Source organism: Symphodus melops (genome assembly GCF_947650265.1).
Source record: "Symphodus melops genome assembly, chromosome: 5".
NCBI lineage: Eukaryota > Metazoa > Chordata > Actinopteri > Labriformes > Labridae > Symphodus > Symphodus melops.
The window spans coordinates 29147027-29267026 of record NC_136695.1 but is presented as its reverse complement, the minus strand read 5'-3'; the positions used below and the strand labels follow the sequence as shown (position 1 = coordinate 29267026).

The 120000-nt window shown below is 45.6% G+C and overlaps 9 protein-coding genes and 2 long non-coding RNA genes across 12 annotated transcripts; 8 read left to right on the top strand and 3 right to left on the bottom strand.

The window, feature by feature from the left end:
* Positions 1-34237: 34237 nt before the first annotated feature.
* tbx20 (T-box transcription factor 20) lies at positions 34238-43768 on the top strand (the record flags this gene model as incomplete). The annotated part of the gene is made up of 8 exons (XM_079343923.1): positions 34238-34367; positions 35638-35875; positions 36972-37136; positions 38348-38456; positions 39992-40150; positions 40373-40449; positions 42316-42428; positions 43039-43768. The coding sequence occupies 8 exons, from the start codon at positions 34238-34240 to the stop codon at positions 43362-43364; spliced, it is 1317 nt and encodes a 438-aa protein (XP_079200049.1). The 3' UTR covers positions 43365-43768.
* Positions 43769-50649: 6881 nt separating this feature from the next.
* LOC306824523 lies at positions 50650-51000 on the top strand. Its single transcript, XR_013779152.1, has 2 exons — positions 50650-50890; positions 50921-51000. It is a non-coding gene; the product is annotated as an uncharacterized lncRNA (long non-coding RNA).
* A 379-nt stretch (positions 51001-51379) lies between these two features.
* herpud2 (HERPUD family member 2) lies at positions 51380-55873 on the bottom strand. 2 transcript variants are annotated; one of them, XM_079344124.1, is made up of 8 exons: positions 55450-55873; positions 55161-55238; positions 54081-54188; positions 53829-53986; positions 53607-53732; positions 53062-53412; positions 52872-52983; positions 51380-52262 (listed from the first exon to the last, which is right to left on the bottom strand). In XM_079344124.1, the coding sequence occupies exons 1-8, from the start codon at positions 55594-55596 to the stop codon at positions 52071-52073; spliced, it is 1272 nt and encodes a 423-aa protein (XP_079200250.1). In that variant the 5' UTR covers positions 55597-55873; the 3' UTR covers positions 51380-52070. The 2 variants fall into 2 exon arrangements, with proteins under 2 accessions (XP_079200250.1, XP_079200251.1); XM_079344125.1 differs by having other exon boundaries at positions 54081-54185.
* Positions 55874-57605: 1732 nt separating this feature from the next.
* Positions 57606-59650, bottom strand: pkdc (protein kinase-like domain containing). Its single transcript, XM_079344786.1, has 3 exons — positions 59375-59650; positions 58358-58721; positions 57606-58271 (listed from the first exon to the last, which is right to left on the bottom strand). Exons 2-3 carry the CDS (start codon positions 58717-58719, stop codon positions 57659-57661), a joined length of 975 nt encoding a protein of 324 aa, XP_079200912.1. The 5' UTR covers positions 58720-58721; positions 59375-59650; the 3' UTR covers positions 57606-57658.
* A 2951-nt stretch (positions 59651-62601) lies between these two features.
* Positions 62602-65015, top strand: LOC306824624 (lymphocyte antigen 75-like). The gene is made up of 4 exons (XM_079344814.1): positions 62602-62675; positions 63097-63423; positions 64468-64583; positions 64843-65015. The coding sequence occupies exons 2-4, from the start codon at positions 63123-63125 to the stop codon at positions 64969-64971; spliced, it is 546 nt and encodes a 181-aa protein (XP_079200940.1). The 5' UTR covers positions 62602-62675; positions 63097-63122; the 3' UTR covers positions 64972-65015.
* A 2002-nt stretch (positions 65016-67017) lies between these two features.
* On the top strand, positions 67018-69419 carry LOC306824038 (macrophage mannose receptor 1-like; the record flags this gene model as incomplete). The annotated part of the gene is made up of 5 exons (XM_079343997.1): positions 67018-67094; positions 67825-68187; positions 68618-68956; positions 69059-69150; positions 69297-69419. The coding sequence occupies exons 1-5, from the start codon at positions 67061-67063 to the stop codon at positions 69417-69419; spliced, it is 951 nt and encodes a 316-aa protein (XP_079200123.1). The 5' UTR covers positions 67018-67060.
* Positions 69420-71576: 2157 nt separating this feature from the next.
* On the top strand, positions 71577-76386 carry ankmy2a (ankyrin repeat and MYND domain containing 2a). The gene is made up of 10 exons (XM_079345124.1): positions 71577-71816; positions 72092-72156; positions 73168-73306; positions 73387-73485; positions 73954-74114; positions 74256-74470; positions 74548-74683; positions 74760-74888; positions 75048-75177; positions 75445-76386. The coding sequence occupies exons 1-10, from the start codon at positions 71750-71752 to the stop codon at positions 75570-75572; spliced, it is 1269 nt and encodes a 422-aa protein (XP_079201250.1). The 5' UTR covers positions 71577-71749; the 3' UTR covers positions 75573-76386.
* A 444-nt stretch (positions 76387-76830) lies between these two features.
* lrrc72 (leucine rich repeat containing 72) lies at positions 76831-78449 on the bottom strand. Its single transcript, XM_079345125.1, has 7 exons — positions 78369-78449; positions 78212-78285; positions 78069-78138; positions 77908-77989; positions 77504-77617; positions 77086-77175; positions 76831-76982 (listed from the first exon to the last, which is right to left on the bottom strand). The coding sequence occupies exons 1-7, from the start codon at positions 78381-78383 to the stop codon at positions 76885-76887; spliced, it is 543 nt and encodes a 180-aa protein (XP_079201251.1). The 5' UTR covers positions 78384-78449; the 3' UTR covers positions 76831-76884.
* A 531-nt stretch (positions 78450-78980) lies between these two features.
* Positions 78981-79602, top strand: LOC306823989. Its single transcript, XR_013779079.1, has 2 exons — positions 78981-79072; positions 79287-79602. It is a non-coding gene; the product is annotated as an uncharacterized lncRNA (long non-coding RNA).
* A 3143-nt stretch (positions 79603-82745) lies between these two features.
* sostdc1a (sclerostin domain containing 1a) lies at positions 82746-86665 on the top strand. The gene is made up of 2 exons (XM_079344459.1): positions 82746-83115; positions 85363-86665. Exons 1-2 carry the CDS (start codon positions 82911-82913, stop codon positions 85806-85808), a joined length of 651 nt encoding a protein of 216 aa, XP_079200585.1. The 5' UTR covers positions 82746-82910; the 3' UTR covers positions 85809-86665.
* A 1018-nt stretch (positions 86666-87683) lies between these two features.
* crppa (CDP-L-ribitol pyrophosphorylase A) lies at positions 87684-108294 on the top strand (the record flags this gene model as incomplete). The annotated part of the gene is made up of 10 exons (XM_079343996.1): positions 87684-88028; positions 89009-89294; positions 91615-91764; positions 94765-94869; positions 96133-96178; positions 96757-96854; positions 100966-101043; positions 101245-101337; positions 105165-105327; positions 108050-108294. Exons 1-10 carry the CDS (start codon positions 87799-87801, stop codon positions 108292-108294), a joined length of 1494 nt encoding a protein of 497 aa, XP_079200122.1. The 5' UTR covers positions 87684-87798.
* Positions 108295-120000: the final 11706 nt, after the last annotated feature.

The window sequence follows — 120000 nt, the reverse complement described above, 5'->3', positions numbered from 1 at the left end:
GATGATTTTTTAAAGGATTCTGCGACTTCAGAATTAGAATAGATTACTTTGTTCTGGCTGAAGGATCAAGGAGCCTAAATGATCAAATGGACCGAGCTACAAGTTTATCAACCATAGAAGAAGAATTTTAAAAATTAGAAAAACGACAGTAACGCTTTTAACACCTTCTGTGGAGCGTATGTACCGTCGCTAACGTTTGTTTGTTTTTTTTTGTTTTTTTCTGAATGATCTTATCTTACCTTTCCTGTGTTGTGAATTAGCACACGCGCTAAAACACCCAACCAACGTAAATGCTACGTCGACATCAAATAAACTTAAAATTAAAAAAATTAAAAAAGTTCTTAAATTGAGATCTTTTTTTTTTTATCTCAGAGGAAGAATCTGTGTTTTAACGGAATATAATTTAGTGAACATCACGCTGCTCACGTTTGTTCACTGATGCGTCCTCCGAGCGGCGACGGTGTTTTAGTCTTCATCACTGTTTCACCACATTCCCTTCATAACAGTATTATTCTCCCGATTTGATTTCCCTTTTTGCTCTGCTGCCTCGGGTTGGATTGGCTCTCTGCAGTCCGACGCTTCTCTCTGATTGGTCGATACCGAGCACGTGGTTTGGTTGTGCGAGTCAGAGGTAGATAAGAGTCGGAGCCAGACCAAATAAAGACCGTCAGACTGTTATCATTCCTCATGATGACTGTCCCCCCCCCCCCACATGCGCACACACACACACACACACACACACACACACACACATTCCTCTGCTGTCCCGCTCAAGCACAAATACTCTTTAGAGCTTTTGATTCCAACATAAACTCAGATAATATTGAGGTATTGTGCAGTAAGTTTCTCTCTTTGGTTTGTAACGTTCACTACATGAGGAGGGTCAGAGGGAGTAAACGCTGAACGGATAACAGACACGTGAGTCTTCAGAGCAGCGAGGTGGTCGTGGAATGACAGAAATGTTGGATATTAATACAGTTTAGTGCTTCTGATAAGTTTGGAATTTAAAAGTCCTTTGAAATAGAAACAACAGCAGGACTGCAGACGGAGCAGGAGCCTCTCAGCCTCCATTTACCTTCATGCATCTGATCAAATCTTCAAATCCTTGATGATTTAAGTAACTTTCAAACAGAAATGTTGAAGATAGTATGTGCTTATTTTGGTTGCATTAAATATAATCTTTATGTAATTCTAAATTTAGAGATTTTTTAATGAATCTAACTCAAGAGAATTTGCCAGTTTTTATTTGACAAGCACTTCCTGTTATTTTGCGCCTTTTCTCCTTCTTTTAAATTCAGCAGCTATCGTCTGGTCACGAGACATAAATAAAGTGTGGATGATTTATTTCAACAATTTCACATGATTGATGAAGGTAAGGGGAGTTATTTTATATCGTAATATTAAAGACAACTTGTGTGTGTGTGCTGCGCGTAATATTTACAGGCGGTTTGTCGCTTCTGGCCAAGCAGCAAATGATGCAGAGTCCAAGTTTCACATAAAAATATCTAGATCAGGGGTCTCCAACCTTTCTTCATCTGAGAGCTACTTTGAAAATTTTTTTTTAAATTCAAATCAAGCTCCAAGAACAAACATTGTTATTGTGCCACACAGAAAGCTAAGTTCCTGAAAATTCACATCAAGAAGACTTCAGGAGTTTTCTGCAAGTGTGGGGCCCCGAAACATGAATATTTTAAATGACCAAATCTCTTTCTTTCTGTATGTGATAACCTGAGTTACACACAAAACAACAATGCTGTCACAGAGCGTGAGCTTTCACTCTCTGCTGTTTAGTCAGGATGGTTTCTATCTTTGGCTCATTAAACAGGAAGACGATCATCAGTGTTTCCTGTTAGGAGCAGTGGTGACGAGGGCGTGTGTGCGTGTTTCAAACCCGATGTGACTTTTTGCTGGAGATGGATGAGAGGCTGTCAAGTTCAGAACAAAAGCTCCCGAGTGGGAACTGAGAACTTTCTCTTCCTTGACTAAACACCGGGCGTCAAAAAAAACAACAACCGGTGGCCGTTAAAAAAAAAAGCCAACCAACTTTGAGTCCGCCCTCTTGCACTTTTTGCTCATTCTTGCGATGGGAAGTAGGATGCCGTTTGTTACAAGCCGTTGTTTTGCTTGTGTCAGCTTTTACGAGTATACGAGGAGATGTTGATTTCCTGTTCCTCGAGAGCGGACCACCCTGCATCTGAAATGTGTTTTGCTGAAAGTCTGTGAAAGGTGGTTTTTGTGACATGTTTCTCTGGAGCTCTTAAAGGAACACGGACTGAATTTGAAGAAAGCAGCCGTTTGGACAGGAGAACTTTTACGTGCTCAAAGAAAAGTGTCGAGCGCTCACGTACATATCTGCGGCTTTCACAGGTTGCAAAAAGACCATAAAAGTCCCGACGCTGTCACAGCCCTGTTTTCCATCCTCTCACCTGTCGTCCTCCTCATCAGCTCACCTGCTCGCTCGGCTGCAGCTGATCAGTAATTATGCCACCACATGCGCTGCTGCTCCAAACATTTTCAGTGCCAGATCGTCGTCGTCATCTCCCGGTACCGACCCTGCTTGCCTCGGACTCACCTCCTCTGCCAAAACCCCGGTGATTACCTCAACCTTCTGTGCTCGACCACGACTGTTGCTTCAGCCCCTTCCACTTCCTGTTTGCCTGTGTGTGAGACTTTATATGTTTCCCATTCGTGCTGCAATTGGGTCCATGCACTGCCCGTTACAGACACACCAAACGTCGCCCCACGTCGCCATTTGTCTCGGCCCCAAAAAGTTGCACTTTAACCCACCTCAAAGACTGCAGCCGACGGCCAACCGCCACGTACGCTCTGCACACGTGTGAGAAGAAATACCTCTCCGTGCCAGCAGGGGGCGGTGTTCTGTGATCGTCATTCAAAAAAGGGGGAAACCGATAAAAAGTTGGCGTTTTTGTTTCTTTTTTCAGACACATACGAAGCATCAGAGTAGATGTAGCTGTTTACCGTAAAAAGTTGTTTACTTTACTTTTCTTCTCGTACACTGATTCGCTTTGCTGAACAACCAATCAGAGTGATTCCCCTCGATGATGATGACGACAATAACTTAGTGTTTTATTCCAGGCTGTTCACATTTCAGTTCATGAGCGACAAACACCGTTTCACTGTTCCTTCACTTTCACTGGACGTAACGAGACGTCTCATTCAGCCTGTTTCATAACCAATCAGAACGTCTCACTGTACCTTTAAAAGATCATCTGCCAAATAAATAAATGCAGAAGATGAGGATGAAGAGTATAAAGCGGAGGCACTCTTAAATCCCTCTTGGCACAATCCTCTTCTTCCACCGGATCTAAATAATCGACGACAGGTTTTGTGCTCGAGTGAAAGACTTAATGTAACAGGACGTGGTTAAACGCCTCTTTTCACTGAGGTCACTGACAAGCCACGACTGAAACCACTCGACGGCTGTTTTTTTTTATGTCTTTGATCTTTCAGGGTTTTTTTCCTCAGCTTCTTTTCGCACTTGATTCATTAATGTCGGTGTTAACAGACTGACACAGCCGCCGGCGTCCGCTGATCCCCCCTCTTCAAAGAGCATAAACACGGATTGCTGTGTCTCATCCCTGTGGATCACAAACAGAGCCGTGTACCTGGCGTGTTTAAGGGTGTAACTGCAACCGCGGCCCTCGGGGGGAATCCGCAGGCCTGAGAGCGTCAGAGCCACACAAGAGGAGCTAAGCCCCGCTGAAGAGAGGCTGTCATCTTCTCACCTGTGGAGACCGGCCTGCCTCACCGTAGACTCCACCTGGGGAAAGACAAGAGAGCTTTGGGAGGATTTGGCGGCCCACTTTGCACCTTGACACAGTAAATGCTTTGAAAGGGTCGACGGACTTCAACGTTCCCCCGCCCCCCCCGAGGGGGAGAGAGAGAGAGAGAGAGCGGTGAAGATGCCGGAGCAGACGGGGACGGGATGATGCTTCACACTTTATCCTGGCAGATTATTGTTTTAATTCAGTTCATACTCGAGAGCGTTCAGAGGGTTTTTTAGACTCGACTGCACAAAGTAGAAGCTGCACTTTCGATTGTTTTGTTTTTGTCTGAATAAATAAATCACACTCGTGGCTAGCAGGTGTTAGCAAACACGACAAAGGTCATCCTGGAGGCGTGCGTGGGTCCTCAGGTGTGACGTCATCCCCCAGCTTCCCAGATAAAGTAGTGAAGTCAGCGTGAACAGAGGCTGAACGCGGAGGAGCTCGAGCTGGAGGTGAGCTGTGTTTGTTGCGCTTCGCTCCGAACGCTTCGCTTCCACACCGCAGGATTATCAGATCGTAAAACGTTGAATGTTCAATATTTACGATTATTTAAAAAAAGCTGCGCGGCCGTGACGTTCTCCTGAGCAGAACGAAGACTCACACCACAGAAAAATCCAGCGATGAAAATCTCCTCCATCCGTTGTTGACCAGCTGACGGCGAGCCAATCCGTCTTTCAGTCTCTCGGTCCCGCCTCCCTTCACTCGTGAACAAGACGCAGAGATATCCGTCTGGGAACAAGGACTCGCTGCCCACCCGGGGGAGAGACCCACGGCTTCGGCTCGGAGGTGCTGACCTTCATCCCAACGGCTTCACACTCACCTGATCGCCTATAATCTCATGCAGCATAACAAGTCAGAACTTTATGAATGTAGCTCTTCTGTTGGCCTGAAATCAGCTTTAGACTGGTGTGAAAACAACACAGCTGTAAATATGTTCAGCAGGAAGTCTCGAGCAAGCGGCAGAAAATTAAGACTTAGGAACAGTTAACATGATTGTTTTTCTAATGTTTATTAAAACCATCAGAGAGACATCAGATATATATATGTGTGTGTGTGTGTGTGTGTGTGTGTGTGTGGCACTGAAGCTGCTGCATGTTCCCAGCTCCCTCCGTCCAGCAGGAGAGCGTTTCACAGTCTGGTACTGCAGACGTGTTTACACGCTCTTAAGCCTCGCTGTATTTATTACCAACTGAACTCCCAGGTAAACACGCAATCACACACACACATCTACACCTGTGAATATCATGAAAAAGGAGTCTTTGCACACACACACACACTTCAGTGCACATACTCCCATACTCACAGGTACTTAGCGCATTAGAGAAACAAAACAGATGTACCTCTCAGCACACACTTTAATCCTCAGGCATCCAGCTCTGGGATGGTGTGTGAGCGAGTCTGATGCTGAGCTCTGCAGCCTGCAGCTGCTCTCAGGCTGCACAACGATAGGTCACCGGTTCATGTGACCCGTCTTTGAAAGAGCCACGAGCAGACAGGAAGGGCCAGGCCGCTAATCCAGCCATCCGTCTTGATTCACTGTCATCGGGCACGGGAAGGATGAGCACATTAACACGCGTCAGTAGCACGTAGCACGTAGCACGTAGCGAGGGTCGTCATTAAAGAAGTAGACCAACAAAACGTCCATGAAGACTGTTTCCCGCCTGCAGCCTGTTGTCCACACGTAGGCGGGCATGTGTTCCCCCGCCGCTTTAAGAGAATAATCCCGTCCAGACACGCTCAGATCACAAAAACATCTTTGTCCAAATGCAATCCGTCATGAGCACGCCAAGTCAACAACGACGTCCTTTACCTGCAGAAATTCTTTTTTAATGTTTCTCTTCAATAATCTTTTATTTTTTTCAACTCAAAGTTCGACCGGGCGTCGTCCAAAAATGCAGACGCTGGCGGCGAGTTAGTGTCGTCGTATGAAGCGGCGGTGACCTCTGTCGTCCTCTGAGGTCGTCTCTGCTCGTCAACAAAGCCGGATGGAGAGTAACTGTGGAGTCTTTTCAGGTCCAGACAACCTGCATTCGTCACCACACGTGTATTTTAGTTCTCTCATAGTACGCACAGCCCAAATGCTAACACACAAAGCGCTCTCACTCAGCATCAATCACAAGCTAGCTAGCAGCTAACCGCAACATATATCTGTCAGCTGGAGGTCCGCAGCTATTTCCTGCCAACGCTTCATATCTTTCCTGATCTGAGCAGGAAGACGCGTCGAGCAGGCGCGGCTGCTGTCGCCATGGCGCTCTCACACGTCGTCTGTCTGTTTGTGCAGGGACAGTCGGGTGAGCAGCTTCACGGCTTCCACTCGAAATGAAAAACCTCAAACAAGTTTTGAACAAATGCACTGACACATGGAGTCCCACACGTGTGCAGATAACAAGGACGCAGTGAGAAGCCCACACGCCTGTTCACCACGTGAAGCTGCTCGCTGTGAGAAGTGGATGTGGACAGTTTGAGAAATGGAGGCGTTCATAATCTGCGAGGCAACAAATGGAGGGCTGAACGAGTGCTCGCAAAGTACGCGATCGATCACGGAGAGAGCGGCGGAGACGAAGAAGACGACGGAGAGAGATGGGCGAGCGAGAAGCAGTGGTGGAGGGAGGGAGTTGGGTGGGCGGGCGGGTTGGTTTTGGGTGCAGATAACAGCGAGCTCTGGAGGATTAACTTGTCTTGAGTGTGTTTCAGGGCCGGCGTGGTTGAGGGACAGGCACTCTGCTGCAGGGCTCTGGAAGTTCTCAGCAACATCCAGACGCCTTGTCTGCAACCACACACACACACACACACACACACACACACACACACACACACACAGAAAAATATCAAGCATGAACACAAAGACACACAACAACACCTAAAAACAGACGTGCACTGACTCACTGCGAGAACACAAACAGGTTTGTCACTCTGTTTTTGACCCAGTTATTCGAGAAGTAAACGTGTCACGTGTTCTCTAAAGGATGGACTCTAATCAGAGGAACTGAATGTGAATAAACTAACTTAAGTGGTGCACTTATATAATATATACATTTAAATATATTCTTTACTAAAACAAGACATTTTGTATTTTTATTTCCTGCCACATAAACAGTCAAATCTGGTGTTTTACAGATTTTCAGATGGCGACTTGCTTTAAAGGATGTACATGCTAAGGAACAGTTTTATTTTCTATTTTAGTTACATGATGGCAGAATATTTTCCGCCAGGTTTAATTAGCTTTAAAGTTTTTCCATCAACCCAGACACAAAATTCAGCTAAAGATTGTCGGGCCTCAGTCATATCCGACTTCTCAGAAACTGTGCTCACACAAGTAGTGCTGAAATGACAGCAGGCACGCTTGGCACCCATCACGCTGTCAGTGTCGGGCGACTCTGGAGACGATCCGTGTGGGAACGTCCTGGAAAAGCGAGCTCCTATCAGCGCTCTCACACCGGGTCCTGTCACCTTCCTCAGCCGACACCAGCGCTGAAGCCAGAGCCGAGAGCGCCACGGTGTGAAACAGAGCCGCTAACTCATGTCGATGGTTTGATTAAAGGACACGGGAGGGGGCGGGTGGGGGGGGTGTAGAAGTTTAGAAACTCCTTCCAAAGTGTCATGAAGTGAAACAACATCAATGAGAAATAAAAGTAAACTAGAGAGTAAATATGTTTCACTCAAGATTTTTTTTCTTGAAATAAATAAACCTGTTGAGTGATGATTGGAGCAGCGAATGGCTGCATGGTGTGTTCACAGAAAATGGAGAGAGGTTAGAACGCAGAAAGGTTTACAGACCCATGCAGAGCTGGCTAAACACTGAAGCTACAGTGTCCACCACATGCAGAGCTGGCTAAACACTGAAGCTACAGTGTCTCTACATGCAGAGCTGGCTAAACACTGAAGCTACATTGTCCACCACATGCAGAGCTGGCTAAACACTGAAGCTACATTGTCCACCACATGCAGAGCTGGCTAAACGCTGAAGCTACAGGGTCCACCACATGCAGAGCTGGCTAAACGCTGAAGCTAGTGTCCACCAGAGACCGCACGTCCAGGTGACGCAGACATAATCCAAGCGGCAGGTGAAGGTGTGTTTTTGTGTGCAAGTGTTTGTTTTTTATTACACCACACACTCGTCAGTATACGTTTGTGTAAGTGTGTGTGTGTGTGTGGTTCAGACGTCATTGTTACTGTCATGTTGACAGCAGCACACACACACACACACACATAGTGCACAGAGGAGTGGTGTGTGAGGAGCCTCAGGGTGTGTGTGTGTGTCAGTGGTGGTGAGTTAATAGAGCCATTACTCTGATTATCTCCTGTGTGTCTGCTGTGGTTAGTTACTCACCAAAAAAAAGTGTGTGTGTGTGTGTGTGTGTGTGTTTGAGAGTTTGTACAAGGTGGACGTGTGTGTGTTGTTTTTGCACTTTAACATTTTGGATTTTTACTTTATTATTAATGTTTTTAAAGTCTTTAAACCATCGACTCCCGTCCCTCGTGTGTCCCTGCAGGGGGCGCTGGAGTCCCTCGTGTGTCCCTGCAGGGGGCACTGGAGTCCCTCGTGTGTCCCTGCAGGGGGCGCTGGAGTCCCCCGTGTGTCCCTGCAGGGGGCGCTGGAGTCCCCCGTGTGTCCCTGCAGGGGGCGCTGGAGTCCCATGGATGGCGGTCTCCGTGCTGGAAATGCTGTCTCAGGCTAACTTTGAGTCAAGCTAACGAGCTGAGGCGGGTTTTAAGCCTCCTGACAAACTTGTGCCATCCTACTTCCTGTCTTTAAGTTGGCGGGCCAGCCTCAGGATGTGATTGGTGGATCGACTTCCCGCTCCTGAGCTCCAAGCGAGCTCTGGAACAATTCATCAAAAGGCAAAAAAATTTAAAATTAAATACAAACATCAAGTGTTCCCTCGAGAAAGCTTTAAGAAAAGAGAATATGGGATGAGATGCAGGAAGGACTTCTCCTCTGTTTCGTGGTGGTTGTCGGGGCGACACGGTCCGATGGTGATGCCTCTGCGTCAGGCACGTCGGGTGGTCGTTGTACCGGATCACCTCGCTGAAGGTCGGGGAGCTTCGTCTGTTGGAGAGGACGAGAGCTCCAGAGCTCCAGATTGTGAAACAGTTTCGCTGTTTGTTTTCGATGACGAGTTGATGACGAGCCAGCAAGAAAAACAGATATTTAGATTTGCACTTTGTTGATGGAAGTGTGCTCGGCAGGCTGTCCCACTCTTGTGGATTTGTGGTCTTTCACTATTTATTTATTTATTTCTCTCCACTATCCAAGAAACAGATCTATTTTTCTGGACGCAGGCCCTGCTTCTTCAGCCGTGTCTTCACTCAGCAGAGTCTCCACAGCGGCTGTTTGCTTTATTGTGTCTGTGATTTGTCATCTTTTCCCTTCAGGAGACTTGGCCGGCCGACAGCTGCCTTTGTGTCGCTCTGGTGTTGAGCTCTGGTGAAAAGGCAACAGAGACGAGGCAATGAGCTAAGTGATATTTAGCTCTTTGCCTGCTCCAAACTTGTACACAAACACACACACACACACACACACACACACAGACGACTGCAAAGAACGCACACATACCTACAAACATTTCCACCCAGATATAAAAACCAGAGAAACAGACATAAAAAGTCACGTCGCTGCACTCAGCATCCGTCAGAGCTGGCTCCAAACAATCAGCACACACACACACACACACACACACACACACACACACATCCTCTGTCAGCCTGGAGTTGACGTTGACAGGCCGCTCTTTTGTCCATCATTCACCCGCAGACAAGAGCACAAACAAGAGAGAGGGAGAGAGCGAGAGATAAAAGCCCTCCCCCCTGCCCGCCGTAATCCAATTACAGTCCTGCAAATTTGATTGGCGCCCCGGGAGTGTGCCTTCAGCTGTCCGTCATTAGCAGCTAGAGAACAGGGGGGGCTGGTCCAGGGTGCTGTTAGGGTGGAAGGAGGTGTGTGTGTGTGTGTGTGTGTGTGTGTGTCAGAGCAGGACTTTCACTTTATCTCTGCTGGCTCAAAGACGTCTCCTCTGTCTTCATGTGCTAATGTCCGATGTATAGCTCCCATTAGAGGCCATCAGAAACGAGTGAAGCACGTGAATGAATGCCGTCGTTACATATTTGTCAGATTATCAAATGTGCTGCAGATTCCTGCTGTGAAGGCCTCCACTTCAGACCAGGTACACAACCAGCAGGAGGGTGCAAAAAGGCTCAAACAGTCGGACACACAGGGACGCTTGGATCTGCTCGGCTCACATCACCGACATTAAAGGAGACATAAGAGATCTGGATGCTGATTGGATGGATGGTTTGGCTTGGTAGAGCAATAAGACTAAAAAAAGATCAAATGTTTTTTTTTTAATTCTGAGGGAAATAATGTTCCCCTTTATTCTTTATAAATAAAAAAAAGTGAATCTCAAATACATCAGAAAAAAACCGTCAGGGGTGAAAAGCACAAAAACTTCGAGAGGCGTGAGAAAAAACGTCACGTCAGAATCTTAATTGTTGAATTATTTAAGGTTCTGAATTGATTGGAAAATGGCCAAAAGGTGAATTTTTCACCAGCAGCCATGTTGACTGACGCTTGAGGCCAAGCAGCAAAATGTAGCCGATGCTGTAAAGTGTGAAATCCTGCAGTTCCTCAAGTGTCCACTAGAGGCTGGCTGCAGAAGCACAGGAAGTCACATACACACCCATTCAAAACATGAGCTGTAAACATGAACATGTTTACAGGCTGATAGGTGTGATTAGCTTGTTCCTCCATCCACACACGCTGTACGTTTTGATGACTCAGCAGTTTTGATTGGATGAAGGATCAGAGTTATTCACAATAAGGCGTGTAGCTGAGCTGATTGACAGGTGGCCTTTATTTCAGAGACCTGCACTCCTTAAGCCTCAACAACAACTTTAGATTTAGGCCCGTTGTGGTCTTCTAATAGTCCTCTGTTAAATTTGTGAACCACATTTCGTGAGTCCAGCTGATCATGGCTGCTCTTTGCTTTACAAACAGACCCGGAGGGCTGACGGAGCCACACCGCACAGATGCTGTGGAAGCCACCAAGTGGGTCAAACTTCCCCTGGAAGTGAAACTGAAAGTATAAACACTTGATGTCCGTCGACAGTTTGTCAGTGCAACAGAAAGCCGAGCTGTAGCTGGCTTGTGTATGCAACATGACGCACACACAATAAGGACAGACATTTTTAAAGAAGATGGCCGACGTGATGAATCAGAGGACTTGTTTTAAAGCTCATCTGATGCTGAAATCAGAACTGTGGTCGTTACTGGGAGTAAAAACCTGACTGCAGAAATTTGGATTCAGAACTGTTCTTCTGTTTTAATGCGATGTGAGGTTTCTCTGGATACCAGCGAGACGCCAGCGATATCAGCGTGGAGCCTTGTATCTACCGAAGGAAGATCAGTGAGGAAGTCACAGACATGCCGCGGGGCTTATCTTTTATTGGCTGGCTCCTCTGAGGCTTATCTTTTATTGGCTGGCTCCTCCGTCAAGCTTATCTTTATTGGCTGGCTCCTCCTGAGGACAGCCGGTAAGACATGCAGGGCTGAGGTGGAGGCGGAGGTTTTGGGGGGGGGGGGCAGAGCCAGGATGACTGGGACTGACACAGATAGCTCTATCAGCAGTGTGGGAAAAACATACAAGCCTGTTTCCACCTTCAGAACAGACGGACAGAGTCACTACTGTCTCCAGCTTCTCTTCCTCTCCTTACTTCCTCTCCTTCGTCACTCCCGACTTCCCCCCTTCATCAGCCTTTCTTTGTTTTACATCATGAGCCATTTAACACTTCACCTTTTTTCTTAAGGCTACAGCAGAACACCTGAAACAGAAACCAATTAGTGGAAATCTCCTAATTTTTATGGATTAATATGCGCATAATTCAGTCAATTAACAATGTTGAAATTTACACTGTTATCCAATCAGAAGAAGCTTTGTCCTTCAAAGGGGACTTTGAGCTGTGTTGTTTATATTTAGATGCGTTTAAATCAAGTTTGTGAAGATTTTATTTTGACATTTTAGTCTTAAGCTGAGTGTACTTTACTTGCTGTGGGCTTTTATTTTGAAATAAAGTAAGGCCTTTCTGGTTGATGGAAGTTCAGGACACATGTTTTGACTTTGGACTCGTCAGCTGAGCTGTCTGAGAAGATTTTTAAAGTGAAATGAGACATTCAAAGATCTGTCTTTTATGTCACTGAGGCTACAGATTAAAAACTTTAGTAGCATTAGTTTTTCTTTTTGTTTTCCGAATATGACAGCTGAAGAGAGACGGGAAATTTTGGAAGGAGAGGGCAGGGAGATGACAAGATGCACCTGGCGCAACACAGGATTTGCAGAGGAATACATACATGAGCACATGGCATGTGTGTGTGTGTGCATGTGTGTGTGTGTGTGCATGTGTGTGTGTGTTCTCAACACTTGTTTTCCTGGAGTCGGTCCTATCAGTAAGATAAACGGCAGATCTTCTTCAGCAGGTCTGTTTCAGTATCTTCTGCACGGTTTTATCAGCCAAAGGAAAAGTGATCTGAGTGTGAACAATAATTAGCATCTGAAGAGCTCGGACACCTGCATCAGATAGTCTCTAAATAACAGCACAGAAAAAGGATTACGTGCAAATCCATCGAGCATTTCTCATTGAATCTGCTCATCGAAGCCAAAGACTGAGAAAACTAAACGTACAGTTTTCTGTTCCTGTGTTCGAGGCTCAGGAGGCAGCAGGCTCTCGAGTGGACGGGATCTGGCTTCCTGCACAGACATCATCGGACTGTGTCGCCACCACCACCGCCGCCCGGCCTGCTCTGACCTCCACGGCAGCAGGTGTGGACCGCAGGAATGCCAGGAACACTCAAGGAAAAATCCTGCATCTGGAGATAACACTTAACTGATGTTTTTATTTATTTATCAGGGACAATACGTATCCTAATGAAAGTGTAACTGATGCAATGAATATCGGACTTATTTGCAGTCCTTGTCCCTGGTTTCAGGGAATAACACACACGACACAACACCACTGTGACATTGATGACTGACACATTGATGCATGAAAACAAACAATAAAGCTGTTTGTGGTTTGTTGTTTTTTAAACGCTGTATGTAAGGTGTCCTTGGCTCTTTTGAAAGGCGCCCTCCAATAAAATGTATTATTATTATTAAAGCAAATGCAAACCGAAAGATTGACGATAATGACAATAAGAGTGATACCTGGAAAAAAAACAACAAAGAAAAAAACTGTAAGAAAGAATTGAGACTGAAAAATATTCCTCTCATTTTTCTCATGAAAACACCAACGAGTACAGTTTGTTATTCTTCTTTTCTCTGGTCCCTCGAGTCAATGAAACACCTTTAATACGCCGGCCGTCCTGTCCGTGTCAACGCGTAGAGACGGCTCGGACAGCATCACACACACATTTACATGTTATGTGTAAAATGTTGCATATTCAGCCTTTAAGATGTTTATCTGGACCTGTCGGGTGATTCTGGTTCATTGTAAATGTGCTGAGATGCTTTTCTGCTCCCCCCATCCAAGATCCCCCAGACCCTTTATCAGCTCCCCCCTACACCTCCTGTCCCACCACGGCTCCACCAACCCAAAACACTGCTGTCCTCCACATCTCCGAGATAACTGTGTGTGTGTGTGTGTGTGTGTGTGTGTGTGTGTGTGTGTGCGTGCGTGATTGTGTATTCGCCCCATTTCGTCCCGCTGTGGCCCGACTGTCTCCATGCCTTGAATGACATCATCAGGCCCCAAAAAAAAAGAAAAAGGGGGAAGTGTGTGTCTGGATGTCATGGGCTGTCACAGGGTTGCCATGACAACGGCATCATCTCTCCCATGGGAGGCAGACTGGGAGGCTTATCACTCTGAAAAGCTTTTAAAACACAACAGTTAAGGCTTTAGGAAGCAGAGGCTGATGGGTAAATAAGTTAACCAGGATCCATCTCCGCCATTTAAGTTCCAGTTCCTGTATTTCACAATTACTAACCGTATACTGTGTGAGCGCGTGTTTTCGTGCCTTTGTGAGGTCCACTTTAACTAGATTTAACTTTGATTATTTGCTGTGTGTGTGTTTTCTTTTGTTAGCAGCATGTCTCAGAATGATTGTGCACTCAGGAACTTCACGTGACACATTTGGATTCTGCTCCTGAATGCTCTGGATTTGATTGGACCAGAGAAGGTAGGGGGGGCTTTGAAGGCCGTTTTGGACGCCCCTGGGTTTGCCAGATATGAGAGCAGTTATCAGGTGAACAGGTGTTGCAGCGATGGAAGCGGGCAGTGGAACTGCTTCAGATAGAAGTGATTGTACCCGAGCTAAAAAGCCTCTGCATGTTTCTAATAAGCTCCAGCAGCAGAAAGCTGCTCAAACTAGGATCAATGTTGGAGATGAAACATGGAGACAGGTTAGAACGCAGAAAGCTTTACAGACCCATGCAGAGCTGGCTAAACACTGAAGCTACAGTGTCCACCACATGCAGAGCTGGCTAAACACTGAAGCTACAGTGTCCACCACATGCAGAGCTGGCTAAACACTGAAGCTACAGTGTCCACCACATGCAGAGCTGGCTAAACACTGAAGCTACAGTGTCCACCACATGCTGACCTGTGTGAGCATCCACGCTAGAGGGGGGGGGGGGGCAGTACTACATTTTAAACGCTTCATGTCTCCTTTAGATATCAGAGTTCTTACTTTGAATCAGTGGGCATGAAAATGAGGAAAGTCAGAGGCCAAGAGGGTCAGCGAGAGAGTCGCACACAGCATCCAGACATCCGTCTTATCTCACGGCTCCTTGGCCACATCTTGACACACTAACCATGTACAAATATGGAGAGAGCAAAGCACTCTCACAATCAACAACCTCCCAGTCTTCCCAGTATGGACTGGGGCAACACCAATCTCCAGCGTGCACACAGACACACACACACTTGAAAGACAGATACACGAGTACAGACAGGTGCAGACAGAGACACCTGGTCCTGAATGTTCGTCACAATAATCTGATTTACATCACACCAATAAAAATACTCATTGTGTGAACGGAGCAGTGTCCCCACATTGTGTGAACGGAGCAGTGTCCCCACATTGTTTGAATGGAGCAGTGTCCCCACGTTGTGTGAACGGAGCAGTGTCCCCACATTGTTTGAATGGAGCAGTGTCCCCACGTTGTGTGAACGGAGCAGTGTCCCCACGTTGTGTGAACGGAGCAGTGCCCCCACATTGTGTGAACGGAGCAGTGTCCCCACGTTGTGTGAACGGAGCAGTGTCCCCATGGTGTGTGAACGGAGCAGTGTCCCCATGGTGTGTGAACAGAGCAGTGTCCCCACATTGTGTGAACGGAGCAGTGTCCCCACGTTGTGTGAACGGAGCAGTGTCCCCACGTTGTGTGAACGGAGCAGTGTCCCCACATTGTGTGAAAAGAGCAGTGTCCCCACATTGTTTGAATGGAGCAGTGTCCCCACATTGTGTGAACGGAGCAGTGTCCCCACGTTGTGTGAACGGAGCAGTGTCCCCACGTTGTGTGAACGGAGCAGTGCCCCCACATTGTGTGAAAAGAGCAGTGTCCCCACATTGTTTGAATGGAGCAGTGTCCCCACATTGTATGAACGGAGCAGTGTCCCCACGTTGTGTGAACGGAGCAGTGTCCCCACGTTGTGTGAACGGAGCAGTGTCCCCACATTGTTTGAATGGAGCAGTGTCCCCACGTTGTGTGAACGGAGCAGTGTCCCCACATTGTGTGAATGGATCAGTGTCCCCACATTGTGTGAAAAGAGCAGTGTCCCCACGTTGTGTGAACGGAGCAGTGTCCCCACATTGTTTGAATGGAGCAGTGTCCCCACGTTGTGTGAACGGAGCAGTGTCCCCACATTGTGTGAATGGAGCAGTGTCCCCACATTGTTTGAATGGAGCAGTGTCCCCACATTGTTTGAATGGAGCAGTGTCCCCACGTTGTGTGAACGGAGCAGTGTCCCCACGTTGTGTGAACGGAGCAGTGCCCCCACATTGTTTGAATGGAGCAGTGCCCCCACGTTGTGTGAACGGAGCAGTGTCCCCACGTTGTGTGAACGGAGCAGTGTCCCCATGGTGTGTGAACAGAGCAGTGTCCCCACATTGTGTGAACGGAGCAGTGTCCCCACGTTGTGTGAACGAAGCAGTGTCCCCACGTTGTGTGAACGGAGCAGTGTCCCCACATTGTGTGAAAAGAGCAGTGTCCCCACATTGTTTGAATGGAGCAGTGCCCCCACGTTGTGTGAACGGAGCAGTGTCCCCACGTTGTGTGAACGGAGCAGTGTCCCCATGGTGTGTGAACAGAGCAGTGTCCCCACATTGTGTGAACGGAGCAGTGTCCCCACGTTGTGTGAACGGAGCAGTGTCCCCACGTTGTGTGAACGGAGCAGTGTCCCCACATTGTGTGAAAAGAGCAGTGTCCCCACATTGTTTGAATGGAGCAGTGTCCCCACATTGTGTGAACGGAGCAGTGTCCCCACGTTGTGTGAACGGAGCAGTGTCCCCACGTTGTGTGAACGGAGCAGTGTCCCCACATTGTGTGAACGGAGCAGTGTCCCCACATTGTGTGAACGGAGCAGTGTCCCCACGTTGTGTGAACGGAGCAGTGTCCCCACATTGTGTGAACGGAGCAGTGTCCCCACATTGTGTGAACGGAGCAGTGTCCCCACATTGTGTGAACGGAGCAGTGTCCCCATGGTGTGTGAACAGAGCAGTGTCCCCACATTGTGTGAACGGAGCAGTGTCCCCACATTGTGTGAACGGAGCAGTGTCCCCATGGTGTGTGAACAGAGCAGTGTCCCCACATTGTGTCAGTAAAACGTGTACACAGTGAGACACACACACTCTCACTACTAATTGATGCATAAAAGCACACACTCTTGGCTTGACTCATAAACAAAGATAATGTCTGCCTGCTTAAATGCTCAGACACTTTCGCTCCCACAGAGATAAATGCAGCCCACACACACACACACACACACACACACACACTAGAGATCCCAAGCAGATGCTGAGCTGGGAATATTAACCGGACCAGACTACATTTTTCTACCCTAACTTCACCTGGAATTTTTCCTTCCACACACACACACACACACACACACACTGTAATGCAGACCTGCCCCCCCCCCTTAAAGTGGGGATAGCAGGCCATCATTGTTAGCGTAACATACCACTCAGAGCGCGCTCAGATAAGGCAAGCAGAGGAGCCGAGTACTTCAACAGACCACAGTTCTATTCTACGTTGCATTAAAATAATATTTTTATTTCTGAAAAGATTAATACCTTTATTCTTTGTGTATAAACAGAACAAACATGGGACAATAATTCTTAAACAACATTATGAATAGCAGCTTTAACTGTTCGACCAAAATCTGTTTATAACTGACCAAGTAACTCGATCAGTCTCTGCTCTGATAGTGAGCGGAGACGCGTTGTGTACACTAATTTAAGACGCTCTCTAATGGGCATCTGTTAGATAGTTTATCAATGAGCTGACCTGAGACAGAAACTGATACACAAGCAGAGAAGAAGAAAGAAGAAGATTTACTTTATTGATCCCTGAAGGGAAATTATCTCTACTCTGTAAGTGAGATTCGATTCAGGTCAGAATAAAACATGTACATATTTTATCTCATTGAGTGTAATCTATTTTGTCCCTTTTGGCACACCGTAGGTACAGGTAATTCTTCCTGCAGCTTTTGAATACAAATTGCAAATTGCCTTTCAAAATAAAAGTTTTTTTTTTTTTAATCCAAACAAGAAGAGAAGACACCCTGAGCTGAACACAGCACAAAACTGTGATGGAAAACATACATGATGGAAAAATCAATAAATCAGGAAATGGGACCAAAAAGTGACCGCTTCCTCCCAGAGGTTATATCATATCGTCACCAGACGATACCTCATGAGGTTTCCAGATTTTTAAACATGTCCTTGTATTGTCCTTCAAGTCTGAATTTAGGACTCCTCTATCTGCCTGTGTGGTGATGCAGCGATAAGGGGTGTTTGTGGGTTTATCAGGGTCCTGGGCAGTGGGGGGTCAACAGGTCACCATAGGAGTCCTGAGGGTTCTGGGGCAGGCTCTCTGTCTGTGAGCTAATCCTCAACCAGACACACACACACACACACACACACACACACACACATACTGGACCAGGACGCTGAGTGTGTGTTTACGTCTGTGTCTTTAACGTTTGAATAAATCTCTCCTTTTCTGTGTCCGTCGTCCATCTTCATGTCACGCTGCTGCTGAACGGCCTCGGACAGGGAGGGAGGGTCGGGGTCAAAGAAACACAGAAACAGAAGTCCTCTGTCTATCTTTCATCACTCCATCAGTCTGCACTTTCTTTTTCAGAGGACCTGAAAACGAAGTAATGACAGAGCAATCAGCACTGACGTCTTTGGATTTGTTTAAAACTCTTGTTTGTTTATTTACCTCTCTGTTTCTTTGTTTTAGTTTTTACTACTTTCAACAGAAGTTCACATCAACGTTAATATTAATCAGTAGTACGTTTTAAAGTCACAGGATGTGAATTCCACCACCAGGGGGCTCTCAATCTCAATCAAGGCTGGCGGGCAATCATGGGAGTGATTCTCTCCCTTCCACCCTGAAGAAAGCCAACTTTGAGTTGATGGTAGTCAAGATGACAAACAGGTGAAACCAACCTGAGGAGGAGAATATTACATCTCCGTCCATCTTATAGTGTCACGGCCTCTGCTTCATCCTAGCATGCAGGGTGTGTGTGTGTGTGTGTGTGTGTGTGTGTGTGTGTGTGTGTGTGTGTGTGTGTGTGTGTGTGTGTTCTTAATTGCAGGAGTGGGATCTGGTGTGTAGGAGTTGAGCTGCAGCTGTAAACAATCTTCAATCAACTCCACCGCTCTGCCACATCGTAGACTCTGTTACCGCAGGTAGTCTTGTTCAAGCCAAGTCTCTGAATGTCCTTTTCCTTTCCACTGCGTTCTCCTTCGCCTGCAGTTTATCCCACGCTCGACTCCGGCCTCCATCCTGCTGGATTCACATCGGATCAGCACAACATTCTGGACTCACCTGCCGTCCTTCCCCCTCTGCCTGTCTCAGCTCATGACCCTCCCTTCGACTATAACTCCTCTGCACCTGCTCCCTGCATGCCTCCGACTGTGTTCTGCATTTGGCTTCTCTAAAGTCAGCTCTATGTAGACTGTGAACATTAATGGAGCTGAGTCTGACAAAACGTTTCACCTTGCCTGTCAGTCCTTTCGGCCAGTCTTGCTTCTGCATCCAGCCTCTTGTGGACACTTGATGTGCTGCAGTTTTTGCTGCTTGGTCCATGTTACTGTACAGTCTCTGTGTATCAGGATGTGTTGGTCTATTTCTACCTCACTAAGAAAATGAGACCGCTGCTGACTGAGGCTGTTCAGTGAAATAAAACCGAGCAGCCATCTTTTCCCTGCCGTTCATTCTTAATATTTTCTGACTTCCTGTTTGTACAAACACTCAAACACAGAGAAGTGTTCTCTTTAATCTTTGTCGACAAATTTGAGGAGGTGTAAATCTCATCTTTGTCAACGACAAAAAAACGATCAGGTGTTCTTTCCTTACGCGGTTTAAAAGCTGGACTGATTAAAGTGTCAGATGTGAACATTTCAGGAAGCATGTTGATCGATTTCAAGACACGGCCCACAAGTTTGAGGGATTGATTAATCAAAGATCTCTCTTCTTACACTCACTGAGCGTTGTGTGTTTGAATGTGAAGCTGTAGAAATCAATCCTGCACGATTTAAAACCTGATAAAACATTCAGTCTTTTGCACCGGATTGATTTTCATTCTTCGGCTCTGAGAGACGTGGATTTTATCGGCTGACAAAATGGACACAATTTTTATTTGTGTCGGGAGTTGGGCTGCAGGGATGTGTGACAGTGTGTGTGTGTGTGTGTGTGTGTGTGTGTGTGCAGAAAGTGATAATTCAGAGGTGATACTGTGTATGTTCAGTCTTCCATATAGATTTTAGCAGCTGTTCATCCTCGGGGCATCACTCAGTCCTCAGCAGTGAGAGTGTTTCTCTGGAGGGTCGGACAAAGTGTGTGTACATGCATGTACTGTATTCAGAGTGTGTGTGCATTCCCCGCTACACTGGGAGGATTATATTTATTTATCTAATCTGGAAAAGCAACTGGAGCCTTTTGTTAAGTGTTTGAAAATTGAAGGAGTTGCCCTTGTGTAAAAAAAATTTAAAAAAAAGGCAAAAAGGCACAAAAAGCAAAAAAAAAAAGAGTCTGAGCTTTTACTTTGTAAAAAAAAAAAAAGAAAAAAAAAAGAAGAAGTACCAGATGCAAAAGTAGCCCGATCTTTTGCCTTCCTGGGCCAATAGAGCAGGCGCACTTCAAGGCCAACAAATATTTCTGACTTTGGGGCGCTGGATCCTTTATCACATTTTAATCCTCTCTCTCTCTCTCTCTCTCTCTCTCTCTCTCTCTCTCTCTCTCTCTCTCTCTCTCTCTCTCTCTCCCTGACGTCCAACACTATCCACTGTCCTATCTATATAACAAAGACATACAAGGACTAAAACAAATCTGAATTCATATTTATTTACTTTTAGGACGTCAGGATTTTGAAAATGGTCGTTTCAGTGTTGGTATCAGTACGTTTATGGTGCGTGCTCCAAATGTAAGATCTGCAGAAGGCTGCAAATAATGACGTCCTGATTCTGGAAAAGGCTTCAGTTTGCGTCAGACCAGCAGTCTCCCTCTCGTACTGTTTCCCACAATGCAAAGCGCCAGGTCAGACATTGAAATGACGGACCGCAGCAGAAATAATCACATCAGACCAAAGAGGTCAGCGGACATCTTTGTTGATTCTTTAAAGCGTGAATATCTGAATCTCTCGTCTTCTCTTTTCAGGATGTGGAGGCTGTTTTTACTTCCTCGTTCCTCGACCGGAAACCAGCTCAGCCCGGGTCACTGAAGAATAACCACCGACTGGACATATTACTGTTGAATGTAAAATACATGTTAGGTCTCATCCCCTCTGTCTCTACACTGCCCGACTGTTCATGTGCATGAAATGCTTTTAAATATTCCCTGAGCTTCCTTAATCTGCCAAATATCATTCAACATATTCTCACAATAAATTTATTTTTTTAATTATTTTTGTTATGTTACCTGGTCAAATGTTAGATGACCCTGCTTAAATACAGAAAACACGTATTAAGGCGGAGGACGAATTTGAATTTGAAAAAGTTGAAGGACTTTATAAAACAAGCTAAAAGACAGAACTGTGCAGTGTGACTTTATCTTCTTGAACGCACACACACACACACACACACACACACACACACACACAGATTCAGGTCCTGTATCGGGGGACTTCAGCAGTTCTTAGCAGCTGCTCTGTGTTTATGTGACACCTTTTCATGGGTGCTAATGCTGGAGAGGCGTTTAACAGCCCAACAGGCCGTCGATCCCGCTCCGCTGCCAGGAAACAGTAATGGGAGGTTGGACAGTGACTCACAGGGGGGAGAGGAGGAGGAGGGGTGAGGCAGAGTGGAGGAGAAGTATGAGGAAGATGTTGTTATGGGGGGGGGGGGGGTTCTTATCCCCTTCCCATGGCGGCGGCTCCCCTGCTGCTCTGGATGAAAGCTCCCCGACCAGCCGTCGTCGCGGTAACTAATTTGCTGAGATTTTCTGCTCGACTGGAGGCACGAGGAAGAGGCTCCCCCTCTCTCTCTCCCCCTCCCCCCCCCACTCGTCCTCCCACCCGACCATCAACTTCACCCTCATCTCTCCCTCAACACTCATCTCTCCATCTGTGCTCGGCTCCAACCTGCTCAGCTCAAAGTCGAAAACCTCTCTGACGGATCTTAATGAGGAAATAAACAAAACAACAAACACGACGTGTCTGTGTGTGTTTATCTTATCTGACCCGTTCAACAACTATTATAAAAAAAATAATCAATACCACTTGGCGTCCAGCCACCGCAATCGGACTGTATCGTCCCCACAGCCACCGCCGTCCTCGTTCATGCACGCCGTGCTCCGACCACGACCTCTGCAGCGGTGAGGAAGTGTGAGCGACAGGAACACGAGGAAGACAAAGAAGAAATCCTTCCTCGGTACGAATCAAGTTTTTTAATTGACTTGAATTGATCTGCTCTTTTGTAAAGCGTCTTAAGACAACACTTAATTGGCGACATACAAATAATGATTGACGGATTGATTGACGATAACGTGAATGAACTCAGAATCAAAGTCATCACAGCGAGCCAGCTCCCCCTCTCTCTCTCTTTATATTATCATCAACAAAAATCAAATAAAGAGAAGAATTATCCATCTGGGAAAAAAATAAATAAAAAATAGAAGAAGGAGATAAGCATCGAGAAACTGGCAGACATTGATGTCATGATGGTTGGAGACATTTTTATATCGTTTGCATTCATAACAGTTGGCAGTTTGAAAATGAGGCGCGACCTCGGCATGTTTGTTTCTGCTGTCAAAATCATCATTTTAAGATGGGTATTAATTGTACTTCCTTTTGCTTTTGGAGCCGCCCCCAAGTGGACACTTAAAGAACTGCAGTTTTGTGACTTTATTTTGCCAGACAGAAGACGCTGCTTTTGAGGCCTTTGATGTTTCCCCATTCTACATCCTCGAACACTGCCTTCCTTTTAACGATGTGCCTAAAGAAGTCGAGTGTAGTCTCAGTCACATCACCCTGATAATAGTCCCTAATCACCGCCGTGGCACCCTTTAGGGTTCAAGCGGGTCGTTGGCAGGAAGCCATAATCCTCCTCTTGAACTCTGGCCCGCGACGGCCATTTTAATGGGGTCAAACACTGAAAGCGGATCACATCACATCCTGACCAGAAACTCTGACGCGCCGTCTGCCGGAGGTGAGAGGACGCGAGCTCTTCGTGTCGATCGCACTTTTGGGAATTCAGCAGTGATGTACCTGAAGCGGATAAACATGAGGATTAAACGCAGGAGGATCGATGATATTGATCGGGACACGGCGAGAGGTGTGATCGGGCATCGTCAGTTCATGTACTGTATGAGAGTGTGTGTGTGTGTGTGTGTGTGTGTGTGCCGACTATTTAAGGCAAGGGAGCTGTGGGAAATCTGCAAAAATAACACCCTGGCTTACAATGTGGTTTTTGTGTGTGCACGAGTCTGCGTGTGTCTGCGCATGTGCCTGTGTGTGCATGACTGTGTGTGTGTCCATTATGGTGTAACTAAGCGCAGATAATTCCAGGCAATAACAACACTCGGACAACAATAGACCTTTTCTTCGGCCAGTTTGGCTTTCTTCCAGTTTCCTCGCTGTTATTTTAGCCGTGATGCTAATCCCACCTCTAGCGGCATTCAGCCCGTCCAGCAGCCAAGACGAACACAAGCCATGAGACCTGAAGATTACAGCTTATAGATCCTTTTCTTCTATCCCACGGGGAGTTTATGTGAAGGTGTGGGGTGAGAGTTAGCGGATTTGATTGTTTGCACACGGTTCATTTCAGAACAAGAACAGAAACATTATGACCCAAGCTCAATGTGTCCATACATCCCGATTTGACCTCCCGTGTTCAAGCTCTGCGTCCAAAGTCCCCACTAAAATCTATAAAACACTAATAGGTCCCAGTTTCTAAAAGTCCCTGTCCTTGCTTGCTGCGCTGATTTGTCAATGTTGTTGCCAATAGAAACCAATAAAAAATACATAACTAACCACGGGTCAAAGGTCAACACAGATTTTTCTGTCCATGTGTCAATCAATATCACGCTGAGCTCTAGCTTAGCTAGCTGAGCTAATCATGCTAACAGGAGAAGTTGCAGCCAATGAATGTGCTGCATTTTTCACACAAAGCAAAGTGTCCATTTTAAAAAAAAAATTCTGAGAAAGTTGGGCTAAAGTTGAACATTTCTTTTTTCAAAAGATTTTATTATAGGAGTTAAATGTAACTTTGACACCTAGTGTTTAAAATGGGTACTGCAGTCCAAAGACAGCGCGCCTACCTTCTCTGGTCCAAACAAATCCAGAGCATTCAGGAGCAGAATCTAAAGTTGGAAGGAGGACATACTGGCTGCTGCATGTTTCCTTCATGTCTGATCATTTCATGAAGAAGATGTCTGTCCTATGAGGGATGATGAAGACTCCGTGGACACGTTGGGGGTGAGGAATAGAGGACGATGGGTGAGTGAGGGTGTCGGGGTTGTTGCGATCTTTTAGTGAGTAAAGGTTAAAGTCAGGCTCTTTGCACGTCGTGTCTTTGCCTCCCCTCGCTGAGCCTGCTGTTAGCACGCTGCGGGCCTCTACTCCCTCTCGCCTGCAAACCTGCAAACCCCCCCAAACACTCACACACACACACACTGACAACACATACACCCACATCCAAGCGTGACACACGCTTACAGAGATATTCATTCACAGGGATCGACAAACTTTTCTGCGTCACAGTGCGAGGAACTTTACACATCCAGAAAAATATCTAAAGGGTTTAAAAACATGAATATCTTTGAAATCCTAGAGTTTATTTATGATGGACATTTTTTCCTGAGTGATATGAGACATGCAAAGACAGACGTGCTGTTCACTTCCATCACTCTGGTTGCAGGAAGGTGCTACGGGCTAAATTGCGACGGAATTAATTCGATTCAAGAAATCAACGCGTCCGAATTGTCCTTTAAGAAGCTTACACAGATGCAGTTTCACCGTCCCCACACGATGCCAGTGAAGCTTTTGAACGCTGAAGTTCTCCGACGCCCTTGACTCTGACTCCGACTTTGACTTTGAGGCTGGCGCCGAAGGCTCCTGCGAGTGGACCGCCCTCTCTTTCTCTCTCTCTCCTTGCCAAAGTGAAAATCTGTGGAGCTGAAGTGTGGAGTTCTGAAGTTGAGGTCAAACTAATAAAAGGACACAGAGGTGAAGTCCACAGTCTAACATGCCGAGACTCCCGCCCCCCCCCCCCCCTCCCCGTTCGCTCTGGCCATATTTAGAGATGTGACTCTTGGCACATCTCAGAAAAAGCCTCCCCGGGGGGTCAAGAGGGTCGATCCGCTCTGCAGAATCACAACACAATTACAGCACTGCTTCTTAAAGAGCTGTACAAGGATTCAGTCACTTCTAAAGTCCCTGTTAGCTTTTAGCACCCCCCCATCCCTGCTGCTAAAACCTTCTGCTTGTCCCTGCTAGGCTGCAAAAAGCGTTTGGGTGTTGCGTTGAGCGTGTGGCGAGCCTCTCGCTGTCCGTGTCTGTCGCGGCGAGCAGCAGAGACAGAGCCTGGAGATGTGCATTTATCCCTCCTCAATTATTCAGCAGCAGAGAGGAGTCAAACATTCCCATTTAAAGATCCAACACTTGTTCGACCAGCTGAATGTCCGATAGTCGTGTCGGGACAGACGAGGCGGATGGGTGAGGGGCGGCGAGGACAGAAAGCCTCGCCGGAAGCTTTGGCTTCATGAATCTCAGATTATTTCATGTTTTGTGTCTCGGTTTCGTTTGCTGTTGTATTTATTTATTTTTAAAGTTTTCTTATTATCGGTGGTGGGCGTGTTCACCGGACATTTTCTCTGTGACGGACCACAACTCACCTGTTCACCTTTTAGCTCAGACCGAAAGAGAGAGAGAGAGAGAGAGAGGGGGGTGAGCGAGGGAGCGGAAACCTTCTGAAGAACGTCACACTGCACTGCGCTGCAATCGCACGCTTATTTTAAGATCTGGTAACCATGGTAACAGTCGTGACTTCATGTGTTTGTTGAATAAGTGACGAAGCAACTTGGATCTCGGAGTTAAAGTCAGGGTCGTTTATTTTCCAACTTCAACCAATGTCTGCCACGAGGTACCAATCTGATGAACCAATCACAGGCCTCCCTGTCTCCCTGCTCTCTGATGAACCAATCACAGGCCTCCCTGTCTCCCTGCTCTCTGATGAACCAATCACAGGCCTCCCTGTCTCCCTGCTCTCTGATGAACCAATCACTGTGAGTTTACTGACCGCTAAGAGAGATGAGCTGAAGTCACAACGCTTGTGCATGTAAGTGAGGGGGCGTGGCTTTAGAGGGAGCACAGAGGGGGCGTGGCTTTAGAGGGAGCACAGAGAGGGGAGGGGGCGTGGCTTTAGAGGGAGCACAGAGGGGGCGTGGCTTTAGAGGGAGCACAGCACAGAGAGGGGGAGGGGCGTGGCTTTAGAGTGAGCACAGAGGGGAGGGGCTAGGTGCAGAAGGAGCACTGAGGGAATGCTAACTTCACAATCATGCTAGTTTTGGAAAATTGCCAACCCTACCTTCAACTATTACGACATCACATCGCCATGTTTTTTCCACCTCTGTTTTGCTCCCTCTGTGCTCAGACCTCTATAACCACTGTGTAACAAGTTATTTTTACCTATTTAAAGCCACAAGGAGGAAGTGATGGTTATATGCCTTTCTTTAACGTACAAGAAAAAAAACAAGACCAAGAACGAGAAGATGAACATCACGTCTGTTGCTGTCGTCGTCTTCGTATTGGTCGATGTGATGAACTCCTCAAAAAAACACAATTTGCTTTAGCGTCCACTCTTCCCTTTCTTCAGCTCACAGTATCACCGAGTTCGTGACCCATCAGTCCTCTGATCCATCACATCCTCGTCCTTCTCCCCCCTCCCCTCCCCCCTCTCTCTTTTCATTTGACCTATCCTTCACCAAGGCCCCGTCTAATCCCATCGAGTTTGGGCAAAACAAAGTTTAAGGGGGGAACGAGGGAGGAGGGAGGAGAGAGGTTAAAGAAACCAGCTCTTTAATCCGAAAAGTCACAGCCGTGAACCTGCAGCTGGAGCAGTCCTGAACGCTAACCACGGATCTCGGACATTAACCCTTCATTCAGAACCAGAACATTCAGTCCCACTAATATCTGGATTTCATGCAGCCGTGTGTTCAAACACAAAACACTCACATCCTTGAATTTGAAGGTTTACATGTGCTGTGATATACTGACACGAGGAAGTTGTGATGACAGCCGTCGTTGTATTTTTCTCCACCGTGAGGAAAACAACGGAAACGTAACGTGTCTCTCTTCTTCCTCTCAGTGGCGTCCTCCATCCTGTCCCCCCCCTCCCCCCCGGGGGGAACCGTCAGCTCCAACATCACGCACCTGTCTCCAACATGTTCCACACTCCACATGTTTCAGTGCTACTGTGGAACCTGTTTGTTTATACACACAGGAAGTGACAACACTGGTTTCTGTTCTGCACATAGACAACACGTTATATACTGACCCCGGTGCAGCGTGCATGGAAGAGCAAACAACGGTACAAAACTACTAAGTGCTTTCAGACAGATAAACACACGTGGAGTAAATATCAGTCCGCTCCTCAGTCCGGATATCTTCAGGAAGTTTTTCACCAGGAGACTTTCAGGAGTTTTTCTCATTTTGTGACGAACCTGTTTGTAAAATGTTTTACATGGTGGAGATGAGTGGTGAAGCGGGGGAGGTTTTGGGAGGGGGGGGGGGGGGGGGGTGAAGACGTGGGTCTTGCATTTGAACTTAACCTGGCTGTGGCCCGGGACTGACGTAGCAATTAGCACCAGGGATCAGCTTCAAAAGGAACGGCGCAGTGTGAAGCTGGTCTAATTAGTCATATGAACGGAGGCAACAGACCGACCACTGCATGCCTCAGGCTGTGCAGGGGCGGCCTGTGTGTGTGTGTGTGTGTGTGTGTGTGTGTGTGTGTGTGTGTGTGTGTGTGAGGTTCAGTCGACAGCAGGAGAATAAGAGTCCACGTCGGTGAAGAAATGCTTCAGATCAAAGCTAGTGTGTGATCACATATGATCTGTTTTTTGAAATCAAATGAAAACATCCCAGCTGCCTCTCTTTTTCTGTTTTCACACAAAAAAACCCGACGGCTGATCCCGATCCTCATCCTCATCCTGATCCTGATCCTGGTCCTGGTCCTGGTCCTGGTCAAGACGAGGAGGAATGTGAAGAATCTTTGACAAAGTTTGTTTTATGTGTTAGTGGATGATTTTCCACTTCATTTTTTTTTATTTTATTTTTTTAATATTTTAAGGCATCTTCACACTTAAGACTCTTTCGTGTCCGTGGCCAATCAGATTTCTAGAAGAGCTCATGCCACACCCCTTTTGTAGTTTCAGGGCCTTGCTCCGCTCTAAAGAAACAATGTTCAGATTGTTTCAAATTTTCTTTGTTTTCCTATTTCAGCCCTGCGAGTTTTACGGCTCAATTAGGAAACGAGAGATGATGAAAAACAGAAATCAGGAATACCCGTCATCTCGCAGTTATTTGGACATCAACCAAAAACTGTAAATATTGATGACCGAAGCCTGTGTGACAGGTTTCATTTTTTGTACCAGGCTGTACACATTCCTGGAGCCTCTAGTGGACACTCAAGGAACTGCAGGATTTCGCACTTCCTCACTGGCTTCATTTTTGCCGCTTGACTTAATCCAGGTGGAAATTAAAAACACATTTAAGCCGAATGATAAAAAACAACTGCACACAGTGAAAACGGTCGATGTCAGTCGGTCGGTGCTTCATGACCAAAGTCATTCATTGAAAATCATAAACGATTGTACAAATCCTCTTCACTCACATCTCAGAGTTGTTGAGAAATGTTTAAGGACGCTACAGACTGCACCGTCCTTCATCAACTTAATCTGATTGGTTGAAAAAAAAATCTGAAATGTAGGTTTTGATTTTTCATGGAGGAGTTGGTGGAGGGTACCGAGGACCGAAGAGTTTTGGACTGCGGGTTTAAAGGCTGCTGTTAAAGCTGTGCTCAGATCGGCGCCCGCCGTGGCCCCGTCCGCCCTGCTGCTGAACGCTGACATGTAATATGCAGACTCACGTGTGATAATGGGGATTTACATTGACTAAACAAAGCTATGCACATATATTAAATGTAGGCAAATAGTCGCCCCTGCTGCCTGCTCTGTAATCTAGTAAAAAAAATAAAAATTGTCTGAGGGGTGAAAGGGTCGGGTCACAACAACCGCCATTTCATTACTGCGGCTCAAACGTCCCGGCGTTCAATCGAATCACAGGCCGATTATTTTTCCTCAGATTCCACTCTGCCGGGGATTGCCTGTCGTTTGTTGCTGACCTTTTCACGCCGCGGGCCATTTATTCCAGGGGAATAATTGTTCAGACGGTTGGGTCGTCATATCCCTGAGTGCTGCGGCGTGTTTGCTCTCCGTGTGGTGAGCCGTCACATATCCTGTTAGCTCGCCCCGCTCAGACACACTGCCCGCCAAGCGCCAGGTGTCGACTTCCAAGACGCTGACTGGAGAACAGTTTTTCCTCTTTCCTCTCGTGTAGACGGATATTTCCTTCTTTTTTATTTGTTGGTTTTCACAGCTGTTCATGAAGCACTTTGTTCCTTTTTGATGCATATTTTTACCAGCTCTTTAATTATTGTTTTTGATGCATATTTTTTCTTCAACACTTTTATATTTTTATTTATCTTTTTTGCACTGTGTGATTTTTCTTCTGCTATCCTGCTTTGCTGCTGTCACACTGTAAATTAAATGATTATCGGATCTTATCTTTGTTTCTCTGTGTGAAGAAAGATTATAAAAATATTTTATACTTTGATATTTCATGGCTCACACGGTGAGTAAAAAGTGACACACACCAACCTGTCTGCTGAGCTCACACACATTAAACCTGATCCTGAATCTGAATTTTTTCATTGTCATTGTTCCTCTTTCAGAAGGTCAACAACATTTAAAAAAAATAATAAAATAGAATAAAATAAAAAATAAAAAAAAAAATAATAATAATAATAATAATAAATATATATATCGAAGCGTTCATTTAAAAAAAAAAAAAAAAAAAAAAGGAACCTGTCCTCCTGGACCAATCAGAGAGGAGCTCTGTGAAAGAGACATTAACATTTGAAGGTTATTTTAAACATTATGACATGAACACTGACTCGTGAGCAGGAGGAATGTGCACCATCGTCTCGGCCAATCAACCCTCACTTCGGATGATTCTCTCATGAACACGCAGCACTTGAACGCACCTTGCTCCTCCAGGTGTTGGCTACCTGGAATATGCCATGTTTGAATTTAAAAGGGGGGGGGGGACGTATTTCTTTTTCTTTTGTTTCTGTTTTTAAAGCAGCCTCCTGGACATTCAAAGATGAACTTTTCTCTCCTCCAGATCTCCCACCTGGTTTACGTCCTGATGGACAGAGTATTAGAAAGAGACTTTAACGCTGTTTCACCCTTCTCACTCTCAGCCTTTAAATCAGCTGTTTTACGCCTCGTCCTTTGAAAGACACAGACACCAAGCACCATCTGTTTTCCACTGTTCTCCTTCAGGCCGGCTGTTTCTTTAAGGCTGCACCGGCCCCTCAAAGTGTGAATAATATTCAGTCAGGAGTAACGCTTAAGTGGGAAAGCTTTTAGCACATTATCCACTGGCCAATTGCAAGGTAATTTAATTTGCCAGCACAGGTCTCTTATTAAATATCTGCAGCAGCGGATTTGCATTCAGGAGTCTCCTAATGGGTTTAGCCGCTCCACGGATCTCTGGCTCTGGGAGCCGCCATCTCAGGGAGAGGAGAGAGAGAGTGACATTGAGGAAGAGACACACACACACACACACACACACACACACACACACACAGAGGTTTAGGAAACATCTGAAGTCAGCGTTCTGATAACATGATGCATTCAGGTGCTCCTTGGAAACCTCTGCTTCTTTGGTGCCCTCATGTCTGTAAAAACAAGATTCACAGGCCCTTCAGCCCAAAGTGCAACAAACACATGATTCAACTGAAACCTTCTGAGAGGACATGATGCAATGATGTAGTGATGATAAGGACGCTGCAGGGGAGTCAAAGTGGGGAGGGTGGGACGAACACCCCACTGTGGAGAAAATACAACGAGATGCTCTTCAGGGTGGCGAGAAAACGATAAGACGAGAACGGGCTCTATAGGACGACCTTCACGTTGAGGAAAAGTCATTTTAGCAAGAGATGCAGGTTGCAGGGTTTATTTTAAAGATGGCGTCCTGCTAACGGCTAAAACAAAATAAAGAACCTGGAGAATTCGATGCACATTAGCAGGTCAGTCTGTAGGGACTTAGGTTGGGAACTGCAGGGTTTGCTGGTTCCATTCCCAGTGCAGACCAAAATATGGAAGTTGGTCTGATAGCTCACGGCCAGAGAACTGCCGATGGGCCCATGAGCAAGGCAAAGTCAGGCAGTTTTCCCACCCAGTTAATGAAAACGTTTGCAGCACCTTCCAGTGGAGTAGACACCTTGAAGAGGTCGATCTTGGCGCTCTTTACCCCGGTGCCTCTCATCAGCTGACGCTCTCAGAGTTCCACTTCCTGGTCGTCAGGCGGCTCAGCCAAGCGTTTGATAAAGACCATCTTCTAGACCGGATTCAGTCCCGACAGTTCAAAGTTAAAAAGCGAAGAAAAAAGACAACATCAAATTCTTCGTTTACACTCAGCAGTTTTCTTCTTCGTTGGTATGAATGTAAATATGTGACTAAAAAAGATGATCGGAGCTCTGTTATCACCATTAACACCAACTTAACTGCTACTGTTACAAGAAGGCCGTAAAAAATAACGTGCATTTCCTGTTGTCACATGAGTGTGTGTGTGTGTGTGTGTGTGTGTGTGTGTGTGTGTGTGTGTGCGTGTGCGTGTGTGAAAGATTAGGGGCTCACTGGTGTGTGTCACAGAACGGATTAACCCAAGACTGTTGCTCCCGCTCTCAGTAATGAGTGTGTGTGTGTGTGTGTGTGTGTGTGTGTGTGTGTGTGTGTGTGTGTGTGTGTGTGTGTGTGTGTGTGTGTGTGTGTGTGTGTGTGTGTTGTAGAGGCATTTCTCACAGTTGCCGAGGGTCTCCTTCACCTTCATCACACAATGAGGACAAAAAGTAAAATGTTCGGTCTGAAGAAATGAGCTCGGAGAAGTAAAAATCCTCCTGTCTGGTCGCTGCCATGTTGTTGTTGTTGTTGTTTATTTTATCTGTCAAGTCACTCTTCTGGTGATAATACGGTGGCTGGGAAGTGCAAACCCAATTTACAAAGTGTGAAACACTTGTGAGATGAATTTCAATTTTGGAAAACAAAATTGCAAGTTGAGAAACATTTTTACGAGTGTTTGTAAAAATGTCCAAACATCAGGAAGTGAGCGAGTTTGTTTTTGCACATGTATGAACATGTTTACAGTCTGCTGTAAAAACAGGCTGTGTGACTTTCAGGACTTCTGCAGACAGCCTCTAGTGGAGACTTGAGGAACTGCAGGATTTTGCACGTTGGCTTCATTTCTGAACCTCGGAGGTTTAGACACTTTGTCTAAACTCGATTACTTCCTCGTCGCCTCCGGCGTGTTCTACATTCGCTTTCCTGCAGGATTTTATTCTGCTTCTTGTGAATGTGTTTTCTGAATTGCTCTGAAGTGTTTTTGTGTGTTTTTGCTTTGTAATTTTATTTTCATAAAACGTTAATTTGAAGCTTTGCAGAGTTTCACACTCTGTAGTTTTAGTTTGCACGTCTTTGTTGTGCACGTAGGCGACCTTTGACTGTGCGACCCGTCTGGCGGAGGGATACACGACGTGAACAGTCCCAGTGCTGCACTGCAAACAGCTGCTTAATGGCCCCAAATTAGATTGGCTTCACTGATTGATTAAAAGATTTGACTTAATGAGCAGAACATTTGTCTCCAGTAACAAGACGGACCTCATCCCACAACAACGACGACCCAAAAGAGAAACACATGAAACAAATCAGAGAGCGCAGCTTCTCTACGAGGAAGACCTGAGTGTGTAACCTGAACGTGTTGTGTCCAGCAGAGGATGAACAGCGTCTGTTATAAACGCTGCCATGACTCCTCTCCATATTTAGTTAGTGTGTTAGCCAATTAGAGACCGAGTAGGGACAAGGGAGGTTCCTTCCTGTGAAGAAGCTTGCAGCCCCTATTAGAGAGGTACATACAGATACGCACACTCGTACATGTACATGCATACAAACGGATACATACCGAGAACATACATAAAAAATAAAAATATGGGGCCTGTTTCAAAGGTAAGGAAAAAAGGTAATTTTTGATTTGAGATAAAGGCAACTGCTCAGGGCCCCTGGACCAGTAGGGGGCCCATGAGGGCTCAACATCTTAAACCAAACCGATGATCCAAAATGTGCACATTTTGTAAGAACAGTGGACGAGGTAAAAACCTCCCTAAGGGGGGCCGTCTGAAAGCACCGACTGCCCTGCTAAGCTTTGAATGAATGATAAAGTTCTTCATTGAAAGTCATCAGCTGAAACAAATGAAGAGGAATTATCGGTCTGCATGGGGACACTGTCAGACATGATGGTTGGAGGGGCCTCAAATGGTTTTTGCCCAGGGCCCTAACAGACGTCAGAGTCGCCACTGTCCTCATGGAGCCGCCTGAAATGTTTATTTATAGATCAATAAGAAATATAATGTATATTAGAGTAGTTTAAACACAGCCTGCTGTGGATCTTAAACAAGAACCTCTCTGTCGTCCATCGTGCAGAAATGTCCCCTCAGCGTCTCCTCCTCTGACCACGGATATAAACACAAAAAGCCTGTCTGTGCTCTGAGGACGGATTGATGTTTTTTTGTGATGTTGAATTTGTCGGCCTCTGCACACACTCATATATTCACACATATTTTTAAAGCTGTCATCATCCCCTCTCTGCTGCCATTAATAACCAAACAGCACCATCTTGGGCAAGCGTCTCCTGTGCTGACATAAAAAAAAAAAAAAAAAAAAAGGTTTCTGACCCCCAACATGTGGTCTGGGGCCCTCCAGGGGGTCCAGGACGAGGAGAAGACTGTTAACTTTCCCCTATTTATAGGCTACAGATGCAAGGAAATGGAAGACGCGTATTTCTTTAACTGTGTGTTAGAAATTCTTCGCTGTCATCACCAGAATGAAGACAGTTTGAAGTCGTAAATATATCACATATTTCCCCTCTTCGACCACACACTCTCTCCGGGGGTCTTTGAGGGGGGGGGGTGGAGGGGGGGGACCCTGACAGCTTCAGGTTTTTCTTTTAATTGGCTGCTCGGTATCGGAGCTGCTGCGGGACAGTGGGAGTGTGACGTGGAGGGAGAGGCTGTGATTGGAGGGTGAGGGTGGAATTATAAGGAGAGGGTTGGCTCGGGCTGAAGCTTCCCAAAGAGCAGCCGGCCTCAGATGTGACAGCGAAGAAGTCAGCGGAGTCAGTCCTCCTCCTCCTCCTGCTTCCCTTCAACATGCATCCGAGCAGACTCACAAGCCGGCAGTGACAACAAAGTGCTCCCAAAGAGGCGAGACAACTTCTCCGCGTGAGCGATCAGCCTGTGCGTAAAGAGCCAAAACAAGGACAGATCTTGTGCGTATTTTCCTTCCCTTCCCTCCGCTGGGAGCTAAACACAAAAACAGGCGGAGCTGAGCGTTCCTGGAGGATTTTCTTTTTTTTATTTAAAGGGGAAATATATTGAAGATTTTTTTTTTCCAAACACCGACATGGAGTACACGTCTTCCCCGAAACCGCAGCTCTCATCCCGGGCGAACGCTTTCTCCATAGCCGCCCTGATGTCCAGCGGGAAGCCCAGCAAGGACAAGGAGGCGGAGGAGAACACCATCAAACCTCTCGGTAAGGATGAGAAATTAAAAACTTCATAAAAAAGATCAAATCAGATGTGAAGCTGCGGCTGTAAATGTGTTTTTTTTCCAGCTGAGGAGGTGAAGGAGGGGACAGACCCGCTGCAGCAACTTTAATCATATATTATATCATATATAGAAATACAACACAGGAATATAAAGATGCTTAAAACGGTTAAATGAACTGTCAGATGAAAGTGACGTAAGAAGATCTCGAGCTGCACGTTTTACGTTAACTCAAACTGTGCGTCATTTCTTCACTATTTCATTCTGCAAACACCAGTTTATAATTAAAAATAAAGTACAAAAAATACCACGTAATTAATCTGAAGTCTTGTTTAACAAAATTCTGGTTTTAGATTAATTTATTAGTCTTTTAGCCTGAAGAAGAAAATGAGATTACATTTATTCATTTCTGGTGCAAGTGGATTCTTTGAAAACAAATTTATATTTGATCATTTATTATGATCTTATCAGGTATTAGAGGGACTCACACACTGTTTATATATCTGGTCCTGTTTTTTTAAGTTTAAAGCGTCATATATTCCGGGCAACATTTAAATAATGTTTTGTGACAAAGAAAAATTCAATAAAAAAAAAAAAAAGAGCATTTCAAGGTGAAGAACAAAAGAAAAAAAAACAGTTAAAAAATATATACAAAAAGGTTTCTTCTGGAAGAGTAAAATTCGTTTTTCCTTTATTGTATTTATATTTTGTAAAACTGGGTGAACATTAGGATTGTAAATACACTGAGAGAGTTATTTTTTATGGGATACATTTATATATTGTTGTAAATAATTGTAAAGATTTGTTGGAATAATCTAGAAACGATTAGAATAAATGTAACAGAGGTACATTTTTCTTCCTGCTCCTTTTGGCTTGTTTTATTTTCAATTTTAGGACGAAATAAAGTCCTTCATTATTTGTTCACTGCCGTCCAATTTTAATGACATTTGACGAGTTTGAGTGCAAAAATAAAAGTGTGTGCTTAAAAAATAAATAATGCACAATAAAGGCAGAAGAAGCAGTTTATATGTTTATTAACTCATCTTTTTTAATCTGTTATGGCTGAATTGTTTCCCCCTTTATGCATCAAATAAAGAAATGTGATGCTGATATTTTATGTTTCTCCTTTGACCTTCACTTTATGAATATTAAACCCACATTTAAAAAAGAAACACGTTATAATCTACATGAAGGAGTGATGAACAGGCTGCACACTCTGGGCTTTTATTATCACACTTTGATTTTCCTCCTCACAGAGCAGTTCGTGGAGAAGTCGTCCTGCAACCAGCCGACTCTGGCTGACCTGTCCTCCCTGGACGCGCACGCGGACTTCAGCGGGAGCGCGCCCGCAGTCTGCACCGAGCCGCTCATCCCCACCAACCCCGGCGTCCCCAGCGAGGAGATGGCCAAGATCTCATGCAGCCTGGAGACCAAAGAGCTGTGGGACAAATTCCACGAGCTCGGCACCGAGATGATCATCACCAAATCTGGAAGGTAGCCCGATCACTTCATTTATTGATTTGTAAATATTAATAATACTATATTAAACCTGTATTACAACCTCCACGTGCACATAAAAAAAATCTACGTGTAGCCGATTATCATGCATGATTTAAAGGTGCTTTTTGTTTCAATCTCTAATGTTGTAAGTTTGATCAGATGTGCAAACACGTAGGAGTACACGTGAACATGCACGTGCAGAAAATACACAAACACGATATTAAACAGTGTTTGTAGGCCGTCTAATTACATATTATTTCTACTTGTATAAACTCGTTCTTCTGCTGTATTATGGAGCCTTTAAAATCAGCTGCAACGAGGATTTATGATCAAATAGGCCAAGCTTGTTTCTGATTCTGACCATATCTACAGGTGGTCACAGACACAAAGCATATTATATGTATTATAACAACAACAGAAGAGGGACATGTAAACTCTTATACTGGGATTCAGAGTCACCTTTTCATGAAAATAAATAAAGTAAAAGGACAAAGCTGCTGTGGTTTGGATGCATGACAGAGTGTGAAATCAGAGCTCGTTGCAGTTTCTCAGTTTGCCATATTTTAATTTAAAAGATTTTTAACAACATTTAAAGATATTAAACATTTTAGACATTGACGTAAACAAAAGACACAAAGAAAAAATAACTTTATCCCAATGTATCTAGATCACTTCGAGGAATTACAGCATGCAAATAAAATGTATTGCTGTTTGAAATAAAAACCGAATACAGGCTAATACTGGCATTAATAAAAATACTATTATTAATAAAATGTGCTGCGCAGAGTTCAGCCGCTCTGCAGGAAACTGATTGAGACCTGTTTTATTATTTTTTTTAAGTTACAGGAATACTGCACATCCATAACATTTCCGCAATGTGCCAGTTTAGTTTAGCCTTACTGGTTAGATTACGCACGTGCAAAATGCAGTTCGTCGTATTTGTAGACGAAGGATAAAAACATATTTATTTATTCTCACCATACACACTTTTAAACTCACAGTTATAAACAGCAGCAGCACATTCTTCATCATATGTGCACGGTATATTATTTTCAACGATGATAGTAAGATGGTGTCACCTGTCCATCAGGAGGATGTTCCCCACCATCCGGGTCTCTTTCTCCGGGGTGGACCAGGACTCCAAGTACATCGTGTTGATGGACATCGTCCCGGTAGACAACAAGCGGTACCGGTACGCCTACCACCGCTCCTCATGGCTGGTGGCCGGCAAGGCTGACCCTCCTCTGCCCGCCAGGTAGGCCACACCTCCCGGAACACACCTGAACATGACCTCTGCAGAGTACGAACACCGTGCTCCTGACATGACCACGTGCAGCCAACATTTTGAAAGGATTTTTTTTTTCAGCACTGAAATCAGTTACCAACAGAAAAGGACGTTTATTTATTTCGCCAATTTTTGTTTAATTTTATATAAACATGAGGTCTGTCTCTCATTATAAAAGAGACATACTTTAAAAAATTCAAATAATCATATACAATACAATACACAATTAGGTCCTAGACATTTCTACATATTCAGGCCTCTGATTTGTCCGTTTCTGAGAGAAGCCATAATCATCAAAAGAAATAGCTCAATAAAACAGAATACACTAAAACCAACATCTTTATTCGTCCCCCAGGTGTTGTTGTGTGGTAAAAAATAAATAAATACTGAAAGTAAAGGAAGCTAATAATTATAACAACTTTCAGATAAGTGCAAAGCTCTGGTAATAAATATTGTTGGCTATTTTTAAACTTCAGATTTAATTACAACTGGCCAATGTCAAACAGCTTTCTTTACGGGACAAACAGAAGCATCTGGAAACATTCATACCAAGTTGATTAAAGCCATGATAAAGTCAAATCAGACAAAGGACACCAGGCAGGACAGTGGGGCTTATTTCTGGACATTTAGGGATGTTTTATTAGGGCCTATATTCTGCAATTAAAGTCAAACTCATCAAGTCAAAAATGAACAGGGCACTTTTATAAGCACAGGCCTGCTGGTTTTATATTCGACACTTTTAGCAAAGAGAAAAAAAGATTCTCTTTTTTTGTGTCCTCGTCTTAGACCATCCGACTTTTATTTACATAGATCCTTTCAGAAATCCCTGCATTAATAATAAATAATTATAATAATTAAAACCATTTTATTTTATTCCAGATTCATTTTGTGGGGTTTTTTATTTATAATTTTAACACATTGATGGGAGAAAACGATGTGAACTTAAATACATGTATTTCGTTTTTTGTTTCACTGACATTAAACAAAAAAATCTTAAACATTTTTGTATTTTCTCCTGGAGATTTTGATGTATTCTGCCTGGAGACAAAACGCGGTTGCTAAGCGACATTTCGTTTGTCAGTTTGGAGCTAGTTGGCAACATTTTTGCTGATTGGGTATCGAACGTTCGATTCGAGAGCCTCTCAGCCAATCACAATCCTGCTGTTCTTCTTCCCGCGCAGGTTGTACGTTCACCCGGACTCCCCGTTCACCGGAGAGCAGCTGATGAAACAGATGGTTTCCTTCGAGAAAGTCAAGCTGACGAACAACGAGCTGGACCAACACGGACATGTGAGCGCCTGTTCGACATTTTAGAAAGATTTAAACCTCACGTGCGTGTTTGGAGAGACTTAACGGTTACGCAACAACGTAAAAAAAACCAAAACCCGTTAAGCTAACGTAAACAATCTGCCGTTAACTGAATAAGCTGCTGAGGTTTTTAATTTTATATCGACGAAAACAAACAAATGAAATACAATATAACTGGATATGTTGACGCTTCTCTTTAAAAACCTTTTTGTGTGTTTGTCTCCTTCAATGACATTATAATTACACACCTGACAATTTAACCCTTTAATCCTCTTTAAACCGTCTCAATAAGAGACAGGCTCTTTATCCATTAATGAGCCAACCGACACACACACACACACCTTTATTTATTATCTCCTAAGGTGTGTGTGTGTGAGTGTGTCATTTTATTACCTGTCCTAAAATAGACCCTTAAAGCTGAGTACCGCCTTAATGCATTTGTCTCTTTATGGATTCATATTTTAATCCATATATAAATATAAATATGCTGTGACTACAGCGTCTTTTAAAGTGTGAAAATCCTGTTCACTTTAAAGTTCACCAGGAGAGAGACTCAGTCCGGATCAGCTCCAGACTCAGTCCGGATCAGCTCCAGACTCAGCTGAACCTGTGTTATCTGTCTCTACACACAGCTCAGACTCTGCTGTAGGACACTTTATTCAGTGTTTCTAATAAATACAACTATAAATAACAAGAACAGTAATCATAGTTGTTTCAGATTTATTTTAACATAGTTTGCCAAGTTGAGAAATATTAAAGTCCTCTCAAAAACAACAAACAATAATAATAATAATAACAACAATAATAATAATATATTTATTCCAACAATAGATCATCGTCATGATTTATTTTAGGAGGCCTTTTTGTAAAATATCTGGGGATTTTTTTGTTTAAGGGGGACTCAAATTACATTTTTGTAATAATTACATTTGTAATGAAGTTATTGTTTAAATATTTCTTCTCTTATTTTTTAGTTCTGATTTTGTTATGTGGTTAAACGTGCTGCCAGATGAGACATTTGCAAACTCTTCTAATGAAAGAAAAAAAAAAAAAAAAAACACTCGTCATCTGATGTTAAAATGAGTGTCTTCGTTTTGTTCTTTCTAAATGTACTCACGCCCTCCACAGATGATTTTTATTATTATTTATTTAAAGTTTATTTAATGTGGACAAAGTCAAGCCAATTACATTGGACAAACCAGATGCATTGATTTCACTGTTTTAGCACACCTGCTAATTTGCAACACTTGTCCACAGGCGGCAATTAGTATTATTATTTTTATTATTATCATTATTATTATTATTATTATCATTATTATTATTATCATTATTATTATTATTATTATTATTATTATAACTACAAGTTTTCTCTTCATTAAAGCTTCTTCTGTCGTTTCAATTATTCACCAGTCGCACTCTCTCACTTATGACCAAATGACCTCAGTGGATTTATCAAACGCAGTGATTTTTGTGGTGCGATGGCGTGACGTTTACCCGTGTCACACGCGTGTCTGCAGATCATCCTGAACTCCATGCACAAGTACCAGCCGAGGGTCCACATCATCAAGAAGAAGGACCACACCGCCTCGCTGCTCAACCTCAAGTCCGAGGAGTTCCGCACCTTTGTCTTCGTGGAGACCGTCTTCACCGCCGTCACGGCCTATCAGAACCAGCTGGTGAGTGACCAATGAGAGCGTTGCATCATGAGCCTCGTGGATCTCTTCCTCAACTTCTAACGTTCCAGCGAGGTTCTAAATACAGACAGCTCGGTCAGATGTTTGTTTATTATTGGATGGATTTAAAGTGAACATTGAAAGATGGGAGAGGGATGAGGAGAGACGGGGAAATAAAAGGAGAAGGAGCGAGCCTAATCCTTCTTTTCTCTCCCGTGTTCTCAGATCACCAAACTGAAGATCGACAGCAACCCGTTCGCCAAAGGTTTCCGGGACTCGTCGCGGCTCACAGACATGGAGAGGTACAGGGGATTCTGGGTCCTGCACTCTTTGTTTACAGATACACAAGTGTGTGTGTGTGTGTGTGTGTGTGTGTGTGTGTGTGTGTGTTAGCCTGCTGCTCATGACTAAACAGAAGCTGCAGAATCAAGTTTACCTTCATCGTCGTCGTTTAAATTCTCTCCTCACTGTTTTATTCTGTCTTCACGTCTTTTATTCTTCACCTCTTCTTTCCACTTCCTTGTTGTTTTCTTTTTTTTTTTTCATTTTATTCTTCTGGTTTTTCATCTTCATCCACCTTTTATTTACTCGTCTTTCTTTCTAATTCACTTCCACTTCTTCTTTTATTCAAGTCTTCCCTCCTTCCGCCTCTTTAATCCAGGCCTTTTCATATTTTATACTTCTTTCTTCCCTTCATATATTCCAGCTTCTGTCCTTGATTTTCTCCTTTTTCTCCTTTAATTTATTCACTTTCAGTCTTTTTCTGTCAGCACTTGAAGCTCTCTCCTTTTTGTGTCTTTTATCGATCCTTTCCTCTTTCAGTCTTTGTTTTCGTTTCCTCTCCTCCCTGTTTGCGCTCTCTCTGTCTTTGTTTGTTCTTCCGTTTTCATCCTTTCCTTTTCTTATTTTTTTACGTCATTTTATTAGATAAAAAAACTGATAGACGTATTTTAACCGTCCTTTTGTCTTTCCGTCCTTCTCCTCGTTCTTTTCTATTTCTCTTTCTTTCCTTCATCTCTTGCATTCATCTTGTTTTGTGATATTTTACTCTTCGTGCATGAGCCCAATGCATCTCACACACACACACACACACACACACACACACACACACACACACACTTCCAGTTATAAATCCCCGTCTGAAGGATTTTTATGGACGCTGCCAAAACACACACTTCTCGTAATTCCTGATTCCGGCACTACGGCTAAAATCAGCTGACAACATCAAACAATCCGTCCATTTCCCTTCAATCAGACGTCCTAACGCAGAGACAGCCGAGACACAGCGAGACCCCCCCCCCCCCCTCTCGTCTTCTCCCTCTCTATCTTTCTCTTTTTGAGGGCTGTGAATTAGACCTGATCAATTGATCTTCGGGGAGCTGCAGAAATCACATTAGTCTGGAGTCGGCCACTGCACTAAAACACACTGTAATTCAATTGGCTGCTGTGACTGATTGAAACCAGCATGTCCCCCCCCCCCCCCCCGTCTCCCCTCGGCCCTGCTCTGCATTGTGGGAGTTTGTTGCGGCCTCTGTGCCGGAGGGGCCCGGCGCTGATAAAAACACACACATTTGTACTCCTCCGCTGACAGATATTGCACTTTCCTAACCTAATTGGGGGGGCGGGGGGGCTGCAGAGTGAGGGGGGGGGGGGCTCCTAATGTGGACGCATGGCTCTCATGATGCAGACCACACACACACACACACACACACACACACACACACACAGCGTGCATAATACTTCCCCCAACAATTTGTGTCACTGTGTCTAAGAAGTGCTTTCTGACAAGACTCAAATGAGCTAATGTTCTTTGTGGGACAGGAAACACACACACACACACACACACACACACACACACACACACACACACACACACACCCTCTACACGAACGTGATGCTGCATCAAGAAAAACAATGAATCCACGTCAGAAAATATGAAAAGGAGCCGAACTTCTCAGCTTCACTGTTGTTTTGAAGCTCAGAAAGACGTTTTTTTATCTGAACAGTTTTTTTAATTTGGTTTTTATTTTGTCCCTGTCGTGAATCCACGAGACGTTGTCACTCACCGTTTCCTGTTTTAGTTTTGTGTTAAAAACCAGCTCATGTTTGGAAGTCGGAGGTGAAAATAGAGATTTATTTTGGGGCTCTGTCTTCGACTTCTGCTGCAGGGAAAGTGTTGAGAATCTGATCCACAAGCACTCGTACGCCCGGTCGCCCATCCGAACCTACGCCGGAGACGAGGAGAACCTGAGCGAGGACGGACACTCGGTACACGCCAGAGGTGAGTCAAGGTCACACCCACAACCCAGAGAGATCCTACAAAATAAAACACAAGATATGACAGGGATCCTACAAAATAAAACACAGGATCTGAGAGGGGCCCTACAAAATAAAACGCAAGATATGAGAGGGATCCTACAAAATAAAACACAGGATCTGAGAGGGATCCTACAAAATAAAACACAGGATCTGAGAGGGATCCTACAAAATAAAACGCAAGATATGACAGGGATCCTACAAAATAAAACACAAGATATGAGAGGGATCCTACAAAATAAAACACAGGATCTGAGAGGGATCCTACAAAATAAAACGCAAGATATGACAGGGATCCTACAAAATAAAACACAGGATATGAGAGGGATCCTACAAAATAAAACACAAGATATGAGAGGGATCCTACAAAATAAAACAAAAGATATGAGAGGGATCTTACAAAATAAAACACAAGATATGAGAGGGATCCTACAAAATAAAACACAGGATATGAGAGGGATCTTACAAAATAAAACACAGGATATGAGAGGGATCTTACGAAACAAAATAAGCAGCATGAAGTCTTGTTTTTCAGAGATCCATTACTCTAACATCTCTGTTCTTGTCTTTTGCAGGTTCTGCGTTCACCGCCTCGGACAACCTCTCCCTGAGCTCCTGGGTCACCTCCACCTCGGGCTTCTCGGGCTTCCAGCACCCTCAGACCCTGTCCATGGGCACGGGAGCCGCCTCCCTGCCTCACCCCATCCAGGGCTCCCTGCCCCCCTACAGCCGGCTGGGCATGCCGCTGACGCCCACCGCTCTGGCTGGCACCATGCAGGGCAGCGGGCCGTCCTTCCCGTCCTTCCACATGCCCCGCTACCACCACTACTTCCAGCAGGGGCCCTACGCCGCCATCCAGGGACTCCGCCACTCCTCCACGGTCATGACGCCGTTTGTATGACTCAGTCCACGGGGAGGAGATGGGAAATCCTGGCTCTGAGGCTCAGACACGAGCAGTTACTCCTCCACTCTGCCTCATCACTCCTCGTCCCCTTTGTGTCTCTCCCTCCGGACTCTGTAAATAGTTCATCTGCAGATGGTGACTCGAACACGATGCGGCACGCTCATCCAGAAAATCCAGAAACGACAAAGAGCGGTGACGCCTCAGCAGGACTCATGAACACTTTGGAGACATTGTACAAACACCACCAACCTCATTACAAACTCTGAAACTGTGAGAGGAGCATGTGTGGACTTGGCCCTTGAAGAACAGGAAGTGGATTTTAAAATCCTCTCAACACAAACACTGTGTAGAAGAGCCTGTCTGCATCCCGGCAGGCTGAAGGTCGTAGGGATGTTTGAGGGCTGCGGGGAGAGTAATGACCAGTTTGATGCTGCGCCATGTTGGATCATAAAAGCGGAGCGTCCTCTCAGCTCAGCTCGGGTCAAACATGGAAGAAATGTATAAACAGTGTACAAACATGTAAAAGCAACATTAACTCACTGTAGAGTACAAATCCTAGGACGCATGCTGGACGCAGTAGACCGACACGCTGGGTCAACTTTAAAGGCTCAAGTTTAAATCAGCTGCTGTTTATAAAGGAAGCAGATATCATGAGCAACCTGACCACCAACAATTATTTCAGACTGCGCCGACGTTTGCGGGAACCGAGCGACAGAGCTCGTCTGTTTTTACAAACGTTGATTAAAACCAAAAGAGAATATTATTTCTGCTGCGAGGCGTCTCTCAATCAAAGTCGTCGTACGAGGAAGAAGCTCAGCGAATAAAGGACGGAGACTTCAGGCTGTCGTCAAACCCAAATAAACCCAAACGAGTGTCGAGTTGGCGAGCGAGCTAACGGCGGACGGTTTGTAGGCAGGTCAGGGAGGGATGGAAACGTCTTTGAAGTCTCTCCTGTCAGCGCCTCAGTGTGAGAACGCAGCAGGAAATATTCAGATGAATTCACAGCGAGCGAGGGGGGGAGGGGGGGTCACACGCCTGATACGTGTCAGTCGATCACTTCGAGGATCCGACACTGCGGCAGCTTCAAATCCACAAAAACATCTCTGACGATGTTCATGGATCAGCGAGCGTCTGAAACCTTCTGATGCGTTTCTGTGATTCGACCCCGACATGAGTGTCAAAGAGATTCAGACATGTTTGAACTCAGCGGTCATGAAGCCGCCTCCCACTCGTCTGTTCAGAAGCAGCAGCAGCAGGTCGACTTCACCTCCTGTCCTTTGTAGACAGAGTCTGCCGTTTGTCTCCACGCTGGTGTTTCAGTCTGTTCGCTGCAGCCTGCTGGCGAGCTGATTCATGGCTGCGTCCGAGCGTGTCGACAGGCCGTCCTCACCTGGAAGTAATGACTCTGTGGCGTCTCATTTAAAACGGGAAGGAAGGAAGGGAGGCAGGAGGCTGCTGCTGCTGGAGCCGACTGGGAGCATCAGAGACAACAAAAGCCATCTTAACAGGAACGCCAAAACACGTCGACGAGAGACACACTCATATCGCTGAATTTAAAATGTTTGATTTGACCAGGACAGACGACAAACAGAAACGAGCGTCAAACTTCCAGTAATATCCGAACAGACGTCGATACGACTAAACTAAACTTTACACAGCTGTAAAAAAAAAACTCTGCACAAAGTTAACAAAGAATAATCGTTAAATCAGACAGGAAGCCGATCTGCTGCACGCACAGCCGCCTCATTCAAAACCTGTGTGACCATAAAAAAGAGAATAAAAAGGAAGATAAATAAAAACGTTTTAGAGACGAGGATCATTTCAGCCAGAACTCCTCCGTTATGTTTACATGCAGGAGTTTGAGCCCGACTCCCCTCTGACTCTTTGTTGTTTTTCTGCTGTGTGATCTGAAGACGACTCCGGACGAGATTGTTTTGATGATTTTTAAGTGCAATATATTTATTTTGCTCTCTGGAAATATTGTGTAATGTAACAAAGCTGCATTTAAAAAAAAGAAAAGGAAAAAAAAAAAGTTATTTGTAAACCTTGAGAAATATATCTATCACCACCCAAACCTCCTGTTGTTGTTTTTCTGTCACACACTGACGGTCACTCATCCATTCACATTCACACGCCACCATCGCCCAATGACACGTCGGACACGTGGCTGCAGGAGCCGGGGATCGAACCTCTGACCGACTCCACCAACCGCACATCAATCAACAGATCAGCAGAAAGCATCGCCATGGAGACGCCAGGATCAGACGAGCTGAACTTCACGTTTTATGAAATTATTATTTCACCTTTTTAATGTGAATGAATCGTCTTTTATTTCTTTATTTCTGTGCGGAGTTTATCACATCAATTATTACCTTTCAAAAGATGATTCATTCAAAAAAAAGGACATTAAAAACATTGAATAATCTGTTTAATTTAAACTGCTGCTGATGAATCACAAGCGTGTCCCACGCTGCCACCTGGTGGTCAAAGAAGATTTAGTGAGCAGATATTTATTTGATATGCAATGAAGCACATTCAGAACCGAAGAAAGTGCCACAAAGAACAGATGTTTATTTATTTATTTATTTGCACACGTATGAGATTTCATTGATCCAGATATTAAATATTTAAAAGATGAATGGCGTCAGGAAGCCGACGGGTTGATTCGAGGGACCTGATCTGTCTGAAGAGATTTCAGATTTCAGATATCAGATTCTAATTCAAAGGCAGCTTTAATGGCAGTAAAGTAACCATCACAATGTTACTCAGTAATTAATAAAATGCACATTAACACAAACTCTCTGTACAGCGGGTCTCCATATTCAACAGCTGGCAGGATTAAAGCTTTGTGTCTGTTAGGCAGGATGTGTTCAGTTTTATGTTCTTGGTTAAACATGACATGTGTGACCTGACAGGACGCTCTCACAGTGTTTCTGATCAGTAATGGTTCCTCCATCAGTTCAAGTTTTTACACACTTACAAACTGATGACCGATTTTCTTTGTTCCTTTTTCAGAGAACCTGAGTTATTAATTTCCGTCAGGACCTAAAGACAAGTTCAACCAACATCTTAAAAAAGTGTTGGCTGACTTTAAATCAGCTCTCTCTCTCTCTTTCTCCCTGTCTCTCTCTCTTTCTCTCTCTTTCTCTCTCTCTCTCCCTGTCTCTCTCTCTTTCTCACTCTCTCTCTCTCTCTCTCTCTCTCTCTCTGTCTCTCTCTCTCTCTCTCTCTCTCTCTCTCTCTCTCTCTCTCTCTCTCTCTCTCTTTTTGTTTTGTTTTTAATAAATAAATAAATCTTCAGATTAAAATCTGTCCTAAACATTCTGTTTGATCTTGGTGAGGGTTGCTGTAGTAAATATTTATTTCAGTCCGTGACCACAAAGCATAAAACATAAACCAACAATAACAATAAATCATGTTTTTGTCTGAAAAGATGTCAGGATGAAGCCGAGGCTTATTATGCCTAAACATGTAATTTAACATTCATCAAAACAAGAAGAGCTGCAAAAACAAAGAAACACAGAAAACAGTGAACCAAATCAAAACAATGAAAAGCTTCCATGAATTATGAATTCTAATCAGAATATAGTTTTAGACATTATCATAATGATGTTTCATATTTTTCTATGACCCTGAATTTATTTGAGCTGCACATTTTTAATTTGTCGTTCCATCAGTACATACATGTTCCCCTTAGTGTAACATGTGGTTGGACATGTTTACTCATGACTCACTCGTTACTACACTCTCCAAGACACACACACACACACACACACACACACACACACACACACACACACACGCCGTCGTCTATCAGCAGAAACATCACCCTCCACCGCAGACGAACTGACGGATCGATTGGCTGCACGTTAGTCACCGTTTCACCAGGAAGAAGGCCCCTCTTTTCTGCCCCGATAAGAATCACGTACATCCTTCGAAAATAAATAAATAAACAAATAAATAACATCCAGTGTGGCTGTGATTGGATTAAAGAGAGAGGGGAAGGGCATGACGAGCCACCGTGAGGTATTGGCCAACAAATTGGAGCGAACAGTCGGGCCAGAGAGTCCATTTTGGGGCCTAATTTACACAGTGAGGAGCATGAGCTGAATGTAATGTCATTTCCATCAATTTTGCATTTTGGACGTTTCTTTTGCCCCCTCGGGCTTTTAGCGATCGCTTGAGTCGTCTGGCAGAGAACAGCCGGCGAGTATTACAATGTCAGAGACGACATTTAGCACAGCGGCAGAGTGAGAGGTGCTTCTTTACGGCCGCGTGTGTGTGTCCATCCTGCTAATGGCTAGCAATATGCTAATAAGGGGGTACGAGTGCAGGATCGGTCCAGACAAACCGCTTTAATGGATGTTTTATCTGCAGGTCGGGACTCTCGTCATCCGCCAGCGCTCCTGACAAGACGTGCCAAGTCAAATTTAGCGATAAAGCTCTTTTAACAAACAGGCCACAAAGTGCTTCAGGAGGGGGACAAAGGACGGCGGAGAGTCGGTGGTGAAATGTGGAACCTGTTTGCAAACAATGAGAATCCGTTCAGATGAAATACGCAGTGAAAGCAGCGTTGCCAAGAGGACAAACGGAGACGACAGGACTTCAGGCTGATTTCCTCTCCTTGCCCACAAACGCTTTGATTTCAACTCAAGATAAAAAATAAAAAAAAGACTCTGAAGGTCTCAAAATGTGGACCGACTCACAGATTACGTTTGATATCCGTGAGAAATCTTTAAAAAAAAACTCAGAGAAGAAAATTAAAAGTTCTCTTTGATTTTCCTCCTGCAACATTTGAGAGAAGATGATTTAATCAGTAAGGGAGCGATCGGTGCGTTTGTAGTGAATGAAAGGATAAAATGACCTTACACTCAAGGTATTTCTGATCCTGATAGGATGACGACAACCTTAAACATCTCATCTCCTCCTCTTCAGGTGAAATCAGTCTCCTCGCTCCTCTTCATCATGTGTGTGAAGTGTGTTGTTGTAAATCCACTCTGATCCTGTATTTGATCATGTCTATAAACCCCTCTATTTCAGCCCTGCTCAGAACAGGCTGTTTCTGTGTCTGTAGCTTTAAATATGTAAATGAGCTGTGTCTGACCACGCCCCCTCTCTGGAAGGGCTCGGGCGTACTCGCTGCTTTCTGGCTCCATGTCCTATTGTTTACGGTGAGAAGGCAGACTCAGAGGGCAGAACAAACACCTAGCTGTGGGAGTGTCATCCACCTGGGGGAGGGGCTACTGCCCTTTGTGATGTCATGAAGGGAACATCTCCAAACGGCCTGTTTGAGCACACATTTTCTGATTCCGCAACATCCTGAAGTTACGGGAGGGAATAAAAACAGCTACAAGAATGACCAAGAGGATAAAATGTCACACGTGTTGTTTTGGGAGGTGACAGTTTAAGATCACTGTAAACTAAGTATAAACGAAGAGCTGGGATTGGCCGTACTGTCATTCAGTAAATCTGACTTGACCAATAGGTTTTCATCGATGAATGGTCTGGATTTGTTTGGACCAGAGAAGGTAGGCGCTGCCATTTTGGACGCCCCTGGGTTTGGCGCCTCCTCCATGTTAAACTTATGAACCAAAAGACAAGTCAGCTTTAGTTTTTCTCAAACACGGCTGAATCGATCACATCTCATTTGTGTTTTTTTTTCCTTTCTGTGTTGTAGATGAATAACGTCGGATAAAATACGTAGGTAAGATTTCCTTTTAGTGTCAGACACACTGAACACACGTTTATAAAACAGCCTCTGACACAAACTGAATCACACTGGACGCCATTTTTCACTCGGGATGTGTCACACTTAGTCATTCTTTATCTTTGTATGTTGTGACCTGAAGTGTCCTCTGACTGTCCGAACACTAAAGTCCAGAACAGAGTGAAGTCATGTGACCCTCAGGGCTTCCGTTTGGCGTGCCTCGTGCTTCTGGAAGGCGACAGAAGTGACTCGTAACTGATTTGTTTACGTCAACATCACTAATATCGTCTGAATGACGTCGGGGTTTAAATCTCTTCGTGCAGCTCTTCTGTCAGGGTGACTGAACTGAACGCAGGTGCTACAGTGCATCACCATCCGGTCCTTTTAAGGTGTCACACCCTCTATCTCTTCTCCACGTCTACCTAATAAACTCAGTGCGTCTCCGTGGCACGTGTCCAGCACGATAGCAGGGAAGCGGGGAGCGACCGGCTGCATAACAACGACTTATTATGATGATGAAATGTCCTACAAGACCCCAAACACCCTCTTAGAGAAATCTCTCCTCCGATAAGGGGAGTCCAACCCGAGGGGGGGTCCTAACCTGATTGGATCGGTGGCTCGGAGGGGGCGCGCGTAACGAAATCAAATGGCCGTCAAGCCGCTGTCATGCATAATTAATTGGGCCTTCTACGACCAACTACACAAAAATCCATGGTCATTTGATTAGGGGGGTTTTGGAGGACTCTCTGAAGTGCATCGCTGTCTGAGCTGCCTCGCCGCTCACCTCTCTCCATCCGTGAGGAAGGTGGCTCAGTGACATCAGCCTGCACGCGCTCCACTCTGAACAACCCACGCTCCATTCAAACTCTGCTTTGATGTCGCAGAGACTCCAGAGACAACTTTAAAATCCAGTTGTGTAAAATGTGTGGCCTTAACGCATCCACAACCTGCAGAAATCCAAGCAATTCTGGGGCCCCAGACCAAAGTTAGGGGCCCCTGAGGGCCCTAAAGGAGAAAATCCGTCTTAAATATTCACCCATAGGACAGTGACGTGAAGCTACACATTTTATTCTGTCTTCCTCGTGTTTCATGTCTTGCGTCTCGTTTCAGGACTGATCCTTCCCGTGTCTCCCGTGCTGTTGATTACCTGATGTGTCTCACCTGCGTCCTGTTGTCTGTGTGCGTCCCTCCCTCTGTGTCCCTCTCTGATCTGACCTGTTTGGTTTCACATTGTGTTTTGTTGTTGCACAGCAGGCAGGCGAACACACACACACAGAGACACACACACACACACACACACACACACCTCAGTGTGTTTTCACTCTCTTCAGTGCGGCGCCCTCAGGGTCAGAGGTGTTTCATTAGATGTGGTATTTCATAGAAACATGTTGAAGGATGAATCTGAGATTGAGGTCATCACACTAAAGAACTGTACACAAACTATGAGAGTACTTCAAGTTTTCAGTGTTTTTATTTGTGGGGCAGCATCACGTCCCTGCAGACAACTGTGAGGACGGCGGAACAAATCATTAGGACTCCGCCTTCTCCCATCCAGGAGAACGCAAAAAGCCGACACCTCCCACCCAGGACAGTTTTCACTGCTGGACTCTGGAGAGAGGTTCTGATGCCTCCGAAGGAGAACCTCCAGGTTCTGATGAAGGAGAACCTCCAGGTTCTGATGCCTCCGAAGGAGAACCTCCAGGGTCTGATGCCTCCGAAGGAGAACCTCCAGGTTCTGATGCCTCCGAAGGAGAACCTCCAGGTTCTGATGAAGGAGAACCTCCAGGTTCTGATGCCTCCGAAGGAGAACCTCCAGGTTCTGATGCCTCCGAAGGAGAACCTCCAGGTTCTGATGCCTCCGAAGCAGCTTCTTCTCTCAGGACATAAAACTTTTTAAACACAAATTAAATAATCCCTTCATTCCCCCCACAACCAGACTACCTGACAAAATAACAAAGAAAAAGTGCAACAAGTTTATCAGCGTAGTCATTTCACACAGCAGTTGTTTATCTCTTCACATCTGCTCATAGTAAACACTGTCAATACCTGCTGCTGTTTTTTATCCTCCAATGAGCCGATGCAACGAAGTTTAACTTTGAATGATGTAAAGAAAGTAAGTCGCTCCGTCTGTAGGGATTCAGAGGGTGTGTGTGTGTGTGTGTGTGTGTAAACTGATACCAATCAGTTCTTTCTGTCAGCTTAAAACGAGCTCTGCAGCTTCAGAGGAGCCGAGACAATCAGTGGGAGAATGTCGCCACCTAGAGGATATATGAGGAACTACAGCCCAGAAAAAAACAACAGACAGTCAAATTGAGCAAGATTTTTATTCCAAAAAAAGCGTATATTCAGGAATTAAAGATGCATATACTTACATGTGTAAATAGATAATGTTCAAATACACAAAGTGGGAAAACAATGTGCTTCAGTAGCTGCAATGTCAGCACGCACGTCGTGTGCATACATGAGAATGTCTTGGAGGGGGTGTGGCTTCTTACACAGCTCCTTTCATTTCTGGAGATTACTTCCTCTTTTTTTTTTTTTTTCCTTTAAAACGATGAGCCCACATCCCTCTTCAAAAATCAAAAATCAAAAGTTTTAACCTCCTTGTTCTTCTCTGCTTTAAATGGAAGACAGCTCGCTCCACTCTCTCATGATTCTTCTTCACCACGTCAAAATTAATTCACCACCGATGAGGACACGCAGAGAAAAAAAAAACCCAATCCATCGCTGAAGCGTTCACTCCGTTAACACAGCGCTATATTTACTTTCTTAATATTCTTTCTTCTCCTCTCTCACTGCATCTCGCTCTCGCACGCCGTCAGAGTCGCCGTTAAAGTGTCCGTCCGTTTGTTGGCAGCTTTTCGGAGGCGACAGGTTTTCAAACCTCCGAGGGGGGGGGAAAGGATATGGGAGCACGTTTGTTTATCTGAAGGTGTCGTCGACGGTTAGGATGAGGGTGGGAAGATGGCGACACGTCCTGGAGGGGCGGGGCCTGCCTAGTTGGCCGCCTGGGGTCGTCCCTCGGGGATGAGCGAGGTGATGAAGGTGCTGATGAAGGACCACGCGGTGGTAAGGAAGCTCGGTTCAGGTATAGCAGCAGCAGCAGCTTGCTCCTCGTGTCCTCCTCCTCCTCCTCCTCCCTCCTCGCCGCTGTCGTCGTCCTCCAGACCGTCGTCCATCAAACGTTCCTGGGACACGGAGGAGAGGACGCCAGACAAAGACAACATTTAAAGTCTTCAAATCGACGGCTCACAGCCCGCGTGGTATCGGCTCCTTTGTGTGACCTCACAAACACGTTTCATAATGTGGGCGGAGCCGCAGCGTAGATCCACAGCGTGTAGATCAGCGACGCTGATAAAAGCGTGCCGACTCATCTCAGGCCTCGTGCCCACCTACCGTTTTTTAACAGGCAGGAAAGCGCTGCGTGAAGCGTGCATGTCCATCCTGTCTCCATGACAACAGCCTGCCGATAACGGCCGCCGCTCCCTCACTTTTTAATTGAGATGATTTATTTTCTGATCAGACACGGAGCGAGGAGGAGTACAAGACACGATCTGTCGGATATCAAACCTTTTGGAAAAGAGCGACGGGGAGCTCGGCGGCGACTTTCTTAGAAGTTGAACGATTTTAAACGTGAGGCCCCGCGGCGTCCCGCAAAGAAAGGCGACGCGCTGGAAGAAAAAGACGCAGAGATGTGAACGCTCTCTCCTCGCTGTAAGGAGGCGCCGGTGCTCAGACATAAACAGTAGCACGTACGCGTTATTGTTGTGGCGTGAGTGCTGCGAGGACCAACTGACCATTTCCTGTATGTCCTGGTGTCTCTCCGCCTCCTCCTGACGGGCTCCGCCTCCGTCTGCTCCTCTCAGGTTCTGCTGCTCGAGCCTGAAAGGAAACCAACCCGCCTGATGTCTGAGGGAGGAGAACACACGGACTCTTAGACGGGGACTTCATCTTAAAAACACGCCTCTGTAAAGATTCGGGACTCACAGGTAGACCAGCAGCATGGCGCCGACCACCATGACAAAGCGGCTAAAGGAAGAGTAGAAGTAAACGATGCTGAGCAGCACGCCGGCACGAGAAACCGTGTACAGCCAGTCCAACCAATCGCGGTTCAGCTCGTCGTCGTTCAGCACCGCCCCGCCCTGAGCGTTCATCTGGATGTTGGGGTTCGCTGGCTGGTTCTCCGGCAGAGGGTTGGGGTCCGGGTTGGGACCCAGCGGCGGCGGCGGCGGCTGCTGCACGGCCTCGTTGGGCTGGGCGGGTTGAAGAGGCGAGGAGGGCGAGGGAGAGGAAGGAGGGGAGGAGGCGGGAGGCTGAGAGGCGGCTACTGCTGCGTGACTGAAGAGAGAAGAGAAGACGGTTATTATCGTGTGAACTGGTTACCATGACAACCATGTTTCCTAAGAAGCGCAGACTTTTTAAAAAATCGGAATAAAAACAGAATGAGATGATTTGAAAAAAGCGTCCACAGCGCTGAGACGCCGCTCATCCTGCACGCCGCTTTAGAATACAGACAGACATCCGTTACTTACTACTGCATGTAGTAATGGCGTGCATACATCTGCTGCCACCAGAGCATCTGCATGGGCATGTACATGGGGTGGGGGGGCATGTTGGCGGGGAGGCCGCCTTGTAGAGGGACCTGGGCTCCATCGGGCCTGCAGACAAAGTTCACGTGAGTTCATCTGTGTTTGTCGTCGGAGAGTTTAATAAGAAAGACGTGAGCTGGAGGTCAGAGGAGGCGGAGCTCTTACCACTGAGGGACAGCAGGGGGGCCGTGAGGGTTGTACTGGGGGAAGCCGCCACGATACCTCAGACCGTCGTAACTTCCTGGGTCAGAGGAGGAGGAGGGCTGACTGTCCGGGGTCGTAGCGTTGGCAGGCGAGGAGGAGGAGCCAGTGTTGTCTGAGCTCTGAATCAAAAGATGAGGATCCACATCAGACACAGAGACTACTCGACTGTGAGAGTGTTTCCTGCGGGTCACACACAGCGGGACGTGTACTCACGCTGCGCTCAGAGGCCGAGGAGCTCGCCGTGGAGGGGCTCCGAGGCACGGGCGAGGCCGGCGGGCTGTGAGAGGCGCACACCAGATGCATCATGTGGTACTCATCCTGCTGCAGGTCGAGAGAGAGAGAGAGAGACAGAGAGGGAGAGAGAGAGAGAGAGAGAGAGAGAGAGAGAGAGAGAGAGAGAGAGAGAGAGAGAGAGAGACAAAGTGAGAGACAGAGAGAGAGAGAGACAGAGAGAGAGAGAGACAGACAAAGTGAGAGAGAGAGAGAGAGAGAGACAGAGACAGAGAGAGAGAGAGAGACAGAGAGGGAGAGAGAGAGAGAGAGAGAGAGACAAAGTGAGAGACAGAGAGAGAGAGAGAGACAGAGAGAGAGAGAGACAGACAAAGTGAGAGAGAGAGAGAGAGAGAGAGACAGAGACAGAGATAGAGAGAGAGAGAGAGAGAGAGGGAGAGAGAGAGAGAGAGACAGAGACAGAGAGAGACAGAGAGAGAGAGAGAGAGAGAGAGACAGAGAGAGAGAGAGAGAGAGAGAGAGAGACAGAGAGACAGAGACAGAGAGAGAGAGAGAGAGAGAGAGACAAAGAGAGAGAGACAGAGAGAGGGAGAGAGGATGAATGTGGAAACGTCCAGAAGACAAACACAAAGCCTTTGTTTCTGAATCAGGTCACGTCAGCTTTTGTTCCCCACAAACACACACACACACACACAGCCTGTTTCAAAGTGTGTGTGTGTGTGTGTGTGTGTGTGTGTGTGTGTGTGTTCAAACACACAGAACACAGAACCAACCAAACACAAAAACTAAGGACTTGAAACTTGTGGCTGAACACCGAGTGTGAGACATTCGGACTCGGGTCAAACAGCTGAGAGGAAACATTTTTGTTCTTTAAGTTTAAAAAGCTTTGTAATGGACGCTGCTCAGATCTGCAGCTGCAGCCTGGATGTTCTCCTCACCAGGCCGCTGACATGCACGTCTCCACAGCTTTAAGATGAGAGGAGGATAGATTTATTTAAAGCCTTACTGGAAGAGAAGAATCCACATGAACCTGCACACACACGCTGATAGAACGCCTCTGACCTTTCTGAGCACGTCTCCGAGCTGCAGGTGATCCTGAAGGAGCCTCCCGGAGTACACCAGCCGCTGGTCTTTGGACAGCTACAACACAAACAGACAGAAAGAGATCTTACAGGTCACACAGCAGCAGCAGCACCTAGCCGTCCTACACAACGACCTTTAAACCCCACCGGGTGAGTGGACCGCCTGTCACGGAGCGGAGCGAGCCGGACAGGAAGTCAGACACCGAAACGATATCAAAAGATCCAGAGCCGGACCGCGTAAGACAGCGATCAGCTCGTGAGACACTCACCGGTCTGCTCGGGTACACTTTGGAGATGTGAGTCTTCAGCCTCTCCACAGTCCAGTTGAGGAAGCAGTTGATGGTCTGGTCTTCATATTTCTGGTTGGGGGCCTTAATCACCAGCGTCACAGGACTATCAAGCACTCCAGGATCCATGGCTCAGATCATTCACAGGACGGCCTCCGAAGAATGCGAGCTCCGCTGAGCTTCCAGTCACCAACTCAGGACTCCCCTGAGGACTAAGACCCCTCTAGATCCTCTCCATCATGCACTCAGAGACCCACCTCAAACAGTCCCTGCTGTGGGCGGGGGGGCTGCAGTTCCCCCTCTACTAAATCTGCTTCATCTGTCGGGTCAGTCGGTGGATATCCACTAAACTACACCGATGAGGATTCTGTGGAAAAGAGTGGAGGTCACTTTACAGTTTGCACTGTTTACACTATTCTATTTTATATATTGTTATTTTGCAACTATTTTTTATATTCTATTTGACTGTAAAATGTGACAAATAAAAATCTTTGCTTATTTTTATTTTTTTCATCTATTTGGATTAAAGTAATTTGTGTTTTTAAGAGTTGTAGGACAACAACCAGCCTGTTTTGCACAGATGAATACGCTGCATCTGTTGACAATATTTTGTTGTTTTAAGATCAGTGTGTTGTTGTTTGTTTGTTTGTTTGTTTGTTTACAAAACAACAAGAAGGAAAAACAAACATTCACACAGTAAACAAACGTCACTTCTCCTTTAAACACGTTACTATATTTAATTCATTAAACATTCAAGAGTCATCACATCAAGTTCATCCAAGGTGTGGTGCTCTCGAGTATAACGTTACTTCCTGACACCTGCTGTGTTGCGTCATCTTTACGTTAAACTGTCAAAACAACGAAGCAGCTTTAAATCAGCTGCTCGTCGTTCACGGTTACACGTGACACCAGCTTATTATTCAACTCACTAATACTCACAGATCATAACCCGGGTTACTTATTTTGACCCGGGTCACTCCGAGCAGCACGGGTTATTTATTTTAACCCGGGTCAGGCTAGCAAACAGGGTTAGCTTCTGTGCTAGCGTCGCTAACACGTCGCTGCTCGGTTAACGGTTACATCACGTGACATCACGTTAAACACCTGTGTTACCTGAAGGCAGGTCATCTCTACAGACAGCTGTGTGTTTTCTACCTTTTTTTAATCTCCTTTTGGTGACCCTCGTCCAAGCTCTGCTCGGCTCGGCTCGGCTCGCCTGCTCTGTTGTTGTAATGTCGGGTGTGAGACCGGAAATACGTCACCATCCAAACTACAGCTGATCAGAAATCGGCCAATAAAGTGTAAAATGATTATTAAACATGTCAAAACATAGACTTAAAAATATCTATGTATATCTATACAGGGTTTTATTTTACATTTGTTGAGCGGCTCTCATAAATTCCGAGATGTTTTTATTATTATTTAAATCTGAAAATTGAGCAGCGTGTTTTTAAATCAGGTAAAAGAGGTTACACAGACTTCTAACACTTGATTTTATACATGATTTTATAACTAAACACAGCTAAGCTAGCTGTGACCTCTTGTTTTCCTGCTCGTTAGTAACTGTTGCTAGGCGCCGTGGTTGCTAAGAGACGCTTAAAGATCGTGAGACATTTCTGGTTAGAGTGCTTTAAGATTAAACTTTAATGCGTTTATAATAACATATACCCTTTTTTTTTTTTTTTTTTTTTTTACAATCACACCGTCTGGTAGATGGCGTCTTAAATTCCCATTTCTGTGAGATTAAACATTTTAACCCATTTTGCTTAATTCACCAGTAAACTATTTTAAATTATTTTGCTTAATATTTTTTCATATTCCCTCCAACTGTCAACTTTTTTAGACAGTAATCCAAATTTTTACTCATCTGTCTGTTATTCAATTATTATTGTTCTTATTCAGTTTAATAGCCTATTTATCTTTCTTTAGTAATAACAATGTGGGAGCCGTTCAGTATGATCCATCTCTCATATAACCGATTATCAAACTGTTTCCCACTTTTTGTCTTAAAGGGTCATGCATATTTTTTTAAAGAGTCAGGAAATCCTCCTTGATCGCTCAGTGTATCAACCAAATTCATTCAGAATTGAGTTTATTAACATGCTTTAAGGGACACAGATGAAGAAAGAAAGTTTGTGTTTTTGAGTGTTTTATTCTTAAGTATACAGGTCGTCACGTCTAAACTGAACGCTCAGCGCTCTGTTGTTTTCTCATCCTGCTTCAGTTTGTGCAGAACTTCTTTGGTCAGCTGTTTGCTGTAGCGGTTGATCTTCCAGTGTCCGGGCATCCACCCGAGCAGGAAACGATGAAAGTCTGTCCAGGCAAACGCAAACATCTCTCTCCACTCCTTCTCCAAAGCAGGAAAGTCCACGTCTTTTTTCACACGTCTTTCTAATTCTGCAAAATAGAAGTCCAGAAACCCTGGTACCCTCTTTTCACACTCCCTCTCCTCCATGCAGCTTCCCAAAAAGTACACAACGTCTTTCATCCCACAGCCTCCGCCCACATACTGAAAGTCCACAGCTGCTACGTCACCTCCACGCCGCGAGAAACAAAAGTTTGCAAGTTTAGCGTCTCCGTGGACGACAGTTTTAAAGCTACATTTGTTCAGTATCTGGTCAATTTCCCCGGCTGCAGCTTTGAGCTCGCCGTCCTCCATCGCCTCCAACTCGTCCGGCCGCGTCTCCAGGTGCCAGTAGGTCCCGACAGGCCAGAGACCCTCAGGTCCCACACCCAGGAAGAGAGCGTGGAAGTTGGCGAGCCAGCTGAGACACGCCTTTATTTCTCTGTCCTTCACATTGGTCCTGAAAAGAGAAAAACAAACCAGCATGAAACATAAAAGCATCCCATAAAATGATGCACTGCAGAGAGATGTGTCCTCTAGTCGGACCTTCTCTGATCATATCCAGCCGCATCCAGATCCTCCAGCACGATCAGCATCTCGTCTCCATGGGAACAGGCAGCCAGACAGGCGGGGATCCGACAGCTCTGATTGGTGGAATAGTTCTGGTACCAGTGCGTCTCCACCTGGTACGATCTCACTTTCCGCGCGTGCGAGCGATCTGTGCTCCGGTGCTCGGCCTCCTCCGGAAACTTGACGTGCTTGACGACCACGGAGGGCCGCTCGCAGCCCTCCAGGTGGAGGCGGACGATCTGCCCGTAGCCGCTCCACAGAGTCTGGATGTTCGCACCGACGCGTAGAGATGAAGCCCCGGTCGCCTGCAAGATGAGATCCTGGTACTCCTGTTTCATCTCTGCAAATAAAAAACATGGAGCACATATCCGTCTCAGCATCTGTCATCGCTGTTTGATTGTTTGGGTTTTTGTTATGTGTAAACAGCAGGGGGCAGTAAGCACTAGAGCTGGGAGGTGTGTCAGGGTGGGTCACACATGAGCCAGAAGAGGTGGGATTAAACAACGAGAGAGTCACACATTATAGAAATGAGAAGGACATAAATGCAGTTGAAAACCCTTAAAGACAGAAGGGAATAAAATGAATAAAACAACAGATTAAAGATTAAAAGAACCAGGAGAAGAAAAAGATCTGAAATACAGCCTGCGTTTGGAATAAAACCATTTTACCTTTAACGTCAGTGTTCTTTGCTGCATTCACGTGCTGTCGGACATTTCGTTGTTTGAAAATGGACATTAATCCCTGCTCAAAATCTCTGAAACGAATTAGGTGGGCCAGATAACATCACATCCTTCATAAACATGGAGGAGAGGGGGCAAACGCACGTAAACGTTAGCACAACTGTACTGTCCGAGGAGCCCCTGAATGCAGCATCTTAGTGTGATTTACCTGTACTTGTTATTCTTTTTTTGTGGCTGATGATAATTAGTTTTTATTTTTCAGTTGTGAGCAGGAGTCACAGGCAGCATGTTTACAGTATAAAGTGTCACTTACCTTTTCTCACACACGACAGCAGGCTTCACTTCTCCTGCAGGTGTCTCATCAAACCATGACATGCACAAAGTCAGACTGAAATCACAACCAACTTTTAAGAGGAATATGTCATTATATTTGTCTTAAATGTGCAAAAACATTCAGCTTCATGTCAGATCCGTCTCACCCGACACAGGAAGTTTTTCTCTGCAGCCGTGAGCGCGTGAGCTGCAGGAACTCCGCTGTCCTCTGCTGGACTGGAGGTGCAACGACCTCTGAGGCCTAGACGTATTTAGCACATAATGCACTACTCAAACAGATAGGGTTGGTCATTTCCTCCAGATCCACTTTTTAAGATGTTGGTTTAAATTATCTTAAGGTCCTCAACTGAATCAGTTTGTAAGTCTGTAAAAACTTCAACCAATGTCTGCCAGGAGGTACCAATCTGATGAACCAATCACAGCCTCCCTGCTCTCTGATGAACCAATCATTATACTGAGAGTTTACTTACCGCTGAATGAGACATGAGACGACGTCGTTTCTACACATTGAAGAGATGAGCTGTAAACACGGCTCTGACAACAACACAGTGGGATCGGCTCCAGCCCCGGCGTCCCAGGACACTTTAGGACAGTCAGTCACGGGGCCACAGGTTTGTTTTTTTGAATAATATTGTAAGGAACTTTTTTTCTTTTGACCCCTACAATAATAACTTAAAAAACTATTTGGTTTTAATTTCTTTGAAAAAATAGTAATGCTTTGTAGATCAGAATCAAAAGGTTCACAAAAGAAACCCTTTGTTAAAAGAACATCAAATACTGTAAGCCTGTAATGTTTTTGTTTTTTTTCTATAAAATCTTTCTGCATTTAGCTCAGGTTATTAAATGGTTAAACAACAGTCTGCTTGTTTGCAAAAATGATGTAAATGTTCATTTTCATAGTTAATAAAAAAAAATGTGGAAAATAGTGAAAGCTGTTAAAAAGAAAAAGAAAAATAACAAAATAAACCATCTGAATGAGTCCTTATAGGACAACATCTGATTCTTCCATTGAAGCCACAAAAAATCGCCTCAAGGGCCGTAAATGGCCCCTGGGCCCCACTTTGGACACCCCTGGTTTAGATGGCATTCTTCCTTTGGTGGCTGGTTGAAGTCCAACACAAATAATCTTTTAAATGAAGCCGGTCACGATTTGCCTGAGAGTCCCATTAAGACTTGCAAACAGGAACAGCTAACGATTATTACCAAACACTTTGAATGGTGCTTGTGTAACTCCCTCCTGCTGAATTCTTTATTTTTATATTTATTTTACTAACACAAGAATGAGAATCTTTAAAAGCTGTGCTATCATTGTCTGTTCTTAAAACATGTTTCGTTTTGGTTTGAATAAAGGAGTTTGCAGACGTCTGCACGAGGAGCAGACGTCACCGGAGACACGATGATGGTTTAAGCAAACGTCCACGATGAAGAACTTCCTGAGTGTGTCGGTGCTGTGACATCCAGACAAGGAAAAAACAAATATGACGTTCTTATTATGAGAAGTTTGACTAGATTTAAATACAAAAAAACAGAATATATGAGACACAGAGAGAGACAGAGCACACGACTCTGACAGACAGGAATCTAACCAGAGACCACGAGGTGAGTCTGTTTCTTCCTCTTCTGTCTTTATGTCCGTTACAGGATCCTGTTTGTGCATGTGTGTGTGACATGTTCACTAACAGACTGATGCATTAATAACGTATGTTCTTCTATTCTTAAAAGAACGTTCACTCTTTCCTGTTTCTCAGGTTTTTATTTCATCACTGCAGCTGATCCATAAATGAACTCTTTGTTGTGATATAGTTTCACCTTCGTCCTTATTGCTGTTTTTTTTTCTATTATCAAAATTCTTCCGAGATGTTTGTTTACTTTGCCTCTGCTGAAAAAAACCCTTCATAGCTGATATCTTTTTTTTTGACTTGGCACATGGTTTGGATGGTTTAACATGGAGCAGGTCGATGTGTGTTGGGTCGATGTGTGTTGGTTCTCTGTAGTTTGAGTTTGTGATAATTGTTGCAGTAAGAAGGTTCAAGGTTCTTTATTTGTCAAATATGCTCCATGTTAAACATACAGCACAGATGAAATTGCAATTCCCCCAACCCGCAGTACAAACCTGCAGTGCATAAAAAGAGCACTAAAAAATAACAATGAACATGACAAATTTAAATACCAAATACTATTTAATAATAAAAGAACTTCTCTTCTTCTTTTTCATTTCAAACAGCGATGGAAAAGTCTCTCCTGCTTCTCCTCCTGTCAGGTAAGTGTTTGTTTTAAATTCAGTGAACGTTCCCAAAATGTCGGACTTCTCCAGAGAGGTGCAGAACCTTTCAGGGCCGAAGTCAAAATAAGCTGGATGTGAAACTAAATGGAAAGTCACCACAGGGAAGAAGATGCAGAGGAGTCTTATGATGTTGTCGTAAATGTACGAGAATAATCTTGTACACATCATCATGATCACAACGTCATCAAATATCAGGACGCTGAAGAGATACTGCAAGAAACTCTTTTTTCTGCAGACTGACTTGGAGGAAATTGTGTCTTTTGTCTCTTAAGGTTTTCAGGTTTCTCCTTTCAAGCTGGTCTCAAACTCAAAATTTACAAGATTATTCTCGTAAATTTACCAGTTTAATGAGGAAATTTGAGATTGTTTTTGTCTTTAACGTGGCCGTAATCCTCCAGACGGACGAGAGGTGTCACCAGTGTGAACACTGAAACACAGTAAATAGTTTTACTGGAACAGTAAATATATTTACACTCGGCATAATGTTCACTGCCATATTAATAATCCACTGCACGTCTTCTATAGAGAGGAGGGAATGAGGATGAGTCGGGACACAACCAGGAGTTCTGGACTCTTTTAAGTTTTTAGCATAAAATCCAACTTGTCACTAATTTGTTCCAATTTTTTTCTCTCTCAGGTCTGTTTTCTCTCTCCGGTGCAAGTGAGTATTTCCTGCTGGTCAAAATAAATAAGACCTGGGAAAATGCAAGAAGCTACTGCAGAGAGAAATGCATTGACCTGGCCACTATAGAGGAAATGAGATATATGGACGTCATCCTTGAAAACATCATGCCACCGTGGTATGCGTGGATTGGGCTGAGCTCAGGCAGCAGTCTGAACTGGCACTGGTCTTTAGCGGAGGAAGATTCCTACATGGAGGGGGAAATGGACGCTCTGAACTGGGGGAATGAAGACAGTGAAGACTGTGGCGCTTATAGAGATGAGGTGTTCTACGCAGTTAACTGTGCAGACAAGCTCCCAGCAGTCTGCTGTGATGGTGAGCATTAATGAACAAACTGCACATGAAGGCCCTGTTTACAACACAACGGTCTCATCTGAGAACGGAAACCTTTTTGTCAACAGCGATTTGGATGCCTCCAAATGCAAAGTTGTTAAAACAGGTCCATTAATGAAACTCTTTGAAACAACAAAAAGGCCTCGCTTCATAGTTTAGGATCACTTAGCATGTCGGCACTTTTAGTATCACACCTCATTACCCTGCAGAGGGAACAGGATGTGACTCCGGAGGCTCATCGGCAACCAGCGTGCTGGAAATCCTCTGAGCCTAACTGTCAGTCAAAATCATTCTGTTTTCAGTGAGGTCATTTTGTGTAAACTGGGCCATGTTTAAAGCTGAATAGAAACCCATTTAAACTGTGGTTAATTTGCTTATTTTCTTTTTTAAACGACAGAAAAAGGTACTCTACATCTCACCTCCCAAAACATGAGTTGGAGGTCTGCTCAGTCGCACTGCAGGACTGACTACACAGACCTGGTCAGTGTGAGGGACGAGGCCACGAGACAGACACTCCAGACTCTAGTCGGTGTCCAGCAGGTGTGGACTGGCCTCTTCAGAGACCTTTGGACATGGATTGATGGAAGCAGCTCCTCATTTCGATATTGGAAATCAGACCAACCAGGCGCCACAAACCCTAAAAGCAGAAGATGTGCTAAATTTAAGTCTGGGGAATGGGAATCAAGTTCATGTAGTGAGGAAGCTATGTTCTTCTGCACCTGTGAGAAAGGTAGGGCATTTTCATTCTCTCTGGTTCAGGGTCACAGGGTGGGCTGCAGCAGGGGTCCAATTATATTTTCTGTGAAGCTCAGTGCCACAGAGGTGAGGGTTTAATGTGAACATGTCGTGTAGCGTTACTAAAGTAGTATGATTGTTACACAAGTATACATTTAAAAAAAACTATTTTCTATCATTAAAAAGAAACGCCAAAACTGACAGACCTCATCTGAGAACATAAGCCATTATATCATAGTGGAACTCATTATTCCACTTGTGACCCTCGTAGCCCCCTTACTCCCGTTTACACCAAGCACGCCAGTTTGGTCCATTACCTTTTGGTGCAGTAAACCCTGATCTACCAACAACGGGTCTAAGCTAAGAGCTGCGTCAGCTGTATGTAACAGCATGACATCATAGCATCCCATCAAAGTGCAGCCCGCCAATTAATTTCTACAAAGAAGAGGAACCCGACACAGATAAAACATCAGTGATCCCCAGGAAGGTTCTTCTGCATCTCTGAGGCGGTCCATGATAGATAGATAGATACTTTATTGATCCCGAGGAAAAATGGGACAGATTATTCACCAAAAAAACCCCAAACAACCTTGAAACTACTCGAATCCAACAGATATTTATACACGACACCATCCAAACCTTTAGCCACAGTTACGCTCCACAAGGCAACTGAACAGCACCATCCATGAACTGAACTTATTCCAGCGCTTTTAAAGGCTGTATGTCTATCTGATTCATGTGAGAGGGGCTGCTTTAGGCTTTAAGCTCTGACATGCTAATCTCACTTTGTAGAACTCTCCTCTGACTTGTTCACGAAAAGGTCTTGGTCTGAGGAAATGTCACGTCGTTATACATGTTAGTCTTGTGAATTGACAGAAAGAAAATCACATTAATCGTGTGTTAAAAGATAAATAGATAGATAGATAGATAGATACTTTATTGATCCCGAGGGAAATTCAGGAATGTTAGATAAAATGTAGATGATTAGCCATAACTTGTTCAGTTATAACAACCTGAACGTGCATGTGTGTGTCTCTAGATGTGACACCAGAGCCAAGTCTCACTGAGAAGAAGGTTTTGAAAGTGAGGATCAGCTTCAAGGACTCGGGCCTGGATCTCAACGATCCTGCAGTGAAAGAAGAAATCCTGAAACAGGTGAGTCGAAAACAACTTACCTGTTCTGTCGCATGCTGAACTCATGAAAATAAAAATAAACTGTATGTTGTTTCACACACAGTCATCTTTGTCCTGCATGAGGCATTGTGAGGAAACTCCCTTTGTACCATAATGGGTATTAAAGGTGTCCCAAACCTTTTCAGAGTAGCAGAACGTCCCCTGTCAGACTTTTCGGGAGGCATTTGCAAATTCTACTTGTTTACGTTTTTTCTAACCACATTTTCGTTCTGCTTTTCAGATGAAGGAGAAGATGAGTTTGAACACAGTTGACCACATGCAATGGACAGCAAACCCTGATGGAAGAGTTGTTGTCAAGGAGCCAAAGAAGAACGGAGAAGAGATTCAAAGTGTGAACTGTGAACCCTGACTTACGTCTGACTGAGTCGCAGGTTCACTGTCACAAACCTACCGAGAACCAACGACCACGAAGGTGAAAAGCGTTAACTATTCTTCTGTGTGCAACTTTAAATTTACTGTTTGGTTACTTTACCATTCAAAATAGTGTTTTAGCAACACTAAAGTTGTTTAACCTGCTTCAAACTGTTTAAACACTCAGTGGTAGTTTTTTTGTTAGGATGTATCTCACTTTGACTTTTGTGTGTGTCAAAGTGTGTTTGGGTGTTGGATGTAAAACACCTCATTTGCATAATGTTTAACTTGCTGCAGGAGTGAGAGACCAGTTAGTGTGTGAGTGGCTTCCTTACTTAGTGCCTATGAGCAACTGTCTTAAGTCTGATAAAAATAAACTCTGAGTTAAAAGCAATGTTATGTTTAGTTAACGTTTATGACGTTAAAGTATACACAACAGGTTGAATTATAGGCTTCTTTTGTGTGCAAGAATCAGTACTCTGTAGATCCAGGTTGTACCGGCTGGAACTGGATTAAGCCATCAGGAGAGGTGGTCGCAGACTTCATCTTTCCAAAAGGTGGAGCCACAGTATCCAGAAGATGATGTTGGGGTGACCTGTAATTGTTTCTGAAAAAGGCTGGTTCATTGACTTCTTTGCTTCGTTTGACTCAATAAACTTTTTAAAATGTAAACTTCTGCAGAGTCTTCTGTGAGTGTTTATTGAGACCACAGTACCGGGGTACAAGACTGACAAAGTGTCGATGAAGAAATCCAGTTTCACCTTCTTTGCGGATGACAGCACACAAACAATTCATAAAGCTGGTTTATAGAGGGCCTCACACGGGGCACCAATTATAACAATGGTCCACCTTCCTGGAATCAAGGAATAATAACCAAATAACACAAAATCAGTCTTCAATATTATTAATTAAATACCAATATTATTAATATTCGGACCAGCCCAGATTTAAAATGGGATCAGGGGTCTCTCGTTAAGGAAGTCCAGCAACTAATTATATAGGGAGGTGTTGAGGCCTGGTGGGTGAATGCTGAGCTCAATTCTACAAACAAATTTCCCACATAGATAGATAGATAGATAGATAGATAGATAGATAGATAGATAGATAGATAGATAGATAGATAGATAGATAGATAGATAGATAGATAGATAGATAGATAGATAGATAGATAGATAGATAGATACTTTATTGATCCCGAGGGAAATTCAAACATAAGTGTTTTTGGTCTGTAATTGGTTGAGCACCGAATGGGGAGCAGAACAGATTGTATCCTCAGTGGACCAGTTGGGTCAGTATGCAAACTGGAATGGGTCTAAGGTTGTGGGTAGGTTGTGGGAAATGAAGCTTCGTAGTTTGTGATGGTCTGGATGCCCTGACTCTGTGTGTCTCTGCCTTCTTTAAAGTGGTTGGTGTACCTTAGATAGCTTAAGTTCAGGGGTGAAGGTTGTGCATCTGTACTTAAGTCACTGGTGGTCTGGAGGCGTTGGTGGCGTGGTGGGTAGTGCGTGTCCCCCAGGTTTCGAATCAAGCCTTTGGCTCCTTTCCCGTTGTTGATCCCCACTCTCTCCCTGATTTCCATCTCTGTCCACTTTCTTATCACTCCAATAAAAGCCCAAAAATAAACCTTGAAAAAACAACAGGAACCCGTATAAACAAACACTCACTGTTTATAACCTTCATTGGGGATCAAAACTGAAATCCCTCTCACCCAAACAAGCGCAGCAGTCCATTACTCTGGTGTCTTATGGATTTTAGCTAACGATAATCATCTCTTGCTGCTTGATTGAAAGAAACATTCATTTATCTTCTACACGATCAGAAAGAAGCTCCTTATAATTTGCCTAATCGGATACCGGAAAGATGATCATGGTTTAAGCAAACATCCATGATGAAGGACTTCCTGTGAGTCTGTCTGTGCTCCGATGTCCAGACAAATCAGTTGATGAGATACACAAATGTGCATCTTCTTATTATGAGAAGTTTGAATACATGTAAATAAAAAAAATATATATATATATAAAAGACACAGAGAGGGAGCACAGGACAGACAAGCGCCTGTGAGTGCACTTCCACTTCCTTAAACAGCGATGGAAAAGATTCACCTGCTTCTGCTCCTGTCAGGTCAGTGTGCATTCATTTACTGTACTGAAGTTAAAAGTTTGATAAACCTTTCGACACCAGGCGTGAGACCTTGTCAGGGATGTTTTTGTGTTTATCCACTTAGCTTTAGAATTGTTTTTCGATGATGTTTTTACTCATAGCTCGGGCGCAGCGCTAAAGCACCAGGGTGTGCATGGACTATGTGGAAGTTGGAGGTTAGACATTCTCAGGCCTGTCGCCCAGATACAAGAGCCTAAATAAACATTTTGAAGGGAAACAAACAAAGGACCTGCAAAAGTCTCATATCATCATGTGCAGCACTTGGACTACTTTGGACATCTTTAGCGCCCTCTGCAGGAGCAGTCGGCTGACGTCACTCAGGCTTGGTCTATTTACAGTCTATAATCGGACAAGATTAGAGGTTTCCGGTTTTAAGCGTCCGGACTCTTTTTATTGATGATGATGATGATGGTTTTGTTTCATGTTGACAATCATGACATTTCGGGTGATTTTGATGCTGATTTGAAGTCCTGTTGATTTTGTGCTCTGCCTCTGCTCACTTCCCGCCATCACCTGCAGTTTCAATTAGAATTAAAGCTGTTCGTTTGCACTTCCTGACATTGTTTGCTTTGCTCTCCAGTAGATCTATGCGTGTGATATGTGTCGCCTTGGATAAAAGCATCTGCATCTAAATGACTTGTAGAGTTTCTGAAAGTTGCATGTAATGTGACCTTTCCTTTTTCTCCCTCAGGTCTGTTTTCTCTCTCCGGTGCAATCCGGGTTCTACACTTGTTCGAATTAAAAAAGACCTGGGAAGATGCAAGAAGCTACTGCAGAGAGAACTGCATTGACCTGGCCACCATCGAGGACATGGAAGAGATGCAGACTCTCCTGAAAGAGTACCAGACCTTTTCATTTGTGTGGATTGGGCTGAGCTCAGGCAGCAGTCTGAACTGGCACTGGTCTTTCGCGCAGAAAGATTCCTACAAGGAGCGGGAAATGGACGACCTGATTTGGTGGAATGAAACCCAAGACGGGAGCTGTGGTGCTTTTGAAAATGGGAAATTCTCCACACCTGATTGTGCAGTCAAGCTCCATGCAGTCTGCTTTGACGGTAAGTGTTCATGAAATTACTGCACAACTAAGCAGAAAAACATTAACCTTTTAATTAACAGCTTTTCAAGGTCAGTGAAAACAGCACTGCTCTTTGCATCGGGCAAACTGGCAATATGCAGTTCCTCTACTAACTAAGAGTTTCTGTACACTTTCATGAAGCTTCAAATTAACAGCCAAGTGCAAATTAACAAAAAACGGCGAATGGTTGGAGATTCAGACTCACATGACCTCCAGTTTTTCTCTGTGTATTTTCGGGTTACAAGGACACAACAAGTCTACCTCATCATCCGTTAACAGTGCAAGATCAAATTCCCTCCCGTAGCACTTATTTTTGTTAGATTGCCACCATACTTGCTTTAATAAAAATATATTGATTAAAAAAAAAAACCTAACTTAAACATGTGATTGATTTGCTTTCTCTCATGTAGAAAAAGGTCCTCAACAGTTCGTTCTTACCAACCGAATGATGTCATGGACGTCTGCTCTGGAGCTCTGCAGGACTCAACACACCGACTTGGCCAGTGTGAGGAACGCTGAAGAGAGACAGACACTTCAGGAAGTAGTCGGTGCCCAGCGCGTGTGGACCGGCCTCTTCAGAGACCCCTGGACGTGGTCTGACGGGAGTGACTCCTCGTTTCGATATTGGATAGCCGACACACCGATATACGGAGAACTTCAAAAAAGAAGATGCACTGTTTTGAATTTTGAGAGATGGGACACACGTAAATGTAGTTTCGAACTCAAATTCTTCTGCACCTGTGAGAAAAGTAAGCGTCCCAATTCTCAACTTTGGAGGATGAGCTCAGTGTAAACACACGACTTGTTCAGTCCTAACATAATCGTGCATGTGTCTCTCTTTTTTATATCAGCTTTCAAGAAGATTTTGAAAGTGAGGATCAGCTCAAAGGACTCGGGCCTGGATCTCAACGATCCTGCAGTGAAAGAAGATATCCTGAAACAGGTGAGTCAAATCACATTATATACGCAGAGTTGATGAGAATAAAACATCATAATGGGCGCAGAAAAATGTCACACTCCTCGAAGGGTGTAAGATGTGTATTAAATGGTTGTGTTTTTTACATTTCACATTTCTGTTCTGCTTTTCAGATGAAGGAGAAGATGAATTTGACCGACGTTGGCCTTGTACAATGGAGAGCAAACCGTGATGGAAGAGTTTTTGTCAAGGAACCAGAGAAGAATCAGAGAAGCGATTCAGAGTGTGAACCGTGAAAGTTGCTGATACAAAAACGCCGTAAATTCAAACGCTGAAACACGCTGCAGATGAAACATGCACACATGAGGGTCGCTCTGTGGGAGGGGCCTTTGATTTAAGCTAGGAGGTGTGAAAGTAGTTCAACCTGCTTCAAGCTGTTAAAACGTTTAGATGTCATTTTTTGTTAAGATGTTTGCGACTATTACATCAGACATTTTCTCTTATTTGCATGATGTTTGACTTGCTTCAGGAATGAGACACTACGGCACCATTCATCGGCTTACACGTCCTTTTGTTACAGAAACAACATTCTGATCAGAGACGTCCTTTGTGCCAACGAGTCTGCTGTAGATATGCTCTGTGTTATAAGCTACGTTACGATTAGTTAAAGGTAGAATATGCCACTTTTTAAACCAGTAGATGTCGCCCTTGAGCACTAGCATGAAACCACCAACACTGAAACCTCCGCCCTCCTCCAGATACACATCTCCAACCCCCCACCACTTCTTAGCTTTGATTTATTCGATAAATGAACAGTTGCTCAGGGTTCGTATTTTCATATTTACAGTCTGGGGTCTTTCCTAACGTGCAAAAAAAATCACCTATTCTCCTAACTTAAGAAAAAGCTGTAAACAAAAGTACAGTTATGCTCCCTTTAAGTCACTGCTGTGTGCATAAATATTTACAGTGACATTTACACTTGTTTCAAGAACTCTATCAGATCTAACATCTGGAGACCGGCTGGGTTTGTTGGCGAAGAGCAGGCTGCAGCTGCTGAGTTTAAAAACGTGGTTGGACAATCCAGTTGCGGCAAATCTCCTTTTTCCTCCCTCCAGACTCTGCATCAGCACCTGATCGGAAACCCTGAGAAATGAAGCGTCTCACTCTTTGCATGAGTCACATTAAGGACTTTGCAAACAGGACACGCTAATGGTTATTTCAAAACAAGTTAAATGATGCTCATACTGTATATGTTCTGACACAACAGATAAAAGATTAGGCAAAAATTATCTTCTGATTGACGGAGACTGAGAAAATTTAACTCTGAGACAGACGAGAGTCTAAAGATCGAGGTCAGTCTGATCTGAACTCTCTGTATGTTATAATAATTGAAGAGTTTAAGAGGAGTGGTGGGATGATGTTGTTTGCTTCTGATTGAGACATAAACAGAGAATGACATCTACAGTTGAGAAGCTGAAGTTTTAGGTCACAGAAAAGAAAAGTTGCTTCTTGGTTTTTTTTTAGAGATTGGGATGTCGACGTTTAAGGGAATCAGACTGGATTTACATCACAGTCATGTAAAGATAAACGTACTTGAATCATGAATTAAACATGGTCAACTTCATGTCTTTTTTCTTTCTCTCAAACAGCTATGTTTAAAATGCTTCTCTCCGTACTTCTGTCAGGTCGTTTCAGGTGTTGTTTTCTGTGTTTAAGTTAAGTTAAGTTAAGTTAAGTTAAGCACGTCACCGATGACTAATCAACGTGTAACACAAGAAAACTTTCAGTGACCGATCAGCCAACAATGCACCAGAGGACGCCACAGAAGGTCATTCCTGCCTGTGGCCATCAGACTTTCTTTTATTATTTTATTATCTCATTCTATTTTAAATCATTACTATACTGTTTACTTCTGTTATGTGTTAAAAAGCAACAGTAAAAAAACAAAACAAAACAAAATTTCTCTCCACAATTAATAAAGCTTTTCTGTTTCTTTCTCCTTTTCCACTGATTTATGAGTCCATCCACTTTAATATCTTTACAGTAAAGGCATAACAAGCTGAAAAAAAATGTTGAAGTGTTTGTTTCCTGCTTATAACATTTAATAACATTAATTAATTCATAATTTACATTATTTAAGTTGTGTTTTAAAATAACGAGTCATTTCACAAAAGAAACTTTCAAATCTCGATTTTAATTTAAAACGTAAAGACTGAACTTTCTAGACGCTTTAGACGCGGGACTGTTTATTCAAGCGGAAGTACACGGGGTGGTCTTTTATATTGATTACGTTTATTTTAAGGTTGTTTTTTGTTATCAGATATGTGATGATGGATGAATAATGTTTTCAAAGCTACACACGTCATCCCTCAGACAAAAAAACACAATAAACTATATAATATAAAATAAAACAGTTGGGTTTTCTTTTTGTCCCCCCCCTCCGCCCAGCGCGCAGTGGTACAGTCCACATGACAGCTCGATGTTAGCTATCCTTCATGCCGCTTGAGCAGCAGCAGCAGCAGCAGCAGCACCGACACAGTTGACAGAAATTCCGGATTCATTCTCAAATTCACGCATTTTTTTTAAAGCGTCATTATCACGTCATTCCAAGCTCTCTTTGTCCAACATGTCGGCTCCGAAGAAGGGAGACTTGTCTACCAGCGAAAAGGAATTGTTTGAGGTTATTACTGCAGGTAAGCCTCTCCGGTGCTAATGCTAATCCCTGCTGAAATGACACAAGGGTTAGCATCAGTTAGCAGCAAAAGCATGCATCACTCAATATAAAGTTATTAATATAATACAAAAATATAAAAACACCTTTTCTAACACTTTGTCATTGCCTGCACTGTAAACTCAGGGCACCATGTGTTCTGTCACATTTATATGACAGCAGATGGTAAATCAGGGAGATTATGTTCTTTAGTAATAATAATTAATAAATTAATACTTTTATATTTTGTGCTCTTAGGAAATGTTCCAGAGGCTTCGAGGCTGCTGGGCTGTAAGGATGTGAGAGTGAACTGTCTGGATGAGGTAAAAACAGCTATGAGCATGTTTACATTTAATAAAGGGAGAAAAAATACAATATATCAAATAACATGAGGTATAAAGACATGATGTAGACTTTGAGTTGTGTAAAGATCAGATTAAACTCAAACTGTGTAACATTAATGATGATGATTAAACATCAGAGACATGATGTTAAACAGACGGAATAAACAACCTGCTGTGTTTTTACATCTGTAATAAAACTGAACATCGGTTTACAGTAGAGACGAGTCACGATATGAGTCACGACATGCGGTTTACGATACGATGAGGGGACGTCCGATACGATTCTGATATCGCAGCTTTGATTATACGTTATAAAAATGTGTCTGACTGATTTTGTCGTGTTGAATGTTTAAAAAAAAAAAAGCGAGTGACCTTCGGCAAAATGAGAAAGCCTGACCCATTTATTAATAACCAATAGAGTTACAACATTTTAACACTCAACATGATATCGACAGAATTCTGCAAGTGAATAAAATCAATAAATAAGAGTCTGTAAAATAACCTGAAGAAATCAGAAAACTATTCAAGTTCAGTTATTTTTTTTACTGCAGCCGAATAAAATCTGATCTCAGTGAAAAGAGAGATAAATGATGACTGACATTATTACACCTTTACATTAGCAAACAAAAGCTGAAGTGACCTTTTATGATAATAATGCAGGGAGTCCGTGGCGGCTGGATGTGATACGATGTGGCGTTGGCGTGTTGTGGTCAGACTGCAGGTCGTACGGTCCGTTTGACTTTTTATTTTTATTTTTATTTTTGCACCAAGTTTGACGAGTTCGAGGACGAAATGTGCCGAGACTCTTAAACGAATGTCTTCCTTTGTTTGCTGTCACATGTGCTGGACAGGTGGCGGCGTCCCCGTGGAGGGCTTCAGACCGGGACTCTGACGTCTTTTGTTTTCGTCTGTCACAATCAGCTGTTTGAACTTCATGTTAGAAAGCCGTGTGATCTTATGTAACAGCGAGTATCTCCTTCTCCTCCTCAGTACGGGATGACGCCGCTCATGCACGCCGCTTACAAAGGAAAAGCCGACATGTGCAAGCTGCTGCTGCAACACGGAGCGGACGTCAACTGCAATCAGCACGAGCACGGATACACGGCGCTGATGTTCGCCGGCCTGTCAGGTGTGCAGCTGAAAGTCCCGTGTTCATCATCACGCCGCAGTGTGACCACTAACTCCTTTTTTTTTTTTTTGTGCCTGTAGGGAAGACCGACATCACGTGGATGATGTTGGACGCCGGGGCGGAAACAGACGTGGTCAACTCTGTCGGACGGACGGCGGCACAGATGGCCGCCTTTGTTGGTACGTCTGGATGTGGCATCCAGGGTGCTTCATATGAGAGAGAGAGAGAGAGAGAGAGAGAGAGAGAGAGAGAGAGAGAGAGAGAGCGTCTTTGTCAGTCGAGAACGTTAAAACAACAAACTGTCAGTTATATCACGATATGGACGCCACAAACTTTATAAAGATAAATCCCCTCAGAGGTCATTTCAGTGCATACACACAACATTTAAATTAGGCTCCTCCTCCTGGGCTCATCGCCACGGCGGCGAGCTCGGCTCAGCAGCCACCAGGTGCGTCGTGTTTCCACACACGACCTGCGAGCTACCTGAGAGGATTACATTTGTTGTATAAAAAAAAAAGCCGATGATTCAGCAGACTCGCCCCGCGCTAACCGCCGCTGTGTGGCACGCAGGAAGTCTGCGTCCCAGCGATTTCTCACAACACGAAAGTTTTTCTTCACGTCACGAAGTTCTTCTCCTCCGTCCTCAGGGCAGCACGACTGCGTCACCGTGATCAACAACTTCTTCTCCCGAGCCCGACTCGACTACTACACCCGGCCTCAGGGTTTGGAGAAGGAGCCCAAGCTGCCGCACAAACTGGCCGGCCCGCTCCACAAGGTCATCATGAGCACCAACCTGAACCCGGTCAAGGTAGGACACGGCGTGACGGGCGGATCTCCGTCTTAAAGGGACACGTGGTCACACAGCTAATCAGTGGACGCCGACAGGACGGCGTGATGAGGTTTTTAGTTTCGTGCTCAAAATGAAGCCACCTTGATGTGCCGGTTTCAGATGGTGATGCTGGTGAAGGAGAACCCGCTGCTGGCGGAGCCCGACGCTCTGGAGAAGTGCCGCCGCGTGATGGAGCTCATCTGTGAGAAGTGCATCAAGCAGCAGGACATGAACGAGGTGCTCGCCATGAAGATGCACTACATCAGCTGCGTGCTGGGGAAGTGTGCGTCCTTCCTCAAAGACCGCGAGGACAAGCTGGACGGCCTCGTCAAGAGGTAAAGCACGAGTCGCCGATGAAGATCGGCTGGACTCGGACGTGTGACTCATCTAAACTCGTCCTCTTTGTCTGCAGTTTGCTGAAAGGTCGGGAGAGCGACGGCTTCCCCGTGTACCAGGAGAAGTTCATCAGAGAGTGCATCCGCAAGTTCCCGTACTGCGACGCCACGCTGCTGCAGCAGCTGGTGCGGAGCGTCGCTCCCGTGGAGATCGTGAGTTTTTCTTTACGTCGAGTTCAGGCTGGAGACGGTGGGTTTGTGTTTTTGTCTCATCTTTCGCTCGTTGCAGGGAAACGACCCCACGGCTCTGTCGGTGCTCACTCAGGCCATCACGGGTCAGGTGGGCTTCATGGACGCCGACTTCTGTACGTCCTGTGGAGAGAAGGGCGCCGAGAAGAGGTGCTCCATCTGTAAGATGGTGAGTTTCATTTTCCTCACTGCAAATTGGTTTCATGGGACTTTTTCTTTTCTTTTTTTTTTTTTTGTGGAGATTTCAGATTCTACTTCCAGATTGTCGACTTGTCATCATTTAAAAAAGATCAATAAAAAGCTCCGTGATTGTGTTTCCTGGCTCCAGGTGATCTACTGTGGCCAAGCGTGTCAGAAGATGCACTGGTTCACCCACAAGAAGGTTTGCAAGATGCTGCAGGAGCAGAGAGAGACGCAGGAGGCCGAGGCAGCCAAGCTGAGGATGCTGCAGAGCCAAGGTGCGTCATAAGAAACACTCGTGCACGGCGTTCACACTCACACAACAGCTGAACGCAGAAAGTCAGAATGAGCGGCGCCGTAGTTAGCTGCCACTCTAGTCAGCACGTGTGGTCACTTCCTGTCAGCACCCGTGAGTGCGATCAGACTCACAGCTGTTCGTCTGGACTTCCTGACGTCGTCTCTTGTCTCGGTCCTCGTTTGGGTTGTTCGCTCTGATTTTCATGGCCGTGGTTAAAAGCGCTAACCGTGTCGTCTTTGTGTTTCAGAGGAGAGTAACGCGGCGCAGGAGGTCTCGGACTCCATGGTTCAGCTCTCAGTCGACTCCAACAGCGAGGTCGCTCCCTCGGACTCTGCAGCCCCAAATCCTTCTCCGATCACAGCTGCTGACCACTGAGGATCATCAGAACCGCCCGCTCCCGGAAAAACACCCCCCCCCCCCCAAAAAAAACTGTCAGTGAGACGGAAAGCCAGACGAGGACCGCCACAGGTCCAGCAGAGACAAAGAGCTCATATTTATTATGGACCTGAGACCGTCACACGGGCGGGTCGTCTTTGTCTCCTCTTTTTTTATGTCACATTTTATCACGTGTCGTCGTCGTCGTGTGTGAATGTAAAAGTAGGCTGATGTGTCGGAGCGTGAAGAGCTGACGGTTGACGCCGATGATGGGACGCGATTCTGCCTTAACAAACTGTAGCAACCTCTACGGGAAGGGGGGCGGGGCGGGAGCCAATCAGAGGCTTTGTTTGTCTGCATTGTAAACTGTATTTGTTCAGTCTGGAGACACGGCGGGGGTTTGAGAGTGGATCGTGAGGCTGCACAGTATCGACCAAAAATGTATATTTTTAAAAATCTAAACAACAGAAACAACAAGTTTATTTTTAGCGTGTTGTGAAATCTGATGTTCATGCTCAGGATCCTCCAAACCTGTTATTGGAAATCATGTTTGTTTTTTTTTTCTCTCTGAGCGTCACGCCGCTGATGAAGAGAACGACCTGGTTTTGAGAAACGTGTGCGTTCACTTTTATTTTGTATTTATGGTGCGGCCTCAGGTGGACACAGAGAGAGAGAGAGAGAGATCGATAGATGATAGATGATAGATACTTTATTGATCCCGAGAGAAATCAAGAGAGTCGAGTCGAAGACGTCCAGCGAGGCTTCGATTCTCCAACATGTCAAACAACTTTAAATAAAGACTAAATCTATCCAAGTGCCCATCATCACATTGTCTTATTTTCCTTAGTTTCTCAGCTTCCTGTCCAACAGGAAGTAGACCACGTCCACTTCCTGTCCAACAGGAAGTAGACCACGTCCACGGGTAAAAGACAACACAAGGTTCACCCTGCTTTTAGAAGCAGCTTTATTGTCTCTGCTCGGTCGGCGTGCGTCATATTCACCGGTCCACTCCTAAACTCACCTGCTGCGCTCTCATTGGCTGGAGGAAACACGCCCAGAAACGTCCCGAGTCGGCCAGAACCAATCAGAACAGTGAAGTGGAGTCAGAGGACAGTCACACGTGTACGGAGGCCCAGAAGGAAAGTCCAGGAGTCTTAGCATCAGCAGCACTTTATCGCTAAGCTGCGTGAGTGGGCGGCGTCACACGGAGAAGAGGAGCATGCTGGGAAGCTCAACTCGGTCCAACATGAAGCTGTTCGACTTCAGCAAACAGATTTATTTTTCTTTTTATGGTTTTTGACGGTTTGCAGGATTATATGGCCCGCCTGCAGAAGGCCACGGACTGGAGGACGCGGTGACGCTGCGGCGTGTGCACCTCCAGCGACGCCCTCCTCTCGGCTGAGGTCACCGCTGACGACACAACACAGAAACATGTCGCACAGAGTGAAGAAGCCGGACAGCCGGAGTTTGTGCAGCGTGGCGGTTTGACGGTGTGTTAAATTCACGCTCTCACCTTTCCCGTCTAAAAGGTGCACGGAGGGCAGGCGGTGGATCACGTGCAGACGATACCCGGGTTCATGAGCCATCGGGTTTAAGAAGAACGCTGCAAAGAGAAGGTCGTCTTTAAAGGAATCCAACAGAAACCTTCGTTGGTACAGAAGCCCCCAGCGGACAAACATCCAAACCTGAATCCACATTCAGGTTTCTTCTCCGCCTCAGAGAGGTCATGACATATATTTTAATCTGGGGACGATGACGAGTTTTAGTCATTTTCTAGAGATCTTGATGAATTAAGAAAACGACCCAAACGTGCACTGATTTAAAAAGCCAATAAACGGATGTGCAGTTTGTCCGCTCAGGGCTTCTGTACTTTGTCGTTTGTTAGTTTCTGGTTGCAGGTTTAAGTCCGTCCCCCCCTCGTCGTCGCTCACTTGCAGTCTGGAGCTGCTGCATCCTCCTGAGCTCGCACGTCGTGTCCTCCAGACCTCTCACCTGGTTGTTGTGGAGAAAAAGAAGTCGCAGGCAGATCAGGTGACTCAGAGCTCCTGAGAGAGAGAGAGAGAGATCAAACGTTTTATAAAGCTGCCTTTTTTTTTTTTTATCTCGTGCATGCCATGAACTCAAAACCAGACTGCTCCTTATTGATCCGGAGGAGCACATTCATATTCAAAAGATCAAAACATATGCACCCTCGTGTTGTCTTGATCCCGCTCTTTGAAGGTCTCGTCTCGGAATCAAAAGCACTTTTACCTGGTCTTGTCTCGGTCTCGGAGTGGGCGGACTCCGGATATTAAATCACGAGCGGGAAAGGGCACCAATGACACAGGAAGTTCACCTGATATGGACTTGATGTTGTTGTCGTGGAGATAAAGTTCAGTCAAGCAGCAGTTAACGGAGCGACAGCTGAGCTCCCTGATCTGACAGAAACAGACGAGAGCCGAAAGATGAAAAAGCACAACGCTGCTGACGTTGATGAAATGTGAAAGGAAGCTTTACCTCGTTGTTGTTCAGCCGCAGCTCGCGCAGGAAGGGAAAACGTGACAAGTCGGGGACGCTGTTGAGTTTTCTGTTTGGAGAAATAGTGAATATTTGTCTGTGAATATTTGACTTCCTGTTTCCCTGGAGCTGCAGTGTCTTACTTCTTGGAAAGGCTGAGTCTGCAAACATCCACGTCTCTTCTTCTTCCACGCCGCTGCACAGCGTCCTGAATGTCCTGGTGTTGGGAAGACAAGAGGACAAAGTTGTTGAGTGTGAAAAGTTGTTTCTGTATTCTCAGGTGGTTTCAAAGTGTCTTACCTTCTCCGTGTCCATCGTCTCAGACTTTGAGCTCAGTCGGGCCGGTCGCCGGGAAACCGCCGCTTTAAATCAAAACATTCAAACAAGTGTTTCTGTTTGAAGTCATTTTGTCTGCTGAGCGTTCATTGGCTGTGACAGACTTGGATTTCTTCTCAGTTAAATCTATCAGGGTTGAGTTGAATCATGCCTGTGAGGATGAGAGCAGCCAGCAGGGGGCAGTGTTTGACATATTTTAAAAGGTGTAGTTCTCAGCTTTGTGCACATTATGGCTCCTGGTTGTCTGCAAACATCTCTGTTGTCCTCTCACAGTGGACTTCACTGACACACACGCATCCATAAATATGAGGGCGTCTTTTTTTCTGTCGAGAGGACAGGACTGTGGACGGAGTCAGAGACAGGGATAAGAGAGAGAGAGAGAGAGGGATGAGACGCAGTCGCTCAGTATCAGAGTGAGTCAGCTCTCAACAGGAAGTTCTCAGGTCGCAGGTTCGATCCCCCGGCTCCTTCAGCCACATGTCCGAAGTGTCCTTGGGCACGCGGTGGCGATTCTAGAGTCTGTTGAGGCCCGAGGCAGAAATCGAATCCAGCCAGCGTTCAGCAAGGCAACGAGAGGTCAGATGGGAATCTGCAAAATGTGCACATTATCAGTCACTGCTTTTGGGGCCCCCTACTCGTCTGGGGCCTCTGTGAATATGCATGAATGGGTAAGTTATTACTCGTTCACTTTAGCAGCCTCTGTCTCGGTGCTTTGCATTGTGGGAGAATGGAGTGATGCATATCGTAGATTTAACTGACGGAGCGGTGATCTGTCTCAGGAAGTGCACGAGGTTAAACTCTCCTTCCATCCGTCGTTCATCTTCTGGGATCTTTTCCAAACTCTGCCGCCTCTGTGACCTCTCTTCCTCTGCTTTGTTTCAGGTGTTGTGAATTCCTTTTGTCTCGCCCTCGCCACACCTCCCATTACGGCATGTGGGCGCTTCCTGACCGCGCACACACTCCCTCCACGCTGCTTGTCAATACGCCGTTAACCCGACCCACCTTTCCCCTTCCCATGAGGGTTTGTGAGTGGCTGACATCCTGCTGAGTTTCACCGCCACGCCGTGAGAGCACAATGCGGCGGGCCGATCATTTTCACTCCCATGAGGAGCTCACATGGGGGCGTTGAAGTGTGAAGCGTCCTCTGAATAGAGACAGACATGTCGTCCTTCAGTTTCTCTCAGTGGCAGAAATGATGCTTTGTGTGTGTGTGTGTGTGTGTGTGTGTGTGTGTGTGTGTGTGTGTGTGTGTGTGTGTGTGTGTGTGTGTGTGTGTGTGTGTGTGTGTGTGTGTGTGTGTGTGTGTGTGTGTGTGTGTGTGTGTGTGTGTGTGTGTGTGTGTGTGTGTGTGTGTGTGTGTGTGTGTGTGTGTGTGTGTGGGGGGAGAAGAGAGAGGAAACAACAGATTTGAGTTTTAAAGTTGTGAAAAACTTGCAGAGAGTAACTCACTTATATCGGGGAGGGACTTGACTAAAACATGTTAACTAATTAACTCAGGGCTTCTTATTAATTAATCAAAATTCATCTCATTTTAAGTGCTTCACAATATTTGCCCTAAAAAGCAACACTTTAAAATCTAAATGGATTTTGATGAATAAATGCAATACATGCAATTTTACTTGCTTCTCAGTTTCATAAAGCTGTTGGATTTTGTTTGAAATAGTTTCTCTGCACAGCAGCTGGAAAGTTGGATCACACGTCGCTATCTGTAGCACATTTTCTAAACTCTTATCTTCTATCACTGATAGTGATCGACAGTCCAGAGTGATCAGTTTAGAGAGTGAATTTATATGTTTATGAGAAGTTGAATTACTAATTTTGGTCCTGAAGGTCATTTGGTCGAGTTTAGGCTGCAAACGCTTCTTGTTTGTACTTGTGGCGAAGCTAGCGATAAGCTAACGATAAGCTAACTGTGATTAAATGCGTTTAAAAAATGTACGCATTATTTTCTTGTAATTAATTAATAGTAATCAATGCATTAAAGTCCGACCCCTACTTATATATTATGCACTCATTAAAGGTTAGAATAGTTTCTTTGTGTTTACTTCTATCAGTGATCTTTATTATTGAAACCACAGAGACAGAAGCTCCACGTTTCCTTCCTGCTTCTTCGACTGATCGATCCTGTTCTTCTTCTTCTTGTTTTCCTTTTTCCGGCCTCGTTTCCTGAAATAATTTTTTCCTTATTTTTAAGCTGAAATTAACCAAAATTTGAGGAAACACATTTTTAACTTCCTGCTGAACTAAACATCTTCTCTGCACAACAAGTCAATCCTTGCAAAAATATTTACATCTTCTACTTTTTCCCTAAACTTGCTCTGCGGTTTAGATGTTTAGATGTTAATAATATATCCTCTTTATGCAGCACTTTCATGCTTTGTACTGACACTCTGTTAAACGGCATTATCCATATGAAATATTTAAATTCAAAACTTCTCAGGAGAAGAGAGAGAGAGAGAGAGATCCTTTTGTGATAATAAAAGCAAACAGGTGAGTGATCTGTGTATCACCTGACATTCACACGAGCAACAATTAGCGTCTCTGCATGGCGCCTCAGTAAGACGAGCTGAAGAAGAAGGAGGAACCATATCTCCTCTTGTTTAGTGCAGAGGGACGCACAAAGACTCCAGTTAGTCTGGGCTCTCCGATCACCCGACGTGTGAGTGACAGGGACGGAGAGTGGGGACAAAACACACACACACACACACACACACACACAATATCAGCTTTCATGGTCGAATGAAATGTGTGGCTGAGAGCGGCGTGCTGCAGCGTGGATCTGGTGTTTGAAAGGATCAGCTGTGAGCGTGATGCTTCTTCATGGTCAATGAACTTGAGCTTGTTTATTTCTTTTCTCGTCTTTTGACCACTCAAAGCTCTTTTGCACCGCAGGTCACACCTCCACTGATTCGTTTAAATGAAACACACAAGGAAGTTAGCACGGGTTCATATTTACAGCCTGGATACTAATTGTGAAATGAAGTCATGCAGTGTAAAGAGAGCACTTTAAAACCAAAGATTCTCCAGAACATTGACCAGGAAACAGCATCGTATCAACACCAAAACAAACACGGTTTATATTGCAAACCATGTTCATTGAAATGATTTCACATTTTAAAACAGTTTCAGTTTCCTTCCCTGAGTCATTCAGACACTCTCATCTTTAAACAGGAGAGGTCGATCATGTTATTCCACATGATGGAAAAGCGGCTCCTGCTTCCGTCCGATGATTTGAACGACTCAAACTGTTGAACTAAACTTCACACTCGGCATCACAACAGTAATCAGCTCCGTAAACAACAAGATTCCTGGAAACGTTATCCCGACAAAGTCAAGCCGACTCAAAGTAAAGCCTCCCAAACGTCTGTGTTCGTTCGCCAAATCTGGATCAACGTAGAATCAGATTTACTTTTTGTGTTTGTTTTCGACTAAGAGGGTTCAAATTCCTCAACCAAACGTTTTTCTGGAACCACAAAACTTTGAAGTAGTTTGATCGTTTAGGACTTTCAGCCTGAAGTTAGAAAAACACTTTTTCTGTCTCATTATTAACTCACTTTGATCCGAGGAAGTTAAAGTCACAGATCTGATCTGGACCACAGACAGAAACTCAGCGTCACACATCTGAGGCGGCTGTGGCTCAGTTGGTAGAGTCGGTCACCTTAAGGTTGTTGGTTCGATCCCCAGCCGCTTGAGCGTCACACTAAACCCAGAGTTGTTAAATCAGAGTGTGTTACTTCTGATGGTCACTTTGCGGAGCATCAGTGTGTGAATGTGTAGGTGTGACCTCACACATTCACACATTCGTCACCTGAAGTCCACTCTCGGATCGGGACACGACAGAATCGGTCTGATTCAGTCGCTGACGTTGCGTGCTGTTTGGAGTGTGTTTGATTGGCTCCACCTCCCGGCCTGTTCCCTGGATCACTGTTACCTCGAGACGGCGTTTCCAACCTGGCAACCATCACCATCAACGGGCACAGAGTGAAGACACTGAGACTGTACGTCCATGTGAGACGTCCATTATGAGACCTGTTTGAATGTTTTGATATGTTAACTCACTGCTCATATTATTATTATTTGGGATGAATACGTCATTTGAGTTAAGAGATACTGCTGAGTCAAAGCTTGTCATCATTTTCAAGTATTGACTCTGGAGTTCTGAGTCCATGTGAAAAACTTCTGTCATTAACCTAAAGTCCAACACCGTGCACGAGACCATGTTAATTACTCATCATCATCATCATCATCATCATCATTAGTCCCGTGCAGCATCCAACACAAACTTCAAACTCTGCGAAATCAAAGCAGTGGGCGTGGTTATCTTACCAGCGCCAATTTTGTGGCGACCAATCCGAGCCTCGCTGTAGAAATGCACCTGAGAAGCTGCCAGCGCGAGAGGCGGGTCTGCTGTATAAAAGCAGGGGTCCCTCATGTTAGGGACCCAGCATCAGCCTGCTCCCAGTCGGATCTAGACCAGCGCCACACCAGACCCAGATCTCCAGCAGCATGCACGTGAGCGCGCTCGAGCCGTGCCACTCCCTGGTGCTGCTCTTCATCCTCCTGAGGAGCTGCCACGCGCTGAACAACGACGCCACGGAGCTGCTCTTCTCTCACGTGAGCGCGCCGGTACCGGAGGTCCAGAGCAACGCGACCCTGAACCGCGCGAGGAACGGAGGCAGAGGCGCGAGCGGCGGGGCGCACGAGAGAGGAGGTGAGTGAGGACTCTCAGACCAGCGCACACATTTAATCTCACTGTATCCTAATCTGGCTGCATCTACATGTTTACACTTTACATCCTCCAGTCGGCCAATCACAGAGTTCAAATCCAGATTATTCTCATCATGCATTTTTGCATTAAATAATTCGTGTTCTTGTGGTGCAAACATGCAGATCACAGTCCAGGCTACAAATCTCTGTTAACCCTTTACACTGTGCATGAGTTACAGCCTGAAGGGTTTTTAAAACTCAAAGTGTTTCATGCAACTTGTTCCTGTATTATATTAAGTTAAGACAACTCAACAGTGCCTTCATTATTCATCTCTTCCTTCTGATCCAGAAATCAGCAAAAGGTCAGAATCTGGGTTTTTTTTATTGCCAAACATTTAAAGTAGAAATAAAAAGAAAATCTCAGAAGCAATTACCAATACATGACATAGAATAAAAAAAAAAGTCAAATATGGAGAATAATAAAAAAGTTTGCATGAACCTGACATGAAGGAGTTAAAATCAAACTGTGACGTCTTCAAACAGAGTAAAAGTGACAGTAATGACAGATTCTGCACTTTCCCCTCAAATTCACCTTTTTAACCCTGAACAGACTCCTGCGTCGGCTGTTTGCTTCATCGTAGCTCAGTTTGCACGAGGAGAGAATCATGTTTGCCTCCCAGTTTCCATTTGTGCTCATCGTCTGGTGTATCTGCGTTCTCCTCTCTTCTCACTGAAGGTCTAATGATCAAACCTGAGCCTGATCAGGGTCTTAATCCCGTCATCATGTCTGATCAGTCGTCAGAGCACTTTAAGATGAGGATGCTGCGTTTATAGAAGAGCAGGTCGAGATGGTCGGTTGGCTGTCCTGGCGTGCGTTCTGTCCTGGCAGCGAAAAACAAAAAAAAGAAAACTTTGTCAACTACAAAAGTTTCCAACATCTGGTTGGTGATGCTTCCTGTTGCGCTCGCTCTCATTGGCTATTAAAGGTGTTTCGATTGGAGGCAGCGTGATCTGATTTCACCGTGTTGACGTCTCACATCTGAGGATTATTTGGTTCAATAATCTGCTGCAGAAAGTCTTGATTTAGGACACGCCTCTGCAGATTGTTGGGGGGGGCGGCTTAAGGTCTCACACAGGGGCCCTCCTGCTGTAGTGTAGACCGGTCCCCCCCCCCACAGTGAAGCGAGTCCAGCACACCTGGCTGGCTCTGCAGCGTTCTTCTGTAAACAGGAAGCCCCTGATTGTGGCTTTAAGCAGACCGTGAAGGACGAGTGAGAGTAAGAGACACTCCTGTTCATTCATCAATCCCTGTCACAGAGAAGGAGCGGGCATTGTGTGTGAGGTGTATGGATCTGTATGAATGGACCTGAGCTTGGGTTACCCGGGGGAGGGGGGGGTGGGGGGGGGGGGCAGTGTGTCGCCCGCAGCAGAATAACACACAGTGCTCGCCAACTCTTTTTCAAATACTTTAATCTCTCAAACCTTTGGAGCAGAAGTGTGGACTCACCAGACGTTCACTAATAAACGTTTTAACCCTTTAATGTGTGTGTGTGTGTGTGTGTGTCAAACAAGACTGATTCTGCCCTCTGGGAAGAAGACAGTGGGCTGCACGGTTAGCAGCGGGGACGGTTCCTGGTTTGAATCCCAATCAGACAGCTGGACTTTGCACGTTGTGGTTTGCGTGGAAGTTTTCTAAAAGAGAGGTTGTTGATTAAAAGGCGCTGAGGTGTCATTATTTTCTATCACCGCGGCTACAAGGAGGATGCTGTGGTGGCTTAACTACGGTGCACCAAAAGGGACAAAATAACACGTTTAAGAAATGTAAAGAAATAATGAATTAATTTCTAATCGCAGTTAAAACATCGACGCTTCCAAGCATCGTCATATTACTTCCTTGCAGAAAACAAAATGCAGAAATCAATGTTCAGAGGTGATTTAGAATTGACTGCATTAGTTACTTTGTCCAGCAGAGGGCGCTCTCATAACCTTCTGTTTTATTATACCCCTAAGCACGGCTGCTGCACTTGAAGAGCATCACGGATCACCAATGTTATGCTACTAGATTATTTGCAAGAACGAAGCCATCTTTGTAGTTTGGAAACGTCACCTGGGGGGGGCGACATTGCTGCCAAATCGATGACATGTATTGTCGATTGTTAATCATTATCATGCATCTCTATCGCACTCGACTGAGGATTTGTTTTTCCCAAATTCACTCCCTTTGCTTTTTTCTTCCTTTGTTTCTCCACAGAGCGAAGCCAGATTGGCTGCAGAGAGCTGAGGTCGACTAAGTACATCTCTGACGGCCACTGCACCAGCATCAACCCCATCAAGGAGCTGGTGTGCACCGGCGAGTGTCTTCCAGCTCAGATGCTTCAGAACTGGATTGGCGGCGCCTACAGCAGGAAGTCGTGGGGTCGCCGGAGCGGCAGCCAAGACTGGCGATGCGTCAACGACAAGACCCGCACGCAACGCATCCAGCTGCAGTGCCAGGACGGCAGCACGAGAACGTACAAAATCACAGCCGTCACCTCCTGCAAATGCAAGAGGTACTCGAGGCAGCACAACGAGTCTGGGAACAAGTTCGAGGAGCCGTCGCTGACGCCGCCGCAGCTCCTGCACAAACACAAATCAAAGAGCAAGAGGAGGCCGGGGAAGAACCGGCTGAGCGAGAACTGGCACGAGACTGAACCCTGAAGGAAGACGCAGATAAAGACTCGGGAGTTTGTCTGCATGATGTTGAGACACGACGTCCAGAACTTGTGGATTATCTCTGAATGGACTGACAGCGAGATCGAAAACTGCCATGTGGCATGCCGGTTTAGGTACGCCGGCATGCCCGTGTTGTCCGAGGCATGCCGCTTTTATTTTCCTAAATCATGATGATGGAAGATCAGCAGTGCTGGTGTGAGTGATGAGTGGTACATGGCGCCGACCCCCCCCCATGCCGCCACGTTCCACTCGACAAAGCGCACCTGTTGCTTTAAATCTGGCACGCCACCAACAACACAGGCATGCCAGGCGTGCTCAGGAAGTGTCGTTCCACATGGCGGTTTTTTTTTTTCGATCTCGACGCTGCTGTCTGAATGTGACCGGGACTAGATTAAGGTGAAGCTGGTTCCCGGCAGGGTGTCCCGAGGACGTTCCCGTGTCGTTGATGATAATGTGAATAGAACTGAGGCGGATAATCTGCAGAGCTGACGAGAGGAGACCAAACCTGCCCATGATGTAGCCAAGAGCATGCATTTGTATTCTTTTTATACACAGATGGAGCGATTACAACTTTTTAACCACACACACCAGTAAACACCAAAAACATCCACACACACACACACATAAAAAACCCTGTAAATACTTGTACATATATCAAATTCTTACCTGCCTTTTTGAAGTATGGCCATGTGTATAAAGATGTACTATGTAAGATTCATGATGTATGATGTAATATATTTTCTGTGCAACATTTAAAAAGAAAAGTTTGTGTCAGCTTCGAGTGAAATCTGGAAAATCTTCGTCACCAATCAGCCTTTTGTAATAACTTTATATAAAATAAATATAACGTTTGACCACGTGTGTTGTCCTTCATGGAGAGCTTACGATGTATCTGAGCTAACGAGTGGATGTTTGCTTCATCGACGGTACAGGAGGAGGGACGCTGAATCAGGCAAATATGGAAGTTCTGTTATGTAATGTGTTAATTAAACCTGGACGGTAACTGGGAATAATTTTCAAAATAATGACAACCTGTAATGGTAATTAATCAAATCTCTACTGGAGGCCAACAAAGTGAGTTTGTTTCTGGTGCTTTCATCAATCCTCTCTGCACCCCAGAAAATGTCTTCAAAGATTTCATGCTGAAATGAACCTGTGAACCTGCCGCTGAAGTCGTGTTTTTTTTTTTTTCTCGTGCCCGGGTGAAGAGTTCTGCTCCCTCCAGCGCACTCGCTGTGAATTTTCCTGAATATTTCCTGCTACTTTCCGACATCAGCTCACTGAGACTTCAACATGGGGAAATTTGACAGGAAAAAGTCCTGCTAAAGTCAGAGTGAGATTTTAACTTGCAACCCGCCCTCGACATTTCAGGAAGTTCTCAGGAGTTTTGTGTAAGTGGAGACACCCCATGCAAATCTCTTTAAGCACAATTACCTCCTGATTTGAACAAGCCCCATGCAGCCCTACAAGGTTGTAATCGTCCTTACAACAGCTGGGGAATCTGTCCTATCAAAATAAAACATTTAAATAATATTGATGCAGATGGTCTCATTTGTTTTTGTGAGTAATAAAAAAACAAAAACAGAGACATTTTAAAACTGTTCCACGTTTTAAAATGTTTTAAAACATTTTAAAATTATTTTAATAAAAAATGTTGTATTAAAATATGTGACAAATTCCCAATTTTTTTTTAAATTTAATGTAATTTTAATAAAATGTTTTAAAAACACCAACACCAAACCTACAATTCCTTATAGAGTTCACTAATTCAGATTTGTAAACTAAATATTAAGTAGGTCCAATCAAAATACGGTCAGTTTATTTTGAAAGGATTTGCCGGAAGTGCGTATTTAACCTTCTAAAACTTGACATCGTTGATGAAAAAAATCTCTATCCACGTTTGGGAATAACGTGCCGTGACCCCACCACACTCCTCCGTCCACGAGTTTATAGACTATAATCATTTTTAGGAATCATGCAGAGCGGTAACTGTGAGCCGGACAGGGCCGCTCATCCACGGGCTTTCCCAGCTCGAGAGGCCGGGAGGAGCGACCGCGAGCCGGCAGAACGCAGCGTGGACTTCCCGGTGTCTGTGGTTCTACCTGCGGGGGGAACCGGAGAGAGAACCGGGCTGCAGACACCGAAACAGTTCTGCTCGTTTCTGGGGAGACCGCTCATTAGCTACACGGTGCAGACTTTCGAGAGGTAAGAGTTTGTGTTTGGTGCAGAAGATCTGCAAACTTCATCCGCACGTGCAGGTGTTCCACTTCCGCTCACAGCCCCGCGCGTGCGTCAACATGCAGGTCTGTGCATTTAAACACCAGATGACAGGTGGAACTTCAATATTGTATTTTCATTTTTCTTGTGGAAAATTTTCCATGAAAGAATTTAATAAGTAAGCAGATGGAAAAATCTGCCTAATCCTGCAAATTAAATACCTGACAAGTAAATTTTCATTGATTCACGAAATGTTTAAAGTTTTTAATATTCCCAGCAGCCTTTTTTTATGGTGATCCCTGAAGGTCAAAAAGATTTCACAGAAAGCAATAAAAATGTAATGCAAAAGACATTTGACACTGTTTTTATGCTTAATGACTGTTTTAATATTCTAAAGGAAAAGCCCGAGGGTGAAACACACACACACACACACACACACACACACACACACACACACACACACACACACACACACACACACACACACACACACACACGCACTAACATGAGCACACCAGTCAGGCGTTCAGTGCCTTGCACAAGGGAACCTGGGCAGTACCCAGGCACCTCTCCAGCTACCAGACCTACTTCCATAATATGATCCGCATCAGCACTTCATCCCAAGTCCCTCCAGACGGAGCTACTCTGAAATACTTTGGCTTTTCACAAAATGTTTTCGCATTGTGTTTAGTCAACCTTCAGGGCCACCATACTTTATAATGAAGGAATCTCTAATATTGTCCAACCCAGGAGACTTTATAAAAACAGATACAGCACCATGTTATCCTCAAACAGTAATTAGTCATTCATGAAGAAACGACAGGATCCACTGATGGTTCATGATTTTGGAAAATGCTCCGATTAGAAGGAGCTTAGGTGAATGTTATGTTCGGCCTATCTGCTCCGGGCTTCCTGACATCACCTGGGACTAAACGGGGCATCACTCAGGGTCTGCTGTGTTCCTGCAGGGTGTCATGGATCCAGAGCATTGTAGTCGTTGTAGCCAAAGAAAACATGGACCAGATGACGGACATCATCCAGCGCTTTCAACACAGGAAGGTTCGAGTGGTGCCAGGCGGCTCGACTCGTCACAGGTCCATATGTAACGGAGTCCTGGCTCTGGGGGGAGAGGCGACGGGGGAGGCGGCGGCGGCTGGAGACAGACCAAAGGTGGTCATCATCCACGATGCCGTGAGGCCTTTTGTGGAGGAGGACTTCCTTTACAAGATCGCCATGGCAGCCAAGGAACAAGGGGTCAGTATGATGGATGGAGAATAAGAACCCGGCTTTAAACGCACGCTCTTTAGAAGCCCAGATGTTTGTATTGTGAAGTCATAATTATAAAATCCAATATCTCCCAATTTCAGGTCAATACAGTACATCTACCAATACCTATCATTCCATATTACTTTATTTTGAAAGGTCATATTTCCTCCTCCTCCTCTTCAGGTGAAATCAGTGTCCTCGCTCCTCTTCATCATGTGTGTGAAGTGTGTTGTTGTAAATCCGCTCTGATCCTGTATTTGATCATGTCTATAAACCCCTCTATTTCAGCCCTGCTCAGAACAGGCTGTTTCTGTGTCTGTAGCTTTAAATATGTAAATGAGCTGTGTCTGACCACGCCCCCTCTCTGGAAGGGCCTCGGGTGTACTCGCTGCTTTCTGGCTCCATGTCCTATTGTTTACGGTGAGAAGGCAGACTCAGAGGGCAGAACAAACACCTAGCTGTGGGAGTGTCACCCACCTGGGGGAGGGGCTACTGCCCTTTGTGATGTCATGAAGGGAACAGCTCCAAACGGCCTGTTTGAGCACACATTTTCTGACAAGTGGAGCAGGCAGAAGACGGAGAGGATGGACTTTTCTCATCACTGGGGGGTTTGTATATTAAGAGTTAGAGAAACATGGAGAAGAGGATTTTACAGGATGTGAAACTTATTTTAATAATTATTACGACGTTGGTACAGCTTTTTCAAATCAGGAGAAATTAGTGTTTTATTCTGAAGCCCTGATAGTGCGAGCGGCTTCTTCTTCCTCTGTCGTTGTACTTGTGCAGTGACAATAAAAGTATTCAGATTCTGTTTCCAGGAGAAGGACATTAAAGAGACTCTGCAGGAAACAGCTGCAGAACGCCACACAGCCATTTCAATCGACTGGAGCTTTTTTAAATTTGATTGCTGCTGAAACGCAGCAGCGCCCAGCTCCTCCCGAGTGCAGAGTGTAAACAGATCCATCACAGTTAGATTTTCACCTGGTGAGACGACAGCTCACCAAAAGCAACACGTGTGTTTAGTGCGTGAGGCCTGCGGCTCATTTTTTAAACTGTTCAGTTTTAAACAAAAACAAACGCTAAAAATAAGAGCAGGTCAAGTTTTCCATTCGACGGCGTGCTCACTCCTCGTGATCGTAGCGTTCCCTCCTCCCTTTCGCACACGAGCGCCGTCCGTCTTTTCATAAACTGTTTATCAAGCGGACGGCTCCAGCGCTCCTGGTGTAAGCGTTTATTTGATCGCTGGATGGATGGAGTCACAGCTGACAACACACGCCGGTGATTCATGGCCGAGACGCCGCTAACTGCAGGTCACACGGGTTGTGAAGTAAAGCCCCCCCCCCTCCGACGTGAGGCCCAACGTTTATGGCGTGTGTGTGTGTGTGTGTGTGCTTGGTGATGAACTCTCACAGCAGGCGGTCTGGTCTTCGTTATCCTGCTCGTGTCCACGCTCACGACAGAACGGCCCCGCAGCAGATGGGTTCAGGTTCTGACGCCATGTGTAACACGCAGAACATCTGTTTGCTTTCCTTTCGTTTGCACGATGTTTCCATCAGATTCATGAACTTATTGGTTCTCTGACACACGACTTCGCTGCGATTGGAAGAATGTTTTTGATCAGGAAAATGTGCTTTTATTCAGACAGGACAGAGAGTGGGGATCGACCTGCAGGAAAGGAGCCCCGGGGCGGACTTGAACCTGGTCCGTCCGCTCGGAGCCGGTGGCGTTCGTTATTTCTTTGACCTGTTCAGAGTTATTACGAGCAGACAGGATAAAAGACAAAGGAGAGTTTTTGTCTTTTCTTCTAGTCGCAGTGATGTTTACGGACGTGCTGCCAGCGACGTGCCCGCTGGACAACGTCGGCACGCTACTCCCGTCCAGTCCGGGCGTCTTTGTCCAGTGTTTTTATTTATCTGGGAAACCAGAAATGTCCAAACACACGAGACGTCCACGATAGCGAGGGATCGTCCGGCTCGAGCCGACGCTCGCTGGCTTTGTTACAAGGTGCTTCACAAACACAAAACACACACCTGTGCAAAAGGAAGGGGAATAGATTCCATGAAGGCTGGTGTAAACGGGTGTGCTCGTGCTTTGCGGTCCGTGTGGAAACACAGATTAAAGCATGTTGGTTCCACGTTCGGATGATTGGACCTTTTAAAAACAAGAGAGTACCAACCCTTCGTCGTCTTCTTTGTTTTCCTGTGAGCACACGTGTCTTTCTTTACTTGTATGGCACTGAAGGTTCTGGCATCATGACGACCCGGTCACTGATCTTATTTTTTCTTTAAATTTCTCCTGCGTCCTCCAGGCAGCAGGAGCGATCCGGCCCCTCGTCTCCACGGTGATCGCCACCACAGCTGAGGGTTACCTGGATCACTCTCTGGAGCGAGCCAAGTACAGAGCCAGCGAGATGCCTCAGGGCTTCACGTATGACGTCATCCATCGAGCCTATCAGAGGGTAAGGTCGGGGGTCTCTGAACTTCTCCTCCTAAAAGTGTCGTTTCCATGGCAACCACATCATTATTATCAGTAACACATATTATCCCAGGATGTAAAAGTCTGACAAAGAAATCTTTAAAATCTTAGACAATGACAGTCAGGTTGAGATTTACGCTGCTGAGATGAACTGATGACGAGCCTTCACAGTCAGCTGATGTGCAGCCACCTGCAGGTCTTCGCTGTGAGGCGGCAGTGGCGGCGTTGGTGCTATCACTTTCACTCCGTCTGGGAAAGAAATGAGACTTTTGTGCGTTTTTTTTTTTTTTTTTTTTTTTTCTGCCACACTGCAGCAGATCCATCTGTGGAACGAAAAGGCCCATTTGGAAAATCAGCACACGAGGGGCTCAAGCTAAACGGCACATTTAGGTGGACGCAGATGAATCGTCTCAGCAGTTGAGCGCCTTTTAATATGCGTACCTGAAAATGGAAAGAATGGATCCTTCTGACGCGAGCCGTGAACGTGTTGAGTCTTCTCCGACAGCCCAGGCTCGTTGCTCCGACTTGGCAGGACGATCCAAGCCCGCTTTGAGATGAAGAGGTTGACCTTATTTATTTTTCAGACACTCTCCGTTTGCTTTCTCAGCTTGTACTTCATTAGGCGCTTCTTCTGATTGCCAGGATTTCTGTGAAGGACGAAGGCAAACTTTGAGCTAAGAGCAAAAACATGCCTGCAACCTGGAGCTCCAGTTATTTTTATTCCTGGCACGCGTGAACCGTCAGATTGCTCTGGGAGCCCGGCTGGCTTTGGTGTTGGCCTTTTCAGAAAATGAGCTCATATTTGCGAGGCTGTGTCAGGGCTAGTTAAGTTGCAAAAATGAGGACAAACTTGGGAGGTCGCTGGAGACGGAGGAGAAGGTTGGGGTTGCGTCCCCCTCTCTCTCTCTCTCTCCTCTTCTGTGCTTCTCCTCTTCTCCAACCTTTGAAAAGATTGGGAAAGTGTCAGGTTAGCACTGTAGGACATGCTCGTGAAAAATCTCTTGAGAGCTGCACATTTGTACCTTGACATCTATTGAGAGAAGAAGAACTTCGGGCTGAAAAGACAAAAGGGGGGGAGACACTTTATCCAGTCCCCTGTGGAAGCTTTTGTACTGGCAGAAAATGCTGAAGGTTAAATTACCTCAGAGCGAGAGCCGATGTTTGCTGTAATTCCTCTCTAATGTTCCAGCGTCACATTGAATAAAACACCCACATCTCCTGTTTTATTTTAGTGGATAAAATATTGCCCAGATGTATTCTCAGGTGGCGGGAGAGAGAGAGAGCATCTTTGTAGTTCAAACTAAATGAGCTCATCGTCCTCACACACAGAGAGCTCCACGTCATCTCCACAGAATCAGAGCACAAACCGTTTTCAATACATTAATGGAGCAGTATGTCACTCTGCCCCCTAGTGTTTAAAATGTGTACTGCAGTCTAAACTCTAAACATTTACAGATAGCTGTCTCCCCCCCCCCCCTCTAGAGTGGATGCTCACACAGGTCACCATGTGGTCAAAAGCAACACCTGTTGACCTGATAACTGCTCTCATATCTGGCAAACCCAGGGGCGTCCAAAACGGCCTTCAAAGCCCCGCCTACCTTCTCTCGTCTGTTCCTTATTATTAAAAAGTGCAGAAAATGAAGTCTGTTAGAAATTTGCAACATTTTTTTTTGGACATGCAAACCTCCATCAAAATGAATCGATGTTGAATAAAGTGAAGCTGAAACAACCCGGCCTTGAGTTTACTATTTTGCCTCTTTTTGCACAAACCGACATTTTCTGCAGGCAGATCAAATCTTAAAGAACAATGTGGGAACTTTTCTTCCGAGCAGAGGAAATCAAAGCTCTAAATTCATAAAGATGAGAGTGTTACAGGACACTCACTCCATCATCCAAAGAAAACAAGTCTTATCCGAAGTGTTCGCTGAAATATGTGGTGACGAGCAGCGTCCCTCCCCGGGTCTTTTTCTCAGCTCCGCCCATGATACAGACGGTGTTTAAAATGTTTCAGACAGTTCAGTGAAATATCTGCAGAACGATCAGGTAGACGCAGAGACTCTGTCAGGATAGAGATCCACACGTTTGACTGAATGATCTCAGGAATGCTTGGACAGAAAGAAGCGCCCTCTCCAACACGTTGTAAATCAGAGTTCACATTAGACGTAGCCTCGACTCCTCTGAGAATTCAAAACGTTTTGGTCATTCTGCAACGCAACACTCAGATTTATATTTCTAAGAAGAATCTTAAGCACATTTATGTTCCATGTATGACTTCACTTGTAGCTCTCGTACTTTGTGGCTTATAGACTGGCACAGGAATGAGTCCAGGAAGTGAGTTAGCATTTTAGCGCTATGGGTTCCTAACTCTAAAAGTCAATGGGGATTTTAAATGTGTTTGTGGTTAGACGCCTGAAATAAGGTCTGTGGTTAACACAAGCTGAAGAGATGTTGACGTTTTGTTAGACGAGATAAATTAGCTAAGACCCCCACTTGGGACTTTTAACGTTTTTACGCGTAATCAAAACGGCGGTTGCTAACAAGTGGCTAAATAGACTACAGTGGTTGTCATGTTTGTCAGTGTTCTTGTAAATATAAGGTTAGTAAACAATTTGTTTAGCTAGCTTGTCAAATCCGCTCATTAGTCGTGACGTCAAAATCTACCGACCGCGGTGTAGCTAGCTCGTAGCATGACGTTAGCTTTTTACTTCTCTCGGCTGCATTAACTCTTCAAACTTCATATAAATGATGTTGATCTGTAAAGATTATCCAGCTGAACTAAACAGCTACACATCAGAAACGTGTGTTTGACAGATTATTTTCTGCAATGATCCAAAATATAATTAAAAAATCAGAAATCAGAAACGACCTCGCTAAAGAGCTAAGATGGCGAGTGAATGTTTGAGCTAAATGTGACCTGAATCGACTCTATAAATGAAGTGTTGGTGATTGACTCCCTCCCCCTCCGTGTCTCCTCTGCCTGCAGTGCACCGAGTCAGACTTTGAGTTTGGCACCGAGTGTCTCCATCTGGCTCTGCAGTACTGTGGCACCAACGCCAAGCTCATCCAGGGGCCGCCAACGCTGTGGAAGGTGAGCTCGCCAGGGCGCCTGGTGTGGGTTTGAAGATTGGAGATACTCTGACATTTTGACTTGCACAACATCACACGTGCCAGCAGTGGATTTATCATACGGGCACGAAGAAAGCTGAAGGATTGAAAAAGGAGGTTTGCTGGCAGATATGGAATATTGAATGTGACGTCCAGGATTAGCATGTCGAGTTTAGCGTACGGAGTTCCTCTGTGAGATTGTGTAACTCTTTGCCTTTGATTAATCACTCAGATAACAAAAAGAGTCCAAGTTAAATTAAATATTATCTTCCCGTGAGGATGGATGGTTTTATGTGCTGAGGTTTTCCGTCTCCAGCCTGATATAATGACACTGGAAAGAATTGAGCTGAAGAAGGACGTTTAGATTGCGGCTTGTGTTTCCAGAAACAATGCCTCAGTAACCCGACCTTTGATTGTGATCTATAAAGCCACGACGCCGAGCCAAAGGTCAGGTGTCTCTTATTTACGAGCGACTGAGCTGGAGAGGGAAAATAGTTCCTGAATCTTTGGAGCAAAAAGGAATTAAACTTCGTCTCTCCTGCACGAGTTTGCTGCTTCTTCTTCATGGATGTCAGGATCAGTTTGGTCCAAAGAGCCAAGAGATTGGTGCGCTCCATTTTGAAGTTGCTGGTCTGATGTTCTAGTTGCTGGTCTAGATGTTCAAGTTCTATCTGTGGACACGTAGCTCCAGGAGGCGTCCATGTTGCTCATCCGACTTGTTGCCAACTTGCAACTGGCGCACGGTTAACGTCACGTTTGACGTTGTTCCATGATAAATGGAACGTACCATCGGACTTGCCCCCGCTCTTCGCCGAAGTTGACCAAAAGTTTGAGTGAGATAGAATATCAAATATGGCCGCCATCGTCATTTAGACGATAAAAAAAGTGTTCTTCAAAAACCAGCACGGTGAAGTCACTGAAACGGCGTCCATGTTTTTTTTTTTTTTGTAACAGTTTATAAAAAGAACCCGTCTTGGTTCGAGCTGGTTTGGCGCCCGTTTCCAGAACTCAAGTTTAGTCCCTGAGTTTTAAAAACGGTCCATCAGAAGTTTTTCATGTCAGAGGCTCAAAGACGATAAATGTCTCTGAGAAAAGGGAAAAGTCCAAAGAAAAGATTTCCATATGAAAGCAGCAGCCATTTTTGTTTGTTGTTGTTTTGTTCCATCAGTTTTGTCCCAATCGTTCTATACTGGTTTTCTGATTTGGCTGAACTGGTTGATGGAAACAAAGTTATTTTGTCCTCCAGGTGACCTACAAACGAGATCTGGCGGCGGCTGAGTCCATCATCAAAGGTGCGTATCCATTCAGAATCCGGTCGTTTCCTGTTTGCACACATGAAGCGTGAACGCAGAGCGAACAGGAACAAACACGGAGAGAGTCTTTGAAGCATTGTTCAGCTCCGTCAGCGTGCGAGTACGACGCCCAGCAAGGCAGCACAATAAGACCCATGTTTTAACCCTTAAACACCTGGACCAACAATCAACCTGTGTGTGTGTGTGTGTGTGTGTGTGTGTGTGTGTGTGTGTGTGTGTGTGTGTGTGTGTGTGTGTGTGTGTGTGTGTGTGTGTGTGTGTGTGTGTGTGTGTGTGTGTGTGTGTGTGTGTGTGTGTGTGTGTGTGTGTGTGTGTGTGTGTGTGTGTGTGTGTGTGTGTGTGAGAGAGAGTGTGTTTCTGTTAGGTTTGTGTGTGTGTTTCTGTTAGGTTTGTGTGTGTGTGTGTGTGTGTGTGTGAAAACGTCCTCTCCAAATATGGCGTCAGAGTTCCTCGTGTTAAGACGCGGCGGCGCCCCCTTCAGGAGAAAGAATCACTGTGTGTTTGTGTTAAAGTGTAAACCGTCTAACCCGCGTGGTCGTCGCTGTTTGTTCCTTCAGACGCTCTCTCACAGTCGGCCTGCATCATCACAGGTGGATCTGCACACGCCGCCACGCTGGCCCACGCTCTGCAGGAGTCAGCGGGAGCTCGCCACATGGTGAGAGTGTGACACGTACATCTGATTAACACCGTTTTTTTTTTTTAATCCTATGGGCTTGGCATTTTAATTTTCCTATATCTGCTTAACCATCCCTTCACCTCAAATCCCCCCCGATGCTCCGCCTGGGTGGCCCCGGTGCTGAAACCTCCCGTCTGTGGTCAGACCTCTGATCCTGCTCCTCCTCCTCCTCCTCCCTGCAGGAGAGTCAGATAGCAGTCATGCTTTCTGCAGGGGGGGAGTTAGCTTGATTCATTGAGTGTGTCTTGACGGGGGTCTTACCTCCTCCACTTCTTCTGCACTGTCAGATTTCACAAGCTCCCAGTTTCCACCGCAGCTCTGATCCTTCCCTTTCACTCTTCAAGTCTTCTTCAAGGGGAAATCAGATTCCCAAGTTGCAAACATCCTCGGTCTAATTTGTAAAATTGTTCCTAATAGACAATGGAAAACAGCATCCGTATGCAAAACACGTCGGTGAGTGACAGTTTGAGAAACTCGGTGAGACAGCAGCGACCACATCCAAGTTCCATATGTGAGCGGCTCTTTTTCTTCCTCACAGCTTTCGGGTTGCCCTTGAGCAAGCCGCGTGACCTCTAACTGAAGAACTGCTTCTTACTGTAAGGGGAGAAATGTTTGTGGAGAAGCGTCGATTCACTCGTCTTCACACTTGTTGTTGTTCAGAGGAAAGTGACGACACGAGCTGACGACCAATCTGCAAGCAGGAAGTAAGTGGAGCAAAACAGCTGGCGTTCTCCAGACCGAGAGGTTACAGCCGGGGATCGATCCCGTCTTAAAACGGTGTCGGGTCTCGGGTTCAAGTCCCACCTGTGGCTCCTCGTTCCCCACCCTCTCTATGTCCCTGATTTCCTGCTTTCTCCATTTCCCATCTCTCCAATAAAGACACCAAATAAACAGCAAAGCCCCCAAAAAAGTGAAATTCTTACACTTCACTTTTGAGAGATTTAATTTGAAAAACCTGACAGCTTCTGCTGCTTCCTGTTTGTGTGTGAACGCAGTGCCTCACACATATAACCAACAACACTGTTAGTAATGATAATATCAGAGTCATGATGGATTATAATCGGATCAGAGCTGCACTTCCTCGATGGTCCACCGGAGTCCGGTTCCATTAACACCGACGCAGAAGTGAAATAAAAAAAGTTGAGCCGTACTCGGGTAACGTTATGAACGAGTCTGTGGACGAACAGTTTGTGGCCCTCCGACTCAAAGTGAATAAAGAGTGAGCTAAACGTGGCTAACGCAGATTTGACTTGTCTTAAGTCATCTCCACCCGGGCTGACAAACAGAGACGTGTTTCCTGTGTGTGTGGGCGTCGACGGCAGAACCCGCCACTTTGAACCCGCTCCAAGTCCTTCATCGAGCGGATCCCCCTGTCCGGTGTTGGACCGGGCCCCAGAGACGGATTGGGGTCGGTGTCAGGAGCCATTCCCCCGTGTGTGCTCAGGTGCGTGTTCTGAAACGGATCCATCGTACGTTCAGGGAGGAGATGAAAGGAGCAGCAGAAGAAGAAGAAGAATCACCTTTGTCCCAGCGCCACTGCTTAAATCTAATACGGGGATAAGCGAGGTTGATCCGTCCAAGCTCAGCAGAAAACCGACAGCGTGGTGTGGTGTGTGTGTGTGTGTGCAGGTGGAGGATTTGGCAGCAAGTGTGTGTGTGTGTGTGTGTGTGTGTGTGTGAGAGGAAGACAAAGTGATTAAGGGATTCTCTCGGCAGGATGTTATCGGAGCGATCCGTTTGATGCTCCTGTGGAAAACAAAAAAAAGTTCAGTTGATTCGAACAATAAATGCAAGAAGTGCGGTGGGGAGAAGTTCTTTATTTGTCACTCACTGAACACAAAGTTTATTATCTCACGAATACATTTCAAACCAGAGCTCAACCTTTTAATCACAGCATCTCCACCGTCGAGCTCGAGGCAGCGCTGTGCTTGTTCCCAAGTTTCAAACATAGAATAGAATAGAATAGAATGCCTTTATTGTCATTTTACAAATTGTACAACGAGATTACTCGGCTTCTTCTTAAAGTGCAATTTACAAAAAAAACACACTAATGAAAAACACAGAAAATAGCACAAAAAGGGAGAGCCGTGCACGCCGCCATCTTGGATCTAAAAACATGACGTGAATGAATCAAAAATGAATGAATCGTAAAGACAGAAAAATAAAGTAAAACCTGATTTAATGTGGTGGATGTCGTCCATGTTGGACCTTAAAGGAGTGTGGAGCTCTCACACTGGGCTTTTCCTGCGTCCTCAGTGCTTCAGCTTCTCGGCTCTCCGGGCCTTACCTAAATTTAAATAAACATTCCTGCTCTGGGATTTCATGCTCAACCTGGTTTAGATCACGTCAAGTATCTTAAACCCTGCAAATCTACATTTCAGACTGAAATGATTTTCCTCCTGAAGCCACGGGCAGTTATCTTTCAAGACCAATTAACCCTCTGACATGTGTTTCCCATATCCATTTCACATTTCCAATTACTTTCTGTTATTTCACTGTGGACAACAAACTGTACCTCAGTGCCAAACACAGACTGGGGATGTTTATTTCGCTGTTTATTTCCTGCGTGTGTGAAATTGTAGGACCCGGCTGCAATTAGAGTTTGAGCAACAAAGTGATTGTGAAGTGGACGTGGAGCGTACGTGATGTGCTATCCAGCTGCCTGCTGTCACTCAGACGCCTGAAATCAGGACCTAAATGTCCTGTTTTCCCTGCCTGTTCTGACGTCGAGCAATGATTACTTCGTTGGTTATTTTTTTTACACAAAGTTGTTTTAATATTTCTGTTGTTTAATGCCGTCTCAGGAGAAAGTGAATTTAAATGTTCCAAGTCTGTGTTCACGGACTGGTCTACCCTCAAGAGCGACCACAAATGTATACACACATATATTTTTAGTATATTTTATTTTTAATGTATATATATTTTTTAATTATTTATTCAATGACAGATTGTTCTGTTTGGACCTGAAATAGCACAAAACATGACAGAACTAATAAAACGTGTTTACAAAGCACCTCATGGATTTTTTTGGAGTTTTTTTTTTTTAAGGAGCAGTCTGTAGCTCCGCCCCCTATTGTTTAAAATGAGTACTGCAGTCTAAACTCTAATCACCACAGAGAGCTGTCTCCCCCCCTCCTCTCACACAGGTCATCATGTGGTGGACACTGTAGCTTCAGTGTTTAGCCAGCTCTGCATGTGGTGGACACTGTAGCTTCAGTGTTTAGCCAGCTCTGCATGTGGTGGACACTGTAGCTTCAGCGTTTAGCCAGCTCTGCATGTGGTGGACACTGTAGCTTCAGTGTTTAGCCAGCTCTGCATGTGGTGGACACTGTAGCTTCAGTGTTTAGCCAGCTCTGCATGTGGTGGACACTGTAGCTTCAGTGTTTAGCCAGCTCTGCATGTGGTGGACACTGTAGCTTCAGCGTTTAGCCAGCTCTGCATGTGGTGGACACTGTAGCTTCAGTGTTTAGCCAGCTCTGCATGTGGTGGACACTGTAGCTTCAGTGTTTAGCCAGCTCTGCATGGGTCTGTAAAGCTTTCTGCGTTCTAACCTCTCTCCATGTTTCATCTCCAACATTGATCCTAGTTTGAGCAGCTTTCTGCTGCTGGAGCTTATTAGAAACATGCAGAGGCTTTTTAGCTCGGGTACAATCACTTCTATCTGAAGCAGTTCCACTGCCCGCTTCCATCGCTGCAACACCTGTTCACCTGATAACTGCTCTCATATCTGGCAAACCCAGGGGCGTCCAAAACGGCCTTCAAAGCCCCGCCTACCTTCTCTGGTCCAATCAAATCCAGAGCATTCAGGAGCAGAATCTAAAGTTAGAAGGAGGACATACTGGCTGATTTTTTTCCATTAAATTGTTCCTGACAGAAAAACAAGCGGGTGCACTCGCACTCTGACTGATTGAAGAAGTGGCTGAAACAAAAACCAGACGGCTCCTGACCTTTGAGCACTGCAGTCAATCAGTCATTTGACATCAGATGTACGAGAAGCAGCTTTCCCTTTTAAATGAAGTCACTCAGGATCCCGTAACAAGCAGAACCAGAATATTCAACATCAGCATATCTGTGTATCTGTGTCCTGCAGGAGCTGGAGGTCATCCCAGATCTGATGGGGGAAAACGCCAGATATCTGTTAGAGGAGTGGAACTTCATCCAGGTTTCTGTGAGTCCCCGTTTTAAGCAGAGCTCCTTTGAGAAATCAAAACACATCAGTGTAAATATTCATGATCACTTCTGGTGAAAACGGGGTCGAGTTTTTTCTAAAAAGCTTCGAGCATAATTCTTATCTTTGTGTTCTCATCCTGGGAAAATGTTCTGTTATGTAAAAACGTCTTATCTGGTTTTTCATTTCCTTGGTCTGCAGGTCAGTTGTTCTTGCCTGGCTGACGCTGAGGCCTTACTGAGAGACTTGGAGGCAGCGAATCGGGCTCTTCTGCACCCGGTGGTTGTCATTTGGGTGAGTTCACGTAAACAGACACAGCATGATGAGAAAAGTCCGTCCTCTGTCTCCGTCTTTCCCCTGCTTCTCTTGATCTCGGATGAGTCTTTTTTTTGTCTTTAATGTCCCCGAAGGGAAATTCGGTTTGCAGCAGGAGTCGAACACAGATTAAAACAAAACACCACAATAAAAGCACACGACTGACAGTTCAACAGGATAAGATCAGTACTCTAATGCAATTGTCAACACAAATTCATGAAGCCTCCATAAGATCTCATAACTTGTTAAAAAATCTGATGGCAGCAGGGGAGAAGATGAAACTCTGCATAGAGGGGATGAAGAGGCCAAGATGACCTTTGCCCTCTGAGTGACTCTAATTTTAAAACCAGTCCAAGTCATTGAGACTCATGCCAATAGTTCTTTGGCAGAGTTTGACGATGGTTTTTAACTTCTTATTTAAAACAATGAGGTTACCAAACTAACACACCATAGCAAATGTTAAAATTGATTAAATTAAAGAGGTGTAAACCATTTTAAGAAGTTTCTTGTCAACATTAAAAGATCGAAGAGTCTGCAGAGATTCTGCAAATCACGAGACGCTTCCTCGATATGAGACCCAAGAATTTCTACATGAAACGTCTCGCTCAATGCTCTGGAGAGCAGACGTCCCCTGGCAGCCCTGCAGCGTTCTGCTCCCCACCAGAGAGCTGGCCAATCATGAAGAAAGTGGGCGTGTTGGGGAGGCGGGGCCTTAAAGAGACAGTAGCCGAAACGAAGTGTTTCAGGGTTTTTACTGTCGCCAGTATCAGCTGCAAGTCATGCAACGCTTCTCTGTAGATTTCGCAGAGCGGCATCATGAAAGGTGAGCGTGAGGAGAATGCAGAAACAGCAGGGGGTTCAGCAGTCCACAGGGGGCGCCGGAGTCGTCCTAAACCTAAAAAATCAAGTCGTGGAAGCCTCCTTAAAGTTTCCTGTGATTGAGCCGTCGTACTCGAGTCTCGTCTGCTCGGTCGGTGTGTGAAGCGCTCCTGCAGGTCTTTGTGTTCTGAGAGCGAACACGTCTCAGTATCATTTCCCACACTTTGAATGAACTCTTCTTTACATGTTGCTGAATACAGACATCTGGCACAGGACGGTTTCAGTTTCTCCCTACTACATGCACGACACCCTGAGCCAAACCTTTTTCTTTTTTTGACACTACGTCACCCGTGGCCCTCCGTGAGCTCTGAAGCTGTCTGGGAACCCGACACCTCCCGGGAGAGCGCTGCAGAAACACGGACCCGAGCGCCCACAGGGGAGATTAAACCCGAAAACAAACGGATCAAATCTGCTCCGAGAAACATTAAAATGTTTGTTACCCTCTTTTAGTTTGGAAAAGTCGACCAACACACGGATCGAGTGGCAGAGCGGCGCCAGGTGACGAGACAGAAATAAACCTGAAGAGGGCCGACGCGCCTCGAATCACTGCAGACGTCACGCCGCTGAAGTTTTCAATAAAGACTGGAGCACACACACACACACACACACACACACACACACACACACACACACACACACACACACAGACGTCCATTCATGAGTGTAAACACAGTCTGAAGCTGGGCTTTGGTGGGATTGACTCCCTGCCTCACCAAAACAAACCAGTTTCCCACAGCGCCCAGTGTCTCCATCAGAGTCTGAGGATAATCCAAGCGCTCGCCGTTTGGTCGTGGTGTCTTTATTTTTTACATTTCAAATGCTTTATTAATCACTCTGTTATTTAGAGACACCAAAGTGAGTTCAGTGCCTTGCTCAAGGGCTAAGCCGTACTGGGGGAAGTGCCCTGGCACCTCTCTAAGCGACCAGACTAACCTCCATAATATAGCTCATATTGTGGTCACCAGACCCCCCGGCCTGTTCGATGGCCCCGACAGACTCCGGCCGCCGCCCCGTCCCGTATGAAGGTCAGAACTGAACCGAGTCATACAGAACCCACACTCGTGCACAAACAGGATTGTAGAGCGATGTCAGAGTGAGTGGGCTGCGTGTGCAAGAATGCCCAACCACTTTTTTTGCTCAAGGGCATCTTGGCAGTGCTCTGGAATTGAACTCGCACCTCTCCAGCTACTTCACCACCTTCCACATTTTATCTGCATCTGTAGGGACCGACGACCCTCCAATCTACAACCCAGGTCCCTGCAGGCTGAGCTTCTGCCCCCCCCATATCTAAATCGACCTGGTCCCACAGAGTCTACAGGACCCCCCCCCCCCCCCCCTCCCCTAGTCTGAGCAGATTTCACGCTCACATTTAAACGTGTCTGAACTCGGAGTCTATCTTGTTACCTTCCTTTCTCTCTCTGCGAGTTGTGAGATTACACACAAGCTGTTATTTATCACAGCTTGACTCACATGGTAGTGATCAGCGGAGGCGGCGGCAGGGGGAGGGGGGGGGGGTAGCTGAGTTTGAAGGGTAGGTGGTAGCCTCGAGGGCGGGGAAGCAGACTGAATGTCACTGTTTGAAACAGTCTGTGAAAATGAGGTGCTACCGCTCTGAGCCACGAGGAAGCTGAAGTTGTGGAAATTAGCACCTTGTGTCTCGTGATGATGCCGTAAATCTCTCACCCGTGACTCCAGGGATGTGTTCGGATAAAATCACCAAAGAAAATGTCCTCTGATTGAGGTTGACCGGGGGGGCCAGCTCACGTCCTGCAGACGAGTCATCACAATAACTCTACCTGTTGAACAGAACATCCTGATTTAAGCCGACTCCTCCGATTTGTCTCCTTGTGTTAACCAGGCAACGCGTGTTAAAGGTCACATGATCTCCTCCTCTTCTTCAGGTGAAATCAGTGTCCTCGCTCCTCTTCATCATGTGTGTGAAGTGTGTTGTTGTAAATCCACTCTGATCCTGTGTTTGATCATGTCTATAAACCCCTCTATTTCAGCCCTGCTCAGAACAGGCTGTTTCTGTGTCTGTAGCTTTAAATATGTAAATGAGCTGTGTCTGGCCACGCCCCCTCTCTGGAAGGGCTCGGGTGTACTCGCTGCTTTCTGGCTCCATGTCCTATTGTTTACGGTGAGAAGGCAGACTCAGAGGGCAGAACAAACACCTAGCTGTGGGAGTGTCACCCACCTGGGGGAGGGGCTACTGCCCTTTGTGATGTCATGAAGGGATAATCTCTAAATAGCCTGTTTTAGCGGGTTGGCCTCTGAGGCATTATAATGAAGAGTAGAAGAGAGAGTTTGAGTTTAAAGCTCAGTTATCATATCCTCATAAGTACGATGTTTAACACCTGCCGATGTGCTGATGTCATGGCGGCCCGACGACAGCGAGCGTTTGATGGATATTCAAGTCTTCGTGATGACTGCAGGTTTGGAGCAGAGGTCTTAACACATTCAGCGAGTGATTCCCCCGAGGTCCCTGACTCCCTGCCACAGGTTTTTTTTTTTAAAGGTTTTTATGACTAAATAATTGCTGTGAATAAATCACGAGTTTCTCTCGGGGACAGTTTTGGAAATTGGCTTAGCGGTGGACGTCGAGGATGACAGAGGTAACGTGAACCCGTGTGTCTGGATTATTCCGCTCTAATTGGAGAAAGTGAAAACCGCAGAGGGCCCTGAAGAATTACCGCAGAATAAGAGAGCCATACATCTCCATTATCATTCCTACCTCTGTTTACTGTCAGCACAGCGGGAGCTCCCACCTCCCAGATCCTCTCCGCAAAACGCTTAAAAAAACAGGCCTGTAAGTTTGAACATGTTAAAACCACAACGAGCTCCAAACAAGCAGAATCACTTCCTCTGTTGCAGAGTTTGTTTTCTTGCGTTTCCTGATGGGTCACCTTTGTTGTTGTTTTCTTTTTAAGGTGCATGTGAGCTGCTCAGGTGAGCCGTCGATCGGCGAGGGGAAGGTGGAGCCGGATGACCTCATGGAGCTCGCCTCGGCGGCCAAACTCCGAAACATTCTCCTCTACGGCATCCAGCTCCAGCAGTCGCAGGTGAGGAAGTCGGGATTTATGGAGTTATCACGTTTGTTCCTTTAAACTCAACTTATCGCTCGTGGAGTTCAGAATACGTTCAGTTCAAACGGAAGAGACGGCGTTCTTCTCGCTCCACTGCTCGCTCCTCGTGACGTGCCGTCCATCCGAACAAAGCTGCCTGAGCGACGTGAAGTGCTTCTCTCTGTTGTTCTGGACACACGTGTTCGTCTTTTCCACATCTTTTTTTTTTTTTTTTTTTAATAACTTGACCTGTCTTCATTTGTTCCTGTGATGTGAACGCTTATTAAGCAGCGGCCAAAGAAAACAGGACGGGAAATTTCTCCTGAGCGCCTCGTTCCAACGTCTTGTCACGCTTTAACGCTCGAAGCAAACGTGGCTGTCTCATCTCACACGTGTGTGTGTGTGTGTGTGTGCACACGCTGGCCAGGTGAGCCTTGAGTTTACGAGCGTGATTGTGCGATTGAGACGAGAGGATCAACTTTTCACCTCGTGTGTGTGTGTGTGTGTGTGTGTGTGTGTGTGTGTGTGTGTGTGTGTGTGTGTGTGTGTGTGTGTGTGTGTGTGTGTGTGTGTGTGTGTGTGTGTGTGTGTGTGTGTGTGTGTGTGTGTGTGTGTGTGTGTGTGTGTGTGTGTGTGTGTGTGTGTGTGTGTGTTTTGCTGCTTGATTGTTTCAAACTTGAATCCAGAGAGATGAAAGGGTGCGAGACGGTCTCGAGCTCAGTGCACAGACCTGATCCTGCAGGAGGTTGCTGCGAGGTGCACGTCCGCTGCAGATCTGCACGGAGAGCCGGAGAATGTTTGTGGCGTCTTTCTGACTTAAATTGGAAATCCATCACGATTTATGGGCAGCAGCACGGAGAGATACGTGAACTTTCAGCGGTGGGATGATGTCTGAACAGGACGCGTCTCCTGCAGGAGGACACGATGATCCGAGGAGGAAGAGGTCCCGCTCTTCCGTGGTCGGCCGTTTGACTTCCCAGCGTCAGGCCTCGGCGTCACACCGGCCGCCTGATTAAAACGAGCTGCGTCATGTTCCTGATCCGGTCCACATATGAGTTTGATTCTGCTATCGGATGTTGGACATCGTGGTTTTCCTCCGAATCATGGAGACTAATGTCGTTAATTAGTCATCCTGCCTGGACTCGTGGGAGCGGACGGAGCGGACGGAGATAAAATGCTTATCGTTATTAGATAGTGGAGGAGCGGAGCGCAGCCTCGTATAAATCACCGCTCGCTCTCTTATAATGAGGATAATTCTTCACAGACGGCCGTGTTCGTACTCGCGGAGAGGCCTGCCAACACTTCCTCGCTCTCAGTGAAAACGTCTCACAAGTTCTCCGATTTGTTTTGTTTCTTCTGCTTCAATAAAAAAGATCTGACGGGCGGCAGCAGAGCGAACGTTTTCAGGCAATCATTGTGATTAGAGAAAGATGATTTCCTTCCATATTTAGTTTGTTTTTTTGTCGTCAGTGTTTGTTGTTTTAATTAAAACATAAAAAACTTCCAGATGAAAACCATGAATGTTTAAAATTGAACTCTGGTTTAAATATCTGCAGAACAACAAACTGTGTTTTAGCGTCTTTAACACCCGGAGGAGACTTGAAGGTCGAGACCTGGATCACATGTTCGGATCTCTGGAGATAAAGGTCGAACCTCCATCAGCTTCTGTTTACTGGTCGAATCAAATATGCGTCACATGACGTATCGAGGGAACGACGCACCTTTAATATTTAGTGAGCTGAGAAAAGTCAGGCTGCCAAAGCTGAAACGTCTGCTGCAGATCTGCAGGGAGAGTCGGAGCTCAACGCCGATTATTCGTGGCGTCTTTTTAACTTCAATTTGACGATTTATGTTGACGACCTGCAGCAGCACGGAGAGGGAAGGGAACTTTCCTGGCGGTCGCACGATTGATAAAACGCCGTATATTAAATCTGTCAGGTCTGCTGACGCAAAAAACCTAAAAATAAAGAAATAAAAGATTAGAGATATAAGACGTGCAGGAGGACGTGACGCTCCTGAGCGCTCAGTCAGGCGAGGTGGACACGGGAGACCTGCGTGTCCCTTTGAGCGGCGTTTTAAAGGTTTCCTCCTTCTGACCTGACACGCCGGTTGGCTTTCAGCTGCACGCCACGGAGAAGAAGAACTGCAGAATATTCCAGCGTGTTGATAAATCATCAGACGCTCCCCAACAGCCGTTTGACTCGCTGAATTTGAATCTTTCACGTTTGAAATCAAGGCCGCGTGAAGTGGCGTCCGTCCAGCTCAGTTGGAAAATAATTCACCTCATTGAAATGACGTCTTTCTGGGTAAAAAAAGTTTATTTTCCCCCGACGAGGCCTGACTGCGGTTTCACATTATTTTGAATAACAACCAAAGGCGTAGATGCGTCCAGCCGCACGTCACCGTGTGTGAGAGAGGGAGAGAGAGAGAGAGAGAGAGTGAAGTCACGGACGATGAAGCGCGGCCTCTCTGAGAAGATCAAAGCGCTTCTCTCGAGTCGTTCGTGTCGTTGCGTCTGAAGATGCCCACAAGCCCAACATCAGGTGCAGTAATGTGTGAAAACCTCAAACTGGAGACGCAGACACCCGATCCTCACACACTGACACCGTGTTGTGAAAACGGTGACGGTGTACCCTGTCAGTGGCGATAGGAAGTGTCACTGGATCCGTCCTCGCGCGGCGTCCTGGCGACCTGTCAGCCGCTGAAAAGGGAGTTGTCACGGTGATATATGGGTGTTGTAATCCCCGCAGTGAGAGCCCTGATGTTTACCCAACCCCACATTTCCTCCTCCTCCTCAAAGAGCCCGGACCGGGGGAATCCTAAACCTGAGAAGAGATTAGCCGTCCGGGATGAAAAGAGAGGCAGAGAACAGGAGAAGAGCGAGGAAGAAAAGGAGAGAGAGAGGTGTAACCGAACACGACCCGGAGACGCTCGTGGACCCTCGCCGAGGTCGCCTCTGCGGTTTCAGCACACTCCGGACTCCTCTCAGGCTTAATCCAACTAAATCTGCCGAAGAGACGGGTGACGGAGAGAATCTCGTAAAGATTCGTGTCATTCGAGGCTCCACACGCCGAAACACGAGGGCGCCCGCTTTCTCGAAATGTTCAGGATGTGTTAAACGGCTTTAAGTGAAGACTTTGACCCCCCCCCCTGCTCTCTCGCTAAAGTCAGAAGCATCATCCTCGTTGGGGGAACCAGCACAATAATTCATGAACTGAAGTGATGACAGTTGTCAAAAAAAAAAAAAAACGGTGGTTAGATTTTATATTTGGAAAAACGAGTGACGTTCTTCTGGTTTGAGGACCAGCGAGGCTGAAAAGGACCTCAGAGGGAGCCAAAGAATATAAAGTCATAAACAATCAGGATTCACTGAGGATCTGTTCCTTCAGTTAGTTCTGTTAAAGAATGACGCACTCGAGTCGAAGCGCCAAGAGGAAAATGATTTCTCCATCGGCCTTTTCTCCCCTCACGCTGCGTCTGTCAGGCGTCACACGCCGCCGCTTCTCCTGTCCGAGTCCCAACGAGGCCGACAGGTGAAACCCGACCGAGGCGCTCTCTGTGACACCATGACGGGGTCTCTGCTGTGTCAGCACACTCCCCACCTTCCTCTCAGTAAGTCCAACCAATGTCCTCGGAGGGATCAGAGACCTGGGGCGCTGTTGAGAAAAAGGGTTTTTGGACCCTCAGGTTCTTTTTTTTTTTTTTTATTATTATTTTTTTGATTCGACGTGTTTTTCTTTGTTTCTTTAATGATCAATTGTATTTGAAAAGTACCAAAATGTTTTAAAGAACTTCAGTTATTTCATGAGAGAGACGTGTAGGAGAGGAATGACGTATTTTTCTTTCTAACTGTCATCAAAAACAAGAAATGACCTGATCTTGGCTGCTGAGGATTCATTTTTTGACTCGGTCTCCACCCCTAAATGTCTCGGTCTTGGTCTCGGAGCCCTCCCTTGGTCCCGTTCCTGACTCGGTCTCCACCCCTAAATGTCTCGGTCTTGGTCTCGGAGCCCTCCCTTGGTCCCGTTCCTGACTCGGTCTCCACCCCTAAATGTCTCGGTCTTGGTCTCGGAGCCCTCCCTTGGTCCCGTTCCTGACTCGGTCTCCACCCCTAAATGTCTCGGTCTTGGTCTCGGAGCCCTCCCTTGGTCCTGTTCCTGACTCGGTCTCCACCCCTAAATGTCTCGGTCTTGGTCTCGGAGCCCTCCCTTGGTCCCGTTCCTGACTCGGTCTCCACCCCTAAATGTCTCGGCCTTGGTCCCGTTCCTGACTCGGCCTCCATCCCTAAATGTCTCGGTCTTGTCTTGGTCTCGCCCTCCCTTGGACCCGTTCCTGACTCGGTCTCCACCCCTAAATGTCTCGGTCTTGGTCTCACCCTCCCTTGGTCCCGTTCCTGACTCGGCCTCCATCCCTAAATGTCTCGGTCTTGTCTTGGTCTCGCCCTCCCTTGGACCCGTTCTTGACTCGGTCTCCACCCCTAAATGTCTCGGTCTTGTCTTGGTCTCGCCCTGCCTTGGACCCGTTCCTGACTTGGTCTCCACCTCTATATGTCTCGGTCTTGTCTTGGTCTCGCCCTGCCTTGGACCCGTTCCTGACTCGGTCTCCACCCCTAAATGTCTCGGCCTTGGTCTCGGAGCTCTCTGGTCTCGGCTGGTGTGGTCTGGTCTACAGCTCTTAAAGGCCCCTGTCACGGCTTTGAGAGACGATCATCATGCTGCTCGTCTTACTTCGAGGAGCCGCCCTCGATGTGATTACATCTGCAAACACGATCCTTTTTGGTTTTTTGGATTAAAAGCTGAATCCAAATTTAAAGTAAAGAGGGAAAAAAAAAAAATCCCCGTTGATATCGAGTTGCTTGTTGCCTCGCTGAGAGCAGCGGGATGAGATGGCGTTTTGGATGGCTGGTGAGCGTCTCAGAGAGGGAGGACAGCTCTGGTTAAAGATCTCATCCTCCATGTTACACTCCATCTTCCCAGTGAGTCTGATTCGGAGACGTCGTTGGAAGTTGAGATAAGAGCGTTTGGCTCCATCAGTGGAATCTCCACTCAGACAGAAGCTCGGGATTTGCTCTCCCTCTCCGTGATGTATTTGTTGAGCTTTAGGGTCAGAGCCTCGGAGGGACCCCGCACTGCCGCAAACATGTGCAGGATATCAAGCCTGATCCTCCACGCCGACGTTATCCAGATGTGTGTCGGTATGTGTGAAACTTGAACGCCGGAGTTTGGCTGCAGGAATTAGACATACCAAAGCGGTGTTTACTCAGCTTTGATTTCCTAGATTAAAAAGACCAGAGAGAGAGCGCCGTGTTTGGGCTGATGTGACTCGACGCGAGCTCTCGCAGATAATTTAGAGATGACGTTCCAGCACAGAGCGAGCGTTGCAAACAGACGCGCACGTTCTCATGGAGGATTAATGCAAACCAGCTCTTCACGATTAGTTTGTAAACACTCAATCACGCCGAGTAAAAGGCAAAACATGCGCGTGTTTGTTTTGCCACTTGCTTTCCAAACCGTTCCCGACCACCCACAGGAGTTTGAGTTTTTCCTGCAGCTCTTCAGGTCTTGTCTCAGGGAGGCTCAGCTCTGCAGGGATTATGCTTTCACCTAGCAGGCCTCATCAAAGATTGTTTTTGTGCCGCTCACCTTCCTGCCTTCCTGCTTTATCTGCAGGGACCTCTCAGTCCTGGCTGGGCGGGGTGGAAAATTCACCAAATAGACTGAAACAAATCAGCTCTCCAAGTCACTTTGGCAAACTATAAAATATGTAAAGGACGAGTGTCAAGGCTGAGCAAACGTCCCAAGAGTCCAAATGTTTCTGTCTGCATGTCGAGCCTCGTCTGCGTTCATCGATTTCAGTGTTTCATTGAACGTTTGTTTAAGGGAAGATCCGAGAAACACAATATTTTAAACCCCAGATCTATCGCTCAGGTTATCTGCAACATCTGCATCCATACATGATGAGCTGACACGTGCAGCTTGAACAATCCGAGTCTGGACCCGAATCAGAGCGTCCACAGCTGCTGCTGGAGAGACGTACAGTATATGAGGCGTAGGGGACGCTGTCCTCCATCAGCAGCAGAAACTTTAAAAATGGCTGCCTTTGATTCCCCCAGTGCTCAAGTTAAATCCTCCGCTCGGATGGAAACCCACGACTGGATGCTCCTGAGGTTATAAAGAACCAGATTTAAGGGTTTGTTTTTGTATTCAGCATCCAAAAAATGAATCTCACAGTCCCGGACTTTTCTCATAAAGCATCCTGTGAAACTCATTTTTCCTCGAACGGCTTCTTGTAGCGGAACTTTCTTCAATTTCTCACACTACATCTGTCAAGCCGCACGGCCGTCGGTATCCCCCCCGATGTTTAGTCTGTGGTTCCTCGATGTTTTGACAGCGGGGCAAAAACACAGTGTTTCACCTACGTTTGTGTGTTTGGCTGACGGCCTAAAGCGATAGCAATCTGAGGCGAGTATTAAGGATGGAAGTGAGGGCACTAAGCCTTGGCCAGGATGTGAGCTGCTGAAAAGCCAGCTTGTAATAAATGTCTTGTGTGGGGAAATATCCCTGCACCTGCAGCTGACCTCAGATGGCCCGGGATGTGGACCGCGTTCGGCTTCCTCGGCTTGGTGTAAGCGATACAGTGCGATAAGTAAACGAGGCATCTGTCGAGGGTGTGGGAGCTCTTATGAGGGATTTTGGTATGTCCCAGCTCATAAATCCCACCCATGCATTCATGCTTTCATGCCTCCTCCACTAAAGAGCCATTGTCCTGCTCCGTGTTGTGAGGGATGTCTTTCGGTGAGTTGGATCCAAACAAAGTCGTCTCTCATCAGAGCTCGTTGAAATAGTTCTCGCTGAGGGGATCCAGTGGAAACGCAGACCCCCCCTCCTTGTCTCATTCCTGGCAGGGTTTGCCTCAGTCTCTGAAGAGGGTCCTCAAGAAAACCCAAAGTCAAGCATTTAGACGTGGCTAACAAACGCCAGTGTTTGCACTGCGGTCGCCTCCAGACAGGATATTTTGGAAACCTGTGTTGAAAGAGGTTTACAAGTGTACCGTGACAGGCAGCCGTTGTTCTCTCTGAAGCAGCGATCAATACACACAGTTTGCTTTTTCTGTGACAGACGCTCAGACGTAGAGCGGGAGCTTTGACTGATTCATTTTCCTACGTTGGCGAGTCTTTCAGAGGAAGTGAGGCGGAGTGGGAACGACACGGCTCTCAGGTGAATGTGATGAATCACGTTCCTCAAAAAGATGCTGTTTTAAAATGTTTTATTATTTAAAGCCTCCGGATCGAGCTTGTTATCTGGGACAGGAAGTGGGAGGACGACATGGTCGAGGCACGGCGTGGATGAAGATCCAATAGATGGAGACAATCAGCGGTCGCAATCTGAACCTCGATTTGTTTGAAGCGTTGAATTTTTCGACTTTTCAAAAAATCGTTTTCTGTTCCGCTGAGTGTATTTGAGGTGTTAAAGTCTCTGAAAGCTATTTGACCGTGTCCGTTTTTTAACTCTGCAGCTCAGCAGACTCTGAATTAGACAACAGTGAAGCCAGCATGAGACGCAAAGAACGCTTAGAACAGTAAGGAACGATGACTCGGGTCACTTTAGAGTTCATTTTAAGATTCTTTTATTTGTCTTTAAATCTTTAAATGGTCTCGTCCCACCTTACCTCTCTGAGCTGCTCCATCCCTACGCTCCTGCCTCAGGTCAGCTGACCAGCTGCTCCTGGAGGTACCCAGGTCTAAGTGAAGCTCAGAGGGGAGAGAGCTTTTTCTTCTGCCGGTCCCAAACTCTGGAACGACCTCCCTCTGCACATAAGCCACGCCCCCTCACTGTCCATTTTTAAAACTCATCTTAAAACACATTTTTATTCTTTGGCTTTTAACCCAGCATGAGACTCTGTTCTTGTTTTAGTGTTTTATTGTTTTAACCCTGTTAGTGTTTTACGTATGTTTTACGTTTGTGCTCTTCATGTATGTACAGCTACGGCTGTTTAAAGCGCTTTATAAATAAAGTTGAGTTGAGTCACTTCCTGTCTGGATTCTGTTGGATGAGCCCAGACTGCAGAGCGTGGTGTAAAGTAATATTCATATCAGGCAAACTGTATGTGGCCTTACGCTTCTGCATGTCACTGTTGGTCATCGTACCTGGACAGCTGAATCTTCCTGCGGCGACTTCCAGGACATCATGAAAACTTCGAGAGCGACTCTTCAAAGTATTATTCTTCCCATGTTTCGGTCTGAAACCCTGAAAATCCTCCCCAAGCATGAAAAGAGTTTTATCTCTTTAACTTCACGGTTTCCGTCACACGTCAGTGCTTTCTTACTAAATGACCTCGTTGAAGCCGCCGTCATAAAAACTCAAACTGTGAATTATTCCAACCTGCGGATCTTTTATTTGTATTTCTAGTGGAGATCCTCAAAGTTTCCAAAGATATCAAACATGTCAGAGTACATTTTAGAGGAAGCGTGAACTAAACGATTGTTGAGACTTCGTCTTCGCGGCTGGAAATACTCCGAGACTTGGGTTTGAACACTTCCCACTTAAAGCGTCCATAAAAAGCGTGGAAAGAGTCGATGAGATACCGTCACGTAGAGTGGAATAACTGAAGGCGTATAAAAGGTGCACGTCGGCGGTTGAAGTTGTGTGACTTGTGGTGTGTTTCCCCTTGTAATATATCCCGGTCCACCACAGGATTAGAGCTGTTGTTATTCTTCATTTAAACCGAGTCTACCCGGGACCCCGGCGCTTTAAAACTCGGGGCTCCAATCAGACTCTTCAGGTCCTTCAAGTAATCGGACCTGATGCTCTTCGCAGCGTAGCCTCGAGCTACTTCCTGTCTTCGGTGATACACAGAAGGGGAGTTAAGGGGCAGCAGGACCACAATACCCACTCAGAGACGAGCTGTCAGAAACCCCGTCACCCGATCCCCCCTCCGAGAACCAAAGCACCCGGGTGTTCAGTATCACTGGGATTCAACACCCGGGTCATCTGGGGAGAAGAAATTACTTCATCTATTAATTCTCAGCAGTCGGAGTAATGCTCTGTGACGTTCATGTTAGCTGGTGGTTTTTAAGACTGCTCTCCGGCTTCACTGCGAGTAATGATGCTGCCCTCAAGTGGACGCGTCAGCTGTTCATACTGAAGCACCAGGACAGTAAAAACGTTCGGATGAAGAGAACGAGAGGGGCCATAAAAGCTTCTCTAAATGTTCTTGGCCCCTCGTGTTATGGTAGCTGGTGTGACTCGAACAACTCTTTCCACTTGTCTTGGCTCGGGCTGCTCCATAAGCTGTTTTTCAATTAGGACCCGGGCGCTGCTGGCACGCCATGAAGGGGAACGGGAGGTGGAAGCCCTCAGCAGCAGCAGGAGGAGCAGTCTATATACGGGGGCGGGAGGGGAAAATGACAGAAGGCGTACAAATTGTCACCGTCGAAGGTCCTAATTGCCTGAAACCTTTAAGCTTCAAAGCAGACGCTTCTTGTGTGGCTGCTTTTTTTTTTTTTTTAGACGGAAAGGTTGATTGCAACTGTGGCATTTAGGAGAAGAGAGAGTTTGAGGATTGCTTATTGTGTGGTCTTTCTTTCTTTCTTTCTTTCTTCCCCCCCCAGTTCACCCTTTTTGCTCTGTTTTCAAAGACCTGTCGCCTCACAGCTTGTCAAAATCCTCCCTGAAAGCAGCGAGCAGAAATAGAAGCGAAACGATTGAAGTTCCATTTCATAAGCTTTTTGCGGTTTCAGTTTTTGGAACAACAAGGCTGTCGCATGAGTTTTGTGCCTTCACACATGGGACTGATTGGGAACATTTTGCTTTCAGTTACGACCCAATCAAACGATTACATGTGGCGCTGTTTGTTCATTAGAACAACGCTGTCACTTTTGTTTTTTCTAAATGTCTCTTCTCTCTTCGACTGCCGTTCAACTTCTCGCTGCTTAAAAGTTAAAAGAAAATCCCCAGATCTCTCTCCATCGATGACTCCTGTGCGGCGGTATTTTCCCCCCGCTGACACCAGTTTATATATAGTCTGAGAGCAGAATGTGAAATCTGTCAAGAGAAACTATATAAATGTCACGTCGGCCACCGAGGGGTTTGGATGCGTCGGTGATCGAAGTAGCAGAGTCCTCGACTGAATTCCAAAATGTAAATGTGTCGCTTTCTCTTTTATTATGGCGAACACGACTCCTCATGGTCCTTCCAATAATGTGAATAGATGATGACACGTTGGCCGCGGGATCCTTTAAGCGAAGATGTATGGCTGTTAATCATCTGGAAGTGGAAAGTCGGGTTCCCTCACGTCTAATAAGAATAAAGTGAATCTTGTAAAAACAAGCACTTTGAATTAAAAAGTCAAAGTCCCCTCCTGCAGGCTGTAATAAGACTCATGAGGAAAGTTTCCATCCTATAACACGCTCTGTTTTTTTTTACATAAATGATGGCGACTTTGAGCAAAGTGGTGGTGGAGTACGTGTTAACGCCATCGATTGTTGGCGGCGTTTCCAAGCTTTCCTCGCCAGTTTGTGCCGCCCTGAAACTTCGCTCAGACGTCACAGCTCTTTAGCTGTTGGACGTCATCGAAGTTTCCCCTCTCGTAGTTACGACTTTTCGAGGACTGTTTGTGTTTTCGGAAATCGGCAGTACGGTAAAAAACGGTGTTTCCGAGGAGCGCCTGAAGGCGGCGGCTCGTGAAGGAAACACTGCGTTGATATGCAGAATATAACCTGACGGGCTACAGACTCGAAGCATGTGGAATAAATCCATCCAGTCCTTTTTGTTTGTGCTCTGCAGAAGTCAACACACAGAGAAATGCTCCGTTTCAAATGTGCTCCCCTTGTGATGTCACAGTGGGATTCCGCTTAATTAAATCCCCTCCCCTCCCCTGGACTCCACCTCCAGCCCAGAGCTAATACTTTAACACAGGGCCGCCATTTTTATTCTCTCTACAGAGGAGTGATGTCTATGGGGAAAACTCAGGGGGCGGGGCTTATTGCATTTAAAGAGACACACACACCAAAATGGAGCGTTCAGAGAGAGAGCTGGTTTCTGCTTGATTTCATGTTATATTTGGACCACAGCACAGATGTTTCATTTATAGAGGGATAATATGTCCCCTTTAAAGGTCGTGACCTCTTTAACTTCTAGGCATACTTTCAATAGTTGGATGCGTCTGCGATGGTGATGCCACACTGCGAAATCCTCAGCCAGTTTCCTCAAATCCATATTGAGTTGGAAGCGTCGCTGGGACGGAGACAGTGGAAAACTGTTCTCGCTGTCAGTGCTGGAGGATAAACGCTGAAGTTGTTGAGACATGTAAATCCGCTCCTGGACTACATTCAGTCTCCTTTTGTTTGTGTGTGCGTGAGGATGAACTCAAACGCCTGCGACGCATCCACGCCGTGCCCGCCCGTGCTCTGTCTTTAATATGTGTAAAAGCAACACATGAATGTTTACGAGCCAGCGAGCTGGGCAGGAGCAGTCGGCCTAATTCCCCCCTGGATGCTCTTTGAGTGGAAAGAGGAGAGCGGCAGTCCGGGTCAGGAGGGGAAACATCCGCTAGCTGCAGCTCCTTCCTCTGAGGCGCTGCAGTCGTATAGATTTCAGCGCTTCGATATGCAAATATCTCCGAGGCCTTCTGAGTTTGTTGGCGTTCGGTAATTCTACCCTTTTTTTTTTTTTTTGGGTCGTGCTTTTCTCCCGACCACATTCGAAGCCTGAGTGGCAGTTGTGACTACTTAAAGCTGTGCCACGAGTCGACGCGAAAGCTCCAGTCGTGTTCGTGTTCCACTCTGCGAGAAAAACGACTTGATTTAATAACGCCGCCTCATGAAGCATGATTCATATTTCAAAGACCGCATATCTGGAGTGGAAATAATTCAGCACAAAGGGCTTAGACGGGCTTAAAACTTTGATCCTCCTTGGTGATCTCGACTCCCTTTTTCTGCTTCTTTTTTTTTCTGCATTATCTCGTGTGTGTTGTGCTCATAAGAAAACACGGCGTCTGTAATCGAGTCATTAGCTGTGGTTTAATGCCTGAAGCTGTCTTCAATATGCCCGACACATCCAAACGTTTAGTCGTGACTTTCCCATCGTCCTCATCAACGCTCTCGGGCGGCGGCGGCGGGCCAATGAGCGTGCTCGTCACATTCATCATCCTCTGGGGAAACTTGCAGCCTCTCCAAACATGTGTAACGTCTCAGATGCTTTCCGTGTATCGGCGTGATTTGTTTGAGATAAGAGTCCAGAGGAACGCTTTCATCTGATTGCTCACGGTGTAAACACAGATAAGACGCAATCAGATATCAATCAAACTCTTTTGATATCTCGCTGCGAGCTGCAGTCTGATCACGGACCATCCCGAGAACGTCGTGCTATCAGCTGGAGCCGTCGGCATGCCAACGCCGTCCCGCTCTCCGGGAAACCTTTGAGGGAGGCAAGGCTGCAAAATCGCTGCTGATCCACGTCGAGTTGTTTCCTTCAGGAAAAAGGTTGAGGGTACGAAACTGCAAGTTAAATAGATAAAACTGTTTTTCATACCTACCTCAATTATGAACTATGAATGCTTCCACTCACAGGTCTGTCCGAAGTTCTGCCTCTGAAGTTCATCCAAAGTGATTATACAACATCTTCTGTGTTGCTTTAATCACTGAGCGTCTGTGATCTGTGGTTCCCCTCCTCCGTGGGTCAGTGGGGAAAATCGGTGTCATCTGACTCCCCCCGTCCGCTGGTTCTGATTTAGGGAGGGGAGCGCTCAGGGAGTCCAGGACGCCGGGGACCTCTCGCTTGCATTAACCACGGTCCAGGGCCCGATTCCACGCTCATCGCTCTCACACCTCGTCACGTTTCCGGCCTGTGAAGCCGGACTTTAAACCTGGACGACGGTCGGAGGAGGAGGAGGAGGAGGAGGAGGGGGAGCTTTGTTTTCCTCCTGAACGTGTCGCAGTGGAGAATGAAGTCATGTTCAAGTTGTTGTTCAGGTTAACAGAAGCACGTTGTTCGGTCGTCTCACTGGAAACGTCTTTTTAATATAATTTTTATTTTCTTTTTAAGCGTTCTTATATTATTTCATTTCACACCTCCCTTCTTCGAGCTGGCTGTTAAGAACGCTTTTACACCCAAAAGCTCGGTTTCTGCTTCTAGTCCAGGTTAGATTGAATCCTGTTTGGCAGAATAAGCCCCGCCCCCTGTTCTCGCAGGTTGGGCCCGTTGCCTTGTCTTCGTTACAGTACATGCATTCTCTTGGCGTTACGAAAGCAGGCGTCCGTGTTGCTTGTTCGACTCGTTACCAACTCGTTACTGGATGCGCGGTTCACTCGGGTGTGATGTCATCAGTCCGCGCTCGGACATCCTCCATGCGAGGTCGATGAAACCGCACCATGAGGCTCTTTAAGAAGTAGAAGTATACAATCAGTGTGTGTGTGTGTGTGTGTGTGTGTGTGTGTGTGTGTGTGTGTGTGTGTGTGTGTGTGTGTGTGTGATCGCTCTCTGCAGGAACCCAAAATCAATCCCAGGCTTTTCTTTCTCCTCGTCGTTGTGGTTTCTTCCTCTTCTCTCTGTGTTCGTCTGACATCCTTCAAAGTTTAAAGAAATGAAAATATTTATGTATTTTCTCTCCGCTTACATCAAAAGCTTTTTTTTTTTTTTTTTTTTTTAAAGCCTTATTGCAGTATCACCGACTTCTTCAAAAGTCCAGCATGAAACATAAATCAGTGTTTTGGAGGCTGCGACTTAAAAAGCAAAAGTGAAGCTCCTTGAACTGCGGCCCGCTTTGAAAGATGGAAAACAGGTCGCTGCTGTTCGGCGTCACGCAGAAACTTAAATCAAAGGTGGGAGTCGCTGCGGCCCGGAGACTGAAGTCAGGGGGAGTCAACGCTTTAAAAGTAGCGTTGTGAGAAGAAAGACACACAGCAGAGAGAAAAAACAACCACAACAGTGGAGTTTGCTTTTGAAAGGCACACACTGATTGACTGCACGGTCTGTCTTTGTGCGTGTGGTTTAGAGCAGCTCTGTCCAATATCATGCACCATAACACTTAAAGGAGGCCGTGTGGCTTCACGAGCTGCAGAGGGCTCGACATTTACACCCCCCCCCCCCCCCCCCTTCCCTTCATTGCTTCCTTCTGTTGATCGATCAAGCCATGAAATAACAAAGAGTCCTCCACAGGATTTTTAAATTCTTACAGTCAAATTAAATGTAGGTTAGAGTTGAGAAGAGAGTGTGAACATTGTATGAAAGGTAAATAGAAACTTCCATGTTGTTTGTGTGTCAGCCTATTTGATTTAAAGGTCACATGATCTCCTCCTCTTCTTCAGGTGAAATCAGTGTCCTCGCTCCTCTTCATCATGTGTGTGAAGTGTGTTGTTGTAAATCCACTCTGATCCTGTATTTGATCATGTCTATAAACCCCTCTATTTCAGCCCTGCTCAGAACAGGCTGTTTCTGTGTCTGTAGCTTTAAATATGTAAATGAGCTGTGTCTGGCCACGCCCCCTCTCTGGAAGGGCTCGGGTGTACTCGCTGCTTTCTGGCTCCATGTCCTATTGTTTACGGTGAGAAGGCAGATTCAGAGGGCAGAACAAACACCTAGCTGTGGGAGTGTCACCCACCTGGGGGAGGGGCTACTGCCCTTTGTGATGTCATGAAGGGAAACTATCCAAACGGCCTGTTTGAGCACACATTTTCTGAAAAGTGGAGCAGGCAGAAGACGGA

Excerpts from the sequence above, each read along its gene's own strand:
- herpud2 (XM_079344124.1), bottom strand. The coding sequence starts at position 55,596 with ATGGATCCTGGAGTGCTTGATAGTCCTGTGACGCTGGTGATTAAGGCC. Across the intron at positions 54,189-55,160 it reads TCGGAGACGTGCTCAGAAAG|CAGGATGAGTACCACATGAT; the intron begins GTCAGAGGCGTT and ends CTCGACCTGCAG. Across the intron at positions 53,413-53,606 it reads CGCCATTACTACATGCAGTA|TCACGCAGCAGTAGCCGCCT; the intron begins GTAAGTAACGGA and ends TTCTCTCTTCAG.
- pkdc (XM_079344786.1), bottom strand. The coding sequence starts at position 58,719 with ATGAAACAGGAGTACCAGGATCTCATCTTGCAGGCGACCGGGGCTTCA. Across the intron at positions 58,272-58,357 it reads GCTGGATATGATCAGAGAAG|GACCAATGTGAAGGACAGAG; the intron begins GTCCGACTAGAG and ends TTCTCTTTTCAG.
- LOC306824624 (XM_079344814.1), top strand. The coding sequence starts at position 63,123 with ATGAGTTGGAGGTCTGCTCAGTCGCACTGCAGGACTGACTACACAGAC. Across the intron at positions 63,424-64,467 it reads CTTCTGCACCTGTGAGAAAG|ATGTGACACCAGAGCCAAGT; the intron begins GTAGGGCATTTT and ends GTGTGTCTCTAG. Across the intron at positions 64,584-64,842 it reads AAGAAGAAATCCTGAAACAG|ATGAAGGAGAAGATGAGTTT; the intron begins GTGAGTCGAAAA and ends TCTGCTTTTCAG.
- ankmy2a (XM_079345124.1), top strand. The coding sequence starts at position 71,750 with ATGTCGGCTCCGAAGAAGGGAGACTTGTCTACCAGCGAAAAGGAATTG. Across the intron at positions 73,486-73,953 it reads ACAGATGGCCGCCTTTGTTG|GGCAGCACGACTGCGTCACC; the intron begins GTACGTCTGGAT and ends CTCCGTCCTCAG. Across the intron at positions 75,178-75,444 it reads GAGGATGCTGCAGAGCCAAG|AGGAGAGTAACGCGGCGCAG; the intron begins GTGCGTCATAAG and ends TTTGTGTTTCAG.
- lrrc72 (XM_079345125.1), bottom strand. Across the intron at positions 78,139-78,211 it reads AGACTCAGCCTTTCCAAGAA|AAAACTCAACAGCGTCCCCG; the intron begins GTAAGACACTGC and ends TTCTCCAAACAG. Across the intron at positions 77,176-77,503 it reads GCAGCAGCTCCAGACTGCAA|CGTTCTTCTTAAACCCGATG; the intron begins GTGAGCGACGAC and ends TTCTCTTTGCAG.
- sostdc1a (XM_079344459.1), top strand. The coding sequence starts at position 82,911 with ATGCACGTGAGCGCGCTCGAGCCGTGCCACTCCCTGGTGCTGCTCTTC. Across the intron at positions 83,116-85,362 it reads CGGGGCGCACGAGAGAGGAG|AGCGAAGCCAGATTGGCTGC; the intron begins GTGAGTGAGGAC and ends GTTTCTCCACAG.